At 46.7% G+C, this 130,900-nt stretch overlaps 3 protein-coding genes, 5 long non-coding RNA genes and 1 pseudogene across 20 annotated transcripts; 4 read left to right on the plus strand and 5 right to left on the minus strand.

Annotated features, from left to right (window-relative positions):
- Window positions 1–15,163: 15,163 nt before the first annotated feature.
- Window positions 15,164–17,860, plus strand: LOC148004868 (uncharacterized). Its single transcript, XR_015624858.1, has 2 exons — window positions 15,164–15,308; window positions 17,434–17,860. It is a non-coding gene; the product is annotated as an uncharacterized LOC148004868 (long non-coding RNA).
- Window positions 16,326–24,936, minus strand: LOC120093820 (uncharacterized). Its single transcript, XR_015624857.1, has 6 exons — window positions 23,024–24,936; window positions 21,392–21,883; window positions 19,966–20,147; window positions 17,203–17,245; window positions 16,979–17,134; window positions 16,326–16,613 (listed from the first exon to the last, which is right to left on the minus strand). It is a non-coding gene; the product is annotated as an uncharacterized LOC120093820 (long non-coding RNA).
- Pole3-ps3 (DNA polymerase epsilon 3, accessory subunit, pseudogene 3) lies at window positions 40,492–41,201 on the minus strand (annotated as a pseudogene).
- Window positions 42,473–53,180, minus strand: LOC148004869 (uncharacterized). Of its 2 annotated transcripts, none has more exons than XR_015624860.1 (3): window positions 52,359–53,180; window positions 43,391–43,471; window positions 42,473–43,060 (listed from the first exon to the last, which is right to left on the minus strand). It is a non-coding gene; the product is annotated as an uncharacterized LOC148004869 (long non-coding RNA). The 2 variants fall into 2 exon arrangements; XR_015624859.1 differs by lacking the exon at window positions 52,359–53,180 and adding an exon at window positions 51,520–51,770.
- Window positions 53,181–53,281: 101 nt separating this feature from the next.
- On the minus strand, window positions 53,282–64,008 carry Apol11a (apolipoprotein L11a). 2 transcript variants are annotated; one of them, XM_087559547.1, is made up of 5 exons: window positions 63,922–64,008; window positions 63,642–63,749; window positions 61,248–61,315; window positions 57,663–57,789; window positions 53,282–54,680 (listed from the first exon to the last, which is right to left on the minus strand). In XM_087559547.1, exons 3-5 carry the CDS (start codon window positions 61,282–61,284, stop codon window positions 53,816–53,818), a joined length of 1,029 nt encoding a protein of 342 aa, XP_087415673.1. In that variant the 5' UTR covers window positions 61,285–61,315; window positions 63,642–63,749; window positions 63,922–64,008; the 3' UTR covers window positions 53,282–53,815. The 2 variants fall into 2 exon arrangements, with proteins under 2 accessions (XP_087415673.1, XP_087415671.1); XM_087559545.1 differs by lacking the exon at window positions 63,642–63,749.
- A 3,321-nt stretch (window positions 64,009–67,329) lies between these two features.
- Window positions 67,330–72,654, plus strand: LOC102552424 (uncharacterized). 4 transcript variants are annotated; one of them, XR_015624861.1, is made up of 5 exons: window positions 67,330–67,630; window positions 68,891–68,949; window positions 71,782–71,824; window positions 71,893–72,048; window positions 72,503–72,654. It is a non-coding gene; the product is annotated as an uncharacterized LOC102552424 (long non-coding RNA). The 4 variants fall into 4 exon arrangements; XR_015624862.1 differs by lacking the exons at window positions 67,330–67,630; window positions 68,891–68,949 and adding an exon at window positions 69,022–69,072; XR_015624864.1 differs by lacking the exons at window positions 67,330–67,630; window positions 68,891–68,949 and adding an exon at window positions 70,674–70,718.
- Window positions 72,655–92,998: 20,344 nt separating this feature from the next.
- Window positions 92,999–102,013, plus strand: Apol3l1 (apolipoprotein L3 like 1). Of its 2 annotated transcripts, none has more exon segments than NM_001013175.3 (4): window positions 92,999–93,209; window positions 97,580–97,665; window positions 100,395–100,524; window positions 100,847–102,013. In NM_001013175.3, coding segments are annotated over 3 exon segments (1,011 nt in total). In that variant the 5' UTR covers window positions 92,999–93,209; window positions 97,580–97,652; the 3' UTR covers window positions 101,715–102,013.
- Window positions 102,014–107,059: 5,046 nt separating this feature from the next.
- On the minus strand, window positions 107,060–120,717 carry LOC148004870 (uncharacterized). Its single transcript, XR_015625741.1, has 2 exons — window positions 120,513–120,717; window positions 107,060–107,353 (listed from the first exon to the last, which is right to left on the minus strand). It is a non-coding gene; the product is annotated as an uncharacterized LOC148004870 (long non-coding RNA).
- Window positions 109,656–127,156, plus strand: Apol7bl1 (apolipoprotein L7b like 1). 7 transcript variants are annotated; one of them, XM_087558205.1, is made up of 6 exons: window positions 109,656–110,272; window positions 119,943–120,044; window positions 122,419–122,545; window positions 123,057–123,161; window positions 124,552–124,608; window positions 125,546–127,156. In XM_087558205.1, the coding sequence occupies exons 2-6, from the start codon at window positions 120,032–120,034 to the stop codon at window positions 126,396–126,398; spliced, it is 1,155 nt and encodes a 384-aa protein (XP_087414331.1). In that variant the 5' UTR covers window positions 109,656–110,272; window positions 119,943–120,031; the 3' UTR covers window positions 126,399–127,156.
- Window positions 127,157–130,900: the final 3,744 nt, after the last annotated feature.

Consider the following 130,900-nt stretch of genomic DNA (forward strand, 5'->3'; position numbering starts at 1 on the left):
TGTTGAGACCCCCTTACTTTGCAGATCCCGTTTTCACACTGGGTAGAGAGGGGTTCCAGCAACTCTTAAGAGTATGCAAACAGGTGTCAGGGATCCTGCTTTGTGCAGCGTCCCAGGAAGCACCAACTAGACTTATCATCCCGGGGTGAGCCACTTGGGTCACCCCCATCTCTTCTGTAGTCCAACAACTCAGTATCAGCTCTTGCTGCGTTAATTTGGCTGTCACTGGACTCAGCTGCACTCTCTTTAAGTATGTCGCCCACCTATGACGTCAAGGGTGTAACGCTGAGACACCACCGGTTGCCAAGCCGATTGCAGGTCGGTGCTGCCAGGTCTTGGAGCCAGGAGGCAGTTACAAGTTGTGGCTCTTTGAGCTCCAGTGTATTTTAATAAATGAAAATGAAAAGGATGGGGGTGAAGTTCAGACGCCCACTTATCCAGATTTGTTCTTTCACGCACTGTAAGAGGCAAAAGTCCTGAAGGCTTCACTCTATTTTCTTGAAATATGGGATTTGCAAAAAATTCCTTTTCCCAAAGTCCGGCATTTAGACAAAAGCCAGCATTCTCTCGGGGACGTAAGGTAGTTTTTGCTTGCTAAAAGTAGTTAGTTCCCTTATCTTTGGCAGAAGGGTCATTTGAGTATTCCATTAGCCTATACCGATTCCGGTGCCTATTAGCATGTCGAGGCCCACAAGTGTTGCACCCAACTCAGCCAGCAAGGAAGACGCAACACTGTCGGATTCTTCTCAACAGCCTTTATTGTAGGACCACCTCATTGTTGATACGGGGACCCCAAGCGACAAAAGCGCTCGCCTTTTATGGATAGCAGGCAATGGTTATGTTGTTTGTCCCCCAGGGATTGGTGGAACATAAATCGCCTCATTAGCATAGTGTCGCCCAAGTTGGGCAAATGCCCAAGGCAACTCTGCACATGCACAGTGCTGTTGTTTACCACCAGAATAGCACTGGTACACCGGATGTCGGCGCCATCTTTATATATGTGTGTTGCTCCCTACATCTCTCCCTTTTTTGTTTTATAAAAAGATCACCTCGGGGAATTTTGGAGAGTGATGACTGGTCTAGATCAGGATATCCTGCCAAAACGTCATTGTTCCTGTCTTAGGTCGTTCTCATCTAAACTCGGCCTTACCCGTCATAGGGTAACCTTATTGCCACTGGGCCCCGTGTCTTAGGTTGGTCCGAACTCATGGAAAGTTGTCTGTCTCTGGATACAATGACCTCATATGACAGTTATACAAATGATCTACGGCGAACTCTCAATTCTTCAGAGAGGCCAGCCAGATATTGGGAGAAGCACCAATCTCTATAGCAATCATTGTCTGATAAACAACAGCTTTGCGTCGGGCATGTTCTCCTTTTAAACGGCAGAAGAGCCAGAGACATACTCCGCATCCCAGTAGGACAGTAGCTCCCCAGGCTGTCATGTCAGCCCATTCCTTGAAAAAGGAGAGAGCGTTGGTGATCCAGGAGGTAAAGTCTTTAAGCGTGATGGGGTTTAACTTAGTACTGTTAAGGATCACAATCTGTATTAGCAATTGTCTCGATAGTTGTTTTGTTTTAATGGACCAATTTCCTTTTAGATAATTTGAGGTTTCTTTGTTCTGTTGAGAATGTTGAGAAAAGTTAGCTTGTAAGGGGGTAATACACAAAGGGGGTTCTAAGGGAAGCAACGCAGGACAATTGAGCCATATGATATAGTGTTTTTATTTGTTCTTGAATTAAATCTATCTTTTAATTAGCTAATAAAAGACCCGACGTCAAATGGGTATTGAATTCTTCTTGTATCTCTAGTGTCACTGTAGTTCTTTTTACAATTTATTTATAGTCTCAGCTGTCTGTACTTGATTAGTCATGGCTATTGTGGCTGTAGTTGTCGTAGCAGCTGATAGTACAATGGCTGAAATGATAGCTGTCATAATTTCAAAATCCCTTTTGGTTGTTAGTAAATGAAGTATGGGAAAATTATCTGGATTAGCTTCCACAGGGATAGGCCCAAAAGAGGGAAGTCTAACCAGCACAGCAGTACTGTTAGTGTCGTCCCAACATTCGGCCAAATAGCATTCTATATCTGAGCTATTACAATTTAAAGCATCATTACTTGTATAACTACTTACCAAAAAGAAGAAGGGCGGTTTGACACATACTGAAGCATTAGTGGCAGCATCATTTGTCAAGAGACTATTATACTGAATGTGATACAAACTGGTATCATTTTTTTAGTAGCTGACACATTATATAGTGTAAAATTCTCACCCATCAATCTAGCAAAGGGGGTCAGGGATGTATATGTCTCTTGTTCATTGGACAGCACCCATTGAAACAAAGGCCAGAGATTTTTCATGTCAGGCTTATTCTGTTTCCAATTAAATTGTGTTTTGTTAAGCGGTGGGGAAAACTCAAATCCTGGCAAGATTTGTTTTACTCGATGTGCCGGACTTTGACATGGGGTAAAGTCAGGTGGGAACTCTTGATATGGGGGGCAAATGGGCAAAACTCTATGGTGGGTGGAGTTACATATGGTTACTTTGTCTCGGGGGCGATGGTATGTTATAATTATGTATCATAATAAATGTTGTGATGTTTAGATCAGCGGATTGGCTGTTCGATAAGTTACCGCTGTCTGACTGTTGTCCCTGGATGATTTGAGTCAAGGCTTCTAAGATTGGTCTAGTGTCCATAGTGTTTTGGCTCATAGGGTCCAACCAATTAGCTAATGTAGCTCTACGTATCCAAATGTAGGGCGAGAGGAGTTCTGAACAGTAAAACATAAGGTATGTGATAGAGAAAGATTAGTGGCATCATACCGTTGGGGTACTTCTCCATTTGGCACTATACATGGAGTATCACGCAAACAGGAAGTGGAGAATAAGGTTGGTAAGACAGTGGAATTGTTATGAACTGGCATGGGTACTGGCCAGGATCTGGCAATAGCCCACAAGATGAGTGACTCAGCCTGTATTACCATTCCCAGTAGTAATAGGGCTCGTAGTCTCATCTTCAGGAAGAGCAGAAGGCAATTTTTGAGTCAAGCGCTCAGGTACCCAAATTGGATTTTCTTGATTTTGTGGAAAAACACAAACAGCTCTCCTAGATCTCGAAATCACGGGATCTGGGCCACGCCATTTATCAGTTAAGACATCCTTTCACTTTACTTCTGTATTAGTCATAGAGTCATAGGTATAGTAGTAGCATGGTGATCTGCGGCAGAGCGGCCATGCGCATCTAAAATTAAAAAATTTAGAGTAAAAAGAGCTAAAGAAAGTTGTCCTTTTGGTGTTCGGCCGCTGGCAATTCCCTCTTTTGCTTTTGTATAAGCTCTTTTAAGGTACGATGTGTTCTTTCTACAATTCCTTGACCATGGGGATTGTATGGTAATCCTGTAGTATGACCAACCTGTATTGTCTGGCAAAATGTCTGAAAGGACTTTGTTGTGTAGGCAGGCCCATTGTCTGTCTTGAGACTATCAGGCTTTCCCCAGGCCGCCCATGTCTCTAAAGCAATGACTAATGGCATTACGAGCCTTTTCACCAGTCATCAGAGTAGCGTGTATAATACCGGAACAGGTATCAACAGAAACATGAGCATATTTTAAATTTCTAAATTGAGATATGTGTGTGACATCCATCTGTCAAAGTTTTAGCGGGATCAGACCACGAGGGTTAACCCCCACATGAGGAGGGTGGTGAAATTGAACACAATTCTGGCAATGTAACACCACATCACAGGCTGTAGCTCTAGAGATTTTAAATTTTTGTTGAAGAGTAAAAGCAGGAACATGAAACTTTTGATGAAAATCTTTAGCAAGGTTAACCAGAGTGGCATGAAATATAAGTTCTCTGCAGGTGCTAGCATCCACCAGGGCATTATTACTGCTCATGGGACCAGGCACACTATTATGGGCTCGAATATGTTGTATGAAAAATTTATTTTTTCTGGCCCAAATCACCTTTTGTAACTCTAAAAGAATTTGACATACGGTACTAGTCGACCGGATTGGCCCTGCAATTTCAAGTGAGCACACAGCATTAACTACATAAGCAGAGTCAGAAATTAAATTAAAAGAATCATGAAATCTTTTAAAAACTTCCAATACAATTTTACATTCTGTAATTTGGGGGGTGCCTGAACTGTATTGAATTAATATTGGTTCTTGAGAATCAACCATATAGGCACCTACACCTGTTTTGGAGCCATCTGTATAAATATCTAACGCTCCAGACAAAGGCTCTGAGGCAGTGACCTTAGGAAAGATCACTGGATGTTCAGTAAAAAATTGTAGCAAAGGATCCTTAGGATAATGATTGTCAAACTCTCCATCAAAACTATAGTGTAATATGGCCCAATCATCTATTAAAGCACACAATGTTTCCATCTGAGCTGTTGTATATGGTATAATAATTTTCTTGGGTAAAATATCAAAATGCTGAATGCAAGATTTAATGCCTAACACAGCAAGCTGTGCAACGGCAGAAGGGTAATATTCAAGGGTCTTATTAGGAGAAATATGGTGATAAATCTAAAGAAGCGGTCCTTGTTGCCATAGCACTCCTGTAGGCTGACGAAAGGTTCTCAGTATACACAAAAGGAGATCCTCCTTTTCCTTGTACCTTCTTAGCATTGTCTTTTCTAGTCTTTTTTCTACTTTCCATAAGGATAATCGTGCTTCCTTGGTTAAAGCATGGGGTAAGTTGAGAATCCCCTTTTAGGATCTCATAGAGTGGTTGTAAATCTACATTGGGCATTTTAATATAGGGTCGAATTGGGCTGGAGAGATGGCTCAGTGGTTAAGAGCACTGACTGCTCTTCCAGGGGTCCTGAGTTCAAATCCCAGCAACCACATGGTGGCTCACAACCATCTGTAATGAGATCTGATGCCCTCTTCTGGTGTGTCTGAAGACAGTGACAGTGTACTCATATACATAAAATAAATAAAAGACAGCTAATATTCTTTAAAAAAATATATAGGGTCGAATCCAATTTATGTTTCCTAGTAATTTCTGAAAGTCATTTAATGTTTTTAAATAATCTTTCCGTAATTCAATTTTTTGAGGGGAAATACTATGAGGAGTGATTTTAGTTCCTAGATATTTCCCCATTTGGCCCATTTGAACCTTTTCAGGTGCTATGAACAATTGATTGTTTTCAAGCACCTTAATCACTTTCGCATAGGCCGCTTTTAAAGTGCCACAATCTTTAGCGGAAAGCAAAATAACCTTAGCCAGATTGGTGGGGCATTTTCCAGCCCCTCAGAGACCCACCCTTGGAGCTTGGAGGTAGACCTGGGTGTTAGACGTCAAGTGGCTGACAAAAGAATTGTAAACCAGTTCATCTGGGACTTTCAGGACCTCAGTAGCAGCCCTTTATCAAACTGTCTCAGTGGGCTAAAGGCCCATGGAAAAGAAAACATTAATCTTGACCTCAGCCACCAGTTGGAGTAAGCTGAAGAGCCAGTGACAAGACTTTCTCCTCTTATCATCCTAGAGTAAAGCCTGTTCTGTCTGGCAAAACAAAGTTACTCACAGTCTGCTGTAGACTTTTTCTGAAACTACTTCAGGGGCTCCCCTGTCCCCAAACCTGGGGCATTTTGACCATAGTGCAGGAACTGGCTGCTGAGGGGATAGGATCAAAGGCACTCTTCATGTCAATGATGACCAACAGGAAAGGTAACTTAATGTTGGAGATCAACTCCTCTCTTGGAATAAGGCCAGCAGATAAGGTAGGCTCCCTTAAAGAACTTCTCTTAATGAACGCTCTCCTTCTGTGAGCAAGTGTTGAAGATCAGGCCACTAAAACTGGAATTTTTTTTCTCTGACCCTGTTCTTTGAGGGATGGATAAATTCCTTTTTTGTTCTTGTTTTCCTTAGAATCTTCCCCCGCCTCACTCTCAGCCTTTTTAGATCGTTCCTCCTGTAGCATTTCTAACACAGCCTGTCCCTTTTCTATAGCCTGTTGACAGCATTTCTGATCTTCTAGGCAGCTATGCACTAAGCGCAATACCGGCCGAAACCCCGCCTTTAAGATTCTTTGCTCCCAAGCAAAATCTAAATCCTTCCCCAGCTTATCCCAGTTGCCCACCATCAGATTCCCAGAGACAGCAAACCAAGGTGCAATGGCATCGCACTCACTAAGAAATCTCTCTATAGTGTTTCTTTTCATCCTAAGCCTTTTTCTTTTAAACAGCTCTTGAAGAGCCAGAAAAATTGGGTGAGACTGAGAAGTCCCCATGCTTACTGTAGTGGCTCCGCGGCTAGTTTCGCTCCCCCCTACTGTGTGGGCCGAGAGCATGAGCACAGATAAAACACTATGTTTCAAAAAAAATAACGTTGGCTATCAACCAACACACCGCCACTAGAGCGGGGTCCATAAAATTAAATTTCCTACTCACTACACTTGCTCCATACCCGGATGCCTTATCACCGCTTACTACTGCGGACTTGAATTGTCCCACGTTATCTGGGGATCTTTCATTTACGAGTGGTTTTATGAGCAGGGTGGGCTGGCCTGTTTGTTTACACACGACTTCGTAGCCTGGCACTTGTTGGCTATTCCCAGCAAATGTACTCCTGTCCGGGACGGTGGCAATTCAAAAGAAAACAAATCCACCACACAAAGAAGAAAAGAAACAAAATTACAAGTCCTACCCACAAAGGGTCAATCGGGGGAGAAAAGCATTGCTGTGTTCCTTAGACTTTTTAGCCTCTAAACCAAGGCTTTCATAGTCTCTGTTTACCTCCAGAGAACTTTATTGTCCTTTACCCGGGAACTTCCTGACATCACCTAGAACTGAAGAGTTCTGAATCCACGAGGATGTCCTTGGTTCCCTGTATAGGCCACCAGTTGTCGCGCCCAACTCGACCAGCAAGGAAGACGCAACACTGTCGGATTCTTCTCAACAGCCTTTATTGTAGGACCACCTCATTGTTGGTACAGGGAACTCCGAGCAACAAAAGCGCTTGCCTTTTATGGATAGCAGGCAATGGTTATGTTGCTTGTACCCCAGGGATTGGTGGAACATAAATCGCCTCATTAGCATAGTGTCGCCCAAGTTGGGCAAGTGCCCAAGGCAACTCTGCACATGCACAGTGTTGTTGTTTACCACCAGAATGGCACTGGTACACCGGATGTCAGCGCCATCTTTATATATGCGTGTCGCTTCCTACACACAAGTACCTCTCACAGAGCCTCCTGCATGGCATAACCTTTCCCTATTTTGAACCTCTCTAGTCCCTGAGCTTCGCCAGCTTTCGATTCTTATATAACTTAGCCATTTTGGCTACTCCCCTTGTGATTCCTATGCACTCTCTGGGTCCTCTTGGCACCCTCTCTCCAGTCTTTCTCTCTTGCCCACCCCCAACCCCACCTCTCCTCTCATGGCCTGGTCTATTTTGCTGGCTACGTTCAGTCTAGATTCTTCCAGATGCCTCTGGCTGTACTCACCTTCATATCTACAATAAAACCCTGATTTTCATTCAATGAGAACCAAAGGAGAGACAATGGGCATATTGTTCAATTTATTAATTTTTAATTTAACTTATTTTACATATATTTTAAATATGTCAAATCTTTTAAATTTTATCTTATGAGTATGGGTGGTTGCCTGCATGAAGAACTGTAATTCCCCAAATTAATCTCTAAGCATCACCCAGAAGTCGTCAGGTAACTTCCTAGAGTGCCAGCAATTAACTAAGGGCTGCCACATGACTTATGGGAATTTCTGCTTTGTCTTTATATATATATATTTTTTTTTATGTATGTGAGTACACTGTAGCTGTCTTCAGACACAAGAAGAGGACATCGGATTCCATTACAGATGGTTTGAGCCACTATGTGGTTGCTGGGAATTGAACTCAGGACCTCTGGAAGAGTAGTCAGTGCTCTTAATTGCTGAGCCATCTCTCCAGCCCTGTTCTGTCTTTTTAAATCGGATTTGTTAAAGAATTTAAAACAATACTTGTTTAATAAGATATCAAAACTACACCTCCATGCTGCCAGCCACATTGTAACATAAAAATAACCTACTTAGTATTAACATTAGAAACAATAAATTGTTTATACTGTTAGAACTTGGTGTTACCTTTTGAAAAATATGGTTATGTTCTATGACTTGTCTCTTTAAAAGGTGCTTTATTTAGATATTGCAAAATCCCAGCTGAGAGGTATTAAACTTCATTTAAAAGTTTTAGAGGCGGGGCTGGGGATTTAGCTCAGTGGTAGAGCGCTTACCTAGGAAGCGCAAGGCCCTGGGTTCGGTCCCCAGCTCCGAAAAAAAAGAACCAAAAAAAAAAAGTTTTAGAGGCTTACAACATTTAAAAAGGTTAATCACTAGCTTAAAAATATGTCTCTCCTGACCTAAGGTCTAACAGAGATTGATTTAAAAATGTATGTCTTGGACTGGAGAGATGGCTCAGTGGTTAAGAGCACTGACTGCTCTTCCAGAGGTCCTGAGTTCAATTCCCAGCAACCACATAGTGGCTCACAACCATCTATAAAGGGATCTGATGCCCTCTTCTGGGGTGTCTGAGACAGCGACAGTGTACTCATATACATAAATAGAGTACAACTCATCCTTCTCAGGTCTCTGATCTTATTGGTGGCTAGACTAACTGTAGCTTGTCAGGTAGGGAACAACAGACAACTACCTCCTTTATCCCAAGGTGACCAACCACCATATCAGATCATCAATCACTTCATTAATTAATTAAAGCTCTTATTAAAAGAGGACAAACAGGTTTGCCTTGCTCACAGGCCTCACATTAAAAGACAGATTTTAGATGTAACTTTTCACTAAAGAAACATGATTTATAGTTTTGCTACGACCTGATCAAAGACACGAGTCTACTCCTACTGTCTTAAAGACCCCTGCTAACTCCTTTTTCTACTGTATGGATTTTAATACCTCCTTTTGTAAGCTAAAAACTCATGTAAGCCTCAGAGGCTCAAAGAAGCCCTAAACTTGGATCCGTCTGCCACAGGTCGGACTCCAGACGAGTACATCTGCCTGTTCTTACAAATGGGTTTTTCTCTTGGTCTTGGGATTTCTCACCTTCCCCAAATACTAGACAGTTTTAGCTTCTGTCCCTAGTCTGTATTTCTCTCCGTGGATTTTCACCTGGATGACAGAGTCCATCCAGGGATCACCTGTGCACTGCAAGCTGCCGAGCTCTGGCTTGCTGGAGGCTGATGTAAGCTGGTCTAGCCAATGGGATTGCTCATCTATCCAGCTAACTCAGGTAAGTGAAAGAATAAAAAATGCAGCTAAGAAGTCAGAAGTTTAAAAAAGCCCTAAATACCTCAAATTCCAGACCCTGCCCTCTACCTGTACTAGCTGACCATAAAGTTAGATTAAAATCTTAGAGAATAATCTTGAGAAGCAGGGCTTCTCAACATTCTCGACATTTTCCAATGACACCCTCCCTACCCGTTGGGGTTGTGGTTTCTTCCTTTAAATTCCCCTTGTCTTAGTTACTGGGGGTCGAACTCCACTGCCCCTGCATGGGATATGAGTCTGACCCCAGTGCACTGGTTCCTATCAATAAACCTCATGTTTATTACAGCAAGGACGGTCTCACGTGAGTTCTTGGGGGGGGTCACATCATCCCGAGACTTGAGTGAGGGTCTCCCCGCTCCAGGGGTCTTTCATAAGCAGACACAGCATCTGATTGGCCTTTCAGACTTCCCAGGCCCTGACAGCAACGTCCTAATGTCAGCTGGAATCATCCACTGTCCCACCCAACAGGCTGACAGGCTGAGTCAGGGAATAGGGACAAATGGCTCCCTGTGACTTACCAAGCATGGGCCCACCTTTGTCAACTGATAGATTCATTAAGCAAAAGGGTTCTACAACATATTAAGACACCTTGGCCTGTTTTATGCAAAACAAAAAAAAGTTACATGGATTTAAGAACTTATTGTTCCTAAACAAACCATTTGAGATTCTAATCTGGTTACACTAAAAAACATGAAAAGGGTCCTGCCCATTTGCAGGCTCCTTCTAGATAGCAGTGCTGATGGGTATCAGATCCAAAACAAACAAATGCCTGTCATAGGGTCAAAGACTGACCTAATGTGCAACTCCAGGAGGAGATGTAACTCCCAAAATTAACATGTGCGTCCCACCTGCCAAGAACCAGGTGTCTCTTCCTGGAATGCTGGGGATTGTAGTTCTTGGGAAATAACAAGGCCTCATGGGAAAATGCGTAATATTTTTGGTTTGTCCTTATAAGCCCCTGCAGCAGGTGGCCCAAGGCCATCGTAGCTGGCATTTCAGGGGGGAATGGCCCTGGCTAAACCTCTTGGTCAGTATTTACTATTTAATAGATGCTTGCTTTAAATTTGGCTCAAAATGGTGGAGTTGGTTTTCTAGCAAATCCCCTCACAGTACCTGCAGAGGCCAGAAGAGGATACCGGATGCACTGAAATTGGAGTCTCACAGGGTTGTGAGCTGTCTTGTGGGTGATGGGAACTGAAACAGATATTCTCTGAAAGAGGAGCCAGGAGCCAGTTCTTTAACAACTGAGCATTTATTTCCCAAGCCTCGTTTATTTTATTTTGTTGAGAAAGTGTCTATGTAGGTCAGGCTGGGCTAGAACTTGCAATCTTTCTGCCTCAGCCTCCCAAACTCTGGAGTGACAGGCCTGAGGTACCAATGTTTATTTTCAAAGACAGTGTCTCATGTCTGAGTGGAAAATATAAGACAGAATGCTTGGCCCATATATCTTCTTGGTATGCAGATTTCCAGGCATTTTTTATTTTAAAATTCTGACAAATAAAAATTTGTTTATTCTGAGTGTATGTGTGTGTGTGTGTGTGTGTGTGTGTGTGTGTGTGTATGAGAGAGAGAGAGAGAGAGAGAGAGAGAGAGAGAGAGAGAGAGAGAGCACACACCACAGCGCTCCAGTGGAGGTCAGAGGACAACTTTGCAGAGTTAGTTCTTGTCGTCCACACTCCCATGGGTTCCAGGCACTGACCAATCGTCACGCTTGCACAGTAAGCTCCTTCACTCACTTGGTCCATCTTGTTCACTGTCCCAGATTTAATGCCCTGTCATTCACAAAGCTGATTGTTCTCCATGATGCCAGTGACACCATGGAGAGAGAGAGAGGGAGAGAGAGAGAGAGAGAGAGAGAGAGAGAGAGAACACACCACAGCGCTCCAGTGGAGGTCAGAGGACAACTTTGCAGAGTTAGTTCTTGTCGTCCACACTCCCATGGGTTCCAGGCACTGACCAATCATCATGTTTGCACAGTAAGCTCCTTCACTCACTTGGCCCATCTTGTTCACTGTCCCAGATTTAATGCCCTGTCATTCACAAAGCTGATTGTTCTTCATGATGCCGGTGACACCAGAGAGGAGAGGAGAGGAGAGGAGAGGAGAGGAGAGGAGAGGAGAGGAGAGAGAGAGAGAGAGAGAGAGAGAGAGAGAGAGAGAGAGAGAGAAGATATGGGGCTCAGCCCTCAATGTGGAGAGCTCAGAATTCAGTGTGGGAGAAAGTGTTTCATCTGGTGAGGATGGTTAAAAAAAAAGCTGTTGGAGGAGGGTCTAGTGCACATGTATTCAGATGCTGATTCCTGTGTCCTGAGATCTGCTAGCAGCCCAGACATGGGACATGGGCATTGTAATGAGTAGTGAGCCATCTCTCGTATCAACGTGGTGTACAGAATGCTCCACAGACATCTCTGACTGGTCCATAGAAAAGCGAACAATCAATGAGAGCCAATAGGAAGGCTGGACTTCTGATCCAGTTAGGGGTTTTACAGGAGAGAGGAGGGAGGAGTTTGCTGTGAGTCCGGTAAGGGTCCAGGAGAAGGTCACCATGAGGCAGGTAGAGCACCATGACTCACCAGGAGGACATGCATGGAAGAGAGTGAGTCAGGTCATCTCTAAGAGGGCAAGTGAGTCTGGGGATGTGGCTGCAAAGTAGCCAGACCAGGGTAGAGGATCAGAACAGATGAAAATCTGCTCAAGAAGTTCTTGTGCTTCAAGCTTGTTAAAGAAATCTAATCAGTCTCTGTCTCATTCTTTGGGGGCTTGCCGGTTTAGAAAAAGCTAACACCTTTAAATGTCTTATTACAACAGGCAGGAGGGTTGAGTCCTTTTAGGATAAAGAAGGGTCTATAGGATGCCTTGGAAGGTGTTAGTTCTGGAGAGCCCCACAGGTCCAGGGCAGTGTGGGAATGACTGTGAAGCTCAGAACGCAGTCTCAGGCAGGGTTCTGAAAAATGGCGACCATTGGGGGCCTTTCATTCAATACACATGGCAAGGACAGTACTCTGTTTCCTGTCCTCAATGTCCAGAAAAAACTCTTTTAATTTTCAACTTTCTTTTAATGCAAACATGTGTGTGCATACGCGTGTGTGTTTTGTACACCCCCGGTGTGTGCTAATGAGCACCCCCATATATGTAGATGTAGTGGCAGAAAATGATGGCAGTCATCTCTCTCTCTTACTACCTTAAAACAGGGTCTGTCACTGAGCTGGATTCCTGGATGTGAGCTGGCGAGCTCCAGCCGCCCTCTTGTCTCTGCCCTCCCCTCAATCCCCACCCATCTCCACTCCCAGCAATGGACTTACAGGCTCGCATCCCCACAGCCATGCTTGGCTTTTTTACGTAATTGCTGGGATCCAAATTCAGGTCCTCGTGTACACAGGTCTACTGAGCTGTCCCCGAAGCCAAAAGATGAGGTCTCCTAGCCCTGGCTAGACTAGGATTTGCTATGTAGATCAGGCTGGCTTTGAACTCACAGAGATCTACCTACTTCTGCCTCCAGAATGTTTGGATTAAAGGCCCATGTCACCAAAGCCTAGCCTTGTTTTGTTCAGAGACAAAGCCTAGCTATAAAGTCCAGGCTAACATTGAACTACGACATCCTCCTACCTCATTGTCCTAGCAGCCGATGACAGAGTGCAACTCTATGTGCAGCTGAAAAGAAAAATTCCTTTTAATGTACTGGCCATACATGTGGTAGTTCATGTATGATGTGGCCGTGTGTTAATATACTTGATGTCCAGACACTGTGGCCACGGTAGACTTAAAAATGTATTTGTAAAAAAAAATAAAAAAATTCAAAAATATATATCTTACGTATATGAATGTTTGTGCACCACATGCGTGTCTGATGCATGTGTGCCTGATGTCTGAGGAGGTCAGAAGAGGACTTTGGAATCCCTGAATTTGGAGACATATATGGTTGTGTGTGTGTGTGTGTGTGTGTGTGTGTGTGTGTGTGTGTGTGTGTGTGTGTGAAATCAAACCCAGTTCTCTGCAGAGCAACACGTGCTCTTAACTGCTGAGCCATCTCCCCAGCTCCTAGTTCTTCATCATTGAGTGGCTGACTTGGGTTCTTTCCGATCAAGCTGCCAGCCCCTCCTGCCTCTTTTGTTCCTCCAAGCTTAGCCCTGTCAAGCCACCAGAACTGACCCACTTCTCTTCCTACCGGCCTTGGCTCCTGGAAGGATCTATTTATCAGTCCCTCCTGAGACCTTTGAATCTGCGGATAAAAAAACACACACTCGGCTTTATTACTTTAGAATTTGCCTACGAGCACAACTGCTGGGCCCCAATTCCCCCGCCTCTCTCCTTCTGCCCTAAGCGTAATGGCTTGTATCAAGCTAGCCTCCGCCGACCTCCTTGGCCATCTGCCTCTCTCTTTCTCTGCATCTGCCTCTTCCTCTTCAGACCCGGAAGTCCAAACTGTACCTTCTGCCCAGCCATTGGATCCTGGACTCCTTTATTGACAAAATCAAGAACCAATCAGGGCACCAGACCTTAGTATTAGCACCTCCCCCCACAGTCACAGTCTCAGTCTCTCTCTCTCTCTCTCTCTCTCTCTCTCTCTCTCTCTCTCTCTCTCTCTGCTTATATGTGCAGTATGTCTGCACAGTGTTAGTGGACACCAGAAGAGGGGGTCAGATCCTTGAAACTGAAGCTACAGACAGTTGTGAGCTGCCATATGGATGCTGGGAATCAAAGTCAGGTCCTCTGAAGAACAGCCAGTGCTCTTACCCACTGAGCCACCCCTCCAGCCCACACCTGAGTGTGGTGTGCAGGATGATTTCTCCTGTGGTCAAACCCACCTGACGCCCTCAGGAGCTAGGCTTTTCCTGCCTCCCGTGGAGCCAGGGCCCTAACCCACGTCCTGTCCTAATGGAGTTGTTTCTATATCTGACTCATGCATAGTCTTTTCCCCAGTCCCTACTCGTATGTGCCTGTCACACATTTTAAACTCCGTGTTAGCACCTCAGCCATTCTCACATCCTCCCCTCTTTCAACCTCCTCCAGCTCACAGGCTTCCCTCTCCCCAGCTACTCCTTCTCCTCATAGCCTGCCCTCTCACTCCCCCTTGCTCTCTCTCTGCCTCTTGCTGTCCATTCACCTGCTTGCACACACTCTCACCCTCTTACCCTTTCTCTCTGTCCTCCATTATGTCTCCTGCTGACTTGGTATCTCCACCATTCTTCCCTGGTTCCCTAGCCCTGGCCAGTCCAGTCTGATGGCCATGCTCAGCCTACTTCTTTCTCTCTGTGTCTGGACTTTTCCAGATGCCTCTGGCTGTATCTTTCTCGTATCTACAATAAAAGTCTTAACCAAACCATGGAGTGGTCTTCTTGGCACTTTCTTCCCAGCACCCCCACACATACACTGTAAGATAATTCTCTCAAAGATGCTGGATAGCAGATGAGGAAGGACTGTGATGTACAAGAGAAAAGGGAGTAGATGAGTCCTAACATTGTCCTAGCTTACGGCTCAGGAGACCAGGTGTTGGTTGTGCAAGGAGGGAATGCCCAAGCTGAGGACAAGGCTAGAGTTGCAGGGAAGCTAGGATTCACAAGATAGAGAAGAGAACAAGACAGGGAGAGAACCTGGAAGTCTGCAGAAGTTCTGCCATGAGTGGAGTACACGCTGACACAGGATCCATGGAGGAGGCTGGCCCAGGCTGAAGGATCAGCCATTTGGAACTAATGGGGTTCAGTACCTTCTGAGCCATGGAGGGGAAGGGAAAGGGGGAAGGCCCCACATGTCAAAGTGAAATAATTTCCTCCTTCAGTGATCACTGAGAAGTGGGTGAATGAAAAAATAAAATAAAAAAGGGAAGGTCGTGACTGCTCCTAAGTATTGGAGGAGATCATTTGCTGTAGATAAAAGGGAGAGCACAGCCAGAGGTGGGGACACAGAAGAGGCCAGAGTGGACATCATCCTGACAGGGTAGGCTGTGTGGGCTGAGGGAGAACTTAGTAGAGAGGAGAGAGGGGAACCAGCTCAGCAGCCAGGAGGCCCAATGGTACAAAAGGGTGAGTAATTAAAATGGCTGGATTAAAGGAAGAGTCTGTGGGGGAAGGGCAGCCCAGCACCTGGGCTGCAGAATTTGGGGCAGAGGGCAGAGTATGCCAGTCATTCCCTGTAAAGGGTGGTGACTGAGGCATGTTGGGAGAACCTGGTGGGCAGGTCTGCTTTGATCTCTTAAATAAGCCGCTCATCCATTTGTCCTGGGGTTTGGGAGGCCTGGGTAAGACTAGCCCTCGACTAAATAATTCTCAGATGCTCACGGGAAAGGAGTAGAGAGAAAGAAGATCTGGGTGGATCAGGCTGACCCGTACTGCAGCAAAATGTTCAAGAATATTTATAAAAATGAAATGATCCAGGATCAAATAAGGTAAAAAGTAATGGTTTGGGTTTTTTTGTTTGTTTGTCTTTTTCTTTTCACCAGTAAAAACTCACACCATATAAAGATGTAAGGAAGTGTGGCTCAAACTGATGAGGAAAATCACGAAATCAAAAGTGACACAGGGCTGGGCAGTGGTGGTGTTCACCTTTAATCCCAGCATTGGAGAGGCAGAGGCAGGTGGATCTCTGAGTTCAAGGCCAGCCTGGTCTACAGAGTGAGTTCCAGGACAGCCAGGGCTACCCAGAGAAAAAGCCAAAATAGAAAGAAAAAAGAAAAGAAAAGCAAACTAAATCCAAACAAACAAAAAAAAGTGTCTCAGGGCCAGAAAGGCCTTATTTTCTGACGAATTTGTAATCAGAGGGGGAAAAAAAAGACAACTCCAAAAGCAGTAGCCCTGGGGACCCCATGAGGTCTGGGACTGGAGCTGCACTGGTGTCCTGATAGCTCTCCATCCCCGTGCCCGGGTCATTCCTGCCGTCATCCTTGCTCTCCCTCTAGCACCGGAGTCCATAAAGACCTGTGTCTTGTAGGTGGAGCTTCAGAATTGACTTTCGTTTTAGGACGTTCAGTTGGTGTCTGCTGTCGACTCTGACATCTGAAGTGCCCGACAGAGCACTACACAGGCTGTAGGAACGGCATGTAATCATTGTTGTTACAAAATTTATTTCTGATCTCATTCAGCCCGGCACTTTCACACATTAAAGGGAAGGGGTCCAGGGAATCCAAAGCGGCAGGCAGGCTCACTTGCACTGATGTATGTATCTGATGGACGTGTCATGGGCCATGACAGAGGTTACATATAGAAGAGTCGGAATAATAAACAGAAAAGGATGATGGACCCTCCAGTGATGGAGCTCAAAATATAAATGAAGGTGAATTTGGAGGTGGCTTTGGCCTTCTCGTACTCCTTCTGTTCCTTGTACAGTCTTGTCTGAGTTTTAGGGGAGAGGGGAAAAGATTAGTGTTGTGGGTTCTCAGATAAGGGCTAGAGAGATGGCCTGGTGGTTAACAGCTCACACTGCTTTGACAGAAGTTCTGAGTACAGTTCCCAGTACTTATGTCAGGGGCTCACAGCTTCCTATAAGTCCAGCTCCAGGGGAATCTGACACCTTTTTCTGAACTCTGAAGGCATGTGATACATGAAATTAAAGCATCTTTAAAAAAAAAAAAGGATTCTGAGATAGAGGCTGAAGTGGGAGCTGAAAGGACCCAACATAGGGCGTGGATCTGAATCTGCAGGAAGCAGGGGTAGTGAGGGCAGAGAGGGGATTGATAAGGCATCTTACAAAGCATCACCTTTTGACTTGAGCGGTAAGCTAAGTAGCCTAGTGGAAAGAAAAAACAGAGAGCCAACATCGCTAGGCAGCGGTGCTCCTGGATGTGTGAGATGTCTTCAATCTCAATTTGCTCTTCATTCCATTCCTCATCTTTGACAGACATTCGTTCAGACACCTGGAGACAGACAGTGAGGGACTCAGGTCTCAGCATGGGATTAGGACTTTGAATTCATCCCTACTTACCTCTTTCTTTTACAAATGCTTTGGGAGCTGGACAGTTTTAGACCTGAAAATTGCGAGGAGAAAGACCAGATGATTATCCAATTAAAGCAAGCTTTATTAAATACTGGCCAGGAGGATGGACACTGGCCGAGTCTATACCTGGGTTTTCCCAGAGAATGGCTCTGAATTAGGTCAGGCGTTCTTAAAGGCAAAACCCACAAGGATACAGTGTTTCCTTCCTTCATCCAATAGGAGGCAGGCTTACATCCGGATGCACTTCCTGCCTATGCTCCTCCCACCTATGTGTGACCAAGCACATCCTGTGCAGGTGGGTCAACCACCCTCGTTTACTGAAGAGAAATCACCTGACTTGCCAGTTTACAGGAACAGCCTCCCCCACCAAACCAGGAAGTTGTCTGCCCCTGAGCAAGCGGGGCTCACAGGTTAACTTTAGCCCTTTCAAAGAGAGAGCTGAGTGGCCAAGAACACACTGGCTGCTTTCGCAGAAGATCCTGGTTTGATTCCCAGCACTCACACGGAATCTCACAATCATCCAGGCCAAGGGCATCTGACACCCTCTTCTGGCCCCCACGCACATGGTTCACAGACATACGTGCGGGCAAAACACTCAGACATAAAAAATGAAATGAAATAAAATAAACCAACCGGTAAAGATTAATCTTATTATCGTGTGTGTGTGTGTGTGTGTGTGTGTGTGTGTGTGTGTGTGTGTGTGTGTGTGTGTCTGTGTGTGTGTCTGTGTGTGTGCAGGTGCCCAGGAAAGTCAGAAGGGACCCTGGATGGCCTGGAGCTGGTGGTCGTGCACTGCCTGAGGTGGATACTGAACTGGGTCCCCTGGAAGAGCAGCCAGGGCTCTTGAGCAGTGAGCCATCGCATCACTGCAGCTCTGGGTGCTTCTCCTTTTTCACACTCACACACTTCTACGTGGCCCATCTAACATCAGCACCGAGTGACTTTAACGTCCTCACAGGCACCACCACCAAGATGTCCCCTCTAAAGGTTGTCATTCACTCTCGTTCCCTGTCCACCAGCCCTTCCCACCCCCACACTCTATCACCTCCCTTCTCCAGTGTCCCCAGACTCCCTCTCTCTGTCTGTCCCCTCCATACTTGCTTCAGGGAAGGGTTGTTCTTGTCTACTGCCTCGAAAGTCCCTGCCTCTGGTGAAGTTTCTCTCTAAAACATCCAATGGCCTCTTTCAACATCTTGTTCCCCAAACAGTGCCCCTGACCTGCAAATGCTTCCTTTTCACCCCCCATAAAACAGTCTGAAAATAAGACTCTCTTTGGGCGTGGTGATGCCTTTAATCCTAGCACTCAGGAGGCAGAAAGGGGTAGAACTCTTAGAGTTCCAGCCCAGCCTGGTCAACAGCAAGATCCAGCCAGGGTTACACAGTGAGAATGTGTCTCAAAAAGGGAAGGAGAGAGGGAGAGTGTGAAGGCAGGAGGGAGGGAAGGAGGGAGGGAGGGAAGGAGGGAGGGAGAGAGGGAAGGAAGGAGAGGGAAGGAGTGAGAGGAGGGAGGGAGGGAGCCTTACTGGCATATTGGTATCCAGCACTCTGAAGGCAGAGGCAGGAGGATTGTGAGTTCCAAGAAATCCTGAGAACTGTAATGAGGCCATGTCTCAAAAACACCAAACCAAGGAAACACAATGAATAAAGCTGGCCGTGGTGGTGAAGTTCAGGCAGGAGGAGTCAACAGTGGTCTCAACTGTGTAGCTAGTAGGAAGCCAGCTTGAAGTACCCAAAAACTTCCTTAAAAACAAACAAGCAAACAACAAACTCCCAAACCAAACCAACCAAACAACCCCCGAGGGTACAGAGGATGGCTCAGGATAAAGTGTTTACTGCATAAGTGTGAGGACTTGAGCTCAGATCCCAGTACTCAAGACAACTCTGGGTATGTCGGCACATGCCTGCAACCTCGGCACTGTGAGGCTGGAGACAGGCTGGTTCCCAGGGACTGGGTGCACAGCCAGCCTAGGAACAGTAAGGTCCAGGTCCGGTCCTTCTTCATAGAAGCACATACAAGCACACTCACACAGACACACACACACACACACACACACGTGCATACACACACACACACACACACATGCTCACATGCACAAGCAGGCAATCATGCGTGCATGACACAGAAAACAAGAGCAAATAAGACCAGGATCACTTTTTGTAAAACCTTCGTTAGAAATTCTTCATTCCCTTCTAAAACTCTCAGCCCCATGGCTTCCAAGGTCTGTGACCTCTTCTTCCTGTGACTCCTTCGCTGTTCACCTATACACCTCTCCCCCTGCTAATCACTTGACTCCTTGAACCCTTTCTTTGACACCCTATAAACGCTATGTCCTCCCTGTGTCTGCCTGTACCCTCTTTTACGTCTCTGGATAAAGCAACTGCTCATGTCTGACTAAGACATTTCGCCTAACCTTTAAAAAACCTTAAGTCTAATTGTATGCGATGGGTGTTCACCAGTGTGTATGTCTGTGCACCTACTGGGGGACAGATGGGTGTGAGCTGCTGTGGGGACCTTGGAATTAGAACCTCTGGGAAAGCAGCCAGCGCTCTTAACCCCTGATCAGCCTCTCCAGCAGCCTCCATAGCCTTTGGAATGGCTCTCTGGTCCTCTTAGAATAGCTGCTCTGCAGGAACCTTTCCTCCTGGGAACACTGCTCAATCCACTTTTAGCCAGCCCCGCCTGCCCCCGTGATTCACCAGTGTTGCTCCCCTGCCTACTCCCTGCCACCCTCCAAAATTCCCAGTAGGTACCTGGAGCCTACATCCCAGGCCCAAGGAAAGCTCTCAGTGCCAAGCAACTCCCTGGAGATTACTATGGCAACCAGGCAGGGCCTGCCTCCCACACTGAGATTTCTCTTTCGATTGGATGCTTACTATAATGGAGGTTCAGTCCTGGCTGTTTCATTGGGCAGCTCCAGAATTCCAGGTTCCACCTGGAAAACAAATGTGAGGGAGGCCTTATCTTAACCCCCCTGGCTTGTTTCTGGGTTCCTGATCAGCACCTTGAAGCTTAGAAAAGGACATCTGAGGCAAGAGCAATGTGGCCTTGTGGTCTCAGACCACACTGGAGGCTCGAGGGCAGTGATATTCCTGTGGTCACACACACAGTCATGACCTTTGCCCCTCCCATGCCCAGGACCTCTAGCCAGTGACCTCATGGGGCTCAGGCTAGCCTTCAAGTTGCTGTGTAGCTGAGGTTAGTCTTGAATTTCAGACCCTCCTGCTGCTGCCCTGTGGTGCTGGGGATCCGAGGCAGGGCTGTGGACACAGGCAAGGCCTCTCCCCACAGAGCTCCATCCTCAGCCTCTTGAGTTTCTTATTAGTTGTGTCAGGTCTGTCTGATCTCAAAAGCCCAGAGTAGCTTCCAACTGACTTGGAATCCAGGTCTAGGGAGGTAGAGTCAGGAGGATCGGGGGTTTATGATTGTTGTAATAGAAACAGCAAGTCAAGGTTAACGAGACGCCATGAGATACTGTCACAGACAAGGAATATTGAAAGGGCTGGGGAGACCCATGGCTCATTGGGCTCATTGAGATAGAAGTTTCTCTTAGCCTCCTTAGTAGAAGAAAACGGACTCAGCATCCACTCTCCTTTTAAAGGTTCCGGTCTTTCTTCTCTCTCTCTCTCTCTCTCTCTCTCTCTCTCTCTCTCTCTCTCTCTCTCTCTCATATATATAATGTTTTTCTCAAGATAGGATTTCTCAATGTTGTCCTGGCTGTCTTGAAACTCACTTTGCAGCCCAGGCTGGCCTTGAACTCACAGAAATGGACCTGCCTCTGCCTCCTCAGTACTTCGATTAGACCCATGCACTCAAAGGACCTAGTTTGCCAGAGCCAGGCTGACTCCATGACAAGCTGAAAACTGGCAGTTTGGGAGACTAGGCCTAACTTTCTGTTTCTCTGCACTGGAAAAGTCCAAAACAGTCAATTCCAGGAAAAACTACCCATCACAGACAGCCAGTCAGCAGCAAGCTGCCCCACCACTTAGCCTGGGCAAACCTTATGGGCAGCTAATCAGGAGCTGTAGAAGGTGCTTCACCACCTAGCCTGAGCCAAGAAGAGTTATTCAATAAATCTGCCTACACCCCAGAGCCTTACCCCTTCACTAAGGCACCCATACCCGTGGAGGTAGAACCAACCAATCAAGGGAAAGAAAGGCAAAAGTCACCCAGGCCTACCCCAACAGGCATTAAATTGATCAGTGCCTGTCCGTGCAAAGTCCACACTTCTGTCTTCCATCCAGACAAGTCATAGACCCCTGCATGCAGCTTCTTCACAGAATAAACACTCTCTGCTGTCACCTTCTATCTGAGTCTGGGGTATTATTTTTTGCAAACCATGGACTCTTACAGCGCCACCGGCACCTGGCCACAGATTATTTTTGTACAGATATGTATGGATGTGTGTGTGTCTGTGTGTGTGCTTCTGACCCCACCGTGCCGAAGCTTCAGGCAGGTGCCCTGAGCTCAGGTCTTTGTGTGTGAACTGGGAATCTGACTCAGGCAGCTCTACCCACAGAGCCATCCGGCTACGCCCTTGTGGGTTTCTTCATTTGTTTGTTTGTTTTGAGAACGTCTTGGGTAACCCAGGCTAGGCTCCCTCTTGCTTTGTAGCTGAGGCTGGTCTTGAATCCTCTGGATGCACAAGAGTGAATCTGGATCCACAAACCTCTGTAAACAACAACAACAACAGCAACAGCATCAACAACAAGGGTTTGTGTCCTGTCCGTGATCTCAGCACTAGGGGACAGAAGTTAGCCGATCCTGGGAGCTCACTTGGCTAGTCCAGCCCCAAGGGCAAGCTCTGGGTTCAGCGAGAGACATTGTCTCAAAACTCTATTGTCTAGCAGACAATAGAGGCAGACGCCTAACTGTGACCTCTCACCTCTCACTGGCATGCACACACTTTCACTAGGTAGGCACACAGAGGCATGCACACACTGCCTAACACACACCAGCTGAAGATGGTGAAATTGCTGCTCACTACCAACAGATGGCAGTGCTGCGCCTACTGTCCAAAGCTTGGCTGTGCTGTTTCCTTGTCTGGGCTCCTTAGCTCACTGAAGTTGTTTAGCCTACACTACAGCTCCCTGTTTTTGAGTGCTTCATTCTTCAGAGTACAAAAATAGTTGTGTGTGTGTGTGTGTGTGTGTGTGTGTGTGTGTGTGTGTACCAACTCTGTGTCTGGTAGCCAGAAGAGGCCATTGTATGTCCTGCCGTTGGAATTAAAGGAGGCTGAGCCACCTGACATGGGTACTGGGAACTGAACTTTGGTCGTCTGCAAAGCATGGAGTGCTGCTCTTAAACACAGGTATGTATCCATTTACCTAATTTATCTATAATCTATCTATCTGTGATTATCTATTATCCATCATCTGTCATGAATATATTTCTTCCTCTCTCTCTCTCTCTCTCTCTCTCTCTCTCTCTCTCTCTCTCTCTGTCTCTGTGTGTGTGTGTTGAGACAAGGTCTCAGACTTAGATAGCCCAGGCTGGCCTCCAACTTGATTAGTAGCCAAGGATGACCTTGACTTGACCTTCCTGACTCCACTTCCTGAGTGAAGAGTCACAGTAAGCACAACCACACCCAGTTTATGCAGCGCTGGGGACTGAACCCCAGACTTCATGCATGCTAGGCAGTTGCATTCCCTCATTCCCTAGGCCTCTGCAATCCACTGTGATTCCTGGAAATATTCCCCTTCCTCTCTTACCAGTTTGTGTGTTGGTGGCTCGCCAGGGTCTAGCCTTCCTATAACTAGGACATGTTTGTCAATAAGGCCTAAAGCCACGAGTACTGAGTCCATCACTGACCAGTTTGAGCTGAGTCCGGGCAAGAGTCTTCCCTGTCATTACACCGATTGGCTTCATCAGTCTGTGAGCCTGGTATCTTGGGTATGGGTTTCTGTTGGCGCCTGCGCCGCCAGTGTGTGAGTATCGGGCGTAGGTCTGCGGGATTGAAAGAAAGCACATACATGGGTCACCCATTTTCAGCGAGTGCCACCAAGGCTTTACTGAGATCTCCTTATATACCCAAGGCAAGAGCCGTGGAAAAACAACAAGGCTGGTGGAAATCCCCAACCAGGAAAACAGGAAAAGTCTCTGTGGTAAAAGTTCCAGCCCAATCAGGGCATAAACAACTTCTTAACAGCAACAAGCAGGAAGGCTCGGTGGGGAGGAAGGGTGCCATGGAAAATCCCAGCCCCAAATCGGGGGCTAAGAGCAGCTGCCAATGGAATAAACAATTTCTTGCTATAGCAGGCTAAAAGGCTCAGCGAGGGGGGAGGGAAACACCAAGGTAGGGCCCAACAGGTTTCTGAGGCCAGAAGCTCTTGGGAGGAGGGTTGGAGTCCTATAGCCACTTCAGGGAGAGCTGGACCCAAGACATGGGGCATGAGCAGTGGCAGGTGACAAGCAGAGGACAGGATGTGCCAAGTTTGGGGAATAGTTTCACCTGGCATCTGAAGTAGAGGCCTGCCTACCCCAAGGGTGTTTGGAATCCCTGTGCAGACCATCATGGTGAAGTGATTGCGTGTAACATGACAGTTCTTCTGTAGTCTGTGGACAGTGCAGTGGCTTCCTAATATTGGGAGCTGGGGCTTCCACAGGAGTTGGGGCACCTGAGCTCGTGAGGTACCTGGTTGGACTATAGCTATGATCTTTTTACTCAAAGACAGATCCTCCTGTCTTGAAAACAGAAACCCAGACCCACCAGGCCTCTGTTAGCTCTACCCAGAACCCTAAGGGCTGTACTGTCCAAGTCCGTTCATCACTATGGAGATAAGAGCATCTCCAGTCCTGTGTGGCTGCCCTCAATAGGTGGGTGTGGTCCTGTGGCTTTCAGTCACTTGGGGCCTAAGCTGAGGAGCCAGGTTTTGTGAACAGAGTTCTCACTGTGCTCTTCCTGGGATTGGTTATGGGGAAGTCTGCCTCTTGTCTCTTCTTCCAAGTGCTGAGGAACAGAGCGAGGGAGGCCTCTGAAGAGCAGACCGAGAAATCTGTGAGAAAGCTAGCGCTAGCCGGATGGTGTTGTACATACAGCTTTAATCACAGCACTTGGGAGCCCGAGGCAGGTGAATCTCTTACTACATAGTAAGGCTTTGTCTCTAAATAAATACATACATAAGTAAATAAAAGAAAAGGGGGTAGATTTTCTAGCCAGCCTAGTCCACACGATGAGTTCAAGACTGCCTACCAGGTCTTCATAGGAAAATCTCAACCATAAGTAAATAAATAAGAACCCGAGGAAGTGTGGCCACATTGCATTTGAGAAAGGATTTCATACAACCCCGCCAAGGATGGGTGACTTTGATCTCCTGATCCTCTATTCTTGGCCTTCTGAAGTATCAGGGTTGCAGACATGGTTTCCTGGCTTCGTGTATGTCTGGAAGAACTGTCTTACAGTGGAGGGACACTTAAATGTAGAGATAGCTCAATGGCTTTAGTCCCCCAGAGCTGTTTTTATAAAAATGTAAATGGCATAGGAAATCCTGGGGGTTTTGTTGTTGTTATTTTTGTTTTTCGAGAGTGTACTCCTCTGGTCACCCCCACATTCCTGCTGCCTCACAAGTATCCCTCCTCCTAGTTGTTCAGTCAGTTACTAAAGCGCTCCCTGTTATGACAGAGTAGCGCAGCTGCCATTAAGATCTCAAGTCCAGGGGTTGGGGATTTAGCTCAGTGGTAGAGCACTTGCCTAGGAAGCGCAAGGCCCTGGGTTCGGTCTCCAGCTCCGAAAAAAAGAACCAAAAAAAAAAAAAAGATCTCAAGTCCATTCGTGTTGTGTTGGCCAGAATACACCCACTGAGGCTAAACTAATAAAGTGAGTTCTTCCAAGGGCCGTAGTCTGACTGGCAAAAGAGGCCTGAGGGCCGGATGCAAGAGAGAGTTGTTTGGATAGAGTTTGAAGCTATTCAGAGTCACACAGTAAGGGGTGCGAGCCACCAGCTAGGAATAGCAAGGCTCTGAGTTCAGCTGAGACGTATTCATCTGGAAGACACCTGAGCCTGAATGAGGACCTAGCAGAGGTGACATCTTATTTTAGCCATAGGAGATCCTGAACATCAGACAGCTGGCTGTGCCCACCCACAGAACTGCAAGTTAGTAAGTGAGCTCATGGGAGATTGTTAAGTTACACTGGAGAATGAACTGCATTTTCAAGCAACGTGGTAGTTAACGATTCAGATGACAGCCATCAGTGGACACTTGTAGAGTGCCACTGGCATTCAGTTGGGTAGTACTCCCTGAGCTTGTGCTTTTAGGGAAGTGGATGCTGTGAAAAGCCACATGTAGACTCTAACACACACACACACACACACACACACACACACACACACACACACACAGTCTCATATTTATCAGGCAAACACTCTAAGCTGAGCTATATCTGTAGCCCTTTAAACAAGATCTGTCAATTTTTTAAAGATAGGTTCTCACTATGTAGCCCTGGCTGGCCTGTCTCTATATTTTAAATGCTGGGATTAAAAATTTGGGCTATCGGGGTTGGGGATTTATCTCAGCGGTAGAGCGCAAGCACAAGGCCCTGGGTTCGGTCCCCAGCTCCGAAAAAAAGAAAAAAAATTTGGGCTATCATGACAAGCTTTAAAGGTGTGTGTGTGTGTGTGTGTGTGTGTGTGTGTGTGTGTGTGTGTGTGTGTGTTTGTGTGTGTGTGTGTGAAGTTGCTCATAGAGATCACAAGTAGTCACTGGATTCCCTGGAGCTGAAGTTACACGTAGCTGTGATCCACTCGACTGTCATATGGGTGCTGGGAACTGAACTCATGTCCTCTGCAAGAGTAACAAATGCTCCTGACTGCTGGGCCATCTCTCCAGGTCCCTCTCTTTACATTTTTAAAATCTGAGACATGGTCTCCTTAAGTTGCCTAAGCAGGCCTTGAACTTTCAATCTTCCTCCTCAGCCTCCCAAATACCTGGGAGTACAAGCCTGCATACCAGGCCCAGAAACAACTGTATTGGATTTTAGACAAGGACCTTAAAGACCCTAGTCATAACAGCAGCAAGCCACTATAGTCCTCTCTTCTCCTCAGAAGCTGTCGGCCACCAGCCTTTGACTTGTGTTCTAAGTTATGCAGCCTTGCAGAGAGCTCTGTACAAGGTCATTTTTCAGACAAGGCCAGCCCCCTGTGTCTGGGGTCACTCTCCAGACAAAGTCAGGCAGAGACAAGGAAGCCCATGAGATGCTCTGACCTTAGTAGTAGAGTTGCTCTCTAACAAGCCATGGTTCAGAAGTCAGCGAATCCTTCACGGAATGATTTGGTTCAGAGTGGGAAGCAGAAGAGATGACCACTATATTCAGCTTACTTCCTTCCTCTCTCTTTTCATTTGGTCCAAGACCTCAGCCGTGGGTTGGGGTCTCCCATCGTCAGGGTGGTTCTTCCCCACTCTGTACAGACACAGCCTTAAGAGCTGTATTCCCAGGTGATTCCAACTTCAGTCAGGGGCTGTGGAGATGACTCAGTGGGTAAAGACTTTGCTCCACCAGCATGAGAACCCGAGTTCAGGTCTCCAGCACCCAGGTAAGCACTGGTGCGGTAGCAGCCTCCTTTTACTCCCAATGCACAGCAGCTAGAGACAGACATTTTCCAGAGCAAGCTGGCTAACCAGATAAGCCAAATTGTCAAGCTCTGGGTTCTCATGAGAGATCATGCCTCAACATATAATGTGGACAGTGATTGAAGAAGAAACCTAATGTCAACCTCTGGTACACACACAGATTCGTGTACACACAGACATGTACACACATGTGCACTTGAACACACACATGTACACTTGCACACATGCAGCTAAACACATGAGAACATGCATGCATACACACATACACACATGTGCACTTGAACACAAGTGTTCTCTCTCTCTCTCACGTGTACATACACGCACACACACAAACACATGTGAACATGCATGCATACTTATGGATTAACCATCATTATTACTATAAGAAATTGATTATTATGGTTCATTTTCAGAACGAGGTGCATTTGGAGTTTATCACAGAATCACAGTTAAATTGCAGGCATAAGCCCTTGTCTTCCCTAGGTGGAAGCTGATGTTAGGTCTAGAAATTCCCCGTTCATCCTAAGATTGAACAGTTACAAGCAGTCTGCTCTGCCACTGGGCCCATGTATCAGAAAAGGAGGGAATCTCAAGCCTGTGGTATATGTTATTTACTGAATTCAGAACAAATGTCATCTGGGATAGGGGGCAATACCAGACACAGGGAAGATTGTACCTCCCTTAAGAAATTAGCCAGTGAGGAACTCAGGAGGCAGGGTGACGTGATCAGGGATTTAAAAGCCCCTGGTGTGCAGCGAATTGGTGTGGCAGCTGTCTTTGCCTTTTCTGTAGGCTGATGCCCAAGTTTGGAAGACAGAAAATGTGTCACTCCTGCTACTCAAGGGTCTCCAGCACTCTTATTATGAAGTGAGGACCACTGTTACTGCCACTGTGGGCTTTGGCTGCAGGGCTGCCCGGCTTATAAGAAAGAGATAAAGTGTAGAAGTTGCAAGGTTTTGAAGCATCCCAACATGTCCCTCCTGGCTGTGGGACAGTGTCCAGTGGGCTTTCCTGACTGATCTACTGGGGGGAGGAAAAGCAGAAGTTTGTGTCTTCCTGGAGTTAGTTGAATAGACTGGTCTGGGTCTCCATGAAGATTCCAGAGACAGGACACTATCTACCTGCTGGTTCAACTTCGGGTGGACTGGGATGCTGGGTGGGAAGGGGCTGCGCACAGTGGAGGTGAGGGACTGAGCACCTAGAGACCAGGCACTTTTTTGTTGTTATACTCTGTGGCTTTGAATGGCCTGGAATTCACCATGTAGACCAGGCTGCCTTCAAACTCACAGAGATCCTCCTGCCTCCACCTACCAAATGCTGGGATTAATGTTGTGTGCCAGTACATCTTGGGCATCATTGACAATTTTCCCATTCTTACTTTATTTTCCTTTCTCCTTGTCTTTCCTTTCTTGCATACATTAGGTGGTTTGAAGGAGAGTGTCCTCACAGGTCCATGTATTTGAAAGCCTGGGCCCAGGTGCCTGTGGTATTTTGTGAGGTTGAGGAACCTTTAAGAGGTGCAGCCTTGCTGCAGGTTTTGAGGGCTTACAGCCTGACCCCACCCCTCCCTACTGCTTCTGCTTCCTGTGGGCAGGAACAATGAGATTGATCAGACAGCTGCTTCCTGCTCCTGCCTCCATGTGATGCCTCCCCCAGCACGATGTCCACTACTCCCCTAGGAAGCCAGAACAAACCCTTTCTCTCTTCAATTGCTTTTTGTCATGGCATTTTGTCCTAGTACCAGAACAAATGAAGTTAGTACAATCGGAGATTTCTTGGTTCGAGTGTTTAGTGTTTGTTTTCTAGAATAACAGGATTATAGAATGAATCTCTCTATATAGAGAAAATGGAGTTATTTGAATGACGTCCAGACCATGGTCCAGCTAATCCAAGAATGGAGGCCTATGGGCAGAAGGTCTAAGACCCCAGTTGATCGGTCCAGGAGGCTAGATGACTCAGCTGGTCTTCAGTATCCACTGGCATCCCAAAGAAACAGGTTCTAATGCCGGAGAAAGAAGGAACTTGCTAGCAAGATGAGAGCAAGCAGGCACAGGACAAAAAATTCCTTCTTCTATGTCCTCTACAGGCACCTAACAGAAAGTCTGACGCAGATTAGAGGTGGGACTTCCCTGCTCAAAAGGTCTGGATTAAACTTCTGTCTTTCTGCCTCAAGAACTGTATAAAGTTATGACTTCCACTGCAGAGATTCAGAGTAGAAGTAGACCTTTCCAGTTCAAATTAAGCAAAAGCCCCTCACAGGTGTGTCCCTCCATTTTCAGGTTTTAGTTCATTCCAGATGTACTATTCCAAGGTGACAACCAAGAATAGCCATCCCTCTGGGTTTCAATTTCCAGACAGTAAAGGCCACAGGCAGAAAGGAACGGTCTCCCACTTTCTGATCTCTAATTGGTTTCAATGGGGGCAGGGGGCAACTCCAACTTTTCCATCACAGAGATAACCAAGCCCCTCCCCTCCCATCCCTCCTGATTGGCACATCAGAAAGTCACACTGAGGATCTACCTAAACCTAGTCAGAGGACCTTCCTTCTGATTTAACTTTTTCTCTAGAGGAGACCTGATAGACGGACGGTTGGTTGCCAAGGACTAGACTCCCCTTTCGGAGAGCTTCTGAGGAAGAGGTGTTCAGGAGCAGTGACAAGAACAACTCAGAGTCCAATGGTGGGTACGAGCTGACAGTTTTCTGAAGATCACCAGACAGCTCAGCTCTCATGAGCCAAACCCTGGTCTCTTATTTATCTATCAGTTCAGTCGTCCACCCCAGGGTCCCTTTTGTTTATCCCACCATTGAGCGCTCTATGTTAGCCCCTTGATTCCTAGGCAAAAACAGCAATCACACTTCTTGGATGGATGTGTGAATGGTTCCACACAGTCCTAGTGACGGTTTTTGATTTGCGGCCTGGGTTAGATGGAACCATTCTCTTCATCTTCCTCACCTATCCTTTTTCTTCTCTTGGAGCAGATTTTATTTTTCCTTGCTCTCTCTTGGCTACCTCTACTGGTTTCTCGTACTTCACTGTTTCTTCTCTGCCTGCCCCAAAGCCACAGGTCCTGGTTCCCAGGTGTGCTGGGAGAGCCCAGACTGGATAGAAATGGCTGAGGATGCACACATGTAGTAGCCACTGCCACTCTGGAATGTGGTAAGTGTTGGGGTTCAGGAATTGACATACAAACCATACGAACACTGATCTCAGTTAAACAAGAATAGTTTATTGACTGCACACCCCGAGACTGATAGAGATCAAGAGGATGTGAGAGCCTAATTATGGTACCAGTCTGTTCTTAGAGCAGACTTTTTATAAGAAAATCCAAGTTCAGACGTTCAGAAGGCCAAGGGTGGAGGAAGTATTATATTTTGGCTAAGAAATTGGCTAAAGGTATTATCAGCTAAGCTTTAATCTGATGTTCCTCGGTGAGGAAGGAAGGGTGGTGGAGGTGGACAGGGAGTTTCGGAACATTGAGATAGCAGAGCATAAATAACAGAACCACAGTGTTAGGACATTGTGGGAGAATTTTTCAGCGTCTTCTATGGAGAATGACTTCTGGGAAGCAGACTCTGAGAACCTGAACTTAATTTCACCTTTGGAGCAAAATGGAGGCTGAATACAAAATGACCACAGTTGTTTTAAAAGGATCAGACCTCAATGATAAGCGACTCACCAATATTTCCTCCAAAATTGAGCCAATCAGGACTTGATTAAAGGAAGTGAGAAGGGGGAGTGGTGGAGTCCAAGGATGCTGAGCCTTAGAACTAGGGTCAGTTAGCAGAAGAGTAGGAGGGACTTTACCTCATCATAGCAACTGCCCAAGCCATAGAAAATTCCCTCTGCTGAGGGGCAGAAGTGTAGAGATATGGAGACTCCCCGTTTTTGGGTCTGGGCATTTCTGCTCGGACATGTGAAGTCTTTCTAGCTGTAGACACATGTAGTCCGAAATCTTGGAGGTCTGAGGCAGGAGGATCATGGGTTCAAGGCCAGCCCAGGCTACAAAGTCAGACTCTGTTTCAAAACAAAAGAAAAACCATCTACCCTCAACCCTAAACTTTTAAACCTTGGAATCTGAGACACTGAGTGCAGTTAAGGACCCAATACATAATCTCGAGATCTTAGCTTGGACCAAGCATGATGGCACATACCTCCAACCTCAGAACCCAGGAGGCAGCAGGAAGCAACAGGGCATCTGTGAGTTCTAGGCCAGCCTGGTTTGTGTATCAAGTTCCAGGCCAGCAGGAACTACATAATGAGACCAGGTTGTCAAACCACAAAATAAACAAACGAGACCGAGAATTAAACCTCTTCAATTCCAACCCCTTTAAAGCCTGAGCAACTGAATACAACATTTAAAAGATTATTTTATCCTATGCGTGTGGAGTTTTGCTTGGATGTATATGTGTGTGTGTTATATATGTGCATGGAGACTCAGGAGGGCAGAAGAGGGCGTTGGGTCTGGAACTAGAACTACAGAAGGCTGTGAGCTGCCACGTAAGTGCTGGGAATCAAAGCCAGGTCCTCTGGAAGAGGAGCCAGCACTCTTTGCCCGTGAGCCATTTCCCCAGCCCTATCCGAGGAATTTCTATGTGTCCCTGGAAACAGAGATGTAGAAAAATAGGTCTAAGGGTTGGGGATTTAGCTCAGAGGTAGAGTGCTTGCCTAGCAAGCGCAAGGCCCTGGGTTCGATCCCCAGCTCCGAAAAAAAAGAAAAGAAAAAAAAATAGGTCTATAAATCTAGCATGTACTAATAAAACTAATTAAGTTATTTAAAAACAATTCTTGGGTGTACTTCTGTCCTGTTTTGCCTCTCTGTCACTGTGATGAATCACTGACCAGGCTAGTCTGGGAGGCAAGTGTTTATTTGACTTAGAAGTTGACATCAAAGTCCATCAGGAAGGGAAGGGAAGGCAGGAACTCAAGTAGGAACCCGGTGGCAGGAACCAAAGCAGAGGCCATGGAAGGAGAGTGCTCACTGCCCTGTTTACCATGTACTCAGCCTCTCACACAGCCCAGGGACACCTGCCCAGAGGTGACACCACCCACGGTGGACTGGGCTATCCCACATCAATCATTAAGGAAATGTTCCACAGACATATTGATAAAAACTGTCCTATAACATATAATCTTACCATTTATTAAAGGCTAAAGCAAATTTGTATACTAATTCAATGGGTTGCTTGTTGGTTTTTATAGAAAGGATTAAATGCCAGAATATTTTATACTGTGGGACATGGGGCATCCTCAATATTTCTGAGTCGATGTACATCTTGATTTTGCTCCATTAGCATTGAGGTTGCTACTTTGCATGAATACTTAATACTAAGTGGCAGACTTAACTTTAGGGTCATTTCAGAAAGCTTTGGAAGTTCTGTCGTAATCTCAAGATAAAATTCACTTAATGCTTTTCAAAACCAAATTTTATCTGTTTTGGTGGCTAAGCCAGGAGCCATAGTGTGTGTGTTTTTGTGTGTGTGTGTGTGTGTGTGTGTGTGTGTGTGTGTGTGTGTGTGTGTGCAACTTCCAGGAGTTGGTTCTCTCCTTCCTGCCTGTGGCAGGTGCCTTTACCCAGGATCCATCTTTAATTCCAGCAACATTTGTCTCAGCTAAACAGTTCTTAGGATGCCCTTCACTCCCTCAGCTGAAACTGTCAAGAGTTAGAGGTATTTTCCATTCATCTTTAAAGTTTATCAACTTTTTCTGATGAGTTGGCAAAGCCATGGAAAACACCTACCTCCCACACACTGCCTTAAGACATGGTCTCAGTATGAAGCCTGGTGTTAGCACCACATTTAAGAATCTTGTCCTCAAGCTGGTCCTGGTGACTGATGTCTTTCATCCAAGTTTTCGGGAGGCAGAGGCAGGGGATATTTGTGTTTAAGACCAACCTGATCTATAAAACAAGTCCAAGATAGCCAGGGCTAGTTACACACAGAAGCCCTGTGTCTGAAAACAAACAAACAAACAAACAAACAAACAAACCAAATCTTGCCTTCAGACTCAACTAAACCAAAAGGAAGTCCCATTTAAACTATCTGCTTTTTTCTCTGCACCTTCCAAGTGCCTCTGTCTGTTGTTCCTGTCTGAAGTCTGCGTGTCCCTAAGAAAGGCCTTTGCTCCTTATGTATGCAATAGTCCATGCACGGTATCAGACAGGAATGAGAGGTCATTTTCTATAGAAACTTTTAGGAGTTTTGCAAGCTGTCTTAGTGACAGTTCTCTTGCTGTAAGGAGACACCATGAACAAGGCAACTTATAAAGGCATTTATTTGGAGTTCACTGACACCTCCAGAAGGTTTGTCCATGACCATCCTGGCAGGGAGCATGGCAGCAGGCAGGCATGGTGCAGGAGATGTAATTGAGAGCTCATATCTGATCCAAACATTTCAGGAATTGAGATCGAGTTGAGAGAGGGAGGGAGGGAGGGAGACTGGGACTGACATGGACTTTTGAAATTCTAAGCCATCCCCCAGTGACACCTCTCCTTCAATAAGGCCATACCTCCTAATCCTTCCCAAACAGTGCCACTAACTGGGGACCCAACCTTCAAACATGAGCCTATGTGGGCCATTGTCATTCAAACCACACAAAGGAAAACATTTACTTTCCTCTCTCAGCAGCGATGCAGAAGAGGACACGGCACTGCACACACGTCATCAGACTCTAGCCACATGAAACTTCCAACACGAACTGTTGGCTGCCTTCAACAAACTGTTAACAACCAGGGATCCTCTTTCTGCTGACAAAGAAACAGGAGACCAGGAGACGGCAGCTGAGCAGCTCCATCCTTTTTCAAAGACTGTGACAGAAAGCAAAGCATGGTAGCAAGCACACTGTCATGGGCAATTTGATGTTTTGTTTTTCAAAAATGATTTTTGAATAGTCATTCATTTTTACTTTATGAGTGTTTTTGTCTGCATGTCTGTCTGGGTACATATGCAGTCCTGTGGAAGCCAGAGGACGTGTTGGTATCTTCTGTTACAGAAGGTTTTTAGCCTTGTAGCTGCTCATCCAAGCCTTTTTTTAGCAGATCTTTGGGATGTCCAGGTGGCTCGAACTCTATCATACATGGAGCCTGAGACCCTTACTTCTCAGTTTCAGCTGAATCTGCAGCAGGATGCTGAGGCCATGCCCTGACTCTGTGCAGGAGTGTATTGACGATGCAGTCCATTCTATGCCCTGATCAGTAGGTCTTCATCAAGGCCAGCCCCATCACTTCCATGGACATATTCATGGTTCTGTATCTCACGGTGGTGTCCTGTAACTGCGGAGATAAACTCATGCTGATAAAAGAGGGAAGAATAGAGAGCAAGAAAAAATATGGATGAATATGTCTGAATGTGGATCTTGGCTTGAGTCTTGACTGGTCCCTGAGCTGTCGTTGTGTAAGACATTATCTCTCAACACATATTGCACCTCACACAATAATAGTAGGAGATTTCAACACCCCATTCTCATCAATGGACAGATCATGGAAACAGAAATTAAACAGAGACGTAGACAGACTGAGAGAAGTCATGAGTCAAATGGACTTAACAGATATTTATAGAACATTCTATCCTAAAGCAAAAGGATATACCTTCTTCTCAGCTCCTCATGGTACTTTCTCTAAAATTGACCATATAATTGGTCAAAAAACGGGCCTCAACAGGTACAGAAAGATAGAAATAATCCTATGCGTGCTATCAGACCACCATGGCCTAAAACTGGTCTTCAATAACAATAAGGGAAGAATGCCCACATATATGTGGAAATTGAACAATGCTCTACTCAATGATAACCTGGTCAAGGAAGAAATAAAGAAAGAAATTAAAGACTTTTTAGAATTTAATGAAAATGAAGGCACAACATACCCAAACTTATGGGACACAATGAAAGCTGTGCTAAGAGGAAAACTCATAGCGCTGAGTGCCTGCAGAAAGAAACAGGAGAGAGCATATGTCACCAGCTGACAGCACACCTAAAAGCTCTAGAACAAAAAGGAGCAAATGCACCCAGGAGGAGTAGAAGGCAGGAAATAATCAAACTCAGAGCTGAAATCAACCGAGTAGAAACAAAAAGGACCATAGAAAGAATCAACAGAACCAAAAGTTGGTTCTTTGAGAAAATCAACAAGATAGATAAACCCTTAGCCAGACTAACGAGAGGACACAGAGAGTGTGTCCAAATAAACAAAATCAGAAATGAAAAGGGAGACATAACTACAGATTCAGAGGAAATTCAAAAAATCATCAGATCTTACTATAAAAGCCTATATTCAACAAAACTTGAAAATCTACAGGAAATGGACAATTTCCTAGACAGATACCAGGTATCGAAGTTAAATCAGGAACAGATAAACCAGTTAAACAACACCATAACTCCTAAGGAAATAGAAGCAGTCATTAAAGGTCTCCCAACCAAAAAGAGCCCAGGTCCAGACGGGTTTAGTGCAGAATTCTATCAGACCCTCATAGAAGATCTCATACCAATACTATCCAAACTATTCCACAAAATTGAAACAGATGGAGCACTACCGAATTCCTTCTATGAAGCCACAATTACTCTTATACCTAAACCACACAAAGACCCAACAAAGAAAGAGAACTTCAGACCAATTTCCCTTATGAATATCAACGCAAAAATACTCAATAAAATTCTGGCAAGCCGAATCCAAGAACACATCAAAACAATCATCCACCATGATCAAGTAGGCTTCATCCCAGGCATGCAGGGATGGTTTAATATACGGAAAACCATCAACATGATCCATTATATAAACAAACTGAAAGAACAAAACCACATGATCATTTCATTAGATGCTGAGAAAGCATTTGACAAAATTCAACACCCCTTCATGATAAAAGTCCTGGAAAGAATAGGAATTCAAGGCCCATACCTAAACATAGTAAAAGCAATATACAGCAAACCAGTTGCTAACATTAAACTAAATGGAGAGAAACTTGAAGCAATCCCACTAAAATCAGGGACTAGACAAGGCTGCCCACTTTCTCCCTACTTATTCAATATAGTTCTTGAAGTTCTAGCCAGAGCAATCAGACAACAAAAGGAGGTCAAGGGGATACAGATCGGAAAAGAAGAAGTCAAAATATCACTATTTGCAGATGATATCATAGTATATTTAAGTGATCCCAAAAGTTCCACCAGAGAACTACTAAAGCTGATAAACAACTTCAGCAAAGTGGCTGGGTATAAAATTAACTCAAATAAATCAGTAGCCTTCCTCTACACAAAAGAGAAACAAGCCGAGAAAGAAATTAGGGAAACGACACCCTTCATAATAGATCCAAATAATATAAAGTACCTCGGTGTGACTTTAATCAAGCAAGTAAAAGATTTGTACAATAAGAACTTCAAGACTCTGAAGAAAGAAATTGAAGAAGACCTCAGAAGATGGAAAGATCTCCCATGCTCAGGGATTGGCAGGATTAATACAGTAAAAATGGCCATTTTACCAAAAGCGATCTACAGATTCAATGCAATCCCCATCAAAATACCAATCCAATTCTTTAAAGAGTTAGACAGAACAATTTGCAAATTCATCTGGAATAACAAAAAACCCAGGATAACTAAAACTATCCTCAACAATAAAAGGACTTCAGGGGGAATCACTATCCCTGAACTCAAGCAGTATTACAGAGCAATAGTGATAAAAACTGCATGGTGTTGGTACAGAGACAGATAGACCAATGGAACAGAATTGAAGACCCAGAAATGAACCCACACACCTATGGGCACTTGATTTTTGACAAAGGAGCCAAAACCATCAAATGGAAAAAAGATAGCATTTTCAGCAAATGGTGCTGGTTCAACTGGAGGTCAACATGTAGAAGAATGCAGATCGATCCATGCTTATCACCCTATGCAAAGCTTAATTCCAAGTGGATCAAGGACCTCCACATCAAACCAGATACACTCAAACTAATAGAAGAAAAACTAGGGAAGCATCTGGAACACATGGGCACTGGAAAAAATTTCCTGAACAAAACACCAATGGCTTATGCTCTAAGATCAAGAATCGACAAATGGGATCTCATAAAACCGCAAAGCTTCTGTATGGCAAAGGACACTGTGGTTAGGACAAATCAGCAACCAACAGATTGGGAAAAGATCTTTACCAATCCTACAACAGATAGAGGCCTTATATCCAAAATATACAAAGAACTCAAGAAGTTAGACTGCAGGGAGACAAATAACTCTATTAAAAAATGGGGTTCAGAGCTAAACAAAGAATTCACAGCTGAGGAATGCCGAATGGCTGAGAAACACATAAAGAAATGTTCAACATCTTTAGTCATAAAGGAAATGCAAATCAAAACAACCCTGAGATTTCACCTCACACCAGTGAGAATGACTAAGATCAAAAACTCAGGTGACATAAGAAATACTCAAGTTAATAAAAAAAAAAAAAAAGAAAAAAAAAAACTCAGGTGACAGCAGATGCTGGCGAGGATGCGGAGAAAGAGGAACACTCCTCCATTGTTGGTGGGATTGCAGACTCGTACAACCATTCTGGAAATCAGTCTGGAGGTTCCTCAGAAAATTGGACATTGAACTGCCTGAGGATCCAGCTATACCTCTCTTGGGCATATACCCAAAAGATGCCCCAACATATAAAAAAGACACGTGCTCCACTATGTTCATCGCAGCCTTATTTATAATAGCCAGAAGCTGGAAAGAACTCAGATGTCCTTCAACAGAGGAATGGATACAGAAAATATGGTACATCTACACAATGGAATATTACTCAGCTATCAAAAACAATGACTTTATGAAATTCGTAGGCAAATGGTTGGAACTGGAAAATATCATCCTGAGTGAGGTAACCCAATCACAGAAAAACACACATGGTATGTACTCATTGATAAGTGGCTATTAGCCCAAATGCTTGAATTACCCTAGATGCCTAGAACACATGAAACTCAAGACTGATGATCAAAATGTGAATGCTTCACTCCTTCTTTAAAAGGGGAACAAGAATACCCTTGGCAGGGAATAGAGAGGCAAAGATTAAAACAGACACAGAAGGAACACCCATTCAGAGCCTGCCCCACATGTGGCCCATACATATACAGCCATCCAATTAGACAAGATGGATGAAGCAAAGAAGTGCAGGCCGACAGGAGCCGGATGTAGATCGCTCCTGAGAGACACAGCCAGAATACAGCAAATACAGAGGCAGATGCCAGCAGCAAACCACTGAACTGAGAATAGGACCCCCGTTGAAGGAATCAGAGAAAGAACTGGAAGAGCTTGAAGGGGCTTGAGACCCCATATGTACAACAATGCCAACCAGAGCTTCCAGGGACTAAGCCACTACCTAAAGACTATACATGGACTGACCCTGGACTCTGACCTCATAGGTAGCAATGAATATCCTAGTAAGAGCACCAGTGGAAGGGGAAGCCCTGGGTCCTGCTAAGACTGAAACCCCAGTGAACTAGACTGTTGGGGGGAGGGCGGCAATGGGGGGAGGATGGGGAGGGGAACACCCATATAGAAGGGGAGGGGGAGGTATTAGGGGGATGTTTGCCTGGAAACCGGGAAAGGGAATAACACTCAAAATGTATATAAGAAATACTCAAGTTAATTAAAAAAAAAAAGACATTATCTCTCAGCACATCGGTCCCCGCATCCCATCCCCCATTATCAACCACGATCATGTGTTGGTTTGCTAAAACACTGGCATGATTCATTTTAAAGAACTGACTCTAAAACATTAATCAAACAGTGGAATGAGTTGCCAGCAGCAGTGCGAAGATCATGTGTCCCCTGCTGTCCTTCCCTGAGAAGCTGGGTGGGGATGTTGCTTCAGCCCCAAGGACATACTGTGGGACGATACCCATCCTATGCAAAGTTCAATTAGTCCCTGGGGTTCAGCCTTGCTTAAAGTGTCTTCTGCCTGGAGCAATGCAGAACTATTCCACAGCCATCTAGCTATGTGATGTGATGGACAGGAGACATTGGCCAGAAGTTGGAATTTGAGCCCAAGTACTGTAAAAGACAAGAGTGAAACAGAGGAGTATGGTGGAAGATGTTGGGGGTGTCTGGGAGGAAGCAGTGCATGATGGTTCCAGATGCAGAACCTGGGCTTGAGGCAGAAGAAGCCATGTAGGCAGATATCTAGGCGCCAGTCATGGTGGACACAGCAGCACCACTGTCTGCACAAGAGACCCCAGGATGAGGGGCAGCCGAGGTGGAGGAGGGACAGGGAGAAGCGTTCTGCCTCGGTCACGGAGAATTCCAAAGTGTCATGAACTAAGAACAACTTGGGATGGGGGGCTAAGGTTGTTCCTACATGTGGATCACCCCGGAGGGCGGGACGTGGTGGTTCCCTGGAGGCAGCCATTCTGTTGAGTAGGTCTGACTTAGCTCCAGAGGTGGGCCTTTCACTGGTATTTGCAGAGTATAAGGGGCAGGCAGCTGCTTCTTACTAGGATGCTGGTGTGCAGTTGGTGAGTTGATGCACACAGGAAGGACAGCTGTGTTCCCTTCAGTTCAGCCATGTGAAGACTTTTCTTAGACACTAGGGACCTCATAAGCTCCCCTACCTGCTCATCCTCCCTGCAACACTTGAGGACAGAGGTGATCGAGGCTAGACATCAGCCCAGGATATCTTCTAGACTTGCCGCCATGTTAGGCTCTGGGTGTCCCTCTCTCCCATAAGTGAAGAGCCTCTGGCCAGCTTGAGCGTGGTGGGTCTGGCTCTGTCAGTCCTTGCCCATCTCTCCAATTCCCCCTTCTTGCTAAAGACCATTAGATTGCATTCCTGAAGTGAGTCCCCTGCCCCTTATACTCTGCAAATACCAGTGAAATCTATTCCCTTAGACAGCAAATCCCTCCTCTTGAGACTCGCTACCAAGGTCCAGCTATCATAGTGTTGAAATCCAGCAATCAAAAGCCCGCTTTGGCTCACCTAATTAGCACGTCCAATTAAAATTAAACACCTCGTGCTAACACAGGACTTCCCCTACACCTTTATAAACCACCATTTCAGTATGGCCTTGTCTGTCTCCTCGCTGTCCAGAGGCATTCCTATGTCCCACCATGGAACAAACACTCCTTTCCCCTCTCCTTTGTTCCCTCCCCTATTCTCCCTCATCCTCTATCTCCTCCCTTTGCCTCTTATTCCCACCCGCAGTCTCTCAGGACAAATAAATATTCTTTGTGCAGAGAATTGGCCTTGGGGGTCCTGAGCCAATATTTTTCTTTTCAATAACCACAAGAAAGGATAGAGGCTTCTCACATGACATCACCCAGCTTCCCAGGGCTCTGCTCAAGTGCCAGCATTCCTGAGACCTAGCCAGCAGGCTCAGCAGGGAAGATGACTGTTGTGGTTCAGCACTCTCCAGCCCCCGCAGGTCATGTGCCCTGTGCACCCTGAGGTTGGCCTGGCTAGTTTTTGCTGCCAAAATGAGTTGGGACAAATGACTTGTGACATACAAGAAGCTTGGGAGCTGTGACACACTGTGTCTCTGAGCATGAGTCTGTGTGAGCTCATGGCAAACCTGAGTCTTGTTAGGATTCTGTAAAGCAAGCTGGGTAGGCAGGTAGCAGGCTCACTTCCTCTAGGTCTCTCCTGTTCTCTGCCCAGCCTATGAAAGGGTTGAGAAGGAAGACAGGTTGTCCTGTGTTTGGGTGGGTAGGGGGGCTGTGAGTGTCACAGAAAGACATGTCAAAGGCAACACCACAGGCGTGGATAGAGGAGATGACCTCTGTCTCTGTAACAGCAGAAAGTCCTAGAGACTTTTAAGAGTATCTTCTTTTTTTTTTTTTTTTTTTTTTTTCTTTCTGGTCAGTTTTTATTTTGATCTCAGGCACCGTTGCGGAAGATGGCTCTGCCTTGCAGGGAGAGGCTTCACATAAACACATCTCAGTATCTGAGGGTCCCTTCCACCGTGTCAGAGTCTGCCCACTCTCTCCAGTCAGTTGTCTACCTCCTCCTCTTCGTTCTGTTCTTCCTCATCCAGTCTTTCTTCATCTTCATCCTCCTCCTCTCTGCTTTTGTCCTGCTCTTCGCAATCTTTTTTGTCTTTGTCCTTCTTCTTTTGCTCTGAGGCTTCCTTCTTGCCTTTCTGCTCCCGCCTGTATGCTTCTAGCGCTTCTTTCAATGGCGTTACGAACCGTTGGAACTCCATCTCTTCCATGGCTGACAGTACATCACTGGCATTGAGAGTCTTGCGCTTTCCTTTCATTGCAAAGTTATTGGCACAGGATGTGGCATACAAAACGAAAACACTGGCCGCGCGGGAGATGGCGCTTCGGGCCTCCTTGGAGATGTTGACACCGTCCGGTAGCGCCTCCTTGATGATCCTGGTAATGACGGCATTGGGCAGATTTAGGTCCTCAGGCCTCTCCGCCATTGCCTCCGCTTGGGCCCTACCCTCCTCCTCAGGTCTCCTCGCAGACAGTTCTGGTTAAGAGTATCTTCTTAATCCATAATTTTTCCTGGAATGGAGCTGTGTCCCTCAGAAGCTCGTAGTTCCATATCCTAATAATGTCTCCAGATCCCAAACAGCAGCGGGCTGCTGAGGCAGGCAGAGTGAGGCAGTCCTGGTTGGTTTGGGCACCACATGGGAGTGAATGATACTTCCTGTAGGGAAGAGATTCCACACAGTCCTAGACCACTGCAAGCTGCATGTAGAGGCATTAAGAGGGGATCGGACAGAGGGAGGGGCCGCAATAGGTAGAAGGCCTTCGGCCCAGGATAAATGGGCTTCCACATGCTCCGGGAGGTGAAGCTTCTCAGGTTCACTCAGTCCTGAGCCCTCAGAAGATGCTCTGCAGCCACTGAGAAGCAAGACTTGCTGAGAGCCTCTATCCCGCCCCACTTGGAGAGCTTGTGCACAGTTAGGGAAGGGAGGCTCCCAGCCTGGGCTTCCCCTGGCCATCAGAAGGGAAGGGTTGGGACCTCCCACACTTCCTCCTGGCACACATGAAAGGCTCTTTGTAGCAGTAGGAGGCAGAAGGGAAGGGTGAAGGAGGTCTGGCTTTTCCTGTCTCTGTTGCTCTCATTTCTTTTGTGGTACCAGACATCAGTCCCAGGACCTGTGCACTGAACAAGTGCTTTACCCCTGGGTTATCCCACCAGTTCAGAGTAACGCAGAAACAGGTAACTCAGACTGCAGGTGTGTCACCTAAGTAGAGGGTTTCCCCAATCCTAGTCTTGCTGTCTGAGCCTCTGGGGGTCCTGTAGCCTCTGTTCTCATGAGATGAATGAAGACCAGCAGCTAAAACTGGATTTGCCTGGGAATTGCCAGGGCAACTGTGGGTAAAGGAGGGTCCTGGCAGTAATACCTTGCCACCGTCTGGTCTCACTCCTTCATCCCCGCATGACAGAAGCAACAGGTATCTGTATACTCAGTCTTCTCCTGTCCAAAGGTCTAACAGTCATAGCATCCTGCAAACCTGTGCTGGTTATTCTCAGTGATGAAGAAGGCTGACCATGGAGATCCAAGACTGGACAAAAGGGACTAGAAAGAATCTGCCTTGGAATCAGGGCTTTGGATGGGGAGCCTGAAAGAGTGTTTAGACGCGTGTCCATCACATCTGAGAAAATCCTATCTAGAGACAAACCAGAGGTAAAGCTGCACTCTCATCAAAGAAGTAACACACATGCGTTCTCACTGACACAAGATGACTCTATCCATTCTGCGACTTTTAAGGAATAAACTAAAAAAAAAAAACATGATTTACTGATATAGACATTTACTTAGTCCACAGTAGGAGGCTGGGGAGGCTCAGAGCATGTGCCAGGCACCAGCTTCTGTGACTGGCAAAACTTTCTCACTGCACTGTATAATAAGATGCCCTCTTGACGCTGGACAGAGCCAAGCGTGAGACTCAGGGTTTCTTCTCTTCGCAGAGCCCCAGATGATATTACCGGTCATCGATCACCGCGACACACAGTTCCCACCACAGGGGCCAGACCCTTGCTTCTCATCTAACCTGAGCAGATTCAGTCCGTTCTCATGGCCTTGTCTACAGCTGATCATGTTTTCCTTGGATCTAATTGGGATCTAACTGACCTCTCTGGCTCTGCTGTCCAGAAAGGACCATGAGACCAGCCTTCATCACAGTTGTCCCCACTTTATCCCACAGTTTGTTTTTCTCTTCCTTTTATCCTAGAATAACAGAGAGCTGTGAGAAAACCATTGAGACCCCAAGGATCAGGCCCCAAGGGCCCTGCAGCCCTCATGGCCTCCAGAGGTACTGACTCCTTTTCTTGTTCTGTTTTCTGAGTGTGGTCTCCAACGTTGGGCCTCCACAGTGAGAATCTGTGGAGTCAAGGAGAGAAAGGAAGTCACCAAGGTAGACACAGGGGAATCTCCTGAACCTGGGGAGAAGATGGTTTCCTTTTTGACTCTGCCTTGAGGGGCATCCTCAGACATTCCCTGCTCCCTTCCTAGCCTCTCAAGAGGGGTTAGGAGAATCCAGAAAAGTGGCTTAAAGTAGGCCATGAGAATTAATGACAACTTACAACATCTGAGGAGACTCTAAACTCCCCACCACACAGGAAAACACTTGTCTGTGGTCTTGTTCAGGCCAGGTGTCACATGTTGGGCAGCTCCTGTGGATGGGCCCTTAATGTTCTATCTACAACTCACCACAGCTCATCCTGCAGAATTCGTGAGTGTGGTTGCAAGCACCTTGGGGGGAGGACTGATGGTTTCAAGAAGCAGGTGTCCCTGAAAGATGGGGTGAGTTTGAAAGGAGAATTATTGAAAGGAGAATTCTAGGTTTGGAGATACAAAATTAAAAGAATAAACCCCAAAAGGCCACAGACCCAGGGCTAAGCCCTGCAGCCAGGACTAGCACGCCATAAAGATAAAGGAGCACAGGAAACTGTCCAGGCAGGACTGGCAAGCCATAAAGATAAAGAAAAGGAATGCAGGAACCAGCCTGAGTTAATGGGACTGATTCATGGGACGTCTGGCAGGAAGACATCTCCCCCCAGCTCACTCAGGGCCATATTTCAACTAGGTGTCCTCCAGACCCTGATAAGCCCCTGACTTCTAACACGTAGTCTTTCTGCTTTGTTCTCACTGCTATGTTTGAATGTAACATTCAATTGTATGTAACCACGCCAAAACTCCCTAGCTTTCTCTATATAACCCTCTGACTTTTGAGTTTCGGGCTCGACACCTCTGTCTCCTGCACGGGATACGTGTCGGCCCGGAGATCTCTGTAATAGGTCTCCGTAATAAACCTCGCCTTTGCTTATTACATCCAAAATGGTCTCTCTGTGTCTGGGGTCCGCGATTTCCCGCGACTTTAGAAAGGGTCTCTCTTCGGGGATCGTTCATTTTGGGGGCCCGTCCGGGATCTTCGCGACCACCCCAGACTCTGAAGACCCCTTGGAGGTGAGTTGGATGTTTGTCTGAGTGTCTCTGTGTGAGCGGCGCCGCATTCGTCAGTCTGTGTCTGTCTCTGTTTTGGTTCCGCCGTGTGTGTATATATGTGTGTCTTAGTACTGGTCAGTGTTAAGAGGGCAGATGGGTATTCCTGCCCTGTGGTAAGAGGGCAGATCTGTGTTCCTGCCTTGTGCTAAGAGGGTGGATGTGTATTCCTGCCCTGTGCTAGGAGGGTGGATGTGTGTTCCTGCCCTGTTCTAGGAGAGTGGATGTGTATCCCCACTCGGTGCAGCTGCCTTTGTGGTCTGTGAGGACCCCCTGGCTGCAGAAGGGGGGACGCCCCGGGCCCGCAAGCTGCAGCCCCTGGAAGACGGGCGGAGAACAGTCGGGAGAGCCCGGCTGTGGGCAGTCAGGAGGACCTGACTGTGGTTTTCTGGAACAAAGGAGACAGAGTGCTCCTTAGTGTCTGCTGTCTGTGTTCTGTTTCTGTTTGGTGTTCGTTTTCTTTGCCATGGGGCAGACTGTGATAACCCCTTTGTCTTTGATGGTGGACCATTGGACGGATGTTAGGACAAGAGGACACCCTGAAATCCTGTTGGGAGGTGGAATCAGATGGTCCATCTCATCCCAAAAGCAGCTAAGGTTAAGCTGCAGTTTGGGCCAGGTACTGAAGGTACCAGACATCTGTGGAAATTGGTTATAGGATGCTTTGTCTTGGTCTCGCTTGTCTCGTTTGTTTTCTGTGGTATTGTCGAGTGTCTTTTTGGCTTTTGTTTCGTGTTTGAACTTTGGACTGACGACTGTGTTTGAATTTGGACTGACGACTGTGTTTAAAATCTTGGACTGACGACTGTGTTTGAAATCATGAAAAGGAGAGCGCTCATTAAGAGAAGTACTTTAGATCTTCCTGGTTGCTGCCGCTGCGGAGAGCTCTTGGGCAGCACCCCGCGAGCAAACTTGAGCCTCGGGACCACAGTGGGTTATGTTGGTGGATTTCTGTATATTGAACCATCCTTGCATCCTTGGAATGAAGACTACTCCATTGCTGGTGAGACTGCAAATTGGTACATCTACTCTGGAAATCGAGCTGGATTCCTCAGAAAACTGGAAATAGCTCTACCTGAAGATTCAGCTGTACCACTCATGGGCATATACCCAAAAGCTGCTCCACCATATTATAACGACACGTGCTCCACTGTATTCATAGCAGTCTTATTTATAATAGCCAGAAGCTGGGAACAACCCAGATGTCCCTTAACCAAAGAATGGATACAGAAAATGTAGTACATTTATACAATGGAATACTTCCCAGGTATTAAAAATGACATCACAAATTTTGCAGGCAAATGTAATGGGATGGACTAGAAAATATCATCCTAACTGCAAATCCAGACCCAAAAGGATATACATGTTATGTACTCGCTGATAAGTGGATAGTAACTAAAAAGTACAGAATACCCGTGATACAACTCACAGATTCTATGGATCTTAACAAGAAGGAAGGCACAATTGAGGATGCTTCAATCTCACTTAGAAGGGGGAACAAAATTATCACAGGCAGAAGCAGGGAGAGACATGGGTGAGAGAGGGGAGGACGATGGAGAAGGAGAGGGCATGATCAGCTATGGGGGGAGATGGGAGAAAAACCTAGAGGGTCAGGAGAATGAATAGAAATATGCAGCAGTATGGGGAGACAGGAGGAATCACTAGAAAGTCACAGACACCAGTGTTGTGAGAGGCTCCCAGTACCCGATGGGGGTGACATTAGCCAAAATGTCCAATATTGGGAAGATGGAAGCTGAAGAGACCACCTCCAGTAGATAGACATGGACCCCTGTTGAAGGGTGGGGTCACCAGTCATGTCAAAATTTTTGATCCAGAATTGTTCCTGTCTAAAAGAAATGCAGCAGCAGCAGCAGCAGCAGCAGCAGCAGCAGCAGCAGCAGCAGCAGCAACAAAATGGAGCAGAGGCAAAAGAAAGGTCATCCAGAGACTGCCCCAATTTGGGATTAATCCCATGTACAGACACAAAACACTATTGCTGATGCCAAGTGTGCCTGTAGTCAGTACCTGACTGAGATAGATGCAGACATCTACAGCCAACCATTGGACTGAGCCCTAGGACCCCTATGGAAGAGTTAGGAGAAGGACTGAAGGAGCTGAAGGAGATTGTAATCCCATAGGAAGAACAACAGTATCAACTAAGATTAAGCCATTAACAAACGAGCATACATGTCCTGGTTTGCTCTCCACCCCACTCCCCTTTATATGTAGCAGAGGACTGCCTTGTCTGGTCTCAATGGGAGATGTGCTTGGTCCTGTGGAGTCTTGATGCCCTAGAGAAGGAAGATACTACAGAGGCGAAGTGGGAGTGGGTCAGGAAGTACCCTCCTAGAGGCAAAAGGAAGGGGGAAACAGTGTGGGAGGCTCATGGAGGCAGGGCCAGGAGGGGACAACATTGGAAATGGAAATAATTAATAAAAAGCAGAATCCTATTTTTTTTTAAAAAAAAAAAAAAAGAGAAGTACTTTAAGGAAGCCTGCCTTATCTGCTGTCCTTATTGCAAGGGAGGAGCCAGTCTCCAGCATTAAATTACTTTTCTCACTGGTCATCATTGACATGGAGAGTGCCTTTGGTCCTATCCCCACAGCAGCCAGTTCCTGCCCCTGTGGTCGAAATGTCCCAGGTTGGGGGACAGAGAAGCCCCTAAAATAGTTTCAAAAAATCTACAGCAAACTGTAAAGAACTTTGTTTTGTTTTGTTTTGCCAGTCAAGAAATGTTGTTTGCCCTCTTCAGTAGACCTCTATTCTCAAGATTCTCTTGTTTTCTCACCATCCCATTTGAGACGCTTGTTAGTAACTGTTACAGGTCTTCTTTACCACTGAGGAAAGACGGAATCCTACTAGAGGCCAGAAAAAATGTTCCAGACATGGATAGAAGGCCCTCACTTCTGCCTGCTCTCTTCAGATGCCTGAAGGTAGGGAGTGCTCCAGGTCTGCAGCCAGGCTCCAAGGGTGGGTCTCTGAGGGGCTGAAAAATGCCCCACCAATCTGGCTAAGATAAAGAAAGGATATAAAGAGAAAGTTACAGAAATTTAAAGGGTTAAGTTAAGTTGCTGAGAGTTAGTACAAGTTACAGAGAAAGAGGTAAAAAGAGCAGAAAGCTGGGGAAGAAAAGAGACAAAAAGAAGAGGAAATTAGAGAGCTAAAGAGAGATAAAAGACAAGAGTGGAACATATACTGGCCACAGTAGTTAGGGAACCTAGGAAGATAGTACCTGGCAACAGAAGAGAATTCCTGGCTAAAGATCAGTGTGCCTAATGCAAAGAAAAAGGACACTGGGTCAGGGACTGCCCAAAAAAGAACAAGAGGGGCCACTGGAGAGCTTCTTGGTCCTAGAGTGCTGGCTATGTACAGAGATAGAAGAGAAGTGTGGATACAGGGACCCAATGCTCTGTGCTCCTATGCCCCCCCAGTGGGCCAATATCCAAAGACCTTGAGTGCAAGGGGCTACTGGCAACGAACAATACTTATGGACTGCCCGAAGAACAGTGGACCTTGGCGTGGGCCGGGTAACCCACCCACTAATTCATGGTCATCCCTGATTGCCCCCATCCCTTGCTCAAAATTGTTCTCCAAATTGGCTTGTGTGGGCTGAAATGGCTGGGTGAGTCCCATATCTGCAGACTGTGAATGTGGAGCTTAAGACCTGTCTCAGTGCACCAGTACCTGATGGTGGGAGATGTGTGACTTAGTCCTGTTCTGCCTGGAACATATCACTCCTGCCAGCCGGGCACTAACAATTATCACCCAATCCAGGACTTAAACTGTGATAGAGTGGCTGATGTCTTGCCTTTGAATAGAGTGTCCCAAAAGATGGGACCACTGGTCAGCTGCCATGGACTAGATTCTCCACCGGTTGGGGACAATCTGGTCACCTTGCTGCCCAATCCGGACCTGGAGCCACCACAGCACGAGTGTCATGTACTGGCAGAAGCCCATGGGTGGAGAAAAGACCTCTGCGACTGGCTGATTGACCCCTGCTGAAAGCCGAGGACCTTGTCCACAGATGGGAACAGTTCTCTTCATGAATGAAGGTCAGAGACAAGTGGGTGCTGCCATGGTGGACAACACGACGTCATCTGGGATAGCTGAACATCTACCCCCCAGCACATCAGCACTGCAGATGCCTTTACCATCTCTTGGATGCCCTGGTGAAACCAACAACTGCAAGAGACAGCCTCGATAGTCATCAGGAAGATACTGGAAGAAATCTTCCCCCAGTCTGGAGTGCCCAAGGTAATCTGGTCAGACAACGACCCTACTTTCGTTGCCAAGGTAAGCCAGGGTGTGGCCAAGTATTTAGAGGTCGATTGGAAATTACATTGTATCTACAGACCTCAAAGTTCAGGACAGGTAGAGTAAATAAATAGAACTCTAAAAGAGACCCTGACCAAATTAACCATGGAGACTGGCGCAGACTGGGTGACACTCCTTCCCTCTTGCTCTCTTCAGAGCAAGAAATACCCCTTCCAGATTCAGCCTTATTCCCTTTGAGATCTTATATGGGGCCTCAGCCCCCCCCCCCGGCTGTATTAGATGATGTTACTGAACCAACATGTCATAGTGCCATAGTAATAATGATTTGTGTGCCAGGCTAAAAGACCTACAGGTGATACAGAAAGAAATCTGCTCACAGCTGACATCAGCCTATGCCCTGGAGACCCCTGAGACATCCCATCAGTTCCAGGTCGGAAGCAGCTACACTGAGCCCAGACACTCGAGCCTCGCTGGAAAGGACTGTACCTGGTGCTACTGACCACCCTGACAGCCGTCAATTCTCAGCCCTCGCCAGCCACATACTAGCTGTTGGGGCTGAGAGCTGAGACCTAGAGGGAAATTCAGATCTTCAAAAAGCTCCCTAGACTTACACATCAGATAAGTGGATACATCAGAAACTGACTGGAAGGTTGCTATAATGCTCACTTGAGGAGTGTGCTTTAGAAACAAGAATTTCATGTTTGCCCTCGTTCCATCGGGATAGGTGTGGAATAGGCTTGATTTCTATTGCAAATGGTGTAACATTGCATATGTTAGTACTCCTAACACTTCTTGGGACTGTGCCTCAGGGATCACAACCTGTATAAGTTTAGAAGTTCTGAAAGACAGTCATGACCTTGGTGTATAGGTTCAGATAGTGTCCAGATTGGAATCCTGATGCTAAAGACTTAGTAAGACACAAAAAAAAAAGGAGTTGAGAATTACTTAGGGCTAAGGCTATCTAGGTGCTGCAAGGGCAGCACAAGGACATCTGCTGTTACAATGCAAGGCTTATAGAGAATTCAGAACTGCCATTGACTCAGGTATAAAAAGAGTGAAAGACTTTTTAGCTGACCTCCAAGAATACCTAACCTCCCTCTCAGAGGTAGTCCTTCAGAATAGGAGAAGATTAGACCTGATATTCCTTAAAGGAGTCTGTGTGCTACACTGAAAGAAGAATGTTGCTTCTATGTAGACCATTCAGGAGTAATTAAAGACTCCATGAATAAATTTAGAGAAAGGTTAGATAAAAGACAGAGAGACAGAGAAGCACATCAGGAATGGTTCGAGAGCTGGTTTAGTAGATCTCCTTGGATAACTACTCTGATATCTTCCCTTATGGGACCCTTCTTAGTTTTGCTTCTGCATCTGATTATAGGTCCATGTGTGTTAAAGAAACTAGTTAATAGGCTTGACTCCTACAAAAAGATAGAGACGCTTAACAAGGTTGGTTTGAGTCTTGGTTCACTCAGTCTCCCTGGATGACTACCCTACTCTCTGCTACAGCTGGGCCATTATTAATAATTTTCTTGGTTTTAGTTTTTGGACCCTGTGTGACAAAAAGGTTAATTGCTTTTGTTAAAAATCGAGTGGGTGCTGTGTGGTTGATGGTTCTGAGACAACAGTACCAGTCAGTTAGGACAACTGGTGAGACCAAATACGAGACTTGATATCGAAATTCTAAGATTAGAATTATTTAGTAGAAGGAGAAGGGAATGAAAGGAGAATTATACGAATTCTAGGTTTGGAGATGCAAAATTAAAAGAATAAACCCCAAAATGCCACAGATACAAAATTAAAAGAATAAACCCCAAAAGGCCACAGACCCAGGGCTAAGCCCTGCAGCCAGGACTAGCACGCCATAAAGATAAAGGAGCACAGGAAACACTGTCCAGGCAGGACTGGCAAGCCATAAAGAAAAGGAAAGGAATGCAGGAACCAGCCTGAGTTAATGGGACTGATTCATGGGACGTCTGGCAGGAAGACATCTCCCCCAGCTCACTCAGGGCCATATTTCAACTAGGTGTCCTCCAGACCCTGATAAGCCCCTGACTTCTAACACGTACTCTTTCTGCTTTGTTCTCACTGCTATGTTTGAATGAGCCAATTGTATGTAACCACGCCAAAACTCCCTAGCTTTCTCTATATAACCCTCTGACTTTTGAGTTTCGGGCTCGACACCTCTGTCTCCTGCATGGGATACGTGTCGGTCCGGAGATCTCTGTAATAGGTCTCCGTAATAAACCTCGCCTTTGCTTATTACATCCAAAATGGTCTCTCTGTGTCTGGGGTCCGCGATTTCCCGCGACTTTAGAAAGGGTCTCTCTTCGGGGATCATTCAAGTTCTACTCTGGATGGCGGTGCCAACTTCACAAGGTGAATACTGTGCCCTCTGTCTGGGTAGAGAGATGCCTATCTGGATTAAAAGCAGAATTCACACACTTGCTCCGTCTAAGAGTACACTGGTGATGGTGACCAAAGGCAGGTGCTGTATGAAGTGGGGAAGGGGAAGGAGGAACTCCAGGCAAAGGGAGCTAGCAAAGAGTGGCTCTAATATCTGAATGTGTAGACTTCCAACCAAAACTACCAAGAAAGGATCGGGATGACTGCCAATTGTAGGGACAGCAGTCAAGGGGACGCCATAGGTGTAGATACGTGGACGCAGCAACAGGCACACCAAGCTCTGTTCACAGGGCTGCTGGATGCACAGCAAAGATGCACCTGGCTCTACTACAATAGAATCAGAGAAGGAGAGGAAGGAAAAGCACAGGGAATGACAAGGGTGACTCCCTGTGATCAGGGGTGGGGTCGGCGGGAGTGACAGGGGCACAGGAAGGTGTATGGGGTGAGAATGTAATAACAAAAGCCAGCATGCTGGGTAGTTATCATGCTTACACAAAAGTTCAATGGGAAGAGAAAGAAAGGAAGAAAGAGAGAGAGACAGAAAGAAAGAGAGAGAAAGAGGAGGGAAGAAAGGAAGGAAGGAAGGAAGGAAGGAAGGAAGGAAGGAAGAGAGAAAGAAAGAGAAAGAAAGAAAAAAACAAACAAAGGGAGCCTCTTGCCTGCAGGCTTGCCCCATCTCTTGTGGAATAGCCCACACAAAGGCTCTCTATGTCTGGGTAGTCAGCCTTTGTCCCCATCCTGCTGTAGCAGCTGCACCCCAGAGACAGCTTTACTTATGAGGCCCCTAAGGTAGGAAGGCTTGAGGTCGATGTCCGTTTCTTCATTTCCTCCATTTGTCAGTGCAGCAGCCACTCACGCCAAGCTCCTTCCCTCTGGAGTGCCCTGCCAGGTCCCAAGCCCTCTGTGACCTAAGCTGACCCCTGACGGCTTGGTGACCTGAGGGAAAATTCTCTTGAGCTTCAGAAGCACAGAGAGACCCAACATGGCTCAGGGTCCATCTCTCCTCTCACAGTGTGTGTACATCAAAGGGGTGCAGAGCACCTACCAGAGACTGGTGAGGGTAAACTCGTGGGGACATTGAGCATGGCCCCCCAACTTACCAAGGAGTCTGGCTCTCCTTAGGGGTATGGGATCACCACTGGCTTTGTGTGGTAACCTCAGACTGACTTCCTAAATTATTCTCTGCCTCCCCACGTGTTTGTTGGTTCTGCATAATGTTCGAGTAAAAACAATCCTGTCACCTCAGGATCAGGGCCCTTCCAGAGATCACTCTCTATAGCTTCTGATCTCTGGCCAGCCCCGTCTCCCTTCACAAGCTCCTGCCTCTCCTCACTCCTCAGCACAGACCTGGGCTCTGGAGTGTTTGACGCTGACAGTGGTCTTCAGAGGTTGGAGAGAATGGCACTTGGAATATGTCTTTACTTGGAATCATCTTGTATTGCTTCCTCTCAGAGGTTCCCAGAACCTCTATGCCATAGTCCACTCCCTCAGGTCTCACCTTTGGTTGAGAGGAGAAAGTCCTCTGCTCTACCAGGTGCCTACAGCTGGATGGCTATGTGCCACCTCTGCTCTGTCCCAGGAGGAGAGACTGATGGGAGCTGGGTACCAGGGGTAACGAAACCCTTCCTCTCGCGTCTGTTTGGTTTTTCCCAAATGTTACTGGGTTTGATTACCATATCCTCCCAGTTTGAGGGAGGAAGAGCAAAGAACTACACAGGAACTAAACCTGACAGTTTCAACACATTTAGTTCGCCATTTGATTGGAGTCTTCCAATCATTCCCTGGAATACAAATCTTTCCCCATTTTTCAAATCAGTGTGTGATTACGAAGTGTAACAAGGGGCCGTCCTGTGGTTTTTCAGATGAGGAGACTGGCTGAGGAAGAGGCATTGGCCTTCACTCCACAACCAGAGACTGAGCCGAGACAGAGCCTAAGATATGAGATGCTGGAGACCACGTTTTCTCGAAGAGAGATATTTGTTGCTATATTTTTAATAGTTCTTTCTCTTGATTTTTCTCTTCTTAACATCGCATGACTTCAGCTTGGCAGAGAAAAACACACGTGTAGGACCGTGTAAATGTCCACTGAGTCACAGGCCTACTATGACAGGACCATGTAAATGTCCACAGAGCCACAGCTCATCTTGCTGAGCCACCATGATGGGTCCTAATAATCAGAGTGAGGAATGGGCTGGAACAGTCAGGATGGCAGGGTTTAAGATACTGTACTGGCTCTATTTCTAAATTCAGGGACAGAAGCAGAACCCATCCCACTTGGACATTAAAAAGATCTTCTAGGAAACTGCTCAGCACGCTTTGTGACAACACTAGGAAGTGAGGCCAATGTTTGTCACCTCAGAGTTCCGGAATCTGCCAATACCTGTGGGCCCGAGGTTGCAAGTGACTGCTTTTACGCCATATTCCAGACCAGCCAGTTGACATTTATTGAACACAAGGCTATAGAAGGCAAGAAGACAAGAGCCCATTGATCTGAGACACCACCGTGTCCAGTGAGCCTCCACAGATTGAGAAGGAGCTGAGAGCCACATGCCCAACCTCCTGTCACAAAAGTGTTGGCTTCATCTCCATTCCTACCACTGTGTAAAGCCTTATGTAAATCTGCCTTGACTCTCACTCTGGCTCTCCCCCATTTTCTGCTCCCCAGGCTTCCTGACTTCTCATTACTTGTACCGTACAGCCCTCCCTGACCATACCCACCATGTTACAATCCCATTACCCACACTCTAGGCCACTCTGGTCACCCTTTTAGACTCCAGTTTCCCCTTCTCCTGGCATCTCTGGCCACCTGCATTGACCTAGCTCTGTTCACCCAGAGAAATTCAAAGGCCTCCATAATCTGTTCCATCACCTCAACATTGGCTGTTCCCCTTGTTACAGCATACCTCCACTGTCCCCACCCCTGTCCCCTGAACACTTAGCTGCTTGGAGGAGGGGTCACTGAGGCAGGTCTGACTGCAGTGCCTTGTATATCTGCTCAAATATTTTCACCTTGTCATCCAGCTTGTGACACAGTTCCCGCAGTGCCCCAGCTGACTCTGTTTTTGCCCCATCATACAGATCCATGGAATCTGCCACAAGGTGATACACATCCCATGCAAGGAAAAAGCTTGTAACCCCTGCTGCTCCAAACCTGGCTCCTCTGGTCGTTGAGAGAGGAGAGCCCGTGAAGGCAGCCCCCATCTCTCTAGCACTTTGGACAGAGCCTCTTCCAGTGGAGGTGAGGCTCCTGGCAGCTGCTGCACCCTGAGAGATGGACCTGGCTCTCCTGATGGCTCGGATCTGATCCCTGAGGGTTTTGAAGGCCTCGACTAACTCCTTGCCTGTATTATAAAGCTTGATTGTGATCTTAGGTGTGATCTTTAGAATCTCCCCAAGTACATCCATGCTGGCTCCAACCAGGCGACTGGCTTCAGATTCATCTGACAGTTTGATTGATTCTTCTACAATGTTAGTCACAAGACCATTCACAGATGCTGTCACTCCCAACCCCACGGCGGTTGCTGAGAGTATCAGACTGGCCCCTCCTGTAAAGGGTAACAGAACCAAACCAAGGATTCCAGAGACAGTGCTAACAGAGCTAGACACCACATTGGAGATGGTACAGTCATGGTGAACCTGGTCAAGATGGTCAGCCAGGTCTCGGAGCTTCTTGATATGGTCCTCAAGTTTCTTTTTCAGCTGAGGAAACACTCGTAGAAACCTCTCTTTCTCCTGTTCCCTTTGAGGGCCGTCATTTTCATCTGTGGGATGCTGTTGTAAATGCTCTTTCAGAGCATCATACAGCGCAGCTTCCTCCTCACTGTGACAGAAGTAAAATGCAAGAGGGAAACAGCAAGTTTTTTTAAGATCAAAACTTATTCAGTCTTTAACTTTATACGAAAAACCCAACCAGAAATAATTTTACAGAGATACAACATTTTCCATTCTACTATGAACATTTGAAACATTTTGGATGCCCACAGTCCATAGGGGTTAGTGTGTAAGGCAGAGTCAACACAGCAGTGAAAGGCACTTTATAAAATGTCATATAAGAGCAGTGTCATCACTACCTGTGGGGACCCTGTGATGTCATCACTACCTGTGGGGACCCTGTGATGTCATCACTACCTGTGGGAACTCTGTGATGTCATCAGTATCCTATCTTGGGGAAGCCTTTGATGAGCGCAGGGATGTGGGATCAGAGTAAATGCTCTTTACTTCTGAGAATTGTGTTGTGAGGGATGCAACTTTCCCAGAGGCTCTCCTGTCCCTTTGGATGCTGGGAAGGTATCTGCATTCCCTGCAGCTTCCAGTCTGCAAGAATGCCTGAGCTTGCCTGGGAGCTCTGCAGTGGGATACACAGACTGAGATGCTAAGAGTGGATTCCTGTGTCTGGAAGGCTCCCAGACCTAAGCAGATGATCGCTGCACATCAGGCCTCATACGACAGCACACGGTGACAGGACACTTGCTTTAAAGCTTTGCACAGACCTCCTGCATCTGCTGCACACAGCGTCATCATTGAGGTATTTCAAGTGGGGAAAATGAAGGCTCTGAGATACACAGTTCCCAGGAGTTATCTATAAAAAAGCTCAACCTTAAAGATGTCAGTGTGATGAGGAATTTGCTGCCATTTGTGACCTCCAGAGGAACTGGAAGCCTAAGGCATTGACCTTAGGAAGATTCCCATAAGGCCATGTCCCTGGAATTGATCTGTTGTTGGTGTCCCTGTAAGGGATGTGCAGTCTTCTGCCCTTGTTACCAGGTGGCCCTAAGTCCCCAAACCCTTGTGTGTGCAGAGTGGTTCCTTCTTTCTCTCCACTGGGGCAACAGTCTTGAACAGCGTCCTCCTGGTCCTTGGAAGTTGTATCAGGATGAATGTCTGTCCTAGGTGGGTTTTCTGGTGTGCAAGGGTCATGTGACTCCTCACGCACTCCATGCAGGGCACCTCATTCCAAGGGCAAGAAATCTGAAGCCTGAAGCTCTCTCAGATCTGACTGGGGCCTGTCTTCAGTGGTTTCTTTTAACCCCCTGTGCTATGTGCTATCAATCATCTGTGTGAACTCTGAGCTGTTTTTACATTTTCCCAATACTGTCCTGATTTAGGGGAGTCTTCCATTAATAGCTGGTGCCAAAATGAGAAAGCAGGCTCACTGAGACCCTTTCCTCAGACTTTGTCATCTAGCTCTTCCTGAGAATTGAATAATAAAACCTTAACCAATCCCTTTAGGGCCATGAGACCGTCCGGATTATTTTCCCTGCTGCCTACTCCCTGTAGACACACAAAGTTGTCCCCTTCCAGGCTAAAGCTTCCAGAGCAGTGGCTGGGTGTGGTGACTGGGACAGAACAGCTGCGACCAGTCATGGCTCCACACTGACTGCCACTCTTCACTAATTCCTGACTCTCAACATGGCAGATTTCTGTAGACAGAGATCACCAGGCTAACAGACACCATAGCTGATGACAGCGTCTCTGTGGAACACCACAGGGCCATGTGCAAAGACACAAGGGGCCTGGAGATCAGCTGTAGTAACCGGAAGGAGAGAAATTCCCTGAATTGGTTCAAGACAAAGGGCAAGGATTTTCTCTGGTGTGTTGACATGGGCTCCTCTCAGATTCTCGACTTACACGAATCGTCCTCCAAACACACTGACTTTGGGAGCTGTCTATAGCCACGTGTTCTTCCGAATATTCAGGGAGCTCTTTGTAGACCAGAAGAAATTTCAAATAACCTCTGAGAACTCTGCAGTCTTTAAAGACAGTGTATGGAGAGCACACCCATAAATGGCCCTGCACACACATGAGACATGACATCAGAGCAGGGGAAATATCCCTTCTCCCACTTTTATGTCTTTCATTGGGCCCCTGACCATTCCCCTTTGTACCTTCAACTCTCCCTCTCCTTCCAGCCCTGATGTTCTCATGTATAAGCACACCCTATCTGTCTTCAGACACCAGAACAGGGCATCAGATCTCATTACACATGGTTGTGAGCCACCACAGAGTTGCTGGGATTTGAACTCAGGACCTCTGGAAAAGCAGTAGCACTCTTAACCACCCAGCCCTGCTCTTCTGGCCTGCTACCTACACCTCCATTCCAGAGTCACACACAGTCTCTCCTGACCCCTGGTTGTGACGGAACAGCATGGGGCTCTGGATCTAAGCAGCGACAGTCAGGGTCCACCCCAGCTCTGCCGTGGCACCATGGGCTCTCTAACTCCCCAACCCACAGAAGGATCCTGCTGTTGGTACAGCTCCTCAGATAGGAGGAAAGTGACTGAGACAGAACATGGAAGACAGCCTGTTCAGTGTACGTTTTTCTCACTTGTCTCAAAATAAATCCTTGATTCCTCAGTCCTACAGGAGACCCTTGTTTGTTCTCACTTCCAAAAGTAGCTTTCCAAGCTGACTTTCAGGAGCACCCACTGTGTGCTGGCCCCATGCTGAGAAAGAACCCCACTGTGTTCCTGCCCCATGCTGAAAACCCCACATGGATGGTCCTATTTTCTCACACTACAGTTTCATGTGGTGGAAATCAGGAAGCAGTAACTAGCTTGTCAAGGTCACAGAACTAGTGGATGGCAGAAATCACCCTGGCACCTTGAGCAACATCTTCAAACAACCTGAAGTGACTTCCACCAGGAATAGCGTATTGTAAACTCTCCTCTTGGATAGTTGAGAAGGAGGCTCCATGACACCAACCCCTAGGACTGCCTGGAGTGGATATGCCTGACCAAGGAATAACCCTCATTCTCCTGGTGTGGGGTGGAGGGTGTGGCACTGTGTGCACCCTACAGGTCACCTTGACAACTCTGCTGCTTCCACAAATCCCTTCCAGACTCCATCTTCAGTTATCAGGCTCTTCAGGTCTCTTTTGCAGAGTACTTCTGTGAGAAAATCAGTGAGTTCTTCAACACTGCGGCGTGCCACTATTTATGAGGAAAAGAATGAGGTCAGATGATGGCATGGGGTCCTATGAACTACTATTGTCTTCTACCTCTCCACTCTCCTTCATCAGACCTGCTGATCTGGAAGCAGACAGGTTAGAGCCTTTCCTGCACCCATTTCCCTGCCCACTGAGTCCTCTGGAGCACACCCAGCTGCCCAGAGCTGTGTGATATTCCCCCTCCCCTAGCTACATGGTCCCACCATTTCTCTGTCCGCCTCCCCCTGCCTCCCAATCCCAACTGCTGGGAGACTTGCACTGCCCTCCTGACTTCCATTGCCCAACCCAAGGCTACCTACCCAGCAGGGTCCTGCTGCACCAGGAACATTGAGGTTACATCCCCTTTCCTATAAATGTTACATCAGGAAAACTCAGGGGCAACAGTTGGGTTAAGGCCAGAGTAAGGGCACAAGCAACAAAAGGTAGGGCAGTGTGACATCTTCAGAGCCCCGCTGTCCTACTACAGCAAGCTCTGGATATCCTAACACGACTTAAGCAGAAAGTAAACAAATCTCAAATCCAATTTTATAAAGATGATGGAGACCTTTACCAAGGAAATGATGAATTCCTTAAGGAAATATATGAAAATACAATCAAACAGGGAGAGGTCGTTAAAGAGGATACAAACAAGCCTCTTAAACAAATACAGGAAAAGCACAATTAAAAAGGTAGAGGAAATAAGTAAAACTGTTCGAGACCCGAGAATCGAAACAGAAGCAATGTAGAAAACATGAACTGAAGGGATCCTAAACACAGAAAGTCTAAGGAAGAGAACAGGAACTACAGACACGAAGATCACCATCCGAACCCAAGAGCCAGGAGAGAGAATCTCAGGCAGAGAAGGTATGACAGAAGAAATGAATACACCAGTCAAAATGAATAAATCTAAAATTTCCTCACACAAAACATCCAGGAAATCCAGGGTTTCAGGAGACTCAGCCCCCAAATGCATGTGTATGTAAAGGGTCTTAGGCTCAGAAAGCATTTGGGAAGGAGGAACTTTACAGCACTAGTGAAGACCTAATAATGACATAAGTGTAAGGAACTGCTCAGTGGGACTGGGGCCCTGATGGCACTGAGATCCCAGATGTCTGTCTTCTGTCACCTGCCTGTCATTTCCTTGTCTGTCACATGTACACACCTGTCTCTATGTCCCACCTCCCCTTTTACAGTGACCCTGCTCCTCACACGCAGAGGAAACGCCGTGTGCAGAGGACTGACCCTGCTGCACTCTGGCAAGAGGTGCTTACTGGGACCAACTTTCCATAAGGTCATCTTGGACATCGGCTTCCGTTGCTGAGAAATAACAGGCCACTTGTCAGTGTCTCTGTTTTTGAACCACATGAGCCTCTTACACATCAACACTGGGCTGACAGAGCCTTCAAATGTGACTTTCAAGCTGCCATAGGCTCTCCATGGCCTCGTGTGTCAGTGGTAGAATTTTTAATAAACTAAGGATGAATATCAGTTTATATTGAGCATGGGAAGAACTCAGAGCTCCCTGAAACCAGTGAAAAAACATCCACGTCCCCTTGGACTATTGCAGATTTCGCAACTCTAAAGCCATTGATGAAAAGACAGCACTGCTAGGTTTGGTTGCAGCTTGGGGTGAGCCCTTGTCACACTCAGCCATGTCAACTGCAGGTTTGCACATTGTAGCAATCCCTTCCCAGGGCAAGCGTGGGATTTTTCTCCCTTCACTGCTAACCTGGAGCTTAGCTGGCCTTGCCCAGACTGTAGCCCCTCACTTTCACCACAGAGCAGGAGCCTCCCCTTACTTAACCTCCTCAACAGTGACAGCTACTTAGACATTGAGATTCCCGGCGCCCCTTTTTTGTCCAAATGCAAGTCGTAAAGCAGTCGGCATTTTTTTCCAGTTCCATTTGCACTTTCTGTTGTGGACACAAACCACTGAGTCGCTGGTAATATGTATCTACAGTCAACGTTGCGCTGTATTGACCTCTTCCCCACCTAAGAAATTAATCCATTGCCTTTAAGGTAGCCTTATGTGATGTCTTAGAATATGGGCAGAAAATAGCTTGGTTCCTGGTCAACCTATCATGGGACTGACCTCTAGTCCAGTTGCCAATGAAGTCCTTGCACCCCTGTGAGATCACATGACCAGTGTCCACCCTTCTGCATTGCACAGCAGGACTGTCTGCCAGGGGCTACATAGACCCTTTGGGCTCTGCTGACAATATTCACCTGCACTTCTAGTCCAAAGTTCCAAAGTCTTCCCCTTCTCTCTCTTTCTCTCTCTCTCTCTCTCTCTCTCTCTCTATATATATATATATATATATATATATGTATATATATACATATATGTATACATACATATACATATGTATATGCAGGTATTGTGGTTTGATAATGCATGGCCCAGCGAGTGGCAGTATGAGTGTGTGTGACCCTGTTGAATACACTTGGCCTTGGAGGAAATGTGTCATTGAAGGGGTGGGCTTTGAGACTTTCCTTCTAGCTGCCTGGAAGACAGTCTGCTTCTTGACTTCCTTTGGGTGAAGATGTAGAACTCTCAGCTCCTCCTGTACCATGGCTGTCTGGAAACTGCCATGCTCCCGCCTTGATGATAATGAACTGAACCTTGAACCAGTAAGCCAGCCCCAATTCAATGTCCTTATAAGAGTTGGCTTGGTCATGGTGTCTGTTCACATCATTGAAATCCTAAGATAACAGCAAATATCTATGATTTATTTGTTTTGTGTGTATGTGTGCTTGTGTGTATGTGTATTTGTGTGTATGTTTGTTTGTGTATGTGTGGTTTTTTTGTGTGTTTGTGTGTGTGTGTGTCTTTGTGTGTGTATCCAGATAGAGAGTGCAGAGAGTATGTCAGGTATTCACAGCGCTCCACAAGGATAGATGCCCAGAGTGTTAGTGAAGAGAGAGAAGCAGATACTGGAAACTGAGAGATCGCATCTCATCTGCAAGTAAGAAATGTGGAATGTACTGGAAGGGGGCAAGACTGTCAAGTCTTTATTTATTTAACTTTGTATATTTTATTTTATATTTTAATTTTTGAGACATGGTCTCATTAAGTAGCCCTGGCTGGCCTGGAACTCACTATGTAGACCAGGATGGCCTTGAACCTACCTCAGCCTCTCAAGTGCTACAATTAAGTATGCATACCCCGCACAGCAGGGCCATCTACTCTAAAGTCCCACCCCCAGGAGCAGAAGTCCTCCAGTGAGGTTCTGTGTCCTGTGAGTTCCATGATCTCCCCCAAATGCATCACCCTCTGGAGCCCAAGTGTTCAAGTGCGTGGCCCCTGTAGGTATCGCACACTCAAGATACACACACGGGCCACACAAAGGTGGGTCACTGAGATCAAAAGGACCTGGTTAGGATGAAGAAAATTTGCAGCATCTGCTCTCCCATTGCAACCCTTGTGAGATGGAAACACAGAGAGAGGAAGAAAGTGACTACCTTTGCTGACTGCTGCTCGGTCCAGAGCACGAGCCATTGGACTTCTTACTGTCCTGCAGGTGTCTGGGCTGGAGGGAGGAAAACACAACAAATAAACAAAAGCCAGCATGCGTTGCAATGGAGACCACTGCAGAGATGTGGGGTGTAAAGTAAAGGGCACAGTCAGATGCTCCTCCAGGCGGCCCTGCACTTCTACTTAGAGATGACAGCCATCTGGGTCACCCTCTCCCCTCATCCTGGCCAAGTCAGAGCCCTCCTGCCCTGCTAGTATCCGTGGGGGATGTCCCCTTCTAGGGACATAAACATGAAGAGAAGACCTAAATATAATCTTCGTACAGGAGAGATGGCAGGAGGTGCCCTGCCAGTCATTAGGTGGGAATGCGCTCAATGGATGCCACAGCAAATATTTCCTGTGTGTCTGTTGCACACAGAGCTTCTCAGACACACCTCGTTGGGGGTCATTCCTGAGATGAGGACTCCCGAGAGCCTTACCGTAGTGCGGAGGAATGACTGCAAAGGACTGCAGATTTGACAGCAGTGCTACGCCAGGCACTTGACCCCAAAATGTCATGAATGTCACCCCAACTTTTAGACATGAATTTCCACTCTCTTGAACATACAACAGCATCTTCTCCTCTCCCCATGTGACTGTGGGGGTCACTGTGCCTGGGGCTCTCGCCCACATCAGGGCCTGTGTCCTGTGTCGAGTTTAACCCATGAGTGACACGTTGCTCTCCCAGAGCCCACACACTCTCCTCGTTTCTTCAGGATCCTGCATCCCATCAGGGCTGGTGTCCTGTTAGATCCTGTCCCACATCTGCTCAGGAACCACCCAGTCCTCTGCCCTCTTTCTAAGTGTTTAGCCTTAGGCAGTTTCTAATGTTCCTGTGAACAGCAATTTAAAAAAAAAATTTTCCTTAAAAAAAAATCCTTCCTGGGGGTTATTTGCTCTAAGATAGTCCAAGAAGTAAAATGACAGGATCACCATTGAAGTTTTCATGTACTGAGGCTCACTACTGATGAAATCAATTGTGTGAGCCTAGGCTCCCACGGGCAGGGCACTCAGGAGTGACAGGCGTTCTCCCTAGGTTTACAGTGACAGCAGCCTTCACCACACAGCACATCTGACCTGCATGTTGGGGAATCTCAGCACTGGAGACAAGGAGACTGGAGGCTGAGGCTTCACAGGCAGACCCTCGTTCTAACTGAAACCAGACGTCACTGTGCTGTGTGGCTAGGGCTGCAGTTTCGTGGTGGAAAGGCCCTTAGTGTACAAAGTCCGGCACAATCTCTACTGATGCATTCATTCGTGAGCAGAGGTTCACTGTAAAAGGGGCTGCTTGCTCCTCTTCACTTTTGCTTTCCTGCCCTTGTTTCAGCTCCTTACCCTCTCTCCCTATTCCCCTCACCCCACCCCCTCTCTCTACATGCTCATGGCTGCCCTCTACGCCTTTATACTCCTCTCTGTCTCTCTCTGTCCTCTGTGTCTCTGTTCCTCTCTCTCTCTCAATATCTCTCTCTCTCTCTCTCTCTCTCTCTCTCTCTCTCTCTCTCTCTCTCTCTCTCTCTCTCCCCCTCTCCCATTTCCTCTCCCTCTCCCCCCACCTCTCTGTGTGTGTGTGGGGGGTGTGTGTATGCACAAGTGTGCGTCTTTCTCTCAACTCTCCTCCCTATGCCTTGATTAAACTCTATCCTGTACTATAGTCTTGTGGCTGGTCCCTCAGGGGAGGATGCCACAGCGTGGGCCTGCTGAGGTCTCCCCTTCCCCCACACCTGACTGCACATGCAGCAAGCATACCCTTCTTCTCCTTCTTTTTATACACACAACACTGGTCCTTCACTCTCCGTCCATACTTGTGGCATCTGAAGGACTTAGGGGTGGCTCTATCACTACACAGGCTTCCAGAACACCACAGGCAGAGGAGAGCAGCCTGTTGGGGCTCTCAGCAGGGTAGGAACTCTACATCCATCCTTCAAGAGGGCAAAACAGAGGCCCAGAGCCCATTCTCAGTCCGTTACCTGCTTCCCTTCTGCACCTGCACTCACGAGACCATCCTGGCTTCATCCTCTGTCTTCCTCAGGCTAGGCAGAGGCTGGGTGAGAGAACCCAGGAGTGTGGCCTCTCATCTACCCGTTCTGCCTCCTTGAGGCCCCTCAGAATAGTCACCGACTGTGATGCCTTAGTGTTTCCTCAGGGGTTAACACAGCATAGGCAGGCAGAGCTGTGCCTAACCAATTAGTTTTTCTGTACATCTTCATCAAAACCTCCTTCCCTTTGGTTCAGTAAGAGCACCCCAAGGCCAGTGTGCTTGGTGGCTCTGTGTTCACCCCTCCTCCACTTCTTTTTCTGTTTTTGTGAGATCCAAAATGACCGAGCACAGGCAAGAAAGTTACCTTCCTGCTAGCGACTTCTAATCATGTCTTAGGCCTCCTTCCAAGGAGGATCAGGCCCCAGGCAGTGTGATGATCCCATCTGAGGGCTTCCAAGGCCTCTTGTATGCACTGTGTAGAGGAGGAGAGAGGAGCAGGCCGAGCTCACTTGACTGAAAGTCCAGCCCCACAGCTCCTGAGGCTGTGACCATTCTTCCCTGAGCTCCTCCATCCATGGGCCCTAACCCTTCTCCAGAGCCATTGAGAGGATGAACACATGGGGAGTGCGTGCTCCCCAACTCACCAAGGAATCTTCCTGTAGGCAAGTTTGGATGTGTCCCTGCTGTCCTTCGCTGTATGGATCCAGTCACCAGCTGCCTGTCTGAGAGACAACCAGGCACAAGCTCTGGGCATTATATAGCCAGTGCATGAAAGTGAAAGAAAAAGTTCTGGTATGTGGCTCCTCAAGACACACCCAGCCCGGTGCCTTCCTGGGCCTCCCTGCTCCTCGGCCATGGACAGCAGCGTCTCTGGATAGAAACAGAGCCAAGAATGATGGTCAGTGATGAAGCTTGAGCCATGCTTCAGTCTCCAAGTAAAAGGAACACATTTATTACTGAGATGGCCACAGATGCTTGGTCTCAAAAAGGGGGAACCTTGCTTTGTGTGGACTTGTGAATAGGAAATAAACTTGGGACTTCCTACATTCTTGGGCCAGTCCCAATCTTTTATTCTCCCTCTCTTCCCCTCTCTCTGTCTCTGTTTCTGTCTGTCTCTCTGTGTCTTTGTCTCTCTCTGTCACTATCTATCTATCTATCTATCTATCTATCTATCCATCTATCTATCTATCCATCTATCTATCTATCTATCTATCTCCCTGAAATGTTTGGATCAGATATGAGCTCTCAATTACGTCTCCTGCACCACGCCTGCCTGCTGCCATGCTCCCTGCCAGGATGGTCATGGACAAACCTTCTGGAGGTGTCAGCGAACCCCAATTAAATGCTTTTATAAGTTGCCTTGTTCATGGTGTCTCCTTACAGCAAGAGAACTGTCACTAAGACACCTTGCAAAACTCCTAAAATATTCTGTAGGAAATGACCCCCCCCCCTGTTCCTGTCTGATACCGTGCATGGACTATTGCATACATAAGGAGCAAAGGCCTTTCTTAGGGACACACAGACTTCAGACAGGGACAACAGACAGAGGCACTAGGAAGATACAGAGAGAAAGGCAGATAGTTTAAATGGGGTTTCCTCTTGGTTTAGTTGAGTCTGAAGGCAAGATTTGGTTGGTTTGTTTGCTTGGTTGGTTGGTTGGTTGGTTGGTTGTTTTCAGACACAGGGCTTCTGTGTGTAACTAGCCCTGGCTATCTTGGACTTGTTTTGTAGATCAGGTTTGCCTTAAACACACAAAGATTCCCCTGCCCCTGCCTCTCGACTGCTTGGATTAAAGGCATGAGTCACCAGGACCAGCTTGAGGACAAGACTCTCAAATGTGGTGCTACCACGGGGCTTCATACTGAGACCATGTCTTAAGGCAGTGTGTGGGTGGTGGGCCTGGCAAAACAGATAAACGTGCCATGGTTTCCCTCCATGCTGGTGATTTCTTGGCTGGATTTTTGGTTCTGTAAATTCTGTGGCTTTGCCAATTGATCAGCTAAGGTCAAAATATGCTGCTTACTTGGGACAAATGGAACCTGGGTGAATGAGTGAACTGATAGGTTAATAAAAGACTGGGGTTTGGCATCAGAGAACTGAGCTGTCTGGTGATCTTCAGAATGCTGTCAGCTCGTAACCGCATGGCTTGTCTTCAAGACAGTGTTCTCTCAGAACCTCTCTCCAAGCCCAATCTGGTCCTTGGCACCCAACAGTCTACTAAGTCTTATCTAGAGATAATATTAATCAGAATAAAGGTCCTCTGATCAGGGTTAAGTACATCCTTACTGTGTCTCTCTGAGGTGCCAATCAGGAGGAATTGGAGGGGAAAGGTGCCCCACGAGCTCAGGTGCCCCAACTCCTGTGGAAGCCCCAGCTCCCAATATTAGGAAGCCACTGCATTGTCCACAGACTACAGAAGAACTGTCATGTTACACGCAATCACTTCACCATGATGGTCTGCACAGGGATTCCAAACACCCTTGGGGTAGGCAGGCCTCTACTTCAGATGCCAGGTGAAACTATTCCCCAAACTTGGCACATCCTGTCCTCTGCTTGTCACCTGCCACTGCTCATGCCCCATGTCTTGGGTCTGGCTCTCCCTGAAGTGGCCATAGGACTCCAACCCTCCTCCCAAGAGCTTCTGGCCTCAGAAACCCATACCCACGATCCCAGGCTCACAGACTGATGAAGCGAATTGGTGTAGTGACAGGGAAGACTCTTGCCCGGACTCAGCTCAAACTGGTCAGTGATGGACTCAGTACTCGTGGCTTTAGGCCTCATTGACAAACATGTCCTAGTTATAGGAAGGCTAGACCCTGGCGAGCCGCCAACACACAAACTGTAAGAGAGGAAGGGGAATATTTCCAGGAATCACAGTGGATTGCAGAGGCCTAGGGAATGAGGGAATGCAACTGCCTAGCATGCATGAAGTCTGGGGTTCAGTCCCCAGCGCTGCATAAACTGGGTGTGGTTGTGCTTACTGTGACTCTTCACTCAGGAAGTGGAGTCAAGAAGGTCAAGTCGAGGTCATCCTTGGCTACTAATCAAGTTGGAGGCCAGCCTGGGCTATCTAAGTCTGAGACCTTGTCTCAACAGAGAGAGAGAGAGAGAGAGAGAGAGAGAGAGAGGAAGGAATATATTCATGACAGATAGATGATGGATAATAGATAATCACAGATAGATAGATTATAGATAAAGTAGGTAAATGGATACATACCTGTGTTTAAGAGCAGCACTCCATGCTTTGCAGACGACCAAAGTTCAGTTCCCAGTACCCATGTCAGGTGACTCAGCCTCCTTTAATTCCAACGGCAGGACATACAATGGCCTCTTCTGGCTACCAGACACAGAGTTGGTACACACACACACACACACACACACACACACACACACACACACACACACAACTATTTTTGTACTCTGAAGAATGAAGCACTCAAAAACAGGGAGCTGTAGTGTAGGCTAAACAACTTCAGTGAGCTAAGGAGCCCAGACAAGGAAACAGCACAGCCAAGCTTTGGACAGTAGGCGCAGCACTGCCATCTGTTGGTAGCGAGCAGCAATTTCACCATCTTCAGCTGGTGTGTGTTAGGCAGTGTGTGCATGCCTCTGTGTGCCTACCTAGTGAAAGTGTGTGCATGCCAGTGAGAGGTGAGAGGTCACAGTTAGGGGTCTGCCTCTATTGTCTGCTAGACAATAGAGTTTTGAGACAAGGTCTCTCACTGAACCCAGAGCTTGCCCTTGGGGCTGGACTAGCCAAGTGAGCTCCCAGGATCGGCTAACCTCTGTCCCCTAGTGCTGAGATCACGGACAGGACACAAACCCTTGTTGTTGATGCTGTTGCTGTTGTTGTTGTTGTTTACAGAGGTTTGTGGATCCAGATTCACTCTTGTGCATCCAGAGGATTCAAGACCAGCCTCAGCTACAAAGCAAGAGGGAGCCTATCCTGGGTTACCCAAGACGTTCTCAAAACAAACAAACAAATGAACAAACCCACAAGGGCGTAGCCGGATGGCTCTGTGGGTAGAGCTGCCTGAGTCAGATTCCCAGTTCACACACAAAGACCTGAGCTCAGGGCACCTGCCTGAAGCTTCGGCACGGTGGGGTCAGAAGCACACACACAGACACACACACATCCATACATATCTGTACAAAAATAATCTGTGGCCAGGTGCCGGTGGCGCTGTAAGAGTCCATGGTTTGCAAAGAATAATACCCCAGACTCAGAAGGCGACAGCAGAGAGTGTTTATTCTGTGAAGAAGCTGCATGCAGGGGTCTATGACTTGTCCGGATGGAAGACAGAAGTGTGGACTTTGCACGGACAGGCACTGATCAATTTAATGCCTGTTGGGGTAGGCCTGGGTGACTTTTGCCTTTCTTTCCCTTGATTGGTTGGTTCTACCTCCATGGGTATGGGTGCCTTAGTGAAGGGGTAAGGCTCTGGGATGCGGGAAGATTTATTGAATAACTCTTCTTGGCTCAGGCTAGGTGGTGAAGCGCCTTCTACAGCTCCTGGTTGGCTGCCCATAAGGTTTGCCCAGGCTAAGTGGTGGGGCAGCTTGCTGCTGACTGGCTGTCTGTGACGGGTAGTTTTTCCTGGAATTGACTGTTTTGGACTTTTCCAGTGCAGAGAAACAGAAAGTTAGGCCTAGTCTCCCAAATCGCCAGCTTTCAGCCTGTTATGGAGTCAGCCTGGCTCTGGCAAACTATGTCCTTTCAGTGCATGGGTCTAACTGAAGTACAGAGGAGGCAGAGGCAGGTCCATTTCTGTGAGTTCAAGGCCAGCCTGGGCTGCAAAGTGAGTTTCAAGACAGCCAGGACAACATTGAGAAATCCTATCTTGAAAAACATATATATATATATATATATATATATATATATATATATATATATATATATATATATATAGAGAGAGAGAGAGAGAGAGAGAGAGAGAGAGAGATAAAGACCAGAACCTTTAAAAGGAGTGTGGCCGCTGAGTCCGTTTTCTTCTACTAAGGAGGCTAAGAGGGACTTCTATCTCAATGAGCCATGTGTCTCCCCAGCCCTTTCAATATTCCTTGTCTGTGACAGTATCTCATGGCGTCTCATTAACCTTGACTTGCTGTTTCGATTACAACAAACATAAACCCCCGATCCTCCTGACTCTACCTCCCTAGACCTGGATTCCAAGTGAGTTGGAAGCTACTCTGGGCTTTTGAGATCAGACAGACCTGACACAACTAATTAGAAACTCAAGAGGCTGAGGATGGAGCTCTGTGGGGAGAGGCCTTGCCTGTGTCCACAGCCCTGCCTCGGATCCCCAGCACCACAGGGCAGCAGCAGGAGGGTCTGAAATTCAAGACCAACCTCAGCTACACAGCAACTTGAAGGCTAGCCTGAGCTCTATGAGGTCACTGGCTAGAGGTCCTGGGCATGGGAGGGGCAAAGGTCATGACTGTGTGTGTGACCACAGGAATATCACTGCCCTCCAGCCTCCAGTGTGGTCTGAGACCACAAGGCCACATTGCTCTTGCCTCAGATGTCCTTTTCTAAGCTTCAAGGTGCTGATCAGGAACCCAGAAACAAGCCAGGGGGGTTAAGACAAGGCCTCCCTCACATCTGTTTTCCAGGTGGAACCTGGAATTCTGGAGCTGCCCAATGAAACAGCCAGGACTGAACCTCCATTATAGTAAGCATCCAATCGAAAGAGAAATCTCAGTGCGGGAGGCAGGCCCTGCCTGGTTGCCATAGTAATCTCCAGGGAGTTGCTTGGCACTGAGAGCTTTCCTTGGGCCTGGGATGTAGGCTCCAGGTACCTACTGGGAATTTTGGAGGGTGGCAGGGAGTAGGCAGGGGAGCAACACTGGTGAATCACGGGGGCAGGCGGGGCTGGCTAAAAGTGGATTGAGCAGTGTTCCCAGGAGGAAAGGTTCCTGCAGAGCAGCTATTCTAAGAGGACCAGAGAGCCATTCCAAAGGCTATGGAGGCTGCTGGAGAGGCTGATCAGGGGTTGAGAGCATTGGCTGCTTTCCCAGAGGTTCTAATTCCAAGGTCCCCACAGCAGCTCACACCCATCTGTCCCCCAGTAGGTGCACAGACATACACGCCGGTGAACACCCATCGCATACAATTAGACTTAAGGTTTTTTAAAGGTTAGGCGAAATGTCTTAGTCAGACATGAGCAGTTGCTTTATCCAGAGACGTAAAAGAGGGTACAGACAGACACAGGGAGGACATAGCGTTTATAGGGTGTCAAAGAAAGGGTTCAAGGAGTCAAGTGATTAGCAGGGGGAGAGGTGTATAGGTGAACAGCGAAGGAGTCACAGGAAGAAGAGGTCAGAGACCTTGGAAGCCATGGGGCTGAGAGTTTTAGAAGGGAATGAAGAATTTCTAACGAAGGTTTTACAAAAAGTGATCCTGGTCTTATTTGCTCTTGTTTTCTGTGTCATGCACGCATGATTGCCTGCTTGTGCATGTGAGCATGTGTGTGTGTGTGTGTGTGTGTGTGTGTGTGTGTGTGTGTGTCTGTGTGAGTGTGCTTGTATGTGCTCCTATGAAGAAGGACCGGACCTGGACCTTACTGTTCCTAGGCTGGCTGTGCACCCAGTCCCTGGGAACCAGCCTGTCTCCAGCCTCACAGTGCCGAGGTTGCAGGCATGTGCCGACATACCCAGAGTTGTCTTGAGTACTGGAATCTGAGCTCAAGTCCTCACACTTATGCAGTAAACACTTTATCCTGAGCCATCCTCTGTACCCTCAGGGGTTGTTTGGTTGGTTTGGTTTGGGAGTTTGTTGTTTGCTTGTTTGTTTTTAAGGAAGTTTTTGGGTACTTCAAGCTGGCTTCCTACTAGCTACACAGCTGAGACCACTGTTGACTCCTCCTGCCTGAACTTCACCACCACGGCCAGCTTTATTCATTGTGTTTCCTTGGTTTGGTGTTTTTGAGACATGGCCTCATTACAGTTCTCAGGATTTCTTGGAACTCACAATCCTCCTGCCTCTGCCTTCAGAGTGCTGGATACCAATATGCCAGTAAGGCTCCCTCCCTCCCTCCTCTCACTCCTTCCCTCTCCTTCCTTCCCTCTCTCCCTCCCTCCTTCCCTCCCTCCCTCCTTCCCTCCCTCCTGCCTTCACACTCTCCCTCTCTCCTTCCCTTTCTGAGACACATTCTCACTGTGTAACCCTGGCTGGATCTTGCTGTTGACCAGGCTGGGCTGGAACTCTGAGAGTTCTACCCCTTTCTGCCTCCTGAGTGCTAGGATTAAAGGCATCACCACGCCCAAAGAGAGTCTTATTTTCAGACTGTTTTATGGGGGGTGAAAAGGAAGCATTTGCAGGTCAGGGGCACTGTTTGGGGAACAAGATGTTGAAAGAGGCCATTGGATGTTTTAGAGAGAAACTTCACCAGAGGCAGGGACTTTCGAGGCAGTAGACAAGAACAACCCTTCCCTGAAGCAAGTATGGAGGGGACAGACAGAGAGAGGGAGTCTGGGGACACTGGAGAAGGGAGGTGATAGAGTGTGGGGGTGGGAAGGGCTGGTGGACAGGGAACGAGAGTGAATGACAACCTTTAGAGGGGACATCTTGGTGGTGGTGCCTGTGAGGACGTTAAAGTCACTCGGTGCTGATGTTAGATGGGCCACGTAGAAGTGTGTGAGTGTGAAAAAGGAGAAGCACCCAGAGCTGCAGTGATGCGATGGCTCACTGCTCAAGAGCCCTGGCTGCTCTTCCAGGGAACCCAGTTCAGTACCCACCTCAGGCAGTGCACGACCACCAGCTCCAGGCCATCCAGGGTCCCTTCTGACTTTCCTGGGCACCTGCACACACACAGACACACAGACACAGACACACACACACACACACACACACACACACACACACACACACACACACACGATAATAAGGTTTATCTTTTACCGGTTGGTTTATTTTATTTCATTTCATTTTTTATGTCTGAGTGTTTTGCCTGCACGTATGTCTGTGAACCATGTGCGTGGGGGCCAGAAGAGGGTGTCAGATGCCCTTGGCCTGGATGATTGTGAGATTCCGTGTGAGTGCTGGGAATCAAACCAGGATCTTCTGCGAAAGCAGCCAGTGTGTTCTTGGCCACTCAGCTCTCTCTTTGAAAGGGCTAAAGTTAACCTGTGAGCCCCGCTTGCTCAGGGGCAGACAACTTCCTGGTTTGGTGGGGGAGGCTGTTCCTGTAAACTGGCAAGTCAGGTGATTTCTCTTCAGTAAACGAGGGTGGTTAACCCACCCGCACAGGATGTGCTTGGTCACACATAGGTGGGAGGAGCATAGGCAGGAAGTGCATCCGGATGTAAGCCTGCCTCCTATTGGATGAAGGAAGGAAACACTGTATCCTTGTGGGTTTTGCCTTTAAGAACGCCTGACCTAATTCAGAGCCATTCTCTGGGAAAACCCAGGTATAGACTCGGCCAGTGTCCATCCTCCTGGCCAGTATTTAATAAAGCTTGCTTTAATCGGATAATCATTTGGTCTTTCTCCTTGCAATTTTCAGGTCTAACAGGGTCCAGCTCCCAAAGCATTTGTAAAAGAAAGAGGTAAGTATGGATGAATTCAAAGTCCTAATCCCATGCTGAGACCTGAGTCCCTCACTGTCTGTCTCCAGGTGTCTGAACGAATGTCTGTCAGAAACGAGGAAGAGAATGAAGAGCAAACTGTGGCTGAAGTCATCCCACACATCCAGGAGCACCGCTATCTAACCATGCTGGCCCTCAGCTGTTTCGTCCCAGTGGGCTACATAGCCCTATTCTGCTTTCTAATGGTGACACTCTATACGATTCCTTTTCACCCACCCCCCTGCTCTCAGTCCTCCCACCCCACGTTTCCTGTAGAATCAGATCCACACCCCATGTTGGGTCCTTTCAGCTCCACGCTTCACCCTTTATCTCAGAATCCTTTTTTTTTTTAAAAGACATTTAAATTGTGTATATCATTTGTTTGTTTGTGCATGTGCACACACATGTCCAAAGGCACATGTGTGTGCATGTGCACACACACGTCCAAAGGCACATGTGCCTTCAGAGTCCAGAAAAAGGTGTCAGATTCCCCTGGAGCTGGAGTTATAGGAAGCTGTGAGTCCCTGACATAAGTACTGGGAACCGAACTCAGCACTCTTGTCCAAGCAGTGTGGGCGCTTAACTACCACATCATCTCTCCAGCCCCTATCTGAGAACCCACAAAAAAACTAATCTTTCTTCCTCTCCCCTAAAACTCAGACAAGAAGTTATATAGAACGGAAGGAGTACGAGAAGGCCAAAGCCACCTCCAGATACACCCTCTTTTTTGCCACAGTCTCCATTTTTGGAGGACTCGTCTTTCTTCTCTCATTATTCCGATTCTTATTAAAGTAACCTCTGTCCCTCCTCATTGACTGACCACCCGATACCTAGAACACAACTGGCCCTTCCTGCAACTTTGGATTCCCTGGACCCCTTCTCTTTAAAGTCTGGACTCCTGTGCTGATTGAATCAGTAACAAATTTTGTGACAATGATGGCATGCTGTTCCTAGAGCCTGTGTAGTGCTCTGTTGGGCACTTCAGATGTCAGAGTCGACAGCAGACACCAACTGAACGGCCTAAAACGAAAGTCAATTCTGAAGCTCCACCTACAAGACACAGGTCTTTGTGGAATCTGGTGGAATCCCACAATGGCATCCAGAATGCTCTAAATGGAGACCCAGAAAGAAGATGACCCAAGTCTGAGAAGTGAGACCTTTCCCCTGAACCAGATCATTGGCCGGGGGTCACTTTGGGGGAGGGGTGTTGGGTTTGGTTTTTTTTTTTTTTTTTTTTTTTTTTTTTTTTGGCTTTTGGAGACAGGGTCTCTTTGTACAGCCCTGGCTGCCCTGAAACTCAATAGTTTACAGAGATCTGCCTGCTTCTGCCCCCCAATGCTGACATTAAAGATGAGATCTACCACCCCTGTTCTTGAGTCACTTTTGATTTAGTGATTTTCCTCGTGAGTTTGAGCCACATTTCCTTACATGTTTCCATCGTGTAATGTTTTACTGATGCCAAAAACATAGTACTTTTACCTTGTTAGTTTCTACATATTTTTCATTTTTATAAATATTCTTGAACATTTTGCTGCAGTACGGGTCAGCCTGATCCACCCAGATCTTCTCTTTACTCCTTTCCCGTGAGCATCTGAGAATTATTTAGTCGAGGACCAGTCTTACCCAGGCCTCCCAATGGAGGACAAATGGATGAGCACCCTATTTAAGACATCAAAGCAGACCTGCCCACCAGGTTCTCCCAACATGCCTCAGTCACCACCCTTTACAGGGAATGACTGGCATACTCTGTCCTCCACCCCAAACTCTGCAGCTCAGGCACTGGGCTGCCCTTCCCCCACAGGCTCTTCCTTTAATCCAGCCATTTTGATTACTCACCCTTTTGTACCATTGGGCCTCCTGGCTGCTGATCTGGTTACCCTCTCTCCTCTCTGCTAAGTTCCCCCTCAGCCCACACAGCCTACCCCATCAGGATGATGTCCACTCTGGCCTCTCCTGTGTCCCTGCCTCTGGCTGTGCTCTCCCTTTTATCTACAACAAATGTCTCCTCCAACACATAGGAGCAGCCACGACCTTTCCTTTTTTATTTCTTTTATTTTTTCATTCACCCACTCCTCAGTGCTCACTGAAGGAGGAAATTATTTCACTTTGACATGTGGGGCCTTCCCCCTTTCCCTTCCCCTCCATGGCTCAGAAGGTACTGAACCCCATTAGTTCCAAATGGCTGATCCTTCAGCCTGGGCCAGCCTCCTCCATGGATCCTGTGTCAGCATGTACTCCACTCATGGCAGAACTTCTGCAGACTTCTGGGTTCTCTCCCTGTCTTGTTCTCTTCTCTGTCTTGTGAATCCTAGCTTCCCTGCAGCTCTAGCCTTGTCCTCAGCTTGGGCATCCCCTCCTTGCACAACCAACACCTGGTCTCCTTCTGAGCCGTAAGCTAGGACAATGTTAGGACTCATCTACTCCCTTTTCTCTTGTACATCACAGTCCTTCCTCATCTGCTATCCAGCGTCTTTGAGAGAATTATCTTACAGTGTATGTGTGGGGGTGCTGGGAAGAAAGTGCCAAGAAGACCACTCCATGGTTTGGTTAAGATTTTTTATTGTAGATATGAGAAAGATACAGCCAGAGGCATCTGGAAAAGTCCAGACACAGAGAGAAAGAAGTAGGCTGAGCATGGCCATCAGACTGGACTGGCCAGGGCTAGGGAACCAGGGGAGAATGGTGGAGATACCAAGTCAGCAGGAGACATAACGGAGGACAGAGAGAGAGGGTAAGAGGGTGAGAGTGTATGCGAGCAGGTGAATGGACAGCAAGAGGCAGAGAGAGAGCAAGGGGCAGTGAGAGGGGGGAGTGAGAGGGCAGGCTATGAGGAGAAGGAGTAGCTGGGGAGAGGGAAGCCTGTGAGCTGGAGGAGGTTGAAAGAGGGGAGGATGTGAGAATGGCTGAGGTGCTAACACGGAGTTTAAAATGTGTGACAGGCACATACGAGTAGGAACTGGGGAAAAGACTATGCATGAGTCAGATACAGAAACAACTCCATTAGGACAGGACACGGGTTAGGGCCCTGGCTCCACGGGAGGCAGGAAAAGTCTAGCTCCTGAGGGCGTCAGGTGGGTTTGACCACAGGAGAAATCATCCTGCACACCACACTCAAGTGTGGGCTGGAGGGGTGGCTCAGTGGGTAAGAGCACTGGCTGTTCTTCAGAGGACCTGGCTTTGATTCCCAGCACCCATATGGCAACTCACAACTGTCTGTAGCTTCAGTTCCAGGGGATCTGACCCCCTCTTCTGGTGCCCACTAACACTGTACAGACATACTGCACATATAAGCAAACACACACACACACACACACACACACACAGAGAGAGAGAGAGAGAGAGAGAGAGAGAGAGAGAGAGAGAGAGAGAGAGAGAGAGAACAGCCAAGGTGCTAGGCCACTCAAGGAGCTGGAGAGATGGCTCAGCAGTTAAGAGCACATGTTGCTCTTGCAAGGAAGTGGGTTTGATTCCCCGAACACACATAATGGCTCACAACCATCTGTAACTTCAAATCCAGGCATTCCAAAGTCCTCTTCTGACTTTCTCAGGAATCAGGCACACATGCATCAGACATACGTGTGGTGCACAAACATATATGCAGGCAAGACTTTCATATGTACATAAGATAAATATAAACAAATACATTTTTAAGGAATGAAAAGTCTACCGTGGCCAGTGTCTGGCCATCAAGTATATAACACACAGCCACATCATACGTGAACTACCACATGTATGGCCTGTATATTAAAAGGAATTAATTTTCCTTTTCAGCTGCACATAGAGCACTCTGTCATCGACTGCTAAGACAATGAGGTAGGAGGATATCATAGTTCAATGTTAGCCTGGACTTTATAGATAGGCTTTGTCTCTGAACAAAACAAGACTAGGCTTTAGTGACATGGGCCTTTAATCCAAACATTCTGGAGGCAGAAGTAGATCTCTGTGATTAAAAGTCAGCCTGATCTACATAGCAAATTCTAGTCTAGCCAGGGCTGTTTAGTGAGACTGTTTCTTTAAAAGAAGAAGAAGAAGAAGAAGAAGAAGAAGAAGAAGAAGAAGAAGAAGAAGAAGAAGAAGAAGAAGAAGAAGAAGAAGAAGAGGAAGAAGGAGGAGGAGGAGGAGGAGGAGGAGGAGGAGGAGGAGGAAAAGGAGGAGGAGGAGGAGGAGGAGGAGGAGGAGGAGGAGGAGGAGAAGAAGAAGAAGAAGAAGAAGAAGAAGAAGAAGAAGAAGAAGAAGAAGAAGAAGAAGAAGAAGAAGAAGAAGAAGAAGAGGAGAAACTGAGTGGAAGATGTCTCTGCCAATGGTAAAGCACTTGCTGTTTACACTGTGTACACATGAGGACTTGAATTTGGATCTCAACAAGTAGGTAAAAAGCCAAGTGTGGCTATATCTGTGGCTGTGGTTTTAGCTGTGGCTGTGGCTGTAGCTGTGGCTGTATCTATGGCTGTAGCTGTAGCTGTGGCTGTAGCTGTGGCTGTATCTATGGCTGTAGCTGTGGCTGTGGCTGTAGCTGTGGCTGTATCTATGGCTGTAGCTGTAGCTGTAGCTGTGGCTGTATCTATGGCTGTAGCTGTGGCTGTGGCTGTAGCTGTGGCTGTATCTATGGCTGTAGCTGTGGCTGTGGCTGTAGCTGTGGCTGTATCTATGGCTGTAGCTGTGGCTGTGGCTGTAGCTGTGGCTGTATCTATGGCTGTAGCTGTAGCTGTGGCTGTAGCTGTGGCTGTATCTATGGCTGTAGCTGTAGCTGTGGCTGTAGCTGTGGCTGTATCTATGGCTGTAGCTGTGGCTGTGGCTGTAGCTGTGGCTGTATCTATGGCTGTAGCTGTGGCTGTAGCTGTAGCTGTGGCTGTGGCTGTATCTATGGCTGTAGCTGTGGCTGTAGCTGTAGCTGTGGCTGTGGCTGTATCTATGGCTGTAGCTGTGGCTGTGGCTGTATCTATGGCTGTAGCTGTAGCTGTGGCTGTACCCGTGGTTGTGGCTATGGCTGTAGCTGTGGTTGTGGCTGTATCTGTGGCTGTAGCTGAAGCTGTGGCTGTGACCCTGTCTGTGGCTGTATCTGTGCCTGTGACTGTGGCTATATCTGAGACTGTAGCTGTAACTGTGGCTGTAGCTGTGGCTGTGGCTGCAGCTGTGGCTGTGGCTTTATCTGTGGCTGTAGCTATGGCTGTAGTTGTGGCTGTGGCTGTAGTTGTAGCTGTGACTGTGGCTGTGGCTATGGCTATATCTGAGGCTGTAGCTGTAGATGTGGCTTTGTCTGTGGCTCTAGCTGTGGCTGTGGCTGTATCTGTGGCTGTGGCTTCTTGTAGCCTTGATTTTTCAAAACCTACTTTTAATAAGGGTTCGTAAGTGCTTTAACTTCCCTTCTAGACCACCACCCATCAAAGGTAGTGCAAAAGAAAGGTTATTAGGATACAGGAGAAGTGGAGCTGTTTAGATAATTGTTCTTTGGAGCAAATCAAACCTGTGTTGTCAGGAAATCAGCAGCTCAGTTCACAGGAATCGACAGCTTGATCCACTTGCAAACACTTCATGAATATACCACCAGTCCAGCTCAATAGTGTCAAGATAGCAAACACAAATCAGTAGAGGCAGCACAACCCAGCAGAGACATCCAGGCCTCCTCAGGAGCTGCCCAGGACCAGCAGGGACACCAGTGTATGTCCTCTGCCATGCCTCTGTCGATAAGGCAAAGATCAGCAAAGACAAAGACTAAGAAGTACTACAAAGCAAGCTGTGCAAGCCCGTTACTGTCCATTTAGTCCTATTTATACTCTGACCAAACATCATGTGTCCTCCCATGGGTCTTGCCTCACCATGTGAGTCTGTCTTAGCAAAACTCCATGTGGGTCTGTACCAGCTGACATCACTCTGCCAATCGGCCTGAGTCCATAGAAGCAGCAAGAAGCTGTCAGAGCAACACCAGAAGATTTTTGGTGCATTTCTGTCTATGGAGTCACGACAAACAATGAGCAATGAACAATGTCAAGGTGTACCAATACCAACCGGCATCATCGATCTTCTGTTGGGTCCTTCCTAACATCATGGGTCCTTTCACAGTTTTGCTTTAGCAAGACATCCTTTCGCCTATTTCTGCTTTAGTGAAAACATTCTTTCATATGTCTGTTTCAGCAAAACATCCGTTCACCTATGTGTGCCTCAAGAAAACACCCTTTGACATATCTAAATTTCCAAAGAAACCAGCAGTTTCCACTTCAGCCTCTCTCCTTCATCCTGAAAACCCTGGCTGGGATCAGAGTCCAGCTTTCTTATCTCCTGTGCCCAGTCATTGGCTGTTTCAGTTTTTTATTTACCAATCAAAGAAAATTGGGGAACATTCTTTATACCATGTTGATACAGGAGGGAGTTCACTGCTGAGGCCCACAGGGCATTCAGGTACCCAGGAAAGGAGGTGAGGGTGGTGTTGGCAATTGGGGTCAAAATTGGACGAATTTTAGCATTTAATTCTCTTTATTTAGAGTCCAAAAGCTGATGGCTTCTGACAATTAACTCCAGCTGGTACCAGCAGAGGATTTAAGAAAAGAAACTTAGTTACTCATTGACTCAAGCCTCTTGCTGGCCAGACAAGAGGTTCAGAGTTCATTAACTTTTCTTGAGTCATGAGAGAAAAGAAAAGAAAATAAGTCAGGAGCACACAGAGACACACATACTAGATGAAGCAGAAAAAGGCTACAAGACCAGTTTATTGTTCTTAGTTTTTATACCTTCTTGGGATAATCAATCATATGAGTTTCTAAGGTCTTTTATTTAAATGTACATAGTCTAAGTAAAGTTACTTAAACTTACATAGTAGGTTTAAACTAATAGTTCATATCATTGATCAATAAGGTTTAAGGAGTTACAGCAGAATTGTTTACAGGTCTTTCCATTAAGGTTAGTAACTGACTAAACATTCATTACCTATTTTATGTCTTCACAAGTTCATTATAAGTTTAAGGCAGTAACAAATCAGAGACCAGGAGGCAGACACGCCTGGGAGACCAGAGAAGGCTGCACTCTGTGCACGTCCAGACGCCAGAGGAAAACACCAAACGCCATCTGGAACCCTGGTGCACGGAGGCTCCTGGAAAGAGCGGCGCAGATCTTCCCGGTTGCTGCCACAGCGGAGAGGACTTGGGCAGTACCCCACGAGCAAACTTGAGCCTTGGAACCGCAGGTAGGACCAACTTTTCCCCTGCAAGAAACCTGCCTGGTGAACTCAGGACACACAGAGGCAAAATTCCTCTGGGACTGGGCACTTCCTGTGTTTACCGGAAGTCCCACACCCACGGATCCCGGCCCGCAGCAGCTCTCTGCTCCCAAACCCCGTGGGAGAGAGACCTCACCGCCTGATCAGGTGGGCACTCCTGAGGCTGCAGAGCGGAGGAGACCACCAACACTGCCCACCCCTGCCCACGTCCCTGACCCAAGAGGCAGCTGTGTAAGGCCTCTGGGTTCCCGTGGGGGAGGGCCCAGGAGCGGCAGGACCCCTGCGCCTGAGACACCGCCGGAACCTGAAGGAAACAGACTGGATAAACAGTTTCTGCACCCAGATCCCGTGGGAGGGAGAGCTGAACCTTCAGAGAGGCAGACACGCCTGGGAGACCAGGGGAGGCTGCACTCTGTGCACGTCCAGACGCCAGAGGAGAACACCAGGCGTCATCTGGAGCCCTGGTGTGCGGAGGCTCCTGGAAAGAGCGGCGCAGATCTTCCCGGTTGCTGCCACAGCGGAGAGGACTTAGGCAGTACCCCACGAGCAAACTTGAGCCTTGGAACCACAGGTGGGACCAACTTTTCCCCTGCAGGAAACCTGCCTGGTGAACTCAAGACACAGGCCCACAGGAACAGCTGAAGACCTGTAGAGAGGAAAAACTACACGCCCGAAAGCAGAACACTCTGTCCCCATAACTGGCTGAAAGAAAACAGGAAAACAGGTCTACAGCACTCCTGGCACACAGGCTTATAGGACAGTCTAGCCACGGTCAGAAATAGCAGAACAAAGTAACACTAGAGATAATCTGATGGCGAGAGGCAAGCGCAGGAACCCAAGCAACAGTAACCAAGACTACATGGCATCATCGGAGCCCAATTCTCCCACCAAAACAAACACGGAATATCCAAACACACCAGAAAAGCAAGATCTAGTTTCAAAATCATATTTGATCATGATGCTGGAGAACTTCAAGAAAGACATAAAGAACTCCCTTAGAGAACAAGTAGAAGCCTACAGAGAGGAATCGCAAAAATCCCTGAAAGAATTCCAGGAAAACACAATCAAACAGTTGAAGGAATTAAAAATGGAAATAGAAGCAATCAAGAAAGAACACATGGAAACAACCCTGGACATAGAAAATCAGAAGAAAAGACAAGGAGCTGTAGATACAAGCTTCACCAACAGAATACAAGAGATGGAAGAGAGAATCTCGGGAGCAGAAGATTCCATAGAAATCATTGACTCAACTGTCAAAGATAATGTAAAGCAGAAAAAGCTACTGGTCCAAAACATACAAGAAATCCAGGACTCAATGAGAAGATCAAACCTAAGGATAATAGGTATAGAAGAGAGTGAAGACTCCCAGCTCAAAGGACCAGTAAATATCTTCAACAAAATCATAGAAGAAAACTTCCCTAACCTAAAAAAAGAGATACCCATAGGCATACAAGAAGCCTACAGAACTCCAAATAGATTGGACCAGAAAAGAAACACCTCCCGTCACATAATTGTCAAAACACCAAACGCACAAAATAAAGAAAGAATATTAAAAGCAGTAAGGGAAAAAGGTCAAGTAACATATAAAGGCAGACCTATCAGAATCACACCAGACTTTTCGCCAGAAACTATGAAGGCCAGAAGATCCTGGACAGATGTCATACAGACCCTAAGAGAACACAAATGCCAGCCCAGGTTACTGTATCCTGCAAAACTCTCAATTACCATAGATGGAGAAACCAAGATATTCCATGACAAAACCAAATTTACACAATATCTTTCTACAAATCCAGCACTACAAAGGATAATACAGGGTAAAGCCCAACATAAGGAGGCAAGCTATACCCTAGAAGAAGCAAGAAACTAATCATCTTGGCAACAAAACAAAGAGAAGAAAAGCACACAAACATAACCTCACATCCAAATATGAATATAACAGGAAGCAATAATCACTATTCCTTAATATCTCTCAACATCAATGGCCTCAACTCCCCAATAAAAAGACATAGATTAACAAACTGGATACGCAATGAGGACCCTACATTCTGCTGCCTACAGGAAACACACCTCAGAGACAAAGACAGACACTACCTCAGAGTGAAAGGCTGGAAAACAACTTTCCAAGCAAATGGTCAGAAGAAGCAAGCTGGAATAGCCATTCTAATATCAAATAAAATCAATTTTCAATTAAAAGTCATCAAAAAAGATAAGGAAGGACACTTCATATTCATCAAAGGAAAAATCCACCAAGATGAACTCTCAATCCTCATCTTCGGTTGGTTTATATACAAGTGTGCAATTTCTAGGCTTGAAAGTAAAATGATGCTATCTGGTGCTGGATAGAGGAGCCTTTTTTTTATTATGGCAGCTTGCTATTTTTGTAACATGGTGATTTGGTTGAACACAATAAAGTACAGTAGTAACTGATCTCCCCTTCTTCCTGGATGAGTGAGGAGATGATTAAATGTTGATGTCAGCATCCTTGAGCATATTCAGATGAGCTTCTGCTTCTGTTGAAAAGGATGCTGTGTTTGATTGTGGTCCGAAGCTTTGAAGCACTACTTGGCATCTCCTTCCTTGGAGGTCTCACTGTTTAAACATAACAGATTTGATAGCTTGTTGGTAAGGTGAGGTCCAGCTTGTCTCCACTAGGTCATCTTCATGTGAATCCGGTGGTTATACGGTTTTGTTCTAGGGATATTTCATTATTTTAATAACGGTTTTAGCTGACATTCATGGAGAGAATGAATCCTTAGAACTGTGCCACTAGTGAAAGGAAATCCTGTCTAGAGTATGTTTCTTTACAAAGCTGTGTCACACCATCCTTTGGGCCCTCTGCTGGAAAAGTAGAATCAAGTCTCAAATAATGCCTTTTAAATTGTATCCTCTAGTATTATAGATGTAGGACAGTACTGTATCATACCTCTGTGGATGTAAAATAGCTTGTACCTGCTTTATGATACGTAGTAGTGACCGTGCTTTATCAGAGCTGTTTTTAATGATGTTGCTCAGAATGTTTTCTTTCCAGATGATGATTGAGAAGCTAATTTAAAAAAAAAATGGTGCCAGGTACCACAAGAGTAACAGAACTGTGCTGTCTTCTCGGGTTTTGTTATTTTACTTTTTTTTTTTTTAATGGAGTGTGCTGGATGTCTCTACAGTTTTGTTCAGATGACTGCAGAACCTGGAAAAGCTGTTGCTGCTGTTGATGCATAACACACTGCTATTATTGGTCTTTTTATATAAATATAAATATATATATACAGATATATAATTTGAATTTTTTGAAACTTTAGCTGTGCTGTCAACTTTGGAAAAAAGTATCCCCGTTTACTGTGTTGAGTTGGCACTGTACAGAAATTAACAGCCATATTGGTCTAGAAATGTTGAACTTAAGTTTTTTCCATTTGTACAGGGGTAACACACTGTATTAAATATGTAAGGTCTTATCTACGTGGGTTTGATTACAAAAACTAATAAAGTATTCTCTAAATTTAAAAAAAAAACAAATCAGAGACCAGTCTGGGTCACATTAAAAAATAAAACTGGAGGGGTTGGGGATTTAGCTCAGTGGTAGAGCGCTTGCCTAGGAAGCGCAAGGCCCTGGGTTCGGTCCCCAGCTCCGAAAAAAAGAACCAAAAAATAAATAAATAAATAAATAAATAAATAAATAAATAAATAAAATAAGTTTAAGGCAATAGTTTTAATGTCTTAATCTAGCTTTTTTTTTTCAAGAAACAAATCATCTGTCTTTATCTTATTATTTTGAAGTCTGGTATAGATAAACTAGTCCATTTATTTCCTCTCTTTGCACCTACAACAGATTGCCCATTCTCAACTTATAACCTTTAGTTATTAAGATTAATGGACTCATTTGTAACCTAGAAGGAATGATTTCCTTGATGATAAATTAGTTCCAAGCCTGCTTTCTAGTGCAATTATTCTGTAACACATGAAGGTTTAAAAACCTCTATTTGTGGCTTTTATTCTATAGGGATCTTGAGATTACTCATCAATTTAGGATCTTTATAAAATCATTATCAGAAATTATGAAAACATCAATTCGTTTGCACAGCTTTACTACATGAACGTACATCATCTTCATGTTGATTCTTTGGGAAATTTGCCCAATATAGTAGGATGATGCCCAGAAATGATAGGCTAAGTAATACAGACAGAAAAGGTGTATCAGGAACAAGAAGCAATCCTGGGATGAAGGCTCTGAGGACCCTGCATCTCAGAGTACACCCAACATAGCCATGTAAAAGGGTGGGTGGTCACCTTTAGAAGAGTCATATACTTGCCATAGCCTTTCCTAGATGGCCTCTGATAATTCATTAATTATTACAAGCCCATGTCTCATATCTGAGCTGTAAGCAAATCTCAGGACACATAAATCAGCATCTGAATATGCAGTGCACAAGACCCTCCTCCAACAGCTAATTTTTTTTTACCCATCCTCACCAGATGAAACACTTTCTCCCACACTGAATTCTAAGCTCTCCACAATGAGGGCTGAGCCCCATCTCTCTCTCTCTCTCTCTCTCTCTCTCTCTCTCTCTCTCTCTCTCTCTCTCTCTGTCCATGGTGTCACCGGCACCATGGAGGACAATCAGCTTTGTGAATGACAGGGAATTAAATCTGGGACAGTGAGCAAGATGGGCCAAGTGAGTGAAGGAGCTTACTGTGCAAGCATGACGATTGGTCAGTGCCTGGAACCCATGGGAGTGTGGACAAGAACTAACTCTGCAAAATTGTCCTCTGACCTCCACTGGAGCGCTGTAGTGTGTGCACTCTCTCTCTCGCACACACACTCAGAATAAACTTAAAGAATTTTAAAATAAAAAATGCCTGGAAATCTGCATACCGAGAAGATATATGGGCCAAGCATTCTGTCTTATATTTTCCACTCAGACATGAGACACTGTCTTTGAAAATAAACATTGGTACCTCAGGCCTGTCACTACAGAGCTTGGGAGGCTGAGGCAGAAAGATTGCAAGTTCTAGCCCAGCCTGATCTACATAGACACTTCCTCAACAAAATAAAATAAATGAGGCTTGGGGAATAAATGCTCAGTTATTAAAGAACTGGCTCCTGGCTCCTCTTTCAGAGAATATCTGTTTCAGTTCCCATCACCCACAAGACAGCTCACAACCCTGTGAGACTCCAATTTCAGTGCATCCGGTATCCTCCTCTGGCCTCTGCAGGTACTGTGAGGGGATTTGCTAGAAAACCCAACTCCACCATTTTGAGCCAAATTTAAAGCAAGCATCTATTAAATAGTAAATACTGACCAAGAGGTTTAGCCAGGACCAACCCCCCCCCCCTTGAAATGCCAGCTAGAATGGCCTGAGCCACATGCTGCAGGGGCTTATAAGGACAAACCAAAAAGATAACACATTTTCCCACGAGGCCTTGTTATTTCCCAAAAACTACAATTCCCAGCATTCCAGGGAAACACCTGGTTCTTGGCAGGTGGGACGCACATGTTAATTTTGGGAGTTACATCTCCTCCTGGAGTTGCACATTAGGTCAATCTTTGACCCTATGACAGGCATTTGTTTGTTTTGAATCTGATACCCATCAGCACTGCTATCTAGAAGGAGCCTGCAAATGGGCAGGGCCCTTTTCATGTTTTTTAGTGTAACCAGATTAGAATCTCAAATGGTTTGTTTAGGAACAATAAGTTCTTAAATCCATGTAACACTTTTTTTGCTTTGCATAAAACAGGCCAAGTGTCTTAATATGTTGTAGAACCCTTTTGCTTAATGAATCTATCAGTTGACAAAGGTGGGCCCATGCTTGGTAAGTCACAGGGAGCCATTTGTCCCTATTCCTTTTGACTCAGCCTGTCAGCCTGTTGGGTGGGACAGTGGATGATTCCAGCTGACATTAGGACGTTGCTGTCAGGGCCTGGGAAGTCTGAAAGGCCAGTCAGATGTTGTGTCTGCTTACCTGAGTCAGCTGGATAGATGAGCAATCCCATTGGCTAGACCGGCTTACGTCAGCCTCCAGCAAGCCAGAGCTTGGCAGCTTGCAGTGCACAGGTGATCCCTGGATGGACTCTGTCAGCCAGGTGAAAATCCACAGAGAGAAATACAGACTAGGGACAGAAGCTAAAACTGTCTAGTAATTGGGGAAGGTGAGAAATTTCAAGACCAAGAGAAAAACCCATTTGTAAGAACAGGCAGATGTACTCGTCTGGAGTCCGACCTGTGGCAGACAGATCCAAGTTTAGGGCTTCTTTGAGCCTCTGAGGCTTACATGAGTTTTTAGCTCACAAAAGGAGGTGGTAAAATCCATACAGTAGAAAAAGGAGTTAGCAGGGGTCTTTAAGACAGTAGGAGTAGACTCGTGTCTTTGATCAGGTCGTAGCAAAACTATAAATCATGTTTCTTTAGTGAAAAGTTACATCTAAAATCTGTCTTTTAATGTGAGGCCTGTGAGCAAGGCAAACCTGTTTGTCCTCTTTTAATAAGAGCTTTAATTAATTAATGAAGTGATTGATGATCTGAAATGGTGGTTGGTCACCTTGGGATAAAGGAGGTAGTTGTCTGTTGTTCCCTACCTGACAAGCTACAGTTAGTCTAGCCACCAATAAGATCAGAGGCCTGAGAAGGATGAGCTGTACTCTAAGTGGTCTATGTATCAGTTGAAATACAGAGACTAGTCCACAGTCCATAACGTAGACAGTCTTCAAGACTGTCTCCATGGCATTGAGGGCAGAGGCAATCTTTGACCATCAGACCCGAAAAATGAGAGGCTTTTCTGTGGAGGAGGAGCATGGGAGAGACTGACCTTACCTGATCCAGGCAAAGTGGGGCAATCAACTCTCTGGTGTTCTGCCTGCCCACAAGGGCTGGGCCCTAGCAGTGGGTGAATCATTAGGGCAGTCTTGTCTGGTGGTTAGCATTGCCATAATCCAGATGGAGCCCATTATCTTCTTGGAGATCTTGGGGGCCAGGGTCACTGCTAGGATCTGGGAGCCTCTGTCTGTCATAAGTTTAAACATCTTCAATGTAGTATCCAGCAGATCTCTAACAGGTTTGACGGCTGGGACCTGCCAAGCCTGTCTGAGGTAAACCATCCTTCTCTCGTTTTATTATTTAACACTACGATAAATTTCTGAACATATTAAAGAAGTTGATTATTTTAAGGTGACTATCAACATGCATTTTTAAATTATACTTAAGTGTTTACAATAATTTAATAGTTTTCATAAGATTAGGACTTTGTTTTATCCCTGTTAGGTTTAGATTTAAACTAACAATTTTACATTGGAGTTCTCTTTTTAATCCATAAACATAGTTCATAAAGAGACTGGGAACTTTCTGACCTTTATCTGGTGTATCACTGTAGAACATAACAGTTTCCTGTATGACTTGGTTTATGAAAAAAGCTACAGTTTCATAATACTGGCATTAGCAACATTACACATATATTCTTTTTATGATATTTTTTAAAGATTTATTTACTTATTTCATGTATATGAGTACACTGTAGCTGTTTTCAGACACATCAGAAGAGGGCATCAGATCCCATTACAGATAATTGTAAGCCACTATGTGGTTGCTGGGAATTGAACTCAGGACCTCTGGAAGAGCAGTCAGTGCTCTTAGCCACTGAGCCATCTCTCCAGTCCAAGACATATATTTTTAAATCAGTCTCTGTTAGACCTTAGGTAAGGAGAGACATTTTTAAGCTAGTGATTAACATTTTTAAATGTTGTAAACCTCTAAAACTTTTAAATGAAGTCTAATACCTCTCAGCTGGGCTTTTGCAATATCTAAATAAAGCACCTTTTAAAGAGACAAGTCATAGAACATGATAATTTTCAGAAGGCAACACCAAGTTCTAACAGTGTAAACAATTTATTGTTTCTAACATTAATACCAAGTAGGTTATTTTTATGTTACACTGTGGCTGGCAGCATGGGGGTGTAGTTTTGATATCTTATTAAACAAACATTGTTTTAAATCCTTTTATAAAGCTGATTTATAAAGACAGAACAGAAATTACCATAAGTCATGTGGCAGCCCTTAGTTAATTGCTGGCATTCTAGGAAGTTACCTGGCTCCTGGGCAGGTGGGGCTTAGAGATTAATTTGGGGAAATACAGTTCTGCATGCAGGCAAACACCCATACTCATAAAATGAAATTTAAAAGATTTAACATATCTTAATATATATGTAAATTAAGTTAAATTAAAAATTAATAAAATGAACATTATGTCTATTGTCTCTCCTTTGGTTCTCAGTGAATGAAAATCAGGACAACAATGCTCTTAAGTATGGTTGAGGGGAAGGGTTTTATTGTAGATATGAAGGTGAGTACAGCCAGAGGCATCTAGAAGAATCTAAACTGAACGTAGCCAGAAAAATAGACCAGGCCATGAGAGGAGAGGTGGGAATGGGGGTGGGGGTGGAGGGTGGGCAAGGGAGAAAGACTTGAGAGAAAGAGAGAGGGTGCCAAGAGGACTGGGGTCTGGAAATGGACAGTGCCACCAGTCATTTATTTTATTTCGGTTCCCCTTTTTATAATGTTTTTTAGTGTAGCCAGATTAGAATCTCAAATGGTTTGTTTAGTAACAATAAGTTCTTAAATCCATGTAGCATTTTTTTGTTCTGCATAAAGCAGGTTAAATGTCTTATCATATTGTAGAACTTTTTTTTTTTTGCCTAATCTATCAGTTGACAAATGTGGGCCCATGTTTGGTAAGTCACAGGTAGCCATTTGTCCCTATTCCTTTTGACTTAGCCTCTCGACCTGTTAGGCAAGACAGTGGATGATTCCAGTTGACATTAGGACGTTGCTATCAGGGCCCAGGAAGGGTGAAAGGCCAGTCAGATGCTGTGCAATGAGGTATTTATTAGAAGCATGTGGTTAGCTGACCCAGCTGAGAGACAGGGAGCAATCACATCAGCTGATCTAGATTAGGTCAGTTTTCAATAAGTCCACAGTGAAACAGTTTGCAGTCCACAGGTGAACCCTGGATGGAGTCTATCAGCCAGGTGAAAATCTGCTGAGACTAATATAGACTAGATACAGAAGTTAAATTTTTCTGGTAATTGGGGAAGGTGAGGAATCTTAAGACCAAGGGAAAATCCCATTTTCAAGAACAGGAAAATGTACTTATCTGGTCCATTGGACCGGTGGATCCAAGTCTAAGAATTCTTGAATTCCCTGAAGCTTACAAGAATTCTTAGTTTACAGAAGGAGGAGGTATATTAGCATTACCATTGTGTTAAAATCCATGTTGTAGAAAAGTTAGTTCACACTTGTCTGTAAGACAGCAGGAGTAGAGTCGTGCTTTTGAACCTGAACAAAACTATGCAACATGTTCCTTCAGTGGAGTTACATCTAAAATCTGTTTTACCTTTTAACATGAAGCCTGTGAGTAAGGTAAACAAACCTGTTTGTCCTCTTTTAATAAGAGACCTCGTAGCTTTGGTTAGTTGATGGACTGACTGATGAACTAACGTAGGGTTGATCACCTTGGCATGAGGGAGCTAGCGTTGTTGTCTAGCTGACAAGCTACAGTTAGCTCCTAGTAGCAAAGTTCAGAAAGTATTGGAGTCTCTTAGAAGGCTTGGAGCAAACAGAAAAGAAGGCAGAGACGTAAAGAGTCTCTTTCCATTTGCCTGTGGGTTCACAAAGTTGTAAAGACTCTGAATGAGGGGTTGGGGATTTAGCTCAGTGGTAGAGTGCTTGCCTAGCAAGCTCAAGGCCCTGGCTTTGGTCTTCAGCTCTGGGGGGAAAAAAGTTGTCAAAATAAATAAATTAATTTATTAAAAAAAAGACTCTGAATGATATTAGGTGACAGGAGCCATGAAGGAAAGGTTACGGCGAGCACTCGAGTTTTCTGGAGACAGCTCCCCATTTTTGCTTAGCTGTGGTGAGTGAGCTCTGAGAGGCATGGACCCCAGAGACTGCCACACCCACTCCAGTGGAGTCTGTGTGACCTGAAGCTCTTGTGCTTCGTTTCTATCCAGAACAGAGGGATGTGCCTGGAATGGCTTGGCCTCCTGGAGGTCCTGGCAGTCTCCCTACAAAAAGATGATGACCAGGGTCTATGCTTTCAGTGGAGGTGCCTTCTGTGTTCTAGCCTTGGTGATCTTAGCAGCTTTAAGCCTGTCAACAATATCTGATTTTAAGAACATAATAGTGTGGGAAGATGGTCATGTACCTTTAGACATTTCAGGAACTGAAAGTTCAGAGACGGAAACGTCTCACACCACCATGATCCTGATGAACTCAAGGGCTGCGATGAACTCAACTGCTGCACCCATTAGTTCCCAGCAAATAGGAGAGAAATCAATTGCAGCTACTAAGAGCATGACTGTTCCAGAAAAGCCTTTCCCCCATTTTGGGAAAGTTTTGTTTAGCATGATTCAGAATAGTAGTGACTCTTTTAGAAAGACCGTGGATAAGTTCCAACAAGTTGAGCAAACTTATCAAGAGTTAACTAGAAGGAAAAGAGAAGGTAACATTGAGCAAGAAATGAAGGAAATTATAGAATGGTTACAAAAGTTTCCATATTATTCTGAGTAGCCATAAATATAGAGTTTAAACTTTATTAAAATAAAGGTAAATGTTGAATGCATATCTGGTGCCCCCAAGTCTGGCAGTATAACTGCAGTCTTCTAAACTATTGTCTGCGGCTGAGAACTGTTTCCTGGACTGTGCATTCAGCTCTCCTCCTTGCAAGGGACATTTGGTGGGGTGATGAATAAGAGCTGGATGATTGCCAATTATGATGCACCTGTTCTAACTGCTTAAATCTATGCAGCAGCACACACCTCGAGTTTGTGTCTGTCTGTCACACCGAGTCCGTTCTGTACCTGAAATCCAAGCCTTGGTCCCTCTGCTGATACACTCCCCTGGGTGGTCTGCGGCAAGAGACTTCATCCCATTGCTTCTCGCCGCTGATATGCCTTCTCTGTCCCTATTCTATAGCCTAACGGTTCCTGGGCATCATCTCGCCCTATTGGGCAGATTCCCACAGAACCAATATGAAGATGTACTTTCATGTACTAACGCTGTTTAAGCAAATTGATGATTTGTCTGATAATTATCTTATAGATTCTTGAATTCGTTTGAGTAATAGTAAGTCCCCTATAGGATAAAAAACTGCAAATAGAGCTCTGTGTCATGAGCTAATTACAATAGGAGAAGAAAATAGAATTGGAACAAATTTATGATCAAGGGAAACATTCCCTCTAGGTTACGAATGAGGCCATTAATCTCAATAACTAATGGTTATAACCTGTAAATGGGCAATTTATTATAGATGCAAGGACAGAAAGTAAACTATTAACTAGTTTATTTATACAAGACTTCAAAACAATAAGACACAAGGTACAAGAGACAAAATAATAAGACACAAGAGACAAGATTGGTCTCTTGACAAAACCTTGCTAATTGTGACATAAACAATATTGCTTTAAACTTATAATGAACTTGTGGAGCTAGAAAATAGATAAGGAATCTTTAGTTGGCTACTAAACATTTTCTTAATGGAAAGACGTGTAAACAATTCTGCTATAACTCCTTAAACATTATTGACCAGGACATGAACTTTGGTTCTGAACTTTGACCCACTGTTGGGGTGTGAGAATGCCACTGGACTGATGAAATGCACTACACTGCTTTTACCCTGCCCTACTGTAGGGTGGTGGGCTCAAGGAAAGCACTGATATATGACTCATGGGGTGAGAAAACACAGCCTAAGATGTGGGCCTCAGCCCATGTGAGAAACAGCATAGGCTGAGTCCAGAGCTGGGGTTTCCTGACTCATGGGCATCCAGTTGTAGCTGGAAACCTGCAGAGCGGTCTGGAACAGAGGGTTGGGGGTCCACGGGCCTGCGATGAGGAGGCAGGGGCTGGGGTTCCCAAACTCCTGGGCATCCAAACGATGCTGAGTCATGGGGAGTTGGGAACAAAGTTGTGGGTGTGGGGGTTGTGGGCTAAGGATGATAGCTAGGGCTGGGTGGGAATGGGGAACTCTGGCTTGGCATATCGGTGGCCAGTCCTGGAGCACAGAGGGGCCTTCTGCGGGAGACTTAGATAGTGTAGTTCTGTAGATGAAGGCTTCCTCCATGTTCCTCAGGGCAGTTCTTGCTTCTCCGTATCATTTATTGGCAGTTCATCATGGAAAATGGGTGCATACTACATCCTCAGGGTGGACCAGAGACTAAATATCTTTTGCAGGAAGGAATGTCAGGGAAAGGAAGCTTATTGGATGAACCCTCACCTCGTTAGCATGGAAAACTGTTCTTGGCTGGAAGACCGACCCCAGAATCTAGTAGGGCTCCGCTCACCTGTTCCCACCTGGAAAAAACTCACAGCACAGCCCCCATTGTCAACGGTGGAAATTGTTGATTTGATAAAACACTGAGACGTTTTGTTTCTCAGGAATGACTCTAAAACTCCAAACGTAGAGTACATTAGAAGAGACGCCAGCAGTAGCTTAAAGGCCCAGTGTCACCTGCTGTCCATCCCTGAGAAGCTGCATTAAGATGGCCATCAATCCCCAAGTACATACATATGGGATGATGCCCGTCTTGACGTAATGGCCAGTTGGTCCCTTCATCCAGCCCTGCTTAAATCCCATCTGTTAAGAGAAAGGGAGAACTTTTTTGGACGAGAGCGAACATGGAGGCGCAATCTCTTCAGAAACCAGCTACTCCAGAAACCCCTCCTCCTGCAAAATCTCCTGGTCTTCTGCCTTCACCACCTGCTCCTTCTGCTGCGCAGCCAGGATTCTCCCTCGCAGACCCCACCTTAATCACCAGATACACCACCTCCTCAAACAAACGCAAAATGTAAGATTTCTCCATGGTCATCTGGTCATGGAGCTGAGGGACTTGTCTGTCCACCGGAAGCCTGGCACCACAAAGGCTGCTGACGAATGAAAGCAAGCTATCCATCTGTGATAGACTCAACCACCACAGTCATTCCAACTCTTTCTGTACCATACATGTGCAGGCATAGTGTCTGCAAGCTGGTTTGATACTTTGTTAGAATAATGGAACTGTTTGAGTGTGAATAAATGTGTACAGGGTTACACCCAGAAAAAAAAAGAGAAAGAAAAGGAGAGCTATTCAACAGCCATCAAGCTAGGTGAGCTTAGAGAAAAGAGATTTGGTGGGACTCTACTATAAGAGACAAGAATGGACCAGAGGAGTGTGTGGTGGAGGGTGCTGGGGGTGTCTGAGAGGGAGCAGTGCATGATGGTTCCAGATGCAGAACCTGGCCAGATATCCAGGTGCCAGACATGGTGGACACAGCAGCACCACTGCCTGCATAAGAGATCTAGATAATTTTGGTCTCTCTCTTTCCCCTTCCCCTCCCCCTTCTTCTTCCCCTTCCCCTTCCCCTTCTTTCCCTTCCCCTTCCCCTTTCCCTTCCCATTTCCCTTCCCCTTCCCCTTCTTCTTCCCCTTTCCTTTCCCCTTCCCCTCCTTCTCTTCCTTCTCCTCCTCTTCCTCCTCCTCCTCCTCCTCCTCTTCCTCCTCCTCCTCCTCCTCCTCCTCCTCCTCCTCCTCCTCCACACTCCCTGTCCTCCTTTTCCTTCTCCTCCTATAACCTAGGCAGATATCCAGGTGCCAGACATGGTGGACACAGCAGCACCACTGTCTGCATAAGAGACCCCAGGATAGGATAAGGGGCAGCGAAGGTGGAAGAGGAAGGAGAAGCATTTTGCTGGAGATCGTGAGTGGACAGAGCAGGGTCATTTAGGGGGTGAACTAAAGAGGGTCCCACAATCTATGATGGCTGCTCTTTCTTCCTCAAGACCACAGAGAAGTCCCAACCAGTTGTCAGGGATTGAGAAGGGCATGGGATGTGGAGCTAAGGTTGTTTCATGGGTCAGCCAGGAGGGTGGGGTTGGGGTGGTTTCCTGCAAGTAGATTCTTTTGTGTAAGTTAGGCTGTGCTCTGGAGCGTAGGACTTTCACTTTCGGTGCCGTGCATAACCAGCAGGCAGCTGCTCCTTACTGGGATCCTGATGTTCAGCTAGTGAGTGGATACACACGGGAAGGACGGCTGTGTTGCCTTCCCCCTCACCCACAGGAAGGATTTCCAGTAAGTTGGGGACCTCTTGAGAGTCCCGACCTGCTTGCTCATCCACCCAGCAGCTCTTGAAGAGTGAGATAATCAAGGTCAGTGATAAGTTATTTCTCTACCACCGTCAAAATGAGTCAATTTAAGCCAGATTAGACTATAATTAAAGGCAGGTTTATTGGGAAGCTGCAATTGGGTCAGTTCACTGGCCCCAAGGCCAGGGGAGTCACCACAGGGAAAGTGATGAGGGCCATTATGGGGGAGAGCTGAGAGAGAAGAGAAGGAAAAGGAGGACAGAGAGGAGGACAGGGAGGAAGAGGAAAAGGAGGAGGAGGAGTAGAAGAGGAGAAGAAGGGGAAGGGGAAGGAGAAAGAGAAGGAGAAGGAGAAGGAGGAGAAGGAGAAGGAGAAAGAGAAAGAGAGAGACCAAAATATCTTGATTATATAGGGAGGAGCCCAGGTAAAGGGCAGAAAGTTCAGGCTTGGGAGCAGGATGTGCCAGCTAGGGACTGAGGGGGCACTGGGTGTTAGAACTTCAAATCTCGGCCAGACACAACACACCCAGACAACATGGTTCCACATGGAGAGGTTTAATGAGAGAAGAGTAGAAGAGTGGAAAGGCAGCTGGCCATGGGCATGGGGGAGTGAGAGGGGTGAGGAAGGGGGCAAGGACATCGAAGAACAAAGAGCAAGAGAGGGTAAGAGGGGAGTAAGAGGGGGTAAAGAGGGGGTGAAGAGGAAGAGGAGGGGGCAAGCAGTCCCTTTTACAGTCAGGCACAGCTGGCTGTTACTAGGCGACTGTGGGGCAGAGCATACCTGGAAGCCAGGCCTGCTTTGGTATATAAAATACGCACCTCAGTCCCTTGTCCCAGGTCTGAAACCGAACAGTCAGACAGGATACAGTCTAGACTTGCAGCCAAGATGGGTCTGGTTGTCCCTTTCTCCCTCTCTGCCATGAGCTCAAAAGGTGGAGACCTATCAGATGAGATCGCTCTGCTCAAGGACTGCCTGAGACCAACTCAGCCAGCTCCCAGGGGAAGGTGGCTGTTGGGGGTCCCCACTCCTTTGGGGATGGAGGATACGAAGGCTGTAGAGGAAGGCAGGCAGGCAGGCAGGCCACCCAGGGCCCACTGGTCCAGGTGTCCTGTGCACTCTGAGATTGGCCCAGGGTACCTATTGCCACCAAGGTCACAGGAGACAAACTTTGACTGGCATGGGAGATACAAGGTGCCCAGGAGCTGTGCCACACACTGTGTCTCTCAGCATGTGTCTACGAGAGGCCTGGGGGAACCTGAACCTTGGTGGGGATGTCTTGAATCAGGCTGAGCAGATAAGTGGCAGCCCGGCCTCCCCTGGACTCTGCCCAGCCTGTGAGGGGTTGTGCAGGAGGACAGGCTGTCCTGTGTGTTTGGTTGGGTAACAGTGTGGGGCAGGGAGGGAACAGTTGCAGAACCACATATTCAACACTATGAGCCTTGTAATCAAAAGGTCAAAGGCCAGACCACAGGTGGGGTAGGGAAAATTATTTCTGGGTCTGCAAAAGCAAAAAGTTCTAGAAAATTTAAATATTTTCTATTAAAATCCACATTTTCCCTTCGATGAAGCTGTTCCCTCAAAAAGTACTGGCTCGATGTCCAGGGAATGTCTCCAAAGCCGAGACCGTAGCAGGCTCAGCACATTGAATAAAGCTGTCTTGGTTGATCCCGGCACCACAGGAAAATGAGTGACATTTTAATGAAGGAAGAGCCTCAGCATAGGGCTGCAACCCCAGAAGCTGCTTGTGGTGGCAGTGGAGGAGGGGAACGGAAGAGGGGGAGGGGAAGGGAGAAGGGGAGGGGCCGCAATAGGTAGAAGGCCATCCCCCCAGGATAAATGGGCTTCCACTTGCTCCTGGGAGGTGAAGCTTCTCAGGTTCTGAGCCCTGAGAAGATGCTCTGCAGCCACTGAGAAGCAAGACTTGCTGAGAGCCTCTACCCTGCCCCACTTGGAGAGCTTGTGCACAGCTAGGGAAGGGAGGCTTCCAGCCTGGGCTTCCCCTGGCCATCAGAAGGGAAGGGCTAGGACCTCCCACACTTCCTCCTGGCACACATGCAGCAGGCATCCTGAGAGACTTTTTAGAGCAGATCAGTAGGAAACAGAAGGGAAGGGTGAAGGAGGCCTGGCCTTTCCTGTCTCTGTTGCTCTCATTTCTTTTGTGGTACCAGACATCAGTCCCAGGACCTGTGCACTGAACAAATGCTTTACCACTGGGCTATCCCACCAGTTCAGAGTGATGCAGAAACAGAAAACTCAGAGTGCACATGTGTCACCCATGTAGAGGGTCTCCCCAAACCACAGTCTTTCTGTCTGGCAGCCTCTGGGTCATGTATCCTATAAAACAGGACATAAGAGGTAGGGAGAGAAGGCTCTCTTGTCATTCTGGTGCCTTTGGCAAGACCCTATCTTGCCTTCCGTGTGTCCGGTTGCTCATACACCTGGGTCACTCAGTCATTGTGTTACTGACTCCAAGTCTGAAAAGTCATGTCTGCAGGAAACAAGGTCCAGAAGGAAGGGCAGCCTGGCAGAAGGCTGGGCAGGCATCTGTGACAATCACGGTGACTATCCTCCTGAGGTGAATGAAGACCAGCAGCTGACCTAGGACAGGGCAGGACAGCTGTGGGTAAAGGACCAAAAGAAAGCTTTATGTGCCCCTTGTCACTGACAGGGGTGCCTTGTCGCTGCCTGGCCTCACTCCTCCCTCCCCACGTGACAGATCTACAGGTTTCTGTGTAGTCTGTGCTCTGCTGTCCTGGTGAAGGGACACTGCTGTCATCAAGTGAGCCTGTATTGGTTTTCTCTTCGATGAAAAGGGCTCACCATGGGGATCCTAGGCTGGACCTAGGGCAGTAGAAAGAGCCTGTCACAGGATCATGGCTTTGGATAGGAAGCCTGAAGGAGAGTCTAGGTATGTGCTGCAGAAAGCTAAGACCGGTGTGTCCGTGGTGTCAAACTCCACAGACAAAGAATGGGAGGCAAAGCTGTACTCGACAAAGAAATAACACTCATTCTTCCTCACTAGTGAAGGGCACCTCAGTACGTTCTGAGGCTATAACCAGCTACCTGTGAAGACATGTTTTACCAAGAGAGATTAATGTAGCGCACAGCAGGAGGATGGGAAGGCTCAGAGGAAGGCACAGACACCAGCTTCCGGGTCTGGCAGGGTCACTGCATTATAATAAGGGTATGGTGATGGGAGAGTGAGGGAGAATCCAGAATCCAGGGTCAGTGACTCTTTAAAACAACTCTCTATTGATTTTTGTGAATTTTACATTCTGTACCCCAATCACACTCATCTTCCTGTCCCTTTGTATCATTCCTCTTCCCTTGCAATCTCCCCTCCAAAGAGAATAAAATAAACATCACAGATAGATACATAGATACATACATAGATACTTAGATATATAGATTGATACATAGACACACAGATACATAGATATATAGATACACAGATACATAGATACATAGATATATAGATACATACATAGATACATACATAGATACATACATAGATACACAGATTGATACATAGATACACAGATACATAGATATATAGATACAGAGATACATAGATACAGAGATATATAGATAGATACATAAATACATAGATAGATACATAGATACATAGATACACAGATACATAGATACACAGGTACATATATACATAGATACACAGATACACAGATACATAGATACATAGATATATAGATACACAGATACATAGATATATAGATACATAAATACATAGATAGATACATACATAGATACATAGATTGATACATAGATACATAGACACACAGATACGTAGATACATGGATACACAGATACACAGATACACAGATATACAGATACACAGATACATAGATACACAGATAGTGAAGTGGAAGCTATAGGACTCAGTGTGTCAGAAAGTACACCCTTTTTCTCCACACATCTTTACTTGCAAATGTTCATTGCAATGAGACATTAGTCTCTTCCGAGGCCTTCAGCTTTTGCTACGCTATCAATACTGGATCCTCAGAAGAACTTCTCTGGGAGTCCTTTCGAGCTACCAAATCCTAACAGGAGGGCAAGCTCTACTGTGCTTGTCCAGGACTTGAGCAAGACCAGCTGTTCCAAGTGCTGCAGCTGGTGGGGGGCAGTGAGAGCTCTCCTGTTCCCATGACCCCAGAGTAGAGCAAGGGGTCAAGGAGGGGAAGAGGACATGTCGCCCTTGACCAAGCCATCCCAAGACAGAGTGGGGACAACTCTTCTGCTCTCATGACCTCGAAGCTTTGTCTCTCACCTGTCACAAGTGGAGAGGGGTGTTTAGTCAACCTTTGACCTCACTTGCTCTGGTATCCAGAGAGAACCATGAGACACCAGCTGTCATTACCACTGTCTCCACTCCATCCCACAGTTTTGTTTTGTTTTGTTTCTTCTCTTCCTCTTAGCTTGGACTCACAGAAAGCTGTGAGGAAGACTTTTGAGAGATCCCACACCAGGAAGTAAGGACCCTTCGCCCTCATGGCCGCCAGAGGTACTGACTCCTCTTCTCTGTCTATTGCCTATGTGTGATCTAGAACTTTGGGCCTCCACACTGAGGGCCTGTTGAGTTAAGGACAGGAAGAGATTTCCCAAAACATACTAAGGGGACTCTTCTAAACCTGGGTATAAGTTGTTTTCTTGACTCTGTCTAGGGGTCATGCTCAGAGATCCTGATTTCCTATCCTTGCCTCTCAAGAGGAGTTGAGACAGCCTGGGAAAGTGGCGGTCAGCAGGCCATATGGCTTAGTGAGAATGTCCAATGTCTGAGGAGACTCCAGACTCCCCACCACACAGGAAAACTCTTCTCTGTGTCTCCTTTAAACCAGGTTTCACATGTTTGGCAGCTCCTGTCAATGAGTCCTTCCACTCCTACAAAAATTCACCAGACGTAGTGTACTAGCAAGGGTTTCTATTGCTCTGACTAAACATTGTGAACAAAGGCAACTTTGGATGAAGGAGTTTATTTCATTCCCATTTCCATACCACAGTTTATCATCAAACACAGTCGTGCCAGGAAGTCAAGGAGGTAAGGAACCTGGGGACAGGAGCTGATTGGCTGCCCTAGAGAGACAGTGCTCACTGGCTTCCTCTTCTTAGTGGTACATCTGCATGAGAGTGGTTACTAAGAACAAAGGGAAGGAGTCAACTCTAGGCTGTCTTGAAGTGTCCTCTGCCAACAAAAGTCATCCAAGGGGTTGGGAATTTAGCTCAGTGGTAGAGCGCTTGCCTAGCAAGAGCAAGGCCCTGGGTTTGGTCCCTAGCTCCCAAAAAAAAGGAAAAAGAAAAAAAAAGTCATCCAAAAGTCTTCAGTTTAGCCTCTGGAACTGTTTGGATACAGGCAGAAAGCAGACACATTCTTGCCAAAATAACATAAAATGTTTTCTTTTTTTAAGGACTTACTCATTATATATAACTACACTGTAGCTGTCTTCAGACACACCACATGAGAGCATCAAATCTCATTACAGATGGTTGTGTGGTTGCTGGGAATTGAACTCAGGTCCTCTGGAGGAGCAGTCAATGCTCTTAACCACTGAGCCATCTCTCCAGCCACACAAAATGTTTTCTAGCACAGTTGCTAATATGACTCCCCTTTGAAACTCCTGAGCTTTTCTCCATGGACCAACACATTGCTCTCAGCACCTCTGTCTTCCGAGATCCTACTAGGATGTCCCATTAACCCCTACACAGGGTCCACCCACTTTCCTAGTCCTGAGTTCCTACGTCCTTCAGTCCTTCAGAACAAGCATGGTCAGCTGTGTTACAACACCACGCTTCTCCCTGGTGCCCACTGCTGTCTCTGTAACTTTCCTACTGCTGTGCTAAGATATCATGGCTAAGGCAACATGTACAAGAAAGCATTGAACGAGGAGGGAGAAAGACAAAGACAGACATACACAGACACAGAGAGAGAAAGCTGGAAATGGCTTGGCCTTGTGAAAACTCAAAGACCATTCCCAATAATACACCTCCTCCAACAAGGTCATTGTTTGTGAGATCAACCAAGTAGGAACCAGGCATTCTGATACGTGAGCCTATGGAGACCAATCCAAATTCAACCCAGCACAGCTAGACCTAATTTCCTGCGTGCAGTCAGTTCTGACACTGTGAACTTTGTTTTCTTTGAAATGCTTCTTTAATCCAACAAACCAATGTCACAACCCTCTGAGGAGTTGAAAGTCCCATTCACAGGCTCTGGTGTTGACATTCAAGAGCCTTAAGGCAGAAAGAAGTCATCCTTTCAAGATGGTCACTATCTGAGGCAGAAAGATTCTCCTTTGGATTGCTCAGAGCAGACGACATTCCATTTCATTGCAAAGCACCATGACACCTTCCTGGTGTATGAGTCTTTGAAGCTGCCATCCTGTGGCACCCACAGCCTGAGGTCATGAACAAAGCCCTCTGTTTCTCTTTGTTCTGAAAGCCAGTGCCTGTCGTGAGGAAATGGCAGGTTGGCTGGGCTGTGAGCCCGCTTCCTGCTTGGTAGCAGCAGCCTGCTAACTGAGAGTCTGCACATAGCCTCTCCTGTGTGCATAGAGAGGGCAGGAAGGGACCAAAGGAGGAAGGGACAGGTACAGAGAGGTAGATGATGAGACGTAAGTGTATAGTTAGCAGTTCTCAACATGGGGGTGTAACCCCTTTGGGGGTCAAAGGATGCTTTCATAGGGATCACCCTAAAACCATCAGAATTATGAGGTATTTACATTGCAATTCACAACAGTAGCAAAGTTACGTTTGTGAAGTAGCAACAAAAATAATTTTAGGATTGGCAGTCACCACAACATAATTAACTGTGGTAAAGAGGCACAGCATTAGGAAAGTTGAGAATGACTGAGATGATAGATTCATAGGGACAGATTCATAGAGATAGATGGATGGATAGATAGATAGATAGATAGATAGATAGATAGATAGATAGATAGATAGACAGATGGATAGATGACACTATAAACATGAGGTCTATTCTGTTTCTTATCAGCACCACACTTCCATGAATTAGGGATGTGTATTTATGGCATCAACTATTCTCATTACTTCCCTTCCTTAAAGGTCTATATCTGGCTGTCATAGGGCCTTTTATATATGAATTTAAGGGCACAGCTCATTCCTCAGTGCTCCATAGGTACCCAATGGCAGATGCTCGTACCCAATTCCATGTGCTCGTTACCATTTATGTTTGTCCATACTGTTCTCTGACCTGAATTTCTTTTTCTCCCCAAGTCTTGAGGAAACAATTCATTCAGGATGTCACTGAGTATCTACAGGACATGGTCAGCAAAAAAGACCTGCAGCTCCTGTTGACCAAAGACGAAGCCTGGAAAGTGTTCGTGGCAGAGGCTGAATTGTCCAGGTAATCTCCAGGGGACTCCCCAGCTTGTCCCCAGTTTTTCTGTAATCCCACCTCCCTGTGCTCATCTACAGAGCTCACACTGGGGAAATATTTTGATAGTGATGGCACAGACCTTGAGTGAAGGCGTCTTCATCATGTGCCTGTCACGAAGTGTGTCTTAGCATGTCTTCACACTTTGACATCTAAGGACTAAGGATCAGGGTAGAATGCAAAGACCTTGGTTTTATGACGTAAGTCTGAGTGTGACAAGACAGGTCATGGGGGAGCCCATCTTACAGTGAAGCAGGCCGTCTTCCTGATGTTCTGACCTCTCCTGTTACAGAGATGAGGAAGCTTCACTGCATGAGGCTCTGAAGCTGCTCCTGAAACTCCCCACCTGGGAGGACAAAGTCAGACTTCAAAAGGAACTGCAGGACAGGAAGAAGTTTGTGGAAGCTTTTCCTCAGTTGAAAAGGAAGCTGCAGGAAAACATCAGGAAGCTCCGAGCTCTGGCCGACCATCTTGACCAGGTGCACAAGGGCTGCACCATCTCCAATGTGGTAACCAACTCCACCAGCGCTGCCTCAGGTGTCCTGAGCATCCTGGGTCTGGCTCTGGCACCCGTGACAGCAGGGGGTAGTCTACTGCTCTCCGCAACTGGCCTGGGGCTGGGGACAGTAGCCACTGTGACCGGAGCTGCCACTGAGATTGTGGAGCAAACAAACAAGTGGTTGGATGAGGCTGAGGCCAGGCGCCTGTTGTCAGACACCATGGACACTCTAAACACAGCTCTTGTCCTGGGTCAGAAAGCACTCAAACTTAGTAAAAAAGCCTATGATGTCATCAAACAATTGAAAAGCTTGGGACAGCACATTCGTGCCATTAGGGTAGCCAGAGCCAACCCTCGCTTACTTGCAGATGCCAAGCGCCTCATGACTTCTGGAAGACTCTCTGCCCCACGTGCTAGTCAGGTGCAGAACGCCTTTGAAGGCACTGCTCTAGCAATGACCAAAAAAGCCAGAATCAGGGGTGTAGCCACTGCAGGTGTCTTCCTTGCCATGGATGTGTATTTCCTTGTGAGGGACTCGATGGATTTATGTGATGGGGCAAAATCAGAGTCAGGCAATAAACTGCGGGCCCTGGCTCAGGAGCTCGAGGAGAAGTTGAAAGAGGTTGCTCAGATCTACAAGAGCCTCCTGGTGCCTTACTGATGGCTGCCCCAAAGAACACAGAGGTCAGTGGAGATGATCTGAACAGATAGGAGGCACTGAGGCAATTGTTAGAGGGGGAATGAGATGATCAGCTTTCACTGTCTTCTTGACACAATCTAGAATCGTGTGGGGAGAGAGTCTCAGTGTGCGATCCTCTAGCTCAATGTCCTGTGGGCCTGCCTGAGAGAGACTTTTCTAAGTGACTCTAATTAATGTGTGTGTCAATTCCTCCACTGTGGGTGGCAGTGTTCTCTAGATATGGATTCTGAACTGTACAATAAAAAGCAGACTGAACACCAGTAAGCATGCAGGCATGAATTCATTTCTCATTGTTCTTGCCTGGATGCAGTGTGGCTGCTGTTGCAGTTAGTTCCCGCCTTGACTTCTTCCTAGTTGGGATTTCCATTACTGTGAGCAGACTCCGTGACCGAGGCATTGCCTATCAAGGCTAACATTTCACTGGGGCTGGCTTTCAGAGATTTAGTTCATGGTTGGAAGCATGGTACAAGCTTGCGAGCAGACATGGCCCTGGAGGAGCTGAGTGTTCTATATCTTGAATCAAAAGCATCCAAATGGAGACTGTTACACTGGGCATAGCTGGAGATTAAGAGCATTAACCCCCCCACCCCCCTAGTGACACTTCCTCCACTACGTCCATACCTATGCCATAGTTCTGGGCCCTATGGCCAAGCATTTAAACACATGAATCTATGGAGGTCATATTTATTCAACCCTCCACATTCCACTCCCTGGCCCCCATAGATTTGTATCCATAGCAAGGTGCAAAATACATTTAGTCGAACTTCAAAAGTCCCCGTAGCTTTATCACCATCTTAACTAGGTTCAAAAGTCCAAAGTTCAAAGTCTCTTCTGAGATTCATGCAATCTCTTAACTGTAATCTGTTATAAAATCAAAACGAAAAGCAGATCACATCCTTCAAACATATCATGACCCAAGATATACATTCCTGTGCCAAAACATAGGGAAGAGAACACAGTGAGGGGATACTGGGCCAAAGCAAGACCGAAAACTATCTGGGCAAATTCCAAACTCTGCATCTCTTCAGATTTTCAACTCCTTTCAGCTATGTCGACTGCAACACCCTTCTTTCTCTGAGGCTGGCTCCCCTCCATGATAGCAGCTTTCCTTGGTACATACCCCACTTCTCTGGCACCTTTAACCTCTTGGGGTCTCCAAGGCAATCCAGGCTTTACCTTTATAGCTTCACACAGTGGCCTCTCTGGGCCTCAATGCAGGGACACCCCTGAAACATTCCTGGCCTGAGAAGCTTTTCTAAACCCAGAACCAAGTGGCCGAAGCTGCCAAGTTCTGCTGCTTCCTGGAACGATGCCTCTTCCTCCATTTAATTACAACTTCAGCTTTCTGTTTTTCATGGTTTCCTTCACTGCCTAAGCTTGGCTGTCCTGCAGCTTGATCTGTAGACCAGGCTGACCTTTTACTCAGAGATCTGCCTGCCTCTGTCTCCTGAGTCCTGGCGTTAAAGACTCCTTCTGTCAGACCTAAGTTGTACTTTAATTCCTTTTCTTTAGATCTTTATAAACTTGGCCACTATTTCTCATGAGGTGTATTAAAGAGGTACATCAACCTGGATCAAATGGTGAATCATTCCCACCTCGAGATCCGGATCAAGTGTGCCGACCATTTCTGGATTGTAGTTTATTCCAGATTTAGTCTAGTTGACAACCAAGGAATAGCCATCACAACCCACCCTTTGCCAACCTGACACACAGTCATATCTCCTTAAGTCCACAGGAAAGCAATAACCAGGTCATATTAATGCCTGACATAATATAACTATTCTTTTTACGACCTCAAATGCACTGTAAATTAGAATAGGTGGCAATGTCTGTTGGGGGAACATCCTTTTCACAAGATAGAAGTTTAGCTGGGTGGGATCTTGCCCAAAGGTCACCACTCCCTTAATTCCATTGTATATCATTAATCTATTTATCTCCTTGATAAACAATTTCCTGTTGTCCCTTACATCCTGGAACCACAAATTTGGGTTTTTCCTTTATCAGCATGCTACCTTTGATCAAAACATTCTTCATAAGAGTGAACCACAGGTCAAAGTCTGGGATACATTGTTTTAGGAGTTCCTTTGCCAGTGCTATTAAACCAAATCTCTTCACTTTGGCCTCAGGTAAACACTTTGGGCAAAGGAAAAAGCAGTCAAATGCTACACCAAAATATCACAAAAATGATATCTAGGCAACACACTAAAATCTTCTCCTCTGAATCCCCTTGAGTCAGACTCCCATAGTTCAAATTACCCTCAACACGACTTCCTTTCATAGTTCTACGGGTGTAACCCATTAAACCCACTTAAAGCATTTCTACTGCTTTCCTAATCCAAAGTTCCAAAATCTAAATTCCTCCAAACAAAAGCATGGTCAGGTCTATCATAGCAATATCCCAGCCCCTAGTACCAACTACTGTCTTAGAATTTCCATTGTTGTGAAGAGACACCATGACGAGACAACTCTTACAAAGGCTAACATTTAGTAAGGGCTGGCTTACAGGCTCGGAGGTTTAGTTCATTATCAACATGGTAAGAAGCATGGCAGACTGCAGTTGCTGGAGGAGCCTAGAGTTCAACATCTTGATCCAAAGACAGCCAGGAGGAAACTGTCAGAGATGTCAAACCCTCTCTCACAGTGACACACTTCCTCCAAAAAGGCCACACCTACTCCAACAAGGTCATATATCCTAACAGTGCCACTCCACTATGCTATGGCCAAGCATTCAAACACACAAGTCTATGGGGACATATCTATTCAAACACCACACTGGGCAAAGTAACAATTTGGGAAGACTGGTTTGGTGGATATAGAGTTCCCAAGCAATGCATGGAGCATGGAAAAGGATGGGGTGACCAATCAGAGGTGCTCCACACACATCCTTGCCATCACCATGTCAACGAATGACTCATCTCTACCAGATCATCTGTCTCATAGGAGCTTCCTTCACCAGCCCCTCCTCCACTATCCTAAGCCAGAACCTCTATTTGGGACATGGTCTTCTCCTTTTCAGTGTTTTGTTTTGTTTTGTTTTGTTTTTTGTTTTGTTCTGTTTGCTGAGACTGCCATGTTGGGAGAGGAGGAAAGAATGCAAAGGTTCACCCATCTTTTTAATAGGAAGTCACGGACAACAGAAAGGCCCAGGGAGTCAGGAAGCCTGATGGCCCTGCCACTTGGCTCAGAAGGAGGGACTTTACGCTGAGCAGGATAAGGGTGACATTCATCGGAGGCAGAATGTGCCTGCTCTTGTCTCTGCTGACAGCTAGGGTGGCAAGCACATCTCTAATGTTCACAGCACATTGCAGCTGGCAAGTCCCACAGACATTGCAGGACCCATGCAGGGAAAGCAGGTCAGGGTTGTGACCCAAGATGGCTGCAGCCAAGCCAAGCTGGATGCCTGGATGCACTGAGCCTCTCTCGTGCTAGCCAGATGGCTCCCTTAGACACAGCAGCCTGACTTCCCTGTATCATGTGTGACCCGCTGGTTCCCCTGGACACTGGATGCCTGACTTCCCTGTATCATGACCCTTTTTCTCAAGGCGTCAGAGAGCAAGTCCTCTGTTGTGTTTCTTTGTGGTTGCTCATTCTACAGAGACTCATTTCCCCCAGACTTTGCTACCTGCATGCCACACTAGGGAACCCAGTGAAACCCATTCCTGTCTGCCTGGGCTAAGCTCACATGTATTCCTCACCCATGAGTCATAGGCTAAGGGCGCTATGAGGTGAGGCTCAACTGTAGATGGGACAAGACAAACACCTAGACAGCATCTTTCCTTCCTAAGATACCTTCTTGTGTACTTCTCAGTTTCCAGGAGAGCTTTAAGGATGGTCCTTTTCAGGGTGCCCCTGCCCAATTTGCCTACAGGACAGAATGGCCATTCAGACTCTCTCTGGTTAACTGCTGAGTTGTTATTCTCTTGTGGGTTTTATTATCCTTAGGATAAAGATCTCACTCTGTCCATTGATGCCTGTTGTATCCAGCAGTGCTCAAAGGTGTAGCCATGCAGAGGAGCCGACTCTGGGTGGGAATGTTAGGAGGAGTGGCAGAGAAAAGGGCGAAGAGAATAGGTGTGGTCTCCATTTCACCGTTCACAGGGGAGATGAGGCCACCAGGGCTTTCTGAGAAGTCTTCTGAGAACATCCTTAGATGATCCTTTCTAGGGAAAAGAGGGATGCCCAGCATGGGTCTACAGAGCACAAAGCTCCCATGGGAGGACTTGTGTTTATACCTATAGGTGACATTTCCCAGCCTTGAGCAGCCATGAAGTTGCCCCTCTGAAAACTTGTGCTGTGATCTCAGAGATACAGGTTTTATGAACTGTCATCTATGCTATAGTGACTGTTTCATGAGAGAACTGTCTTTAAGTCACCCACACTCCTGTAAGCAATCCCTTAAGTATGCTCGTGTAGGTAAGCCAAATAAATTCACTTGGTTACTAAGCTCGGCTCAGGTAAGATCATTCCTTTGGTCTGGCACCGGCACCTTGCCTTACCTGGTGTAAATAGGCATTTGTTCACATCTCCCCAGGAAAACTCACAAAACCATTTGAAACTCTCAGAACATGGTCAGGTGAAGCAACTCTGGGATCATCCTGCCAGGGGATGGGTGACTCACACACACCCTGTGGTTCAAACATTTCAGGAAACCTTGCTGCTTCTTTAGACAAACCAAAGGGCTTGAGAAACATGTAGACAGTTGACAGCAGTGGCAGTTGCTCTTGGGGAACCCAGGCAGACAGACCTCCCTATGTCCGCTGTCCTCAAGGCCAGGTGGGGGGCTGGGCGATGATGATCTTGAGGGATTTGACGTGTGACTCATCTTAGACCTCAGGGAAAATGCAGGAATGGAGATCAAATTCTTAGAACCATTGACAGTTTGAGGATTTCTCTCCCTTTGGAGAGGAAGACTGTTTCAGGATGGAAGACAAAATAAAACAAATAAACAGAATCGCACCAGGATATAACCCCCAGCAGTATCACGCTTAAGGTTAGTTTCCTCATTTGCAAACAAGGAAGTAGATGTTTTCATATCAGGGCTGTCTCTGAAGCGCCTACAATCTTAAGACAAAACATTGTGAGCAATTATGTTTTTAATTATAAAAATCTATTTATCATTCACACTCTATGGGTCCAGGTGCTTGCCTGCATGTGTGTGTGTTCGTACAGCATGCATGTCTGGTTTCCCAGGAGGCCAGAAGAGGATGCTGGATCCTCTGGAATGAAGTTAAGGATGGTTGCAAGCCGACATGTAGGTGCTGGGATTTGAACCCTGGTTCTTGACAAGAACAGCCATGGTGAATAGCAGCAGCTTCTTCTTCTTCTTCTTCTTCTTCTTCTTCTTCTTCTTCTTCTTCTTCTTCTTCTTCTTCTTCTTCTTCTTCTTCTTCTTTTTAAAGATTTATTTATTTTATGAGTACACTATTGCTGTCTTCAGACACACCAGAAGAGGGCATCAGATCCCATTACAGATGGTTGTGAGTCACCATGTGGTTCCTGGGATTTGAACTCAGGACCTCTGGAAGAGCAGTCAGTGCTCTTAACCGCTGAGCCATCTCTCCAGCCCCTTTGGCTGCATTTTTGCCAGAGAAGTTTGGATTCTGAAAAAAAGTAGTGGATTTACTCCACTGTGTTTATTTACTGGCTTTATTTATAATAGCCAGAAACTGGAAACAACCTCCATCTCCCTGAACCAAAGAATGGATAAACAAAATGTGGTACATTTACACAAGGAGTTTTACTCGACTGTTAGGGGAAAAAATGACATCGTGCAGGCAAATGGATAAAAGTAGAAAAAAGTCATCCTGAGCAAGGCAGTCCAGAGCCAGAAAGACAAACATGATATGTACTCACTTCTAAGTAGATATTAGCTGTGAAGGGTAACCACAACACAATACAGACCCAAAGAGGCTAAGTAATTAGGAGGGCTATTGGGTAGACACATGAGTCTCTCTGGAAATGAGAAGTAGAATAGATCTGTGGTTGGATTGGGGGTACAGGTTGGGGAGCACACAGGAGAGATCAGGTGAGGGATAGAGGGAGAGAGGGAGAGAGCACTGCAATCGGGGGTGGGGATTCAGGGGATGATGTGGAAACCTAGAGCAGTGGAAACTTCATGGAACCTATGATGGTGACTCTAGTTAGGACTCCTATTAATGTAGGATAAGGAGCCTGAAACCAGTCATCTTCTGTAACCAGATGAGGCTCCTAGAGGGGGATTGGGATACCAATCCAGACACAAACCCTTCAACCCACAACCAGTTGATGGGGCAATAGTGGCCAACCAGTGACTGGTCTACCTTGAAGGTGAAACTACCAGAGGGAACCCATGCCCTGTTTGCATGGCCAGTAACGGGAAGTCAGATAGCTCAGAGACCTATGGTAGAACCAGGTATGACTAATCAAAAAAAAGCAGTGAACTGATTCTTAATGCTATTCTACTATACTCAAAATTGGTACCTCAGTCATCATCAGAGAGGCTGATGGGGGCAGATGCAGAGATCCACACTAAAACATTAAGCGGAACTTAACAAATTCCACAGAACAGAGAGAGAAGTGGGGGGGGGTATAATTGGAGGAGCCAGAGGGGTCTAGGCTATCAGACGAGCATGGTCCATGGAATCAACTAAGCAGGCTCATAGGGACTCACAGGGTCTGAAGGAACAACTACAGACTCTATGTGAGTCTCGGCTAGGCCCTCTGCATACATGCTGTGCTTGTTTACCTTGGAGTTTGGGGGACTCCTAACAGGGTGAATGTGGGTGCCTACAACTCTTGCCTGAACCCGGGACCCTTTTCCTTCTATTGGATTGCTATGTCTAGCCTTGGTATGTTTATGCTACTCTTACTGCATCATATAAACCATGTTCAGTTTATATCACTGGTGGGGGTGGAGTGCTGCTCTTTTCTGAAGGGGAATGGAGGAAGAGTACAACTGTGGGAGAGGGGAGGTTGGAAGGGGATTTGGGGGAAGAGGGGGAAGGGGGCATACAAATGTGCTGTATGAGAAAAATAAAGTTTTATAAGTACACTGTTGATGTCTTCATGCACACCAGAAGAGGGTATCAGATCTCATTACAGATGGTTGTGAGTCACCATGTGGTTACTGGGATTTGAACTCAGGACCTCTGGAAGAGCAGTCAGTGCTCCTAACCACTGAGCCATCTCTCCAGCCCCAAAAGTAAAGTTTTAAAAGAAGAAAATATAGAGTCAAAACTGTGGTAAAATAACATGAGGCCTCCTCCTGTGACCTCTGTGGTATGTGAGGTTCAGCAGAATTTCTGCTGCTTAGCAACATCTCCACCATTTAGGTAGGAACGCTCTCTATCTTGTGAACTCACAGTGAACCCTTATGGGGTAATTCCTCTCTACAACATGTGGAAACACTACTGACTTCTGCTCTGTGGGATCTTACTTCCCCATAGTTCTCACGAAGAAGGGATGCAGGGTTTGTCCTTTCACATTCAGTTTATTTATGCTAGTGTCCCCAGGCTTGATCAGGTTGTGTGGGGTCAGAATTTACTGTCTATTCAGTGCTGAGACAGCTCCAGGCCATTCCTTTGACTGTTATCAATGGAGTGGCTATGAACGTGGGAGAACAAACATCTGCCTGTGTCTCTGATTTCATTTTTTAATGCATTTTCTCAGAAGTGTGTTGGCTGGATCACAGGACATTTATTTATCTGGGGTGATCCTCCACACTGGTTGCAGAAACCAGGTGTGGTGGGTTTCAAGACTCTGCTGAAACATAACCATGACACCTGGCCAACTCTCTTGTGTCTTTTAACTCAGGGGTATAGGTGGGTAGACCAGTTGTACCTTTAACACATGCTGTAGAACTGCCTTGTGACGTGATTTTCATAACCCATCCTTGACCACCTGCCTCTTCTCCTCTCTCCCACTCAGGAATCTGCTGAACACCCTGCTGTGTCCTCTCTCTGGCTGATCTTTGTTGGCAACTTCTGCAATCATCAGCAGAAAACCTTCATTGTGATTTCCAGTGTTTCTGAATCAATCACTCATCCAGTTTTAAGCTGGCATCCCAAAGCTATTGTGTTCCTTCAGCAAAAGTGCATGATGCTTTTGATGATGATTATACATGCAGCAAACTGAGGACAAAGTTATCTGTGCTTCAACACAGAAATATTACACTCATGGGTGAGATCTGTCATCTTTACTTACAGCTCTACAATTGGTTAGGGGCCAAAGGCCGAGAAGTGATCCCCATGTTTGACTCTAAAACTTGGAACCTTCTTGAAACTGACAATTGTAATCTAGGTCATGATATTTTCCCTAATGAGCAAAGACAGATGGCCAGACGATGGTTATCTGGGAGCAGTGGCTGTCTTTCCACACCCAGGAAGTTCCGCGGGGCTCTCAGGATGGCCTACTCTCTTCTCAGTGCTTTGCAGCCCTGGATGGTTTTTCTATATGGCCACGTAGAAGACAATTTTAGAAGACACCAAGTTACATACTCATTTGGAAGATCCCAGCCCCTACAAAAGGGGTCCAGCAGACAGGTGAGTGTAGTTCTGTGGCCAAGCCTCTTCTTCAGTGAGTAGACTGTGACCTGGTGACCACAATGGTCACCCATTGGCCACTGACCACTCCACTAGAAGGTGCTGGAATGCAAACAACCCTCCTGAGGCTCCTTCACTTTATGGTTCCCACTCCATCAGGGTCACATTCCTTGGGCTTAAATTACCTCTAGATCATCCCCAACTCTTAAGTAACAGCCATCCTGAGTGACCTTTCTTCTCATGCCACTGGTCAAGCTGAGCCATCCTAGAGTGGATCTTCAGGATGTCCTGGTGGGATGGGCCCTGTTCATGAGCCTTGAGTTGAGACCCCCTACTCCACTCTCTCACCATGTGAGTCTACAGCTCTGACCTGGTGCTCAACCCTGAGACTGTTCAAGTGTCTCTGGGCATTCCAGTCTATTCTGTACTCTGCAGAGAATCCACATACCTGCTAGTCTGCAGCTCGTGTGGACTCTTTCACATCCCTGCATCTCACTGTGACGTTCTCTGACTGTCTAGATAAAGTCATGCTAATAAGGAGGACAGTCAGAGCAAGGGAATTTATCAGAAGAAACACCGTCAACAATCACTGTAAACTGGAAAACATGGTCACTCAGGTTTGTGGGGAAGTCAAATTACCTCTTGGAGAGCCAAGATTTTCTCTTTGTTTTTAGTGTTCTTTCCTCTGAGGAGAGAAGGTGTCTAGATAGATAGATAGATAGATAGATAGATAGATAGATAGATAGATAGATGGATGGATGGATGGATGGATAGATAGATAGATAGATAGATAGATAGATAGATAGATAGATAGATAGATAGATAAGTACATAGGTTGGTAGATAGATATCTTACTGTGGACTTGGGAGCTGGTAAAAGCATAGCAACTGTCTGTGTATATGGTGGTGAACTGTCCTTTCCCCATCTGAACCTGGCTCAGACTGATCAGTTCTGCTCTCTGGGTTGATGAACCTGGCTTGGACTAAAACTATTTCCGTTAAAACAAGTACTCCGGGCTCCACATATCTGGTTTCACCTTTCACCTCAAGACAGTCATGCATGAAGACAAGTGTGCTATTATCAGGGGAAAGGGTAGCAGGGTTGGAGGTTTCTGAAACCTTGAAGGTGGTCCAAGAGCAGGACTGGTACTGAATTACATGAATATTAGACACCCAGCATTCTGGGATTCCTCAGAGGAGAGCCCAACCTCAGTGTGGGGTGCTGTGGGTATAAGATCCTGACCCAGAGTTAACTTGATTTTGTTGTTGTTTTGTGTTTGTTTATTAGATTGATGGTAGCCACCATAGCCCTAGACAGGTGGGCCATCCTGAGGCTACAGAGTCCAATTGTTTGCACAGATATGGCACAGGGTGTTTTCATGGCCCCAGAGTTTGGGTTAAAATCCTTTTTGTAATATGTTTTGTTTTGTGGACAAACAGATGGAAAGGTTTGAAGACATCTGGAAGTGTTAGGGTTGGTGCTGATGTCAGAGCTGTTTTGTTTCATCTCAGTACATATTAAGGGCTTGGTGACAACTCCTCTGTGGTGCTAAGGTCTTGCCATTTCTGCAATCTCTGAGACCCAGAGGCAGCAATACCAAGCTACACCTAGGAAGTCTTGGACAAACTTGTCTCTTACTCTTTGGAGTAGGGATCTGAAGGGTGGCTTCTGAATCAGCCTCCTCTTTCCTCCCCTCAGCTGGTAGCCAGGATGGGAAACCTCTGGGTATGCAAAGCTGGGCTTTCTTAGCTGACATTCTGTAGCCCAAGGTCTGTAGCTCTTGCAGCAGTCCCTCGGTGGCCCCTTTATAGTTTATTTTAGCCTTAGAGGCTAGGCGGATGCCATTTACAGATTGTAAGAGTGTGAACCCAGAGAGACACCGACACAAGGGCAGACAGGCAGGTCAGCATGTAGTGTCTCATCAAACAGGATTGGAGAATTTTAAATCCTTCAGGCAGCCTGGTCCAGGTAAGTTGCCTGCTGTAACCTCCCTCTGGCTCTGTCCATGTAAAAGCAAAGATGGGTGGTTTTAACTGTTTCTATGGGAGGCTGAAGAATGTAGCTTTCAGGTGCAAGGCAGAGCACATCTACGTCTCTGGAAGAATCAGATTCATGAGAATCAGAGGTCCCAGGTTTCTTCACAGGCAGGAGAGGTGTGTTCCAGGAGGACTGGCAGGGCACCAGGATGCTGGTCTCCCTGAACCGGGCAGAGTGGACCGCAATTTCCCTTTGTGTTTCCAGGCCCCTCGGGTATTGTTTAACCTGGATGCGGTGGCTGAACTGGTTAATTGAACACTTACAGGAACTTGGTGTTGGGCCAGTCCTGGTGTGTTGGTTTCTACCTATACTTCTGGGAATCTTTGTTGTCAGTTTGAGAGACAGTGCCACTGTATATTTTGGTTGGAGGCAGGACTTTCAGCTAGAAATTTTTCTTCTGACAGTGCAGGACACCAGAGTTTTGCAGGGCATGTGTAAGTTCAACTGTGTCTCATCATCAGAGAAGGTGACGGTGCCTTTCAGTTTATGCAAAGGATCTGGTCTCTCAGTTGGTTCTGTTGTTAAACATCTTTTGAGCTGCCTGCAGCCAATATCATCAATCTGAGCCTTTACGTTTTTCTAACTTTAACTGTTTCCTACCATCTGGGCCCGACTGGATGACAAAGCAAATCTCGCAGCAGCTGTTCTCGATCTTCCTAAAAGGACCCTGCAGAAATTATTTAAAGTCCCCTTGGTCAGTCAGTGTTGGACAGAAGGGACAACCCATTCTGTCCAGGTTGCACGGCCCAGCAGTGACCCTCACCCCACGATTCCCAGGGTGGTTTCTCTACTTTTTGCAGAGAATAGTACGTTTTGAGTTCTCCAGTTATGCAGATCACTTGTTGGGAAGGGCGAATCAATTACGAAAGAGGAAGAAGCAGAACTTCTCTTTTGCCCAGCGGAATTTTTCCCATTCCCTGAGGCTGGTTATAGAAGGTGGTGGGCGGGTGGGGGGGGCAGAGTCAGTGTGGGACTTGGGAAGTATTTCTCCTCCCTGTGTGCACTCTGCTCAGATGGCAGACCTCCCCCCTGCATAAGAGACCCATCCCCTCCCCACCTCTACATAGGGACTAGGTCTGATTCTGCTCATGAGCGGGGGGTCAAGCAACGAAACAAGCAATTGCTCTGGGAATGGGAAAGGGTTGGGGTGAGATGGGGTCTCACACCTGAGAAAGCCACTTGCCAATACAGAGAAATAGAACTGGCAGGAACACACAGACAGACACCCAGAGAGACACAGTAAAGAAAACCAGAGGCGGCCATCACACATTCATATACTTGAGTAGACCAGGGAAGTCTGGCGACGTCTCACACAGATCCTGAGTGCTATATCCAGCCCCTATGTCCTAAACAGAAGGCCTGCCTCCAGAGATGACAGACCAGACGACTTTCTCATTTGTTTCCTTGAGGGGTGGAGGTGTCACCCCTCTGAAGCATTAGGCAAGGGTTGATTAAAGGAACCTGGAACTTCTCAGCTTGCACACCCTATGAGCTCCTTGGATAATAAACTCTTTTCTGCTCTGGGGACTTCCGTGGGGCTTCCAGAAATGTGGGATGGTCACTAGAGGAGACTACTCACACATGGTGTCTTAGTTAGGGTTTACACTGCTGTAAAGAGACACCGTGACTAAGGCAACTCTTATAAAGGACATTTATTTGGAGCTGGCTTACTGGTTCTGAGGTTCAGTCCATGATCATCATGGCAGGAAGCATGGCAGTGTCCTAAGCAGGCATGGGGCTGGGAGAGATGAGAGTTCTACATCTTGTTTGGAAGGCAAACAAGAGAAGACTGTCTCCCAGGCAGCTAGGAGAAGGATCTCAAAGCCCACGCCCACAGTAACACACCTACTCCAACAAGGCTACTCTTCCTACTAGTGCCACTCCCTGGGCCAAGCAGACACACACCATCACATTCCACTCCCTGGCTCCCGCAGGCTGTTCAAACACATGAGTCTATGGGGCCATACCTAAACATAACATAATGCAAAATACGTTTAGCCCAACTTCCAAAGTCCTCATAGTAAAAAGTCTCTTCTGAGAGTCATCCAATCACTTGACTGTCAAAGAGTAGATCCATACCTCCAACGTCACAGGATGTTCGTCACCATTCCGAAACGTCATAGTGAGGAAATGCTGGACCAAATCAAAACAGAAAACCAGTTGGGCAAACTTTAAACTCCGCATCTCCATGACCAGTGGCAAAGTTCCCTTCAGATCTTGAGCCACTTTCATGCCTGTTGACTGCTGTGGGCAGATCTGGCATTCAGAAGCAACAAACTTTTCTCCTGGGTTGGTTCCACTCCCGGCTAGGAGCTTTCCTTGGAAGACGGCTCTGACATCTCTAATAACTCAGGGTCTCCAAGGCAACTTAATCATTACAACTTCGTGTTCCAATGTCTGGGACCCACACATGATCCTCTGGGCTCTTCCAAAGGACTCAGGTCACTTCTCCAGCTCTGCCTTCTATAGCAATCTAGGCTCTGGTTGACTCTACTTCACTGCTGCTGCTTTCTTGGTGATCTTCCCATGGTACTAGCATCTCCAGGACACTGGGGTCTTCCATTGTAACTAGGCTTCACCAATAGCCTCTCATGGGCTCTCACAGTGCCAAGCCTCAGCTGCTCTCCATGAAGCCTTCATGCCTTCAAAACCAGTACTACCTGGGTGACCCAAACACATTATCAAGTCCATCTGCAGCACAAGGTACATCCTTGACTATCTCTGGAACACAGCTTCTTTGTGCTCTTAGAAAACACTTCCCAGAAAATTGCACCTCAGTGATGCTAGTCTCTTCTTAATCACTGCTAATTTCTTAGCTCCAGACAGCCAATATCAATTGTCCCAGTAGTCCCTTCTATTTGTGGCTCTAAAGCCAGAGCCACATGGCTGAAGTTGCTGAGTTATGCTGCTTGCTGGAGCTGAAACATGCCCCTCCCCCCGCCCTTGTTCTATTACAGCTTTCTTTTTTTCTTTTTTTTTCTTTTTTTTTTCTTTTTTTTTGGTTCTTTTTTTGGAGCCGGGGACCGAACCCAGGGCCTTGCGCTTGCTAGGCAAGCGCTCTACCACTAAGCTAAATCCCCAGCCCCATCTATTACAGCTTTCTATTTTCCAACTCTGCCACAGCCTAAGCCTGGCTGTCCTGGAACTTGCTCAGTAGACTCACCTTGAACTCAGAGATCTGCTTACTTCAGTCTCCTGGGATTAAAGTGTGTACCACCATGCCTGGAACTAAGCTTTTCATGGACATTGTTCCTCAAGATCCAGATTCAAATGTGTCCTTTTTTTCTGGATTGTAGTTCATTCCAGATTAAAAATCCAATTGAATATAATAACCAAGTAAAAATAACATCTAACATGATATAAATTGTTCAATGGCAAACACACAAACAATAAGCTTAGCTGGGTGGGCTCTTGCCCTGAAGTCACCACTTCTTAATCCATTTATTGCCTCAAAAACAGGATTTAGCTCCATTGTACTACCTGGTGCCCTTTTATTGCTTGCACCATACATTTTGAATTTTCCCTTTCTAAGCTTGCTACACTTGATCAGAAAGCACTTCATGAACATGAACCTGAGGACAAAGTCTATTCTGGACTTTTCTGAGACTTCCTTTGTCAATGCAACTAACCAAAATCTCTTTACTTTAGCCTCAGTCATATTCTTCAGACAAGGGCAAAAAGCAGCAACATTCTTCACCAAAACATAAGAAAAATCTCCAGAGTTCAGATCATCCTCAGCACCAATGTCTTCTATATTCCTACTAGGATGGCCCATTAAATCCCACTTAAAGCATTCCATGGCTTTCTAAATCCAAAGTCTCCAAGTCTACATTCCCGCAAACAAAAACATGGTCAGGTCTATCACAGCAATACCCCACTTCTGGTATTAACTTCTGTCTTAGGGTTTCCATTGCTCTAAAGAGCCACCATGACCAAGGTAACTCTTATTAAAAAAAACACATTTAATTGGAACTGACTTACTGGTACTGAGGGTCAGGCCATTATCATCATGGCAGGAAGTATGGCAGCATCCAGGCAGACATGGCACTGGAGGAGTTGAGAGTTCTATATCATGTTTTGAAGGCAAAAAGGAGAAGACTGTTTTCCAGGGAGCTAGGAGGAGGATCTCAAGCCCACTCCCACAGTGTCATACTTTCTCTGTCAAGGGCACACCTCCTAATAGTGCCACTCCCTGGCCTAAGCATAGTCAAACCACCACACATGGATTAGACCAAATAGAAAGTATTTATTAGCCAGCCAGCAACTACAACAGTGCTCAGAATCCCAGTGTAGCCTTGTACTCTTATGAGGCTGTTAAGCCAAAAATCTATATTCTGTGTTGACACAATTCAATTAACAAGAAGAGTTAGCCAGAAATGAAACTATAGAAACCAAAGGGCAGGTTAACACATGTAGATATTTTTGCAGAACTATGGGCTTTGACGGACTAGGTCTTTGTTCTCATTTTTTTCATGTGGAACTTAAGTATCTGCTGAGTTTTATGACCTAAATGATACTTTCATCATGGAGTCAACTGTGCTAAGGTCTGAGGGCCTTAAGATGTAGGAACCTATTCTACCGAGACAATGTGATACTTAGTGGTTCAAGGTTCATAGCAAGAATTCCTGAAAGGAGAAGCCACGAAAGCAGATGTTCAGATGCTGTGCATGCTACCCCAGGAAGCCATCAACAGGATCCAAGAGATGGGGGTGGTGCTGAGGCTGCAGGTGAGAAAGGAAAGGACTGAACAGAGCCCAGGAGGTGCAGGAAGTGATCTGTGGAGGGTCCTCTAGTCTGTAGAAGTAGGTCTTTTCCACATACAGACTACGGAGATCCCCACTTGAAATGGGGTCAGCCAAGGAGAACTTAGAATGACAGGCCAAAGGTCACTCCTGTGAGTGGGTCAGCAGGGAGCATGGGATGAAGGTATAGCATCCAGCAAGCCACAAGTTCCCTGTGTTGTTTTGGTGGTGAGTTCCTTGGAAATGGGACTTTCTCTTTCATTTCCTTCTTTGGGTACATAAGCAGGAGATGGTACTTGGTTGTGCCTTGGATGCACAGATGGTCCCTGGATCCACACAGCTGTTGAAGATTCCTGGTGAGTTGGGCAATGGCTAAGCTCTCCCACCTGCGTACCCCCATAGCCGCTCGGAAGGAAGATTATGCACCTGCTTTGTTGATAAATTCTGCTAGGCTGGCATCTGCTTCAGGTCATACAGGAGCAGTAAAGCTGGCCTTGCAGCCATGGCCTTCCACCTTTTCCATCTGCCCTCAGCACAAGACAGGATGAGATTCCTCAGACGAGACCATAGAGCCCGTAGGGGCTCAGCCTGGGCACCAGGATGCCTGAGACGTGACCAGGAGACCTCAGACAGATGGCTGCTGTCACTCTGTCTACTGGGAGATGGAGGAAAAGAATGGAGGGTGGGGACCAAGCCTCTCTGTTCTTGGGGCCTGGATACCCAAAGCTGGCTCTAGGGTGCTGTGACTGAAGCAAAATGGGGACAGGGCTGCATCTGAGACACAAGGACCCAGGGTTTTCTCACCCAACCTGTCTCTGAATGCCCCACTCTGAGTCACACCTCATGAGGAAATCAAGGGTTCAGAAGAGAGTGACTGGACCAGGGTTCTGGGACAGAAACTGACAGGTGGCTGGCAGCCACCTACCCTCTGATCGACTGTAGGGAATAAGTGGGAAGAACAGGACCTTCTTGTGTACCCAAGTGGGAACTGGGACACACCCATAAGCCTGAGTTTTGTAGTCAGAATGTTTTAAGTTTAAGGAATTATGTGTGGGTAGGAGGAAGGTGTCATGAGGAGATCCAGAAGTGGCTTGGTACAGGAATGGATTAGGGAGGAAATTGGCCATGAGGGCAGCGGTCGGGAGTGAGATGGGCAAGGTGGTGTACAGTGATGGCTTAAGTGTTGATGTGAGAGAGAATCCTAGGTCTGTGACTTTGGGAGAGCTGAGCTTTAGGAAGAGAGACCTGGTGACTTGTGGACCTGAGGAAATTTAGGAATGAGGCAGGATCAGATTGGCTAGTAAAGAGGGAAAGCCTGCAAAGGAGGAGAACATCTACACACTGAAGTGGGGGGACAGCCCTGGTCAGTGTCGGGACTTTAGTGTCAGGATCCATCTATGTAAAGACAAAAGGCTTGGGAGTGACATCTGGGAGTATCAAGAAGAAACTGTCTTTAAGATTTAGAACTGGAAGTGACTGATGTTGTCAGGGATAATAGAGAGGATAGCCTAAGGGTTAGAGACTGCTGGGTCTGGAGGAGCAGCAGCAATGGAGGGAAGGCCCTGGACCAAGGACAAGGTTCCAGTGGGTTCTGACTGTTAATAAGGGAGAGGAGCTGAGAGGTAGAAGCCGTTTGTATAAAAGGAAGTGAATGACGGATGTGAGGCCTTGGAGGCTGGCTGAGGGTCGGGGTTGGAGATGTAGGAGGAGGGTCTTTGAGTATGTTGTGCAGAAGGAAAGAGTGATGGAAGAAACCAGGAGTGACAGGCACAGAAATTACTGGAAATTCTCAGAAACCTGACAGAATCATCAGTCTGAGGGCATTGTCCCATCAGCCTTTCCTCCTAGCTGAGCAATTCAGTGGGGTTTGCTTTTCTGTCACCAGGGATCCAAGGCTCAGATGATTCAGACTACACTGACTTCCTGAGCTAGACTGGAGAAGCCAGCAGGGAGCAGGTGTCTTGTGGGACCTCTCTTGGGATGCGGGCTGTGTTTCAGGGCTGTCTGGAGCACTGACCTAGAGCACTGGAAGGTGCTTGTGGTGGGAGCTGGGGTGGGTGTGGTGAAGGTAGAGGACACAGCAGCAGGGGGGAGTGTGTGCGGAATGGAGGGTAGAAATTTAGAGATTCAAGGGAGGAGCCTGCAGTCCTGAGCCCTGGGCTCCTTGCCCAGGGAAGGTGCCAAGCAGCCACTGAAGGGGTGAGAGTTTGCTGAAAAGCTCCCTCTGCCCCATTTAGAGACCTCAGAAAGGGAAGCTCCAGCCTGGGCTTTCGGCTGGTCAGGAGCAGGCAGGACAGGGCTCACCTACACTTCTTTTTTTTGGGGGGGGGTTCTTTTTTTCGGAGCTGGGGACCGAACCCAGGGCCTTGTGCTTCCTAGGCAAGCGCTCTACCACTGAGCTAAATCCCCAACCCCTCACCTACACTTCTTATCTAGGGGGCACTCATCAGAGGGGCTCACGTGTGACTGACCAGCAGGAAGGTTCACAGTACACAGCAAGACCAAGGGTTACACTGGGAGAAAGTGTGTGTGTGTGTGTGTGTGTGTGTGTGTGTGTGTGTGTGTGTGTGTGTGTACAGTTCCCGCTTGCAGATGGCCACCAGAACATTCCTCTTCATCTCTCTTTCTGTGTGAGAGTCAGTCCTTTCTCCACAGCTGTGTCCTCACCTGATGCCTTCTTCAATGTCCCTAACAGGACAAGGGTCCTCTGCCTTGAGGGGGAGAGAGCAGCAGGGCTGGGATCACAAGACCAACTTCTTTAAATAGCAGTGACAGAGCCCAGGGAAACAGAAGAACTGTGGGTCAAGTTCTTTGGTCCTTGGCAGCCACTGTTGAAAGAATTGTGCGTCCCAGATCCCTGATCACTAAGCCGTCCCCATTCTATCTCACAGGGTGCCTTTTCCTCCTGTAGCCTGGACCCTGGTGAGCTGAAGGAACACCTGTCAAGTCCTCTGCCTGACTCCTAGACCTAGCAGCTATCATGGGCACTCCAGGTAAGCAGTCTTGTTCTACACAGCCTATGAGTGCCAGAGCCTCTGCGCTGAACTCCTTCTGGGGAGTCAAAGATACAGATGAGAAACCTGAGTGGAGCAGAGAGAGTTCCCCAGTCCAGGGTCAGAGCAGCTCCCTTCCACACTTTGTCTTGAGTAAATTCCCAGGAATCACCTCCTCAATACCCAGCCTGAAAAATGGAAGCCAAGAGGAGAGTGAGGAGGAGGGGGGAGAGGGAGGGAGAGAGGGAGAGAGGAATTAAGAGACAGGGGAGGGTTGGGGATTTAGCTCAGTGGTAGAGCGCTTGCCTAGGAAGCGCAAAGCCCTGGGTTCGGTCCCCAGCTCTGAAGAAAAAACAAAACAAACAAACAAGAGACAGGGGAGTGGTGTCTTAGGGTTTCCATTGCTGTGAAGAGATAACTGTGACCAAGGCAGATCTTATAAAGTACATTTAATTGGGGCTGGCTTACAGTTTTAGACGTTTGGTCCATGATCATCATGGCAGGAAGTATGGCAGTAGGTAGGCAGACATGGTGATGGAGGAGCTGAGAGTTCTACATCTTGACCTGAAGGCAGCCAGGAGAAGATTCTGTCTTCCACAGCCACCCAAGAGGAGGCTCCCTTCCATACAAGGCTGGAGAATGAGCATAGGACCTCAGAGCCCACCTCCACAGTGACTCACTTCCTCAAACAAGGCCATGCCTACTCCAACCAGGTCACGTGTCCTAATAGTATGCTTCCCATGGGCCATGCATATTCAAACCACCATGGTGTAGACTGGAGGCAACCTGCTCCAGATCCAGTTGTCCTCAAACTCACTCTGATAGCCAGCCTATCTTCCAACTCATAGAGATCCTCCTGCCTCAGCTTCCCAAGCACTAGGATTAAATGAATGCACTACTATGCAGTGCAGCACTCCATTTTATTTTTTAAATTCTTCTATTAGCTCTATAGAACCTTCATCCATCCATCCATCATCCATCCACCCATCCGGCCATCCATCCATCCATCCAACCATCCATTGTAATTACTTTGTGAAGCTTGCATTACTCACTTGTACCATTGTTGTAACTAATGGAGACATTTATTTTACTTACGACGTAGCATGATCGGTCCACCCAGGGATGCAGAGAGGCAGGAAGGAAGGGTGGGCAGTTCACATCACAGCAGATAAAAAAATAAACAAAGTGGTTGGGGATTTAGCTCAGTGGTAGAGCACTTGCCTAGCAAGCGCAAGGCCCTGGGTTCGGTCCCCAGCTCCAAAAAAAAAAAGAAGAAGAAAATAGATAACATATAAAAAAATAAACAAAGCAATAACAAAAATGACCAAGACAAGACGATGCTCATCAACCCCAGAGACACACCCCCACTGCCCTCCAGACCCCAGCAGGCCCCACTTCCCATGGTGCCTCCCCTCAGTCTTTGAACCTCTCATTAGCTCAGGCATTATGCTCTGATTAGATAGAGAAGCACCCTCACAACCCCCAGCTAAGGGCTGCTGAACTCCCAGATATTTAAGCCAGTAGAGTTGAAACTCGGGATTGAAAACTGACCATTCCTGTGTCGAAGGTCACATTTGGGGCTGGAGGATGGCTCAGTGGTTAGGAGCACTCACTGCTCCTGCAGAGGACCTGGGTTCAGTTCCCAACACCCACGTCAGCTCACAAAAGTTTGTAAACTGCCACTACACGGGATCCAATGGCCTCCATGGGCACTGGGCATGCACATGGTACGCACACATAAATGCAGGGAAACATTCATATACACAAAATAAAAATAAAGGAAAATCCCTGCAAAGTACCAGGACACCTCCCAGGGACATTAGTCTCCTCAACATGTCATGGTGAAGAAACACTGGGCAGATGGCTTAAAAAGAAAAGACCTCTCACTGCTCTGGAGTCTGATGGCCACAATCCAAGTGCAGCAGGTTGGCCCTGGAGAGCACTTTCTTCCTGTTTGGCAGAGAGTTCCCATGTCCTGTCTGTGTGCCTGGACAGAGGGACCGGGACAGGGAAAGAGAAAACGAACAGCGGGAAGAGGAGGGAAGGCAGTTTATTCTTGTATTGTAAGGGATTACCACAGCGGGTCAGGAGCTCCATAGCAGATCAGGAGCTCCACAGCAGGTCAGGAGCTCATGCACACCCTCACTTAATTTCATTACTATGTGAACTTAAAGGCTCTGTCTCCAAATACAGTCACCGGGGTTAGGGCTTTTACAAATGAGTTTAAGGACATACTCAGTCCCTACCACTAGTGACATTAAAATACCCCATGTGCTAGGTGCTCAGACATACACTTAACCAGGTTTCCCACACACTGACCCATTCAAACTCTTGTGCATAGTCCTCTAACCATATACATTTCCTTCCCATGTAGAGAAGAAATGCTTCCTTGAGACTGTGTTTTTCTACCTCCTGGATACGAGGAGCCTAGAGGACCTGCAGCTCCTGCTGAATGAAGAGGAATCCTGGAGACATTTTGTGGCAGGAGTTGGTTTGTCCAGGTCACCTCCCTGAGGGACGCCTGCAGTAGCAGAATTCAGGCCTGGTTGGCTTTTTCTAGGCAGGAATACTCTCCCCAGACAGACCAAGTACTCAGGGTTCAGGGTGTCTCTTCTCAGCAAATATTCCCCTCTCCATGTTCTCTACCAGAGAAGAGCCTCTGGGTGAGGGGAAATGGCAGCAGCCACAGGGAACAAAATTATTCCTGCCATTGCCGTTCCTGTGACCATGGGAAGTTAATTTATTACCTTCTTCTTTATTTGGTCACCATTGACTGGCACTGTGAGAATAATAAGATAACACATGTGGGGAGTCCAGCATATGGCCAGCACACAGTAGGCAGCCTGCACGCAGTAGGTGTTCATCAAAAGTTAGCTTTTCAAAGTTTTTTAGTGTGTTTCTGTACATGTGAGTGCATGTGTGTGCGTGTGTGCATGTGTGCATGTGTGTGTTTTGCATGTGGGTGAGTTTATGTTACAAGCAATCTTCCTATATCAGTCTCCCCTATTACAGGGAAGAGGAAGATGCCTTGCGAGAAGCTCTTGCTGAGATCTTTGAAGATTCTGATGGAGAAGAAGAAGACAAACTCCGAAGTGACCCTCAGGACAAGAAAGAGAGGTACTCAGGCAAAGAGTCAGTGAGGCCTTTTCTCTCTACATGGGAAGGGAAAGAACAGGGTTAGAGGACCGTGTGTAAGAGTTGGAATGGATCAGCGACAAGCCAGTTAAGTGTGTGTCTGAACACCTGCTACCAGACCTATTTTAATGATGTCACAGTGTTAATGTTTAATGTGTTAGTGACTGAGTTGCATCCCTAACCCTGGTGACTGTATTTGGAGAAGGAGAATTTAAGAACATACAGTGAGCAAGGGTGTGTGTGAGCTCCCTGACCCATAGTACCAGCAAGTACATAGTACATCAAGGCCCAGAGAGGACAGCAGATCCCCTACAGCTGAGCCACCAAGTGTGGGTGCTGGGACCTGAACTCACTTTTTCTGCAAGAGAACCATACAATCTGAATGAAGGACAATAACAGTGCCTTTCTTTACCTGGAACTCATTGTTGTCACTAGACTGGGTGACAGAAAGCACGAGGACTTTCCTGACTCTGTGTCCCCACATGGGGATGACAAGCCCAGGCCCAGCTCCTGGCTTTCCTATGTGGCCTCTGGAAGACTGAACTCGGGTCCTGCTGTCTGTGTGACAAACACCTCACCAGCCTAGCCACATCCTCAGGTCCCTTGAAGGGCTTTAAGCAGAATCTTCTGTTGTCCTCAGGACAGTGCCTCATGTGAGAGATCACATGGAGTGTCACACACCAAGAAAGCTCCCATGGGAAAGAACAGTTATTCTGACACACATTAACACAGGTAGACGGACACTGTTCAGGACTACAGCTCTAAGACAAAGAGACAGAACAATTCTGGATATCCGTTCAGCTGGAGACTTACCACAGAGGAGCAGAGTGACAGGTAGTAGAGAGCAGAGAGGGGCCATTGTGAAGCTGACCTCATGGGGTTCCTCCTGAGGAAAGCCAAGGCCAACGCCCCTCCCTAAATACCAGACATGGGAACCTGGTGGAGGTTAAGCATCAAAGGTAGGGTGTTCGCACAACCTGACTTCTGATTCCTGCCAAGCCTTGGCAGGACAAGTGCAAGATGCACAAGAAAGTCATGGGAAGCCAAGGCCCATCCATACTGGGAAAGAAGTTTAGAAGACACAAAGTTTTTCCAAAGAACAAACATCTTGTCAATCTAAGCTTCAGTGTCCAGAAGTTTGCTGGGCCTTCATCAAAAACACCATCCCCATGAGTGATCTGGGTCTTTTTCCACCAAGGAAGTCAGTACCTTTCGTGTCTTCTTCCTCTGGGGTCTGGGGTCAGAAGGGACAGCAAAAATCCTCACCACACCTCACCTTTCTCAGGCTGAGAATTCTTTGGGGGGTGGGAGGGGCTTAGGAACCTACATGTTTCTGAATTCTCAACTTTGCCTGTTACTTAAATTCTTACAGAGGCACAGTGAGATGCCTTGGGGATGAGAGCTCATGTTGTGAATGGGAATCCCCCACGTGAGTATGGAATCCACTCGTGTTTCTTTATCTCCAGTCAGAGCTGGAAGGGAAATCTATGTGCTGTGTTTTGAGTGGATGGATCTTAGCTGTGAGCTTTTCCACCAGCTCAGGAGTACACACCACTGCAAGGCAAAATTACCTCGGGCTTCAAAGAATGCCCTATATAAGAATGTCCTATATAAGAATGTCCTATATAATTGCTTTCTTAAGGATGTGCAATTTTCAGAGTCTCACAGTCCAGGACTCCAAGCAAACATGGGCACTCCTGACCAGCAGGGCATTGTAGGATACACAGGGCAGGTCTCAGAAGCTGAGGTCCAGAGACTGCTATTCTTGAGGGAAGTGAACTCTTCAGTGAACACTAACATTCCCTAAATGAAAGGGTTATTTTTTTTTCCTCTAACTTCTCTTTGTATTGAGTTCCTAGAGAGAAGTACTTTGGTAGTGATGACACTGACCTTGAGGGGAAGGCTCCTTTATTGAATGTTTAGCAATAACAGGGTGTGCTGGAGGGTACCCTAGAGAGGCAGCTCAGTGATGAGGAGCACAGGCTGCTCTTCCAGATGACTGAGTCAGTCAGTGCCCAGCCCCCTCACAATGGCTCAGAACTGTTGGAACTCCAGTCCTAGGAATCCGATGCCTTCCTTCCTCTGTCCTCCACGGGCCCCCACTGGTGAATATGGTACCCAGGCACAATGCAGGAAGCACTCATATACATAAGGTAAAAAATTGAAGGTCAATTATAGATGGTTTTGAATTCATTGGTCCTTAGGAACTGAGAATGGCATGGCTTGTCGAGCATGTGCATCATGGTAAGGAAGAGCTTATAGAGTTGTAACATTCTGTGCTTCAGCGTGAATGCTCTGTGGTTTCCACAGCACAGATCTTACTTTACAAGCTGTCTTCCTCACTCAGCTCAGCTCTCCCGTTACAGGAAAGAGGAAGATGCCTTGAGGGAGGCTCTTGGTGGGAATACAGCTGACTCTGATACAGAAGATGAAGACCAACTCCAAAATGACAAGGAAAGGTTCTTGGAGGCTTATCCTCAGGTGAGGCTGGAGCTCGAGAAGCACATCAAGAAGCTCCACGCCCTGGCAGACAAGGTTGACAAGGTGCACAGGGACTGCACCGTCTCACAGGTGGTGGCCAGCTCCAGCAGTGCTGTGTCTGGAGTCCTCACAATCCTTGGCCTGGCTCTGGCACCTGTGACAGCAGGAGTCAGTCTGGCACTGTCAGCCACTGGCATGGGGCTGGGAGCAGCAGCGGCTGTGACTAGTGTTTCCACAAGCATTGTGGAGAAGGTAAGCCTGGCGTCTGCTGAAGCTGAAGCCAGCAAGCTGGTGCCAACCAAAGACACGATGAACAGGATGAAAGAAGTTTTGGAGCAGAGTGGCCCCAGACTTGCTTCTTTATCTACAAATTCCATCCAGAACATACAAGCCATCCAGAAGAACATGAATGCCATTCAGCTGGCCAAAGCCAACCCTCACCTAGCAACTAATGCCAAGCGTCTCATGACCACAGGGAAGACATCAACCCAAACCACTAGACAGGTGCAGAAAGCCTTTGGAGGTACAGCTCTGGCAATGACCAAAGAAGCCCGGATCATAGGTGCAGCCACTGTAGGTCTTTTCCTCCTGATGGATGTGGTCAGGCTTGTGGAAGACTCAAAGCATTTGCATGAGGGAGCTAAGTCAGTGTCAGCTGCAGAGCTGCGACGGCAGGCTCGGGACCTGGAGCAGAAGCTGCAGGAGCTCAACCAGGTTCACGACAGCCTGACTCAGTGACCTCTTCCTCTTCAGTGCAGCTCAGAGGACTGGGAGGGAGTGTGCTGGACAGAGCCATGAACACATGGGAGCCCCCGACTGTATTCCTTTTAAGGCAGTTCCTGCTAAAGGGAGAGGGCACACTAAGCTACAGGAAGTCAGAACACAAATGGGACAGTCTCATGACCTCCAACCAGACTCCAGCTCTTAGATCCATCAGCCTCCCAACTTCCCAACTAAACCAAGCTCCCATGCTGGGGAGTCCTGACTAAGCCATAGCATGGCTGCTCCTGAGTTGTGCCCACCACACTTCTCCCAGCTGAGGTCACCGTCCTCATTGTCCACTGAGCTGTCAATCTTCCCACTGCTTTTTGATTGGTGGCACAGAGACCTCCTCTTTCCTTCTTTTGCCTAAAGTGTGCTTTTCAAATATTTCTCAATCTTACAATCAGACTCTGACTGTGAACATCATTTCCTGTTCTTGGTTGTGGGTCCTGTGGGTGAAATGCTCAAGACTAGACAGAGAGGATGCTGGGAATACCAACTGTCCAGTCATCACAAGCCCTACATGTCACCATGGATGCTATGGAAGGAGAGTGACAGGATATGACTGGTGAGTTCCTCTCTCTGCTACCAGACTCCTGGGAAAATCATAAGCTTTAATGACTATTGATGTTTAAAATCTGCTGTAATTGGAAGAGATCTGCCGAGATGGACAGGAAAACGGCTACACTTGATTCATGATTTCTGAAGAATAAATTTGTGAGCGCTGACCCAGACATGCTTTGTGTGCTTTGTGCAAGTAATATCGTATTTTCTGGATTGTTAACTATAGTCAGTTGATAATTCCCTCCCAATTTTAACATCTCTTTCAAAAATCATCTTCTTTATTGTGCTTTAAGAGGAACATTTGAGATTTCCACGTGGGCCTTTTCCTCCTCCTTGTTGCACTTCTGATGGCTGAGGCTCCCCTGAGACTGCACTACAGTGCACAGTGTCCCCTGCATCATGGCACCTCAGGTGGCCTCCTTCCTGTGTTCTGGCAAATGGAGACTAAGGAACGAACTGTGAGGTGTCTAGGTCTTGTCCATTAGAGAAAGACTCTTGTGTTCCACAGTCCGTCTGTCCTCCCTTTGGGCTGGGTATGTGACTAAGTGAGAGCATGGTGTGGAGTCAGCCTCTTCTGTGGTGCACATGCAGGGACAGGATGGCCTCCTGGATGAACTGGGGAAGAAAACTCCCTACACCTAGGGCTACCTAGCAGCTTGCACCTCAGTGTCCAAGTTCATTGAGTCCCCTCTCCTGTTGAACCCATGCGTGAACACTAGTAAACCCTAGTTCTCCTGGTGGGCCCATGTGTGAACACTAGTGAACCCTAGTTCTCCTGGTGAGCCCATGTGTGAACACTAGTGAACCCTAGTTCTCCTGGTGGGCCCATGTGTGAACACTAGTGAACCCTGTGCCAGCTCTTCAGCATCTCTCCAGTGACCAACCCAAGAGCTATCACCAGGCTCTACCCCTTCCTGGACCTTGAACCCCTATACTCCCTCCAGAACCTCTCGGCCTGGCCCTTTAGGACATTGTTTTTGTGAAACCCTGTGCCTTTGTCAATGAACTCTTGAAGGCTCTCATGTCCTGGAAACTTCTATACCATAGCCCTTTGTATGAATAACCACTTTAGGTGTCCAGGAAAGAGACCAGGAGAAGCTCAGAGATGAGGAGAGGCCCCTGAAAGGGACAGAAGGGATGGGCAGAAAGGGAGGAGAGTGTGGAGGAGCAGCCACTGTGACCAGGTCTGTGACAACGAACACAAGTGACAGGCAACAAAGATTGTGCCTGCAGCTGCTCCCCTGCACAGGCACTGCATTCGCTTCAGGCTTTTTGAGGGTGTCCTGACCTGCGTGAGAGACTAGGAGGTCCTCACGATGATCTGTGACTCCTCAGCCCGTAAAGGGAAGAAAGAACTGCACACAGCATGGCAGACGGCTGTCCATGACACGTGCTTAGTCAAAGCTGTCCATTATATAGGTGGCAATGTTCCCTTTCCAATGTCCTTTTCACTCTATGTTTTTATATGCACAGTCACTGTGCCTCAAGATCTGGATTAGAGGCTTGTGTTGATCCAGATGTGTTATCCCTGATGTTTTTATAAAAAAATATGGGGGGTATGTTTTATACAGGTGTAGTCAGGTATGGGGGAACGACCTGTGGAGGCAATCCCTTCCCATAGAGGGACCTGCCACACAATGGTATAGTATAGAAGGGAGTTTATTTAAGGCATTGGGAGAGGAGTCAAGAGGGCAGTAGAGGGAGGGAGGGAGGGAGAGAGAGAGAGAGAGACAGAGACAGAGACAGAGGCAGAGAGACAGAGACAGAGGCAGAGAGACGGAGGCAGAGAGAGAGAGAGAGAGAGAGAGAGAGAGAGAGAAGTAGAGGCCATGAGCACATGGAAGGGGGGTGGAAGGGATGAGAGAACAGGGGCAGGGGCAGGGGCAGGAAGACAAGAGCAAGAGAACAAGAGAAAGAGGAGGGGCAAGAAGGCCCTTTTATAGTGAGTCAGGCATACCTGGTCATTGCCAGGTAACTGTGGGGCTGAGCCTAGACAAAATGCTAACAATTCCATCTCAAGTTCTTGGATCAAAAGCCTGTGTGTCTTCCAGCCTCAAGATCTAGATCAATGGCATGCTGTCTTTCTGTCTCAAGGTCCAGATCACAGGAGTGCCCTCCATTTCTGAATTGTAATTCACTCCAGATAGAGTCAAGAGGACAACTGAAAAACAGCCACCAGACCCAGTGACCTCATACTAGGATCCATCTCTGAAAAGCCTCACTGACATCAGGAGTTAGACTCTGTCAAGCAGTCAGGATGGGGCCCTGACCCTGACAGCTTCTAACTTGCCAACAAGCACTTCCTAGGCACAGCTGAAGACAACTTGTTTCCTGGAAAAACCACAAAAGCAAACAACAGACTGGAGACTAATAGGCAACCAGTGGCTTCCCTGACTACAGCCCCCCCCCCCATACTCCTTTGCAAAGTCCATTTTTGGCCCCCAAATAGGAGCAGATGTAGAAACCCACAGTCGAATATTAAGCAGAGCTTAGGAAATCCTGAGGAAGACAAGAGAAAGGATTGTAGGAGCCTGAGGAGGGATCAAAGATACCAGGAGAACACAGAACCAACTAAACAGGACTGAAGGGGCTCATAGGCTCTGAGCTAGGTCTTCTGCATATGTTTTCTGTAGCTTGGTGTTCATGTGAGACTCCTAACAGTACGAGCAGGGTATCTCTGACTCTTCTGCCTGCTCTCCAGACCCCCTTTTCTCCTACTGCATTGCCTCATGAGAGTCTATGCCTGGTCTGATTGTAACTTGCTACACCACGTTTGTTTGCTCTCCCTGGGAAGCCTGTTCTTTTTTGAAGGGAAACGGGGGAAGTGGCTTTGGGTAGAGGAGTAACGGTGAAGAGTGGAAGGGAGAGAAAACATCAAGAAATAATGGCAGCGATGCAGTCTTGAGGCCCCTCCCTCCTGTTAGGTGGGAGCTGTGGAGACCTTTGGTCATCCAGCTGCTAGATTCCAGCAGGACTCACAAGAGCTCCCCTGCTACACAGAAACATGCCTCCGTTTTAGCACTCACTGCTAAATGTCTACACATTTCATTCATCACACTCTGAAACCCAGATCTCAAACTGACTCCTGGGGTAGGATGCTCTGACTACTGCTTTTATGCATCTCTGATTTATTCTTTGGTAATTTTATACACGCAGGCTATGACCTTCATCATATTCTTCCCCAAACCCTTTGGCTCTCCCCAGACAGCCCGAGACATGCCCTTCTATCTTCGTTTCAACTTTTTAAAAAACCTACTGAGTCTCATCAGTGCTCCCTGCTAGCATGGTGACTGATCTAGATGGCTTGGCCATAGGCAGGTAGCCATAGCTACAATCAGCCCTGTCCAGTCCGGAAGATAACCAACCCTTCAAGGGAATGCCCTCAGCTCTAAGTGCTTCACAGTCTGCTGGGCTCTTCTGGCCATCAGAGTCTGCTGTCTCTGGGCTCGACTCCTGTTAGCCCTTGCCTCCACAACCTGAACTCATCACCATTTCTCCATCCACTCCTTCTGCGATCCGCATAGGCCACAGTTCTTGTCCCCTCTTCCTTGGCCTACTACTTACCGCCATCTTCACTTCTGTGGCCCATGACTCTCCCTGTCACCAGCTTAGCCCAATATGGAGGCTATGAGTTGGGGACTGCTCAAAAAATTCTTTACTTGGGGGCCGGAAACGTGGCTCTGTCAGTAAAGCGTTGGCATTACAAGCATGAGATCCTGAGTTCAGATCCCCAGCTCTGAAGTAAAAGCCAGATACAGCAGCGCACATCTGTAATGTCAGAGAGACAGTGATGTAAGGGTATCCCAGGCTTGCTGGCCAGGTAAGTCTAGCTGAATCAATTGTGGGAAAACCCTGCTCCTTGAGGTCAAAGTCCACCACCAACCGGATAGCCTTCTGAGCTCAGTGCTATATGA

This window comes from Rattus norvegicus, chromosome 7, assembly GCF_021556685.1.
Source record: "Rattus norvegicus strain SHRSP/BbbUtx chromosome 7, alternate assembly SHRSP_T2T, whole genome shotgun sequence".
NCBI classification, from domain to species: Eukaryota; Metazoa; Chordata; class Mammalia; order Rodentia; family Muridae; genus Rattus; species Rattus norvegicus.

What these genes read in the sequence shown, in the direction of transcription:
- Apol11a (XM_087559545.1), bottom strand. Translation starts at nt 61,284, where the DNA reads ATGGCTCGTGCTCTGGACCGAGCAGCAGTCAGCAAAG. An exon ending in CCGAGCAGCAGTCAGCAAAG is followed by an intron (nt 57,790 to 61,247) that starts GTAGTCACTTTC and finishes CCTCATAAATAG; the next exon opens with TGGCACGCCGCAGTGTTGAA. An exon ending in GAAGCAGCAGAGTTGTCAAG is followed by an intron (nt 54,681 to 57,662) that starts GTGACCTGTAGG and finishes CTTCTGTCACAG; the next exon opens with TGAGGAGGAAGCTGCGCTGT.
- Apol7bl1 (XM_087558205.1), top strand. An exon ending in GCAGGAGTTGGTTTGTCCAG is followed by an intron (nt 122,546 to 123,056) that starts GTCACCTCCCTG and finishes CCCCTATTACAG; the next exon opens with GGAAGAGGAAGATGCCTTGC. An exon ending in CCTCAGGACAAGAAAGAGAG is followed by an intron (nt 123,162 to 124,551) that starts GTACTCAGGCAA and finishes AAATTCTTACAG; the next exon opens with AGGCACAGTGAGATGCCTTG.